The sequence below is a fragment of the Balaenoptera acutorostrata genome, chromosome 21, assembly GCF_949987535.1.
Source record: "Balaenoptera acutorostrata chromosome 21, mBalAcu1.1, whole genome shotgun sequence".
Taxonomy (NCBI): domain Eukaryota; kingdom Metazoa; phylum Chordata; class Mammalia; order Artiodactyla; family Balaenopteridae; genus Balaenoptera; species Balaenoptera acutorostrata.
This window is the reverse complement of record NC_080084.1, coordinates 32,211,610-32,355,788: the sequence shown is the minus strand read 5'-3', so window position 1 is coordinate 32,355,788 and position 144,179 is coordinate 32,211,610. Positions and strand designations below refer to the sequence as shown.

The window sequence follows — 144,179 nt, the reverse complement described above, 5'->3', positions numbered from 1 at the left end:
TGTTCTGCCTATGTTCTCTTCTAGGTGTTTTATGGTTTTAGTTCTTACATTTAGGTCTTTATAAGTCCAATAATTCTTTTATGCAGTATTGTATCAAAGTCCTTGGAAATTTTAGTAGGTCTATAAAAAGTTTTCAAGGGAAACATAATTTCTATTGCCTTAAAAATATATTTGTGGGCCTCCAAAATTATAGTTTCACTCACCTAACATCACTTAAGGTAAGAAAGTTTTGACTAATGTGGTCTTTATCGCCTATGCCACATCTATATGGAGTTTGACCTTGGTAGAAGATAAATTTAAAAGTTTGAAAAGTAGGTTTAGATTAGCTTGAGAGTTTGAAATTTGGTAGAAAAAATACTAATGAAAGGAAATTTTGTGTAGTTAAAATTTTTGTTAAGCAATTTAGAGAGAATTTTGTGCCAAATTAGAAATCTGAGATACAGGAAGATGGAGTTAATCCCCATTTAAAATAGGCCATTGTTCTGAGTGACGTTCTGCCCCTGAAGCCTCAGATAATCATCAGAGAAGCCTGGTTTTATTAGGCTACCTCCTAGCACAGGAAGTGCCTGTTTCTCTGAAGCAAGATATAAAGAGAGTAAAATACAAATTAGTAATATTTCTGGAATACTCCTAGAAGTTTATTTTCAAAGAGAAAAAGCTCAATCTAATTGACATTTTATCTCAGATGTTCCCAGGCTATGTTTATCTTGAAAAGGTCCCTAGAATCATTTCATATTAAATGTGCAAGTTCCTTCAGAGTTTTTTTAGATCAACCTGTTCATTTACTATATAAGGAAACTGGGAAATAGAGTGGTCACTTAGTAATGTGAACCAGCTTGCCTTGTAAGATTCAAATCTATTATTAAAGCCCATGATTTTGCTGTCATACAATTTGTCCCTAAATTAGGAAGAGCCATAACTCTGTGGCTAATAGTCTGCAAGGTTTGATACACTTGAACATTTGTAAACTTTCACCAAATTTGATCTAGGAACCCTACTTTATATGTAAGGATCGTCATGTGATTTATCATTCAAACCAGGGTGTTTTGAGAGGAAGAGGGAGTGCTAGATGAAGCCCACACCAAAATCACAAAGAAAATCTGGAACTGTCTCTGACTGACCAGGACATATGCTCACCCTCTATGTGTGGACTTAACGGTTCCTCTTTATTTATTTATTTATTTATTTAAACATCTTTATTGGAGTATAATTGCTTTACAATGGTGTGTTAGTTTCTGCTTTATAACAAAGTGAATCAGTTATACATATACATACGTCCCCATATCTCTTCCCTCTTGCGTCTCCCTCCCTCCCACCCTCCCTATCCCACCCCTCTAAGTGGTCACAAAGCACCAAGCTGATCTCCCTGTGCTATGCAGCTGCTTCCCACTATCTATTTTACGTTTGGTAGTGTATACATGTCCATGCCACTCTCTCACTTTGTCCCAGCTTACCCTTCCCCCTCCCCATATGCTCAAGTCCATTCTCTAGTAGGTCTGCGTCTTTATTCCCATCTTGCCCCTAGGTTCTTCATGACCTTTTTTTTTTTTTTCTTAGATTCCATATATATGTGTTAGCATATGGTATTTGTTTTTCTCTTTCTGACTTACTTCGCTCTGTATGACAGACTCTAACTCCATCCACCTCACTACAAATAACTCAATTTCGTTTCTTTTTATGGCTGAGTAATATTTCATTGTATATATGTGCCACATCTTCTTTATCCATTCATCTGTTGATGGGCACTTAGGTTGCTTCCATGTCCTGGCTATTGTAAATAGAGCTGTAATGAACATTGTGGTACATGACTCTTTTTGAATGATGGTTTTCTCAGGGTATATGCCCAGTAGTGGGATTGCTGGGTTGTATGGTAGTTCTATTTTTAGTTTTTTAAAGAACCTCCACACTGTTCTCCATAGTGGCTGTATCAATTCACATTCCCACCAACAGTGCAAGAGGGTTCCCTTTTCTCCACACCCTCTCCAGCATTTATTGTTTGTAGATTTTTTGATGATGGCCATTCTGACTGGTGTGAGATATCTCATTGTAGTTTTGACTTGCATTTCTCTAATGATTAATGATGTTGAGCATTCTTTCATGTGTTTGTTGGAAATCTGTATATCTTCTTTGGAGAAATGTCTATTTAGGTCTTCTGCCCATTTTTGGATTGGGTTGTTTGTTTTTTTGATATTGAGCTGCATGAGCTGCTTGTAAATTTTGGAGATTAATCCTTTGTCAGTTGCTTCATTTGCAAACGGTTCCTCTTAAGACAGAATCATAAATTGATGGTGTTGACAGCCAGGAACAAGGGCAAGAATACAACGAAGAGTTTTAATCCTCAAAAAGCCTTATCTTTTATTTTGTTGTAAGTAATTAAATAGTTTTGGGGCTCATGATAGAAATCAGACATTAATTGAGAAGGATTTAGGGAGGCTTATGCTAAGCATTTTGAAGACATTTCTTTCATGTCTATGTCAGGGTGAATTGCAGGCTTCATGGAATTGATGTTTTGATTATGAAGAGTATAATAAGGTAATGGGATCTGTAGCTAGTGGACAGAACTCTGTCCTTCCTGTGCTTCACCACTAAGTTTAGAAAATACTTGAACTCAACTCTACTACTACATATCAATTTATGAAGTGAACATAAAATTAATGCCGTTTTTCAAGTTTTTTTTAATGAAGATTATAATTGATGTCCAAAATCATTCTTTGAAATGTACCCACCTCTAAGGTTTTCAAGGGCATGATGGCTAATGTAGAATTTCCTGTTTCTGCAAGTCCTACATGCATTTCTATTTTTGGTCAACCATGCTTACATCTACAGAAGGAAGAGAAACTGACCTTCGACACTCCAGTTCATTTATTTGGTTACTTTGCAAAATTATGATTAAATACTTGGCCAACACTGGTACCAAGAGTCCTATAAATTTGATTTTATCCTTTGGATTTTTTTCCTTGGTTACTACAGAGAGTTTGAAAAACAATTGCTAATTGACCATCATTATTAACAAACTACTTTTAAGGATCCTCATAGATTTCAGGTTGTTTGATCCTAGAGGTCAGGGCTGCCTTTGTGCTGGTTAGATTTCGGTAGGAGGTAAGTCACAAAGCACCGTGGGTGGTCGTGGTGTTGCACACACACGTGACCACACAGGTGGTCACCTTTATTTTCTTGGTAGATAAATCACCTTTATGTCAAGGTAAGGGCCTCGCTTCTCTCCTGGAATTGACAGCCATGAGGTCTTTTGTGTTGCAAGATGGTGGGGCTCTGGAGAAGATTAGAATAGATATCCTTAGACGTTTGAGTGACTAAGTCTCTCTAGGAAAGGGGATAATTGAATGCTCTGTTCTGAGGAATGAATATGAAAATTAGCCCTTTTTCGCAATCTACGGAGGGAAGGGATAATTTTCTTTCCTGTGTCTGTGTGAGTCAGATATGTGTGTGTCTGCATCATTTCTGGCAGTTCTCGCGACAGTTGTGTGATATCATGTCAGCATAAATTATTGTAAAATCTTTTGGCCATGCATACTTTCCAAGAGCTAGTGCACGTATCTCTAGGATACAGACACCACAAGGAAGTCCAAGATACAGGAAGGCAGCTCATAGAAGTCTGTAAAGGGCACTGTGTCTGTCCCCTGTCGCTGGCCAGACGGCAGTAGTTATTTTATTTAGAAACCGTTAGACCGTAGTAGTTGCTTGCCTTTAGGGATATCACTGAATTATAATACAGAAGAATAATGTCTATAATGAGGATAAGAGTCACATTTTTATAATTTGGGCTAGTAAGGGACAGGTACTATTGCACTGAGACAGATTTCCATCCAAATTTGTAGTAAAAACAACTGGCTCTTAAATTATAAATCTTTGATTTTGAAAAAGACAGTATCCACTTAAAAAAAAAAAACTATCCCCAATCCATCGCCCCCAGAGAAATCTTATATAATTTAAATTCTGAGTATCAAAAAGTAATTTTAATACACTAGAGATCTTTCAAGTAACACTAGTGGATCCTTTGAGTAATGCAAAGATACAGTCCTTATTTACCTTAAAATTTTTATATAGTGTTTTCTGCTGTTTAAATTATTTAAAGTATAATTATATACATAGTACTTTATAAATAGAAACAATCAAGATACAGATAGGCAAAAACAAGAAAACAAATTCAATGTTAATTTCATCAGCCAGCAATAACTATGAACACATATGATGCACATTCTTACAGAATTACTGCAAATACACCCACACCCACAAACACACTGACATTTTTAAAGCGATTTCTGTGCTTAAGGGACTTTAAAGGGATTACTGCACTTAACTATTTTGGTAACCACACTTTCCCATTAATCACTACATTATCAGTGTAGAGCGTTTTTTTTTTTAATTTTTAAAAAATTGTTCTTTCTTTACACTCTAAGAAAATATATTATCTTACAACAGTTATCCGTTTATTTGTTCATAAGTGTCAGAGTGTCAGCCATATTTTTAGTCTTCATTGAACTCAGCATACTTGGATATTCTTGCTTGAAAGCAATCCACACAGGCAGAGTGGGCTTGTGGAATTATTCTTAATTAATGCACATGAGGCATGGTTAGCAGCTTAAGACCCAAATCTCACATTAAAAACTGTAGATGCAATTGTTTCTGAAGTAAGTTACTTTAGTGCAATTCTTGCTTCTCTGCTAGAAGAGGATCTTTGTTGCTAGGAACTTTCTTTCGTGTTTGGAATTGGAAGAAGAGCCATTCTTAGGAGGTGCCAGTTCGGCATCCTATCTGAGGCGTTTGTGAATTACACTCTTAGGAGCTCTGCTGGCTCCTGGTGTGGTCCCCTTCTGTTTCTGTGAAGTCACTGTGGCTTTGACAGATCTTCTTAGTTCAAAGGGGTGTCTTCACCAAGATTGTCTTTTCCTTTCGCTGTTTTTTTCTGAGGATTTTACACAACTCTTGAGTGTTATAATTACTATGTCAGCGTTATATGTTATATTTGACAAAATATTAAAAAATTATCAATAATGACACATCACAATAGGAATATACATCTCTTGCCGAACCTTGTTGTTGTCAGATTTGATGAGCCATGCATTAAAATTATAGCAATTTAAAAACATCTGTCGTAATTCATTACATTCTGATTATTTAACTGAACCAAAGGTATAAATCAAAGTTAATCATTCCAGAGACTAAGAAGATAGCTAAATAATATCTAAAATTTCATGAGAGATATCCTTTTAAAACAGTGAAAGTGACATCAAGGTTAATTAAATCCCATCTTTATTCCTATTTTCACTTAGTTTCAGCAAGTCATTCAGATTTTAGAATGTGTTCAAGTGAAGAAATGGTATTAATATTAGGAGTCAGTGACTTTTTTGGATAACTGGTATATTTTAAATAATTTACAGTTAAAAATTTCAATGGAAATCACTATGGTCAATTGTAATTTTTTTTTTTTATTTCAGATGGAACATGATAGGCATACTATATAAAATATTTATTTAAAAATGCTGGACAGTATTTAATAAAATGTTGAACAAATAGATCAAATCACATTGTAAGAAAATCTAAATGTCCAAATTCTTCTGCTAAGTTGGAACTTGTTTCTTTTTAAAAAGGATATTATTTGAAATAAATGGGACATTTATGAAAAATATCTTCCTTTTTCCCCGGCTTAGGAATTTGTTGTTGTCAAAGCTTTGTGAGGATGGGATTTGAAGTGTGCAAAACATCACATGTAATGAACTCCATAAGACATCCACATTATTGGTTCTAATGGCAGTTTATTGAAATAGATACGTTACTCAAAATCACATGTCTATATTGAGAGGACGTACAGATTAAATATGACAGAATTTCTTTCTTTCTGTAATGGATGAATTAGCAAGTAAATAGAATTGTTTCAGACCCAAGAAGACAGGTTTTATTGCATGCCATCCTCTCTCAGATATTGGAGTTTTTTCTGAACAAGTGAGGGCAAGTACAAGTCCATTTTGTTTACTGGTAGGTAGGTCAGCATAAGTGCGTGTGCCTGTGTGTGGTTAACAAGGGTAAATGCTAGACAAAATTAATATGAGGGCTCAGATAGAAATCAGCTCATTTTATTTCTTGCTGTTAAAATTAATTAATGGACTTGAGGACACGGGGTAGGGGGAAGGGTAAGCTGGGACGAAGTGAGAGAGTGGCATGGACATATATACACTACCAAATGTAAAATAGATAGCTAGTGGGAAGCAGCCGCATAGCACAGGGAGATCAGCTCGGTGCTTTGTGTCCACCTAGAGGGGTGGGATAGGGAGGGTGGGAGGGAGGGAGACGCAAGAGGGAGGGGATATGGGGATATATGTGTACGTATGGCTGATTCACTTTGTTATAAAGCAGAAACTAACACACCATTGTAAAGCAGTTATACTCCAATAAAAATGTTTTAAAAAAGTAATTAACGGATAATACTTTCATTTTCAATAGTATTTGAATAGGTGGAAAACAGAAAAAGCAAAGAACCCCAGTACATTATACACACATCTGTCCGTATCTCCTTCCTTCATTAATTAAGCCGATGCACATTTTAGTGTTCCTGATGTGTCACATACTAGACAATGCAGATACAAAAATATGCATATTATCCCTTGAACTGTATAGGCTTACAGCCTAGTAGGGAAGATGGTCAAACGTACTCGTGAAATTAACTGTAGCAGGCCAACAAGTGAATGAGCATTTACACTGGGTTAGGGAGAAGTTGGGGGAAAAGCTTTAATTGAAGGGAATCATGGTTCAGCGGACTTTAACAAGGCGTGAGGTTTTTGTCAGGTGAACAAGCTAAGTCAGTATATTCTGATCGGCAGGTATAGCATGAGCAAGAGCGTGTGGGGTGGCTGCCAGAGAAGTGTGTAAGGTCCTCGTGGTTAGAAGAGGGGATGCAGAGTAGAAATCAGTGAGGGGTTTCATTCAGTGATCTATGGCAGCTGAACCAGAAGAGGGTGGCTCACTCTCTCACATGACAGTTCAGGAGAGTCGGTTGCTGGAACTGCTGCAGAAGCAGGAACGTCGAGGTATACGACATCCACACCCGCTGGGATTTAACCCCCATGAGCCCAAGAACGCAGCTGATGGTCTTCTCTCTCTATTAGCTTTGTCTTTTCTGGAATATTTCTTGAAGATAAATTTAGCGCGCTCCAGGGAGCTAAGGCTGTTAAATATTCTGTCGTTCGATCTCATTGAGAGGAATAACCATTTGAGTGGTTTATCACGGCTTGGACCCTAGGGCCCTTACAGGGGATCATGGAGTCCATTACAGCAAAAGCTAAAAGACGAGGCTGTAGATGTCTCACTGTGTACACTTTGGGAGACGGGAGACTGAAGGATTTTTGACAGTTTGCCAATTGGGAGAATAACATGATTTGTGCCCTGGTTAATTGAACATCACACCAATTACAGTACTGAGATAATTGTCTGTGTGTGTGTAATTGTGTGTGTGTGTGTGTGTGTGTGTATTTGTGTGTGTGTGAAATTCACTTGTTGCAGACCAGTGCAATCCCCAAATGTAGAAGTAAAGGTAAGGGCTTTGGAAAAATTAGTGTTTGCCCTTTACCAGTTGCTTTGGTGTTTTTGATAGAGAAAATGACTTGGGTTTATATCATTACATAAACATTTTATTTTAGAACAGTTTTAGATTTATAGAAAAATTACATTGTACAGAGAGTTCCCATATACCCATCACCCAGTTTCCCCTATTATTAACATTTTATATTGGTTCCGATCAATGATTGGTTCCAATCAATCACTTGTTCCAATCAATGAACCAATAATGATACAGTATTATTAACTAATACCTATATTTTATTGAGATTTCCCCAGATTTTGCATAATGTTCTCCTTCTGTTCCAGGATTCCATGAAAATACCAAAGTACATATGTCCTACCCCCTTAGGCTCTTCTTGTCTGTGGCGGTTTCTCAGACTTGCTCTGCTTTTGATGACGTTACCCGTCTGAGGAGAACTGGTCAGGTATTTTGAGGAGTTCCATCAATTGAGATTTGTCTGGTGATTTTCCCATCATGTGACTGGAGTTGTGGGTATTTGGGAGGAAGATGACAGAGGTAAAGTGTCATTTTCATCTCCTTGAATCAGGGAAATGTAACGTGAACATGAATCGTCACTGTAGATGTTAACGTGAATCGTCACTGTAGATGTTGACCTTGATCACTACCCAGCGTAGTGCTTGTCTGGTTTCTCTACTGTAAGTTCCTTGTCCTCCACCAGCCTGTTCTCTCCCACGTTCTTGGAAGGAGTTACAATGCACAACCCAAATGTAAGCTCTGAGGAGCTGTGCTCCATCTTCTTAATGGCAGAGTATAATTTATATTTCAAATATATATTATTTGGAATTGCACTGCATGAGAGATTTGTCTCTTCTCCCATATTAATTAATTAGGTCATTTATTTATACCAGTGTGGACTCCCTGATGTATATTTTACACTTTGGGTTATAATCCTACTACTGTATTTTATTTATTTATTTGTTTGTTTCTCAAATCATTCCATTTTTTTTTTTTAAATTAATTTATTTAATTTATTTATTTTTGGATGCATTGGGTCTTCGTTGCTGCGCCCGGGCTTTCTCTAGTTGTGATGAGTAGGGGCTACTCTTTTTTTTTTTTTTATTTATTTTTGGCTGTGTTGGGTCTTCGGTTCGTGCGAGGGCTCTCTCCAGCTGCGGCAAGCGGGGGCCAATCTTCATCGCGGTGCGCGGGCCTCTCACCATCGCGGCCCCTCCCGCCGCGGGGCACAGGCTCCAGACGCGCAGGCTCAGCAGCCGTGGCTCACGGGCCCAGGCTCACGGGCCCAGCCGCTCTGCGGCATGTGGGATCTTCCCAGACCAGGGCTCGAACCCGTGTCCCCTGCATTAGCAGGCAGACTCTCAACCACTGCGCCACCAGGGAAGCCCCATTCCATATTTTATTGTTGGGAATTCTCACAGTTGGATCTCTTCATTGTGTACGTATGTTTAGTACTTCCTCACTTTCTGGCACTAAAAGATGCTCAAGATTCACTATGTGTATTTCCTGTACCAGTCCTAGAATCAGCCAATTTTCCAAGGAGCCCTGGTTCATTTTATTAGAGTAGGTTTTAGAAAACAAGACCTGGGCACTGCGTGTGCTCATTATTTCTGGGGTTATCATTGATTTTAGGTCCCCTCAACTTAGAAGGAAGGAAATATATGTGTGCATACTAACATATATACGTATATCTGTTTATTCATTTATCAATACTTCTGTATGTAACCATCCCTATCTATATTAAGCTAAACATGAATTCACACTGATTTCTCCCGCTCTCATACATTATCACATAGATCATTTTAACAATATTTCCTTGTTTACCTATAAACTGCCACTCTAAAAGTGAGAAACCTGACCCATTTTCCACCATCCATTTAATTGATTTAATCAGTTCCAGTATACATGTATAGCAACATGAGAATTGTTAGCTGTAACCACGTAGAACACAACTTTAGCAACTATAATATGGTGTTTATGTACAGTGCCTTTGCTTTCAGTCTTACATACTTCACTTCTTTCCAGAGTTAACATAGGTGAAAATTTTTCTCTTTCCCCTTCAGTGAAGGTGTTTCATACATGTATGGTGTCGTTAGATTCTCTTGTCAAATTCTTCATTCCTTCCTAGGATTCTCTTATTTCCTAATGATTTTAAAATTTGCATTCATTAAGATAACATTCGGTTATAAAGATATATGGCTTTTGACAACTGCATAATGTCATCTATTCACAGTGACAGGCATCATGAAGAATAATTTCACCACCCTAAATATTCCCTGTGCTTTGCCTATTCAGCCTTCCTCACCTCTGCTAATCCCATAGAAACCACTGCTGATTTTCTTTTTTTATACCTTTGCTTTTTCCAGAATGTCATATATTTGGAATCATACAGTAATGTACCCTTTTCAGATTGACTTATTTTAATTAGCAATATGATTTAAGATGTGACACATGTCATCTCATTACTTGATAGCTCATTTTTCATTACCAAGTAATATTGCATTGTGTGAATGTACAATAGTTTTGTTCCCCAACTGAAGGATAGCTTATTTCTAGGTTTTAATAATTATGAATAAAACTGCTGTAAATATCTATATGCAGGTTTTTGTGTGGACATTCATTTTCAAGTCTGTTAAGTAAATGCCTAGGAGCTTGACTGCTGGATTGAACGGTAGGGACATGTTTAGTTTTGTAAGAAACCACCAAACTGTCTTCCAAAGTGGTTGCACCATCCTGCATCCCCAGCAGCACTGAATGAGAGCTCTTGTTGCTTCACATCCTCACCATCAGGCATAATTAACTTTTCGGACTTGCAACAGGCTGATAGGTGTGTGGTTGCACGTCATTGTTACAATTTGCATTTTTTTTTTCTATTTAAGTTTAAAAATTTTTTTGCATATTTTATATACAAATACTACGTTAAATAGATGTTTTGTAAATATTTTCTTCCAGTCTATGGCTTGTCTTTTCAGAGAGCAGAAGATTTTAACTTTAATGAAGTTCAATTTATCAGTGTTTTCTTTCATGGATTGTGGTTTTGGTGTCGTGTTTAAAAAGTCATCACCAAACCCCAGGTGAGCTAGATATTCTCCTGTGTTTTCTTACAGAAGCCTTAGTTTTATGTTTTACATTTAGACCTATGATCCATTTTGAGTTAATTTGTGTGAAAGCTGTAGAACCTGTATTTTTTTTTCCTTATGGATGTCCAGTTGTTCCTGTACCACTGGTTGAAAACACTTCTCTTTTTTGATTGAATCACCTTTGCTTCTTTGTCAAAGAGAAATTAAGCCAATTGACTGTATTTCTGTGGGTTTATATATGAGTTCTCTATTTTGTTATATTGATATGCATCTATTTTTTCTCTAAGATTGGTGAAAGAGATCATGGAGAATTAGTGTCATTTTTTTTTCTTAAATGTTAGGAAGACTTCACCTGTAAAATCATATGAATATGATACATTTAGGGGGATGTTTATTAATTATTGATTAAATTTCATCATTAGATATAAGCTGTTTCAGATTATCAGTTTCTCCTTGTTTGAATTTTGGTAATTTGTACCTATCATCTGTGTTGTCAGGCATAGAGTTGTTCATAGTATTCCCTTATTTCTCTGTTATTACCCATGGGATTACTAGGGATGACCCCTTTTTCATCTCAAATATTAGTAACTTGCACCCCGTCTGCTTTTTTCTTGGTTAGCCTGACTAGAGTTATATCAATTTTATTGATCTTTTCAAAGAACCAGCTTTTTGGTTTTGTCTGTTTTTCTCTATTGTTTTCCTGTTTTCAATTTCATTGATTTCTGCTCTAATTTTTATTATTTCTTTTCTTATATTTACTTTAGGCTTATATTTCTCTCCTTTTTCTAGTTTTCCAACATGGAAGCCTAGATTTTGTATTTTAGATCTTTCTTCTTTTCTAATACGTGCATTCAGTGCTGTAAATTTCACTCTATCACTGCTCTTGCTGCATTTCACAAATTCTGGTAATTTGTTTTTTCAATTTAATTTACTTCAAAATATTCAAGTGTCTCCTGAGACTTCTTCTTTGACCCATGGGTTATTTAGAAGTGTGTTGTTTAATCTCCAAATATTTTGCATTTTCCAGCTATCTTTCTGTTGTTAATTTCTAGTCTAATTCTATTGCGATCTGAGAAAATATTTTGTATGACTTCTTTCAAAATAAATTTGTTAAGATGTGTATTATGGTGCAGAATATGGACTATATTGATGAATGGTCCAGGTAAGCGAGAAAAGCACACGTATTTTGCTGTTTGGGGGATAGTATATCTGCTAAATGTTAATTAGATCAAGTAGATTCACAGTGCTATTCTGGTCAATTATATACTTTCTGATTGTCTACCTGTTTGACCTATCAATTACTGAAAGAGGGGTGTTGAATTCTCCAACTATAGCCGTGAATCTATTTCTTCTTTTGTTTCTTTTAGTTTTGCCTCGTGTATTTTGATGCTCTGTTGTTAGATGCATACATATTTAGGATTGTTGTGTTTCCTTGAAGAACTGATCCCTTTGTCACTATTAAACGTCCCTGTCTATCTCTGATAGTTTTCCTTGTTCTGAGTTTGTTTTTGGTCTGAAGATAATATTGTTACTCCAGCTTTATTTTGATAACAGCATGGTCTTTCTTTCTTCCTTTATTTTAAATGTATCTGTACTTTTATATTCACAATAAATTTTGGGGGAAAATGTGGTTAAGTCTTGTGTTTTTATCTGCTTTGAAAACCTCTGTTAATTGGTTTATTTAGACTATTTCCATTTATTTTATTTTTTAAAGAATATTTATTTATTTATTTGGCTACACCAGGTCTTAGTTTCAGTGTGCCAACTCTTAGTTGTGGCATATGGGATCTAGTTCCCTGACCAGGGCTCAAACCCAGGCCCCCTGCATTGGGAGCGCAGAGTCTTAGCCACTGGACTACCAGGGAAGTCCCTAGACTATTTCCATTTAAAGTGATTATTGATATGGTTGGATTAATATTTACCATGTTTATAACTATTTTCTATTAATTGCATTTTTCTTTTCTCTTTGTTCTCATTTTCTGCTTCCTCTGGTTTTAATTGAGCATCTTATATGATTCTATTTCATATCCTCGTTTAGCATATCATATATACTTCTTTGTTATTTTCTTTGTGGTTGTCTTTGAGCTTGCAATATACATTTTTAAGTCACCTCAAGCCAATTTCAAATAACTGTACTGCTTTATAGGTAGTTCAGGTATCTTAGAGTATTCCTTATGGCATTGCTGTCATTCATTTCATGGATCCATCTACTATAATCAGCTAATACATTACTACAATTACTGCTTTAAATGAGCACTTATTTTTGAGCAATTGAGAATTTAAAAATATTTTATTTTACCTTTACATTCCTTCTCCAACGGTCTTCCTTCATGTAGACCTGAATCTTTTACATTTATCATTTTTCATCTCTCTGAAGAACGTTTTATAAATTTTCTCACAGGGCATGGCTGCTGATAATGAATTCTTTTATTTTTATTTGAGAAAAATCTTGATTTTTCTTTACTTTTTAATGATACTTTCACTGGATAGAATTCTAGGTTGGTATTTTTTTCAACACATGAAGCATTTCATTCCGTTCTCTTCTTGCTTGCAATATTTCTAACATAAAAATCCAACCTATTAATAAAGCCATTGAAGGCATTTTTGATTTCTATTCGTGTTTTTTATTTCAAGTGTGTCTTTTTTTCCTTATAGTTTCCATCTCTGTGCTTCTATTACCCATCCATTTTGCACGTTGTCCTTTTTATCCTTAGAGCCCTTAACCTATTAATCATTGTTACTTTAAATTCCATGTCTGATAATTTAACAAATTTGTATCATATCTAAGTATGCTTCTGATACTTGCTTTTTTCTTCAGACTGCGTTTCCTTGACTTTTATCATGCTTGGCAATTTTTCATTGAAAACTGGATATGATGTATCAAGGAGTGGGAACCGAGGTAAGCAGGCCTTTTGTGGGAGGTTTTGTGTTTACTTGAGAAGAGTCTGGCTCTGTTTCGTGTTTGCTCCGGCAGTCGGTGCCAGAGGCTTCTGTTTCCTTCTGTCGTTTTTCGGCTCCCATGTTTTCCTTTGGCTTATCTGAGATAAAGTCCTTCTCAGATAAAGTCTGTTTTGCTGCTGCTTCAGCTGGAATCTGTGCTGTTTCACTGGAGTCCTGCTGGCATGGTGGGAAGGTGTGGTGGGGGAAGGATTTTACAGCTTCATGGTTAAGTCTCAGTCTTTAGGTGGGCTTGTGTCTCTGGGCTGTGACCTTCTCAAGTGTGTCTTAGCTTCTTTCCTCTCTCAGGTGAAATAGGAAGGCTGGAGGAGGCTGAGGTGGGGGGAAAGATGCTCTTTCCTCAGGTGACATAAGTCTCTGGGAATGTCTTTACCCTGGAGAACACACCTTTGGTATAGTGCATGTTTCTCTGGGTCTGTTTCATAAGGATTACTCTTCCCCTTGCTCCGCCAGAACCAAGAGAGGCTCTTTCTTGACTCTTCAGCAAGAAAAGATGGCGGCGTCCCCAGAGGTAAAAACCACAGAAGTGTGCTGCCCCAATACTGCCACCTTCAGGAGAGTCCTAGTCTACACTCCACCTTCAGCAACTCATTGAATTTGCTGGTTAAGTGTTCCTACCAAAGTACGGCTCCAGCAGCACCTCCTCCAGGGAAGCAGATCTCAACTGCGACCCTCTGAATACCCGTCTCTCCAGGTTTCCGGGTGGTGGCTTTTCCTGCAAACGCCATCCGCTCATGAGTCCAAGAAAAGGCATTGATTCTTAGTGAGTTCAGCTTTGTCTTCTTGCAGGGATGGGAGTGACAACTTCTGAGCTCTTTAAACATCAGAGCTCAAGCTGGAAGTCATCTTTATTCTTTAAAGGAATTTCAAGAGTCTTATGTTGTGTGCCCTGATAAGAACCAGCCCTGTGGTCTAGTTACAGTCAAATAATAAATTCCTATGGAAAACTCTATTCTCTTTCTATGCTATGATTCTCTCTCTTTTCAATGCTGGGTCCTATCCAAGAAAGCAATATAATACGAGCAATGATTAAAATTATAGATGAATAAGCTTCAGAGGGCCAAGGTAGATCCACTTTATATATCTTGGGCATGTTTTCTGCATTTAGATTAGCCCCTATAGCCTGAGTCAAATATTTCAGCATTTCTTTATATTTTCTCTAGTTGTCTCAGTCATTTGTTATTTTATTCATCCCACAAAATTCGCACCTACTCTGTGTAAATATTGTCTAGGAATAAATGTGCCAGATCATATTTTCTAGATAATGCGATGAACACACTATTTAAAATTCTTACTCTTGTGGTATTTAGATTTATAAATTAATGTTTTCTTTTCAATTTAATTGTATGTTCTTTGAAGGCAATGAGCTCAGCTCTTTAAGTCTTTTGTAATGCTGTATCCCTCCTCACCCCACACCATTCTTCATTATGAAAACTGGATTAGAGCACTCCTGAAATGTCAAGAGGTCTATTTAAGGCTAAAAGCACTTGAAGATTAAACTCTTATACTTATCCGAATGGAGCTTCAGGCTTATCTGGTTAATTGAGGTATTTTCAAACCTAATAGGACAAAAGCCTATTGTACATTCTGGAAATCATGTGATGAAGGGTTTTATTGTACTATATGTAGAAGGAAGATACAATGACAACATAGAAGCATTTTATTAAATTATTTCTATAACATGAGCTTTGGAGTCAGATGAACTGGATTTTGAAATCCAGGTTAACCTCCTGTTAGCACGGTGCCTAGCAAATAATTTAAACTTTAAGTTTTGGTCTTCGCATCTGTAAAGTAGGCATACAATTATAAATCATAAAAACATTTTCATGAGGATTAAAAGACATAAAGTCTGAAAGACACTGAGCATATTGTGTAGCACATAGGAAACTTGATAAAGCATTGCTGCTTTTATTCTACTTACTTTAGTACTCCAAAGGAGTATAGGAAAGTATCATACAGACTCCATAAATGTTCTTATTCTACCCAAATATTCTTCAGAAACTTGGAGATGGTGTAAACTTTTGCTCTTTTCCCACATTTGTCATATAAGGTTAACTCCTGTTGGATTCTCTAAATCATTTGTCAGCAAAACCCTCTGAATGAAAGATGGATGTTTCATATAGGTAACATAGAGAAGAGAACACTCCAGGATAAGCAGTGAGAAAAAGGGATACTCTATAAATAGAACATTTGTGGGGAACAGGAAAGTAGAGGGGAAGTAATGGGATTCTGTGGGAACATTCAGGGAGGGGTCAGTCTTTAAAGTTCAGGCAGATCAGGAGGGTGCTTGACTTCCTAATGATCATTGCTTAATTCATTTGATTCCTTTTTCATATTTTCTAAATAAACAGTATTGAAGCATAATTCACACTGAATAAATTATACCAATTTTAAGGGTAGATTTCAATGAGTTTGCAATATTGGCACACCCATATAACCATCCCACCAAACAAGATACATAATATTGATTTACTTTAATTTGTTCTTTTTCTACATAATTATGGAGGAAACTTGGTTTGTTGATTTTAGATCTTTCTTCTTTTCCTGTAATAAGCCTTTATACCTATACATTTTCTTCTCAGCATGGCTTTCACCACATTCCATGAATTTTGAATGTGTTCTGTTTTTATTTTTATTCAGTGCAAATATTTAAAATTTTTTCTCCTGATTCCTTCTTTGATCCCTAGCCTAGTTGGAAATGTGATGTTTAAATGTCAAATATTTAGATATTTCCTAAATTTTCTACATTTTGAGTTCTAATTTGATTCCACTATAGTTATAGAACACGCTGTTTACTATATCAGTCTTAATAAGTTTAGCAAGACTTACGGGCTAGCCTATGGCTTATTACTGGAGAGTATTCCATGAACACTTAACAAGTGTTTGGACTCTGCTGGTCTTTGGTGGAGTGCTCTATAGATGTCAGTGAGATCAAATTTCATGATCTAATCTTCATCTTTCCTGATTTTGCATCTTACTGTTTTATCCATTAGTAATAGAGGAGTATAGAAATATCAAAGTATAGTTGTTGAATCAATGATTTCTTCTTTTTGATTCTGGCAGATTTTGCCTTATGTATTTTGGGGACCCATTGCTAGGATAGTATACATTGATTATTGTCATGTTTTCTAATGTATTGACCCAAGACTTTCTAACACACTAAGTCTAGTGGCTTCACAGATTTATATTACCTACTTAGTCTTTTAAGGTGTGCACATTCTAGAGGGTTCTCTCTTTAATGCATTGCCTCTGGTCCAGTAGCATCCACATCACCTGGGAGTACTATTGCCAAGTTTAACAAATAAAAAACCAGGACGCCAAGCTAAACTTGAATTTTGATACATGAAAGAAAATTGTGTATCTTTCATTGAGTACCTGAAATTCATACGTACCTGGGTTACCTGTATTTTATCTGTCAGCCCCACCTGGTAACGTTTTAGAAATGCAGAATCAAAGACTCTACCTCAAACCTGTTTAATTGGAATCTGCATTTTAATGAGAGATTTTGATAAGTTCTATGCGTATTAAAGTTCCAGAAGTGTAGGGACCTAGTTTGACATAGGGCAGGAAGTCTCAGGTGGGGTATCAGAGGGTGATATCTTAGCTATAAATTCAGAGCAGCAGTAGGAAATACACACTTGTGAAGAGAGTCTATGATCACGGGTTCTGCTCATTTCTGCAACTCCCCAATTAAACAATTTACTGGATTTCCTTAATATCATGTGTAATCAAAACATTTCCAGATTAGTTGTAGCTCTTGGCTTTAAGTGTTATAAAGCAATAAAAAGAAAATAATTCAGAAGTGTAGTCATTGGAATATTATTTTTTGCATAAAGCTTCTGTTTTAATTACATTAAAAATATTGTGCCAAAGCCATTATGGAATTTTTAAATCTCAAGGCATTTAGAAATGTATATTGGATTGTCTCCATTACCACCACCCCTCACCCTAAGCCCACATCCTTTTAGATGTTCATTTTGCTAATGATCACATTGTTTACTATAATTGCTTTTTAATAATTACTTCAGCTATTTCACCTAAATATATCTGCACTGAAAGTTTATCTGTAAATTAATTAGCCTTTATTAATTAGCCAGTACATATGTATAATAAAAATGTAATATCTATATTATATATTACATATATATATATACATATGCACATATCTCTTCTGAAATATAATTCTAAGTGTCAGAAATCAGAAACCTTCATTATTTTTTTTAAATAACAACTATAAGGAACATTACTTTTTATTTCAGAGATGTTTGTGCTTTTTTTTCCAATTTGGAAAATCCCATTATTATTTTTTCTCTCTTTTTTAATTGAAGTATAGTTAATTTACAATGTTGTGTTAGTTTCAGGTATGCAGCACAGTGGTTCAGTTCATATATATATATATATATATATATATATATATATACACAAAAATATATATATATATATATACACATATATAGGAATATATCCTTTTTTAGATTCTATTCCCTTATAGGTTATTACAAAACAGTGGGTATAGTTCCCTGTGCTATACAGTAAGTCCTTGTTGATTGTTTTATATATAGGAGTATGTATCTGTTAATTCCAAACTCCTAATTTATCCCTCCCCTGCTTCCCCTTCGGTAATCATAAGTTTGTTTCCTATGTCTGTGGGTCTATTTCTGTTTTGTAAATAAGTTCATTTGCATCTTCTTTTTCAGATTCCACATATAAGCAATATTGTCTGATATTTGTCTTTCTCTGTCTGACTCACTTCAGAATGGAACACTACTCAGCCATAAAAAAGAACAAAATAATGCCATTTGCAGCAACATAGATGGATCTAGAGATCATCACACTAAGTGAAATAAGCCAGACAGAGATTTTTGTGCTTTTACAGCCCCATAGTGATTTCTCATAGAATCTCTTGGAAGTTGAAGCTGCTGAGAGAGGGTGAATTGTGAGGGCAGCTCCCACCACTCCCGACCATTGAGACACTCGCCTGGTCACATCAACTCCCCACCCCTCTGCTTCTTCATCTTATAATGAGAATTCTATCACACTTACTTTTCGAATGCTGCTGTGTGCGTCAGATTTGAAAAGACATACAATTCAAGCAGTGCTCCCCTCAGTGTTCGGTGGTACAATGAAGATCTCTACTTAAAATATGCTGTTTGTTACTAATATTAGTCTTTACTCTCTCCATGTGGACTTTTATGAAAACTTAATTCTTCCGAGGAGGGTAATATATTATGTATTATTTAAATATTTATGTAAGGAAATTCCCTGGTGATCCAGTGGTTAGGACTCTTGTGCTCTCACTGCTGGGGCCGGGTTCCATCCCTGGTCAGGGAGCTAAGATCCCGCAAGCCATGCGGCGCAGCCAAAAAACAAACAAACAAACAAACAAAAATTAATGAGATGGTTTATTTTGTTATAAATAGTTAAGCACAGGTGTTGGTAATTATTAGCAAGGCAGCAAAAAGGGAAGCAACTTGGGTGGCAGGCCAATGGTAGCCATATGGGAAAGACAGATTTAGGGAAGATGAATAAAGCAGAGCTCAAGCTAAGCCCTGTAATTAAAGCCTTTCATCTACTCTAGGAATGCAGCTGGTGCAAAACATTCACACCTGTTCCTCACATCAAGAAAGAATGTATATGTGTCATAACTGATCCTGTCTGTATTCAAGCATTTGTTGACTCTCATTTGCTCCAGATCCATTCAAATATTTCTGAAGTTGTCTTGGAAGTTTCCATTTAGTCATCGCATAAATGGTTGAAGGACTTCTTGCCGGTCTTACTGGTTCATCTTCTTATATAATTGCAACTTTGTCCTCATCTTTACTCTGGGGAGTTTTATGATCTTGACGCTATTATGCTATGTATTTTTAGGAAGGTATCATTTGACCTGCCTTTACAGAATACCACTGGGATAACCTGACTTTAGTGGGTTTTCAGATTCTTTTCATCGTTTAAGAGTCTGGTGAACACATGAGCTCTTAGGCAACTGGTCACTACTTCTCAGGGGATACTGTTGTTTTAATTAATAGATCATATTTTAGAGCTGTTTTCAGTTTACAGAGAAATTGAACAGGAAGTACAGAGAGTTCCCTTACACGCTCCTCTTCCTCCTCACACAGTTTCTGCATATTATTAACAACTTACATGAGTGTGGTATATAACATTTGTTGCAGTTCATGAACCAATATCAATACATCATTAGTAACTAACGTCTAGAGTTTACATTAGGGCACACTCTTTTTGACATATAATCCTGCGGGTTTTGATGCATGCCTAATGTGTCACCTCTTCATTCTTATACTATTATACAGAAGAGTTTCATTGCCCTAAAATTCCCCTGTGCTCCACCTATTCAACCTTCCTTCCTCATTCTGAACCCCTGGCAACCACTGATCTTTATACTGTGTCTATAATTTTATCTTTTCCAGGATGTCATATGTTAGAATCATGCAATATGTAGCCCTTTCACATTGGTTTCTTTCACTCAGTAATACGCATGAACTTCCCCGATACCTTTTCATGGCTTGGTCACGTATGTTAGTTAGCACTGAATAATATCCCATTGTCTGGATGTACCAGTTTATCTATTCATACACCTACTGAAGGGCATCTATGATGCTTCCAAATTTTGGCATTTATGAATAAAGCTGCTGTAGATATTTGTGTGCAGGGTTTTGTGTAGACATAAGCTTTCAACTCCTTTGGGTAAATACCAAGAAGCATGATTGCTGGACTGTATGGTAAGAGTATGTTTAGTTTTGTAAGAATCTGCCAAATGGTCTTCCAAAGTGGCTTTAACATTTTGCAGGTAATGAGAATTCCTGTTACTCCACATCCTTACCAGCATTTGGTATTGTCAGTGTTCTAGATTACAGACATTCTAATAGGTAGATAGTGATAGCTCATTGTTGTTTTAGTTTGCAATTCACTAATGATACACATTGTTGGCATCTTTTCATATGCTTATTCACCATTGTATATCTTCTTTGGTGAGAGGTCTGTTCAGATATTTTGCCCATTTTTAAATTGGGCTGTTTATTATTACTTAGTTTTAAGTGTTCTTTGAATATTTTGGATAAATACATGTTTTGCTAATATTTTCTACCAGTCTGTGACTTGTCTTTTCATTCTCTTAACAAAGTATTTCACAAAGCAGAAGTTTTTAATATTACTGAAGTCCAACTTATCTTTTTTTTTTTTCTTTTATGGATTATGCTTTTGGTGTTTTATCTAAAAAGTCATCACTAAACTCAAGGTTACCTATATTTTCTTCTTTGTTTTCTTCTGGAAGTTCTATAGTAGTCTTTCATTTTACCTTTAGGTCTATAATCCATTTTGAGATGATTTTTTGTGAAAGTCGTAAGGTCTGTGTCTCAATTCATTTTTTTTTTTATGTGAATGTCTCATGGTTCAAACACTATTTGTTGAAAAGGCTATCTTTGACCATCCATTATATTATCTTTACTCCTTTGTGAAAGATCAGTTGACTATATTTATTATGTAGGTCTATTTCTGAGTTCTCTATTCTGTTCCATTGGTCTGTTTGCCTATTATTTTGCCAAATATCACACTTTCTTGATTATTGTAGTCTTATAATAAGTCTTGAAATCAGGTAGTGTCAGTCCTCTGATGTTGTTTCTCTCCTTCAAAATTGTCTTGGCTATTCTGGGTCTTTTGCCTTTCCACATGAACATTAGAGTCAATTTGTTGAATCCACAAAATGACTTGCTGGTTGAGCTGAATCTATAGATCAAGCTGACATCTTAACAATGTTGAGTCTTCCTATCCATGAACATGGAATATCTCTCCAATTTTTTTAGTTCCTTTGATTTCTTTCATCAGAATTTTATAGTTTTCCCTGTATAGATCTTGTATATATTTTGTTAGGTTTATACTTTAGTATTTCATTTTGGGTGTGGTAATGTAAATGGCATCATGTTTTTACGTCAAATTCCAACTGTTCCTTGCCTGTATATAGGAAAGGTATTGACTTTTGTACATTCACCTGGCATCCTGCAACCTTGCTATCATCACTTATTAGACCCAGGAGTTTTTGTTGTTGTTGTTGACTCTTTGGGATGCTACATAAGCAATCATGTTATCTGCATACACAGTTTTATTTTCTCCTTCCAATCTGTATAATTTGTATTTCCTTTTCCTATCAAATAAGCTAGGACCTTCAGTACTATGTTGAATGGGAATGGTAAGAGGGGTCATCCTTACCTTGTTTCTGATCTTAGTGAGAAGACATCTGATTTTTCACTATTAAGTATGATGTTAGCTGTAGGTTTTTTGTAGATGTTATTTATCAAGTTGTGGAAGTTATCGTCTATATCTAGTTTGCTGAGAGCTTTTTATACTGAATGGGTGTTGGATTTTGTCAAATGATTTTTCTGCATCTACTAGTATGATTATGTGATTTTTCATTTTCAGCCTGTCTGTGATAACACTAATTGATTTTTAAATGTTGAATCAGCCTTGCATATGTGGAATAAATCCCACTTGGTCATGATTTAAAATTCCTTTTATATTCCTTTTATTGTTGAATCCATATGCTAATATTCTGTTTAGGACTCTTTCATTTGTGTTCATTAGAGATATTGGTCTTCAGTTTTGCACTCTCGTAGTATCTTGTTCTGGTTTTGGTATAAGATTAATGCTGGCCTCATAGAATGAGTTAGGATACATTCCCTCTCTTTCGATTTTCTGAAAGTAATTGTAGAAAGTAATTGGTATACTTTCTTCTTTAAATGTTTAGGAGAATTCACCAATGAGCCTGGTGCTTTCTCCTATGGAAGGTCATTAATCATTGAGTTTGTTTCTTTAAGAGATATAGGTCTGTTCAGATGATCTATTTCTCCTTGTGTTAGTTTTGATAGATTGTTTCAAGGAATGTACTCACTTCATCTAAGTTATTCAAGCTGTGGGCATAGAGTTGTATATAATTTTTCATGTTCATGGGATCAGTAGTTAGAAATCTCTCATGTTGGGATCCTGAGTTTTTATCTTTTCAGGTCTCTGCTTTGCTCGTATTCCAGTCATCTTCAGACACCCACTTTCCCATTTTATTAGCCACATTTATATTTAGCAGCTTATTGTTCATATAGCTTCCGCTCTACTTTTCATGTTACCATTACTGTGTCTGGGTCATACGTATTGTTAATTATAATAAGGAATTATTATCAATACATAAAAAGAGTTGGTGGAGCAAAATGAATTGCTCTCTCATAAAGTTATCAAGGGAAGAGCCTGTGCATTAGCAACAGCTTGAAACATTTCCTGACCCCTTGTGGGAATTTTTTCCTTAGCTTTGTGACTTAACATCATAAAGATCTTGCATTTTGCTGTATTCCCTTGATTCTGGCACCGTACCACAAACCTTGAAACTAGTACTCAATACCAGGTACCTCCGTTATTTGGCTGGAAAGACCAAAAGAGGTAAAAGACATAGAATTAAGAAGCCACAGAAATTAATATAATTTTAACTGATTCTTTTCAGTTAGCCAGTCCTTTTCTAGCTTTTGGACATAGAAAGAAAATGAGCACACACCCCTGTCGTGCACTGACATCAGCTGACATCAGCCAGCCTGCGTCATGGGACATCCCAGTACTGCTACAACGAGGGCATAAACAATGTTCGGGCTGTAGTTTGGAGGCTCTTCATGCATGATCCCAGTGCCATGGGCTTCCTCTCCTTGAGGCTAATCTACTACTGATGCCCCTAATGTCCAAATTGCCTGAAATAGAGTCTAACACTGAGCCTTAACTTGACACTATTTACTGAGGAGACTCAGTAAATAGTTGGGAGAAAGTTAACTACATCTCTTGGGAGAAGGTTGACTACACTGGCTTCCTTCCACCCTTGAAAAGGCAGAGCTTTATTTTGACTGGAGAAGAAATATGTTTTGGATATTGGTTTGCTTTTCCTGACACGAGGTCCTCAGTCACTGAAACAATCCAAGGGCTCTCCATGTTCATCCTTCCATATGGGTCCCACATCACACGGAGTCAGACTAAGGAATTCACTTCATAGGGAAGAAGATGCTTCTGTGGACACAGCAAAACTGAATCCACCAGTCTTGTCACATACTGTGCCACCCATAGGCAGCCAGCCTGGTAAAGTGATGGAATAGTTCACAGGTGGCACATCTGAGGGTCACAGGTCAGAGATGACATCCTGCAAGGATAGGGCCTTATCCTCTGAGATGCAGAGGATACACTCTAAATTAACAACCACTGTATGGTGTTGTGTCCCTAATAGGTAAAATAACGCAGGTCTAGGAATCAATGATAAAGGTATAGGTGTGAGTCTGCTAATATTACTTCCAGTGACTCACTTAGGGTAACTGTTTTTCCTGCCCCTTCAACTTCGGGCTCTGCAGGTTCTCTTCTTCCTACAGAGAAGCAGGAGACACAGAAAGAGCCCCTGGACTTTCAGCAATTATGCTGCCCAGGCTCATTGGATCTTACATCAAGAGACCAGCAGGTAACAAGAGGAGTCACCCAGCTTCCTGGCGGGGGCAGTAGTCACTGATGGTCAGGAGGAGACAGGGATGCTTTTATAATATGTGATCATGGAGAAAAGTTTCACCTTCCTCCCTTCACATGAAGGCGGTTTATTCCAGCATCTCTTTATGCTCCTTGCTCTATTTTGAGAAGAAGTGGACAAACGCAGTAGCCATGGCCTAAGAAGAGCATGGTTACTAGGGGGCTAGAAGTCTCATGAATGAAGGTGTGGACAAAAGCATCATTTTGCTCACTTGGACCACCGTAGATAAAAGCTGAGTGTGAGGGGAGTTGGGAATGACATCAGCATGGCCTTGAGACCAACTCGAGGGGCGGGAGCTGCAGTTCATTCCACAGCTGTCCCTCTGGTATCGCAGGGCATTGGTTCCAGGACACCTTCAGATACCAAAATCCATGGATGCTCAAGTCCCTTACATAGAATGGCCTAGTACTGTCTGTGTTTGGTATCTGTGGATGCAGAATCCGTGGATACTGAGGGCCGATTGTACTAACTTCTCTCTTCTGAGCTACCCTTGGGAAGAGAGGTACCACCGAATCTTGGTGCTGCTCCCAGAGATCATAAGACCAAGTGGATATGAGTGGCTCAAGGGATGGAAGATAGCCAGCACTGTCATGCATGTCCAGAGCCCACCTTGGGAATTAAAGACATTCATTGAGCGGTAGGGAATCCTGCCAGCTGACCGTTCAGATATCAGCTCATTCTGGGAATTGCTTTCCTCTGAATTAAAGAGGGTAACATCTCCCGAGGTCACACTCCTTTCCATGGGGCATCCTGTATCCACTGACTGGTCCGTACAGGGGTACAAAGGCTTTCCCTTGTCAGCCAATATCAAGAGAGCTTTGATGGGCCACCTCAGCTTAAAAGTTCCCTGTGTCCTACCTGAGTGCTTTATGATGGTTACAGTGGTGCCCAAACTCCTCTCTACCCAGTCCTGCATTATCTTCTTTTTCCACTGGTGGAGAGCACATATTACTAAACTTCCTGAGCACTGCCAAGTCTGAATCTGCTTCCCAGGGATCCCAACCAGCAAGGATAGTCTTTTATTTATTTATTTATTTATTCATTCATTTATTTATTTATTCATTTATTTATTTATTGGATGTTTTATTTATTTTTTAAATCTTATTGGAGTATAGTTGATTTACAATGTTAATCAACATATATATACATTGTTTTCAGATTCTTTTCCATTGTAGATTATTACAAGGTATTGAATATTTTTCCCTGTGCTATACAGTAGGTCCTTGTTGGGTTATCTATTTTATATACAGTAGTGTGTATATCTTAGTCCCAAGCTCCTAATTTACCCCTCCCCCAACCCCACGTTTCCACTTTGGTAACCATAAATCTGTGATTCTGTTTTCGAAATCTGTGATTCTGTTTCTGTTTTGTAAATAAGTTCATTTATATCATTTTAAAAAAATAGATTCCACATATGAGTGATATCATATTTGTTTTTCTCTGTCTGACTTACTTCACTTAGTATGATAGTCTCTAGGTCTTTTAGAAGTTATTTCAGGAGTGACATCATCAACATGGCAGAGTAGGTAGTGCCAAGCCCCTACTCCCATAGAGAAATACTGAAAATATGGAAAGACAAGCAGAAACCCTCAGGATAAAATTTGTCAGAACTCTGGAAAACACACAAAGGTTTAGAGCAGACAAGTGAACACTGGATCGGGAAAAAGGCACCTTGAAAATGATGGGAAAACTTTGTGATGTTTTCACTTGCTCTCGCCCCATTCTCTTCCCAGGGTGACAGTTAATTCTGGAATATCAGAATTAACTAGGGAAGAGAACTAAGGGTGTGTAAATGGAGGCAAAAAAGCCAACAGAATATGGGTATTGTCGTTGACGTGTCCTCTGAGGTACCTAAATGCAGTTGAGATTCACTGAAATATATGTTTGCCCTCTTTCTACAAACAACAAGAAATGTGCTCCTAGTTGAAAATCAAACAACAGTAAACAGAAAAGTGTTGCTGAGTGACCATCCAATAATGTGTTTTTTCCCTAACTTGTGTATCACAATCTGTATGTCATTAATTATGCTTTAAAATATGATTTCTAATTGTAAAAATGTATCTCGTCACCTGGATGTACATTAGCTTATACAGTTGTGAAGCTGTTACTGATCATTCAAATCATTCTGCTTTTTCTCTGTTGTCAGTACTGTGAGGACCATCCTTATAGGTGTGTTTGTGTTCATTTCACTAATTATATGTTTAACAAATACTGATCTACTTCTTCCTTGAGATTGTTATTTTTTCCATTGTGTTTATGCTTACAAAAGGTTCATCCTGCTCGCAAGAAAAGTTACATGTTCTGTTATGTTTGTAGAAATATATAACTGTTGATCCAGAATATTAAGAATCATCACATTTATAGTACATTGATAGCCGTATAAAGAACTAATTCTTATTCAGTTTATCAAAATACTATTTATTTTATCTCAGTAAAATCTTAAATATTTCCACGTGTATAGTTTCACTATTTTTTCTTAATGTTATTATTAAGGTTTTTATATTTTTCTCTGCTACAATAAATGAGAATAGAAAAGTAGATACCAATGAAAATAAATTATCATGATTTTTTACTGGGTCATGTTAAAATATTTTATTAATTTTAAATTTTCAGTCAATTTCCTTCTGTTTACTAAGTCAATAGGTGTCATATATAAATTATGATAAATTTATCTCTTTTTAATTTTTTTCTATTTCTAACTTACTCCTTAGCTAGAAAGCTAAAACAGTATAAACCTGTATAGTGGTAATAGTCATAATTATTTAATTGTTTACTTTAATGAGAATTCCTCTTTTATTTTACATTGAATTTAGCTTCAAAAATGATAGAATTTTTCATGTTATACGAGTATATTCCTATATCTGTTATATAATATGTTTAAAAATTAGGAATAATGTCAAAAGTTGTGGAATGCCTTTACAAAATCTACGGAGGCATTTCTTTTCTTATTTAGAATGTCTTCGAGATTAATTATAATAGCATTTTCCTAATGAGAAATCATTCTAGAAATAAAGCCTGTCTGTTGGGATGAATATGAGTTTTGGAGTTAGAAACGTAAGTTCAAATTAAAATAATAGGTTAAAGTTTAATCTAAACACTTTCCTTGTTATTAGGCAATGTTTTCCAAATATTTTGGTATCATGATTTCATGTCCTACTAAAATTAGTTACTTTAATACTTCTCTCTGTCTTGGAGCAAATTATATATCATGGGGTTTTTCTGTTCATTTAAAGTGCAAAAGAAGTCTGTAAAACCACGTGGATGTGGATGAGAAGGCTTTGGAAGAAAGTTTAAAGTGGAAAGAGGAGAGGGAGGAATTCTAACATTTAATGCTTGGTGGAGGAGACTAGACCTACAGAGGGGAAAGAAATCAGTCATAAAAAAAAGGAGACATAAGTGTCCTTGGCTATCAAAATAAAGGGATGCGTGTTTCTGGGGGAATGGTCACCAGTTGCGAGTGCAGCTGAGACCTGAAATACAATAAGATCTAAGCATAGTCCAAAAATTTTTAAAGTGACCCAAGGATGTGATTATTTATTTGCAGTAATGTTCTACACAGGACTGTTCATAATAGCAAAAAAAAAAAATGGTATATTTTCAGGGGTACGGTATTGATTATGGCAGTGGTATTATCCCTTTGCTACGCTGATATTAAAATGATGTTGTAACCACATATTTAGTAATGGGAAAGGAAGTTCACACTAAAATTTTAGGTGAACAAGAGGAAATTACATAACAGGGTGTATTCAGGATTATGAAGGACTTTTATTTTTGTCAGTCTGCCTATCTGCCTGTTTTAAAGATACTACAGCGATCATGTTTAACTTATATAACAGGAAAATGCAGTGAATGTTCTCATCATGAGGAAGTGACCTGTGAGTCTAGCTGCATAGAGATCTTGGGTGAGTCTACTGACAGCTGTCCCGTGGAGTGAAGGTGCCCGCAGGTGGGTGGCAGCCAGCTCTGGAATGAAGGTAGGTGTGAAAATGAAGACAATAAGTGTGCACTGCTGTTTCGGGATTCTGCCCTTGAAAGAGAGAAAGCAGATTGAGTAGTGACCAGAGAAAGATGCAAAGTTGAGAGAGGATTTGATTGTTTAAATGGAAGTGTCTTCAGTCGTGAATCATACAATGGAAATTTCCCAGGTGAGAGACAAAGATTGAATATTCAATGAAAAGGAGTAAAGAATATAATATTATTCCTGATAAGATAAGAATAGTTAGACTCCAAAGCATGGGTGAAAAATTAGTCTTGGTGGAAGAGTTAGCTCTGCTCTTGCAATAGGAGAAGAGAGAGAAGGATACAGGAAATATATATGTATTGATAATTAGGAAGATCAAGTTGTTGTCTCTGATGGATTCCCTTCTCTCTTTTAAGAGAGAGGCAGGGGTCATCTGAGAGTGAGTGGAGATTAGGTGGCCAGAGGTGAAAGGAGAGGGGGACCATTTGGAATAGGACTTGGAAGGAAAAGGAGAGTGAGCTGACCTGAGAAATATAGTGAAATCGCATCGTCCCAGTGCTGAGGGTCCTGTGGCTGATAATGAAGAGTTTGTAATGGAAACATTCTTCCATATGGGTTCATCTTCTATGGCAGTGGTGAGCTGCTAGGATCCAGGCAGTGGGTTATCAGAAAGGGGATAATTGGGTTCAGTTGTTACCATTTAAAATATCTCCTGGGGTTGCTTTGAAAATTAAATGAGATAATGCTTACTGAATGTTTAGATCACTGCCTGACACCTCAATAGCACACGAATTAATAGTTCGAAAATGATTTTTATTCCTGAGCCAGAGTTCACTCATACACACACACACACAGATAACACACACATACACACACCTAAAATAAATATTTATGTATTAATAAAATAGGTATACTTATATGTGTGTACTTTCAGAAGTATCAATTTCAGTGATATTTCAAACTTAGCTTCTGATTATTTCTATTATATTGCTTCAAATTCCGATTTCTCTCATTATAAAAATATTTTATTTTTATTCTGTGTATTTTCATTTTACCCACCTTTTCTTAGTTTCATTTCTAGAAGTTTGTATATCATTCGTTGTTTCAAATAATTTTAATTATTCATCAATTCAAGTGATAGTTTTCTCTGGTTTTCAAATTTATGTATTTGTATTTTAATCTGGTTTTCTTCAAACATCCTGTTTTATTTCTGTTTGTTTTAACTTAAGCTCTTGTAATGAATCCTTATGAATGAGTCTTTATTTACTGATCATTTTCTTCACTGGATGTTTGAAATAATTTAAGTCTAAGAGGGTATCTCTGAGTCCTTGTTTGATATTATACCCTAAGTCTAGATACCCAGTTTTAATAAAGGTTTTTATTTATATTACTCATTTCTTAATTGACCTAGCATTCACTTATGGGAGTATTATTTTAAAAAGAGATGGGCATCTGTGTTCTGCTTGAAGCCCATCATAGTGAATGTAGACGAACACACATGAAAACAACACAGCCCACAAGACCTCACCCAAAGATAATTCCTACTGATATTTTGCGGTATGTCTTTGGGGGAACCGCATGGCTTGACAGAACCAGAAGCTAGATGACATGCAGTTGCCATGTGAGTTTAGAGTTTTATTTCAATTTTTGTAATTTTTTTGTGACTAAATAGACCTTTTAATGAAAATTGCACAACGCATATCAGGAAAACGTACACTAAATTAATGCTGTAGAAGTCTGTAATAGTTTTAACTTAGACTTTAAATCAAACATTTAGTAAAAAAAAAAAAAAATTATTCGACAATTTTTTTTTTCCACTGTGTTCCTATAGGTGGGTATTTCTACGTTCTAGTTATAAACTAAGATTTACTTAAAACCCATTCAGACTAGGTGGTTGCACTGGGTCTCCTCCTCTCTCCCTGTTCTTCAATAATTTTGTGATCAAGCAGTTTTTGTTCTCTCTTATTACCTTAATTTTGACACATGTTGAAACTTGGAATGAGAGAAAATCAATTAGTGTCAGAGAACAAGATTTCCTTTGTAATTTTTTTCAGAGTAATTGCTTTCACGGGCTGTACCTGCAAATATTGATTGCCTCTACATGTTCTGCATCAAATGTTAAACTATAATATGATTTTACAACCCCCTTTTTTATTAGCAGATTTCAGGGGTACCTTTCAACACTTTAGTTTTTCAAATTTACCGCCTATTAGAATTGCAGGCAGGGGGCCTGTGTGTTGTGAGAACTTTAATCTTTCTGTGTAGTGTTCCATTTGTGGGTGTGTTAGTGAAATGTGGGCAGTTCAAGTTGGAAAGAGAACTATTTTCCTTTTTAAAGTTTATAACCTGTTGAACAATATTGAAACAGGAGGTCAGAATATCTTCCAAAAAATATTGACTATTGTTTTTGGTATTTTTTTTACATATGTATTTTGTAGGGTAGGAAAAATAATTACCCCTCTCCCCTTCTGAGTTCTTAGCTGAGACCCCTTGTAATCAAAGATGGATGAATAAGAGGAAAACACACAGATATTTGATTAACATTTTGACCTCATATATGTATATATGGGAGATGCCCAGGGAAAATTGAATAAACTCCCTGAGGTAGCTTGGAATTCAGACTTAAATACCTTAAGAGGTATGTAGGCCTCTTAGAGGAGAGGAAATGATTTTTAGGGAAGATAAAGGGTCCTTAGAGGAACAGATGGGAGGTGTGCTAGTTTGTGACAAAGTGTGTCTGGGTGTGGTGTCCACTTCTAGTTTCCCTCCTGTGACAAGAGTCCATCTTCCCTGGTTGATGAAACTCCCAGGCAGGGGGTTTATGACAATTGGTTCCTTTTGGGGGATCTGTCTACAGGCAGATAAGGGGGTTCAGAGAAAGACGCTCCCTGCATTGCTGTTTTCCAAGTGCCAGCAGCCCCCAGTGATCAATATACACAAGCAGCCTATTCTGACGTGGTATGTCCTGAACACCCACATTCATATTTTGGGGTGACATATTCTGCCACCTTTCAATTTCTAAGTTCCGAACATGTTGAGTAGGGAATAGTGCGGAATTAATTCAACAACATTGTTTTCAATATAAAACTTAATACAAATATAATATAGTTTTCAACATAAAACTAATACAAAAACAGAGTATTTCGTGATAATAAATTTAGCTTCCTTATGGAAATAAAACCGTATGTGAAAAGGCAACACAGATTTTCTTACAAGCACTTGTAAGTATCTAATTAAAACTAATAAAAGTAAGACATTTTACAGTTACCTAATAACGAGATGTACTTAGTTCTTTCCACAATTCTGTGAAACTGAGAGTTTCACCTCCACGTGGACTAAATGACTTCTCCTTGCTACACTTACTGTTGCCTGTTTGTATTTCGGGCAAATGCATCTTACTTGGCACCCCCTGTGATGGGCGGGTGGGTGGTAGTAATGACTCTTGTAGAGCCGCCGGTCCTTTTTATAATGGAGGCCCTTTTCAACTCTACCTTGCTTAAGCTAAATTAGATATGTTAAATTCTCTAAAAAGAATACTAAGCAGTCAGACGACATTGTTGCACGTCAGAAGAATGAAATGAGCCACTTCCAATAAAAATGCTGGCCACAGCAAGCAGGTGCAGAGGTATGTGCTCGCGGGGTCAGCACCACAGAGAAGCCAAGTCCAGAATATCTTCAGAGCAGCTCAGACATACTGTGCTTGCAGAAACCAGCAGGCGAGAACAGGTTCTGCAAGAAAAAGAAAGATACTGCAACATGACACCGTCAGGTTGAAATCCAATACAACCAGGAAAGTATCACAATAATTTGGTTCATATTTTATGAGATTAGGTCATTTAGATTCCTTACATCTCGGTGAAACCTTGTAAGTATATCATCTCGAGAAAGATTTTAAAAAGTATACAGATAATGAAGTGCCTGAAACAGTCCTTATAAAACACTGTGAGAACATGGCCCTTGTCAAAGACGGGCCGCAATGAACATTTCAAAGTTACAATGAACCAGTAGTCATAGACTTCCTAATTATGAAAGGTGTATCAAAGATAACAGCATTGTGTTACTACCCAATCCAATATGATCACCCTTCGTTATATCTTCAAAGGTTCTTTTTCCAAATAAGGCCACATTCTGAAACTTCAGGTATTCACGAAATTTGGGGGAACACTTTTCAACCCATAATATAGACCTAAATATCAGACCTAAGCCTATGAAACTAGTAGAGAAAAGGAGATAGAATAAAATCTTTGTGACTCTGTAATAGACTAATGTTTCTTAGATATAAACAAAGTAATAACCAGAAAAATAAAAATTGAGAAATCAGAAGTTATCAAAATTTGACACTGTTGAGCTTTGAAACACAGTATTAGTAGAATGAAGAGGTTAGCCACAAAGAAGAAGAAAATATTAGCGGTATACATTTCTAAAATATACTTGAATCGAGCATACTCAACAATAAGAGGCAAACAGGCCAATTTTTTTAAATGGGTAAAAAGATTTGAACAAACATTTTGTAAATAAAGGTATACAGTTGGCCTACAGGTACATAAAAAGTTGTTTTGTTTCATTATCAGGAAAATGCAAGTTACAGTCACCCTATGATAATGCCACACACGCAAACTAGAATGGCTGAAAAAGCCTCAAAATGTGGAATGTTGGTGAGGATGTCGAGAAACTGGGCCTATGATTCTCTTTGGGCGAGAATGTAAAATGGCACAATCAATGACCTCAATCGGTTGATTGAGTTTCTTAAAGTTTTAAACTTTTACTACTCACGGCCCAGCCATTCCATTCCTAGATATTTAGCTAAGAGAAATTGAATCATATTTTTATAAGAAGTTGTACACACATGTTCACAGTGGCTTCATTCATAATAGTAAAAAAAAAAATGCAATAGGAAAAAACCTCAAATATGCATCACTTGGTAAGTGGATAAACAAAATGGGATATACTCCACTGGAATTCTGCTTAGCAATAAAATGAATAAATGACTGTACGATAACTTGGACAAGTGTCAAATTCACGTTGCTTAGTGAAAGGAGCTAGATCATACCTATTGTATGTTTCTGTTTTTATATGAAGTTCTAGAAAATAAAATCTACTTTATAGTGCCACAAAGCAGATCCGTGGTTACCTGTGATTGGGGTTGATAGAAGGACAGGTTATGGCATATCACTAGGAAGCTTTGGAGGGTAATGTAAAAATACTGTATCTTGATGGTGTTGGCAGTTTCACAGCTATATACTCTTTGGATTTTATACTTTAAACTGAGGCCTTTATAGTATACAATTACACCTCAGAAATATAGTTCACTAAATGAATGTTTTTATTTATGGTAGAGATGTGTGTTTCCAAATGAATAGTTTTCTTACCTTAAATTTCCTACACTTGTATTCAAAGGAAAATATTTTGGAGTAAATGAATGAGCACCACTTGGGTTGAATTTCTGCTTTTTTACTTTCTCATTTTGTATTGCTACTAAAATCAACAAGATACTTCAAATTCTAATTCTTTTTATTATAATCTTTGGAGTCATAATGGTTTAATTTCTGAATGTGTCCAGCAATAATTTCTGACCTATGTAAATGGGGTAGCTGCCTATTGAGTATGCAACAGTCAGCAAATAAGATTTTTTTTGAACTTCAAATGTTCTGCATTGCATGATCTGGGAATCTAGAATTTGTCTTGTGCATATGTGTTTTTTTTCTTTTTCTTTCTTGTATCACTTTTTCTTTCCTTTTTCTTTTTCTCCTCCTGTGTCGCTATGACTAATCTCTTTAAGAGAGTAACCTGGGTTGTAAGTGACACGATTTTAATAAATAAGACTGAAGACATGAAATGCTTATTTACTCTTTGTTTTAATCTGAAGAAGCCATAATTTTATTTCGTAGAATCTTAACCATTAGAAACTGTAAAATCAGCTGGTAGTAACCATCTATATGATTTCTGCTCATAGTGAATCTTTGAATCTCTTGTAATAAAATAGCTAGGTTGTATTTACATTTACGTTACTGCAGAGAAATTTAAGTCCTTGATTAGATGTATTTAAGGATGGGACTTTGGATCTCTTGTAACATTACAGTCTCAACGGTTTTTCTGTTTGAGGTGATGGCGTGAAAATGGGACTATGCCACCTCTAAACACCTGGGCCCTTCCATCAAGGTTAAGTGCCATCACGGTGGCCGAGCACAGGCCATGGAGTGAGGGGGTCATGGTCAGTGTGACACCTGGTTCACCACTCTTGCCCCTGGTGGTGGAGTTCTCTTTATAAAACTTTAACAATGTACAGATGAGGAAACTGAGGCCTGGTGACTTGCAAAAACCCATGAAAAGATACACTAGCGGGGCTGAGAGAAGAGTCAAAATTTCCTGACTTTCATTTCAGTGGTAGCACTTTCTTTTTTTCTTTTTTTCTTTTTTTTCTTTTTTTCTTTTGTTTAAAAAAACATACGCGATTTTACTAAAATTGAGAAACTCCACTAAGTTGTTAGCACTAGTTATAATATAGCTTTTAAAAAAATCAGCACAGCTCGTGAAAATGCTTCCCACCATTAAAATGTCTTAGAGCCATTTTCAGGGACCTTAAAGACTTCAATGTCTATAAGGCTCGTAACATGGCTTTCCTCTTGCCAGCATTTTCTAAATTTCTGCAGAAACACATTCAGGTAAGCAGATTCATTGTCTGGCTTAGTGGTAGCACTTTCTAACACACAATTGGCTTAAAAAAAAATTGTGGTAAAAAACACATTAAATTTACTATCATAACCATTTTTAAGTTTATAGGTCAGTAGTTTTAAGTACATTTATATTGTTCTTGAACTTTCTCATCTTGCAAAACTAGAAGTCTGTGCCCATTGAGAAAAACTCCCCTTTTCTCCCACCCACAGGACGCCACCATTCTACTTTCTGCTCCTATGATGTGGATTGCGTCAGGTACCTCTTCTGAGTGACCGATTCAAGCCCCAACAATTTACACAAAGGTTTCTTTTCCATCAGCCTTAACAACATCAGAGATAAATTATGCTTCTGTGTAGCCTCTATGCTCATATTCATAGGACTTTCTTAAAATGTTAATGAGTCACAATTTACAAATTTGAAGATGTCAGCCAGTGTCACAGAGAATCTAGTTTCTGGTATTTACTTCAATTTAGCACATGTTTATAACATAACTCCTGTGTGTCACAGCAGTGAATATCCCTTCTCGAAGTGGCTTGCCTTGTGATTGAGAAAATGATCATGGAAGAGCTAATGTTAGGCTCAGGGTGAGATCCTCAGATTGTGAATTACAAGGAGGAGGGAGACACCGTTTTCAAGGAGACCAGGGAAGATAACACAGAATAGGGCAACCAGCTAGATCTTGAAGTTTTCTAAATTTAGTGACAAAAGAATGTGTCACGATGTGAGCCCACTGAGTTTTGTCCTCAGCAAACCAAATGACATACATTGTGATCAATCATCCCAACCACTTTCTTACCAATAACTCCATTGAATCAAACCTGGTGGATACCGAAGACTGACTTTCGAGGTCAGAGTCTGGAAGAGGGTACGTGCTCAGAAACTCAGTGAGGAATGAATAACTCTAAACAGTGCTTCACATGTTTTTCCAGGTTCCTTTAAATGATGTTAGTGGCAAGCTTGGGTTAAAAAGCCCTCTTAGCACATTCTTTCTTGAAAAAGAAAGTCATGAAAACCAGGCACACAAAATTGGCAGTTCTGATATGGTAGTACAGGAAAAGGTATTGCATTTTATTGATATTATTGCGAAATTATTTTTTAAACTTAAAGTCATATCAACATGTACTTCAAAGCCAAATAATTTGGACTGTTTTCCACTGTAGCCTCAGTGGTGGTAGATTAAAGATGTATATTGCACAAGATGCATTCATGGGCAATTACGAGCTGAGTGACTATAAACCTCCAGACCTTTGAATAAATACGCTCCTTTATCAACTATAAAGACATTATATTTTAGACGCACTCCATGCCTTAAGATTCCTTAAGAATAAATCATCATGTGTTCCTAAGCCTTCAGAATATAATTAGCCATGTACTAGCTAAGGGGTATAAAAAGCTGAAAGTTGAAAAATCAATAAATAATGAGAGGCAGATAAGCTAGCTTTGCTGTGCAGTGAATTTGTGACTCTTCTCTGAATGGACAGAAAAGGCCCATTGCAGTTATTAGTAATTAGTTCTCTACTAATCTTCATGCTCTCAGGGTAAGTTCACCATTATCATTCAGTTCATTATCAGAGAGCTGAATGCATGTCAGAAATCAATTCTGCATTTAAAAGTGGTTGTGATTCTTATATTTTTCTATGTCGTTTGTTTCTTTTTTCTTTTAATTGTTTGTTTTGCTTTTAAGCGCTTTATCGACAGTGCACAGAACACCAGCAACACAAGGGATTTGGGGGTTTCAGGCTTTCAGATTGTTCTCCTCATCGTTTTGCCTTCAGGTTAATAGATTTTTTTTTTTGTAATTGTCATATAGAAGTTTTGGGGTCACAGCTCAAATATGAACCCTGAATATAGAGGTGGTGAGTTTGGGTGACATTATTGATCCCTTACCCTCTGTGATTCCATATGTATTCTCACAAGACAATGTATCCTTAGTTGGGTCTATAGATTAATTCCTTTTCTCTCTCATCCATGCTTTTTATCTTTTCACACTTAACAATTTGAAAATGTTTTGAGTTGGCTATCATTATATAGACATACATATTTTAAAAGGAACAAAAAATAGAGCCAGTACTAAATCATCTAGATACATTCTGTTTGCAAATCAACCATCAGTGGACACAGAAAGAAGCTGACCATTCTCGATTCAGCAGTGGGCAATCAGCAGTGGTTCTGCAGGTGAATAAGGAGACAGACCAGTATGTGACCTCGTGTCCTAGGGAGGGTTCAGGGAAGGCTGCGCCTAGCCCAGTCTTCTCCTATGCCTTTACCATGACTGATCCATCCCGAAAAATCAAGAATTTACTTAAATCACTATGATGGTGGATATTTGTGATCTTATTCTTCTATTTGCCCAGTTAATGAGAAGTTGACCATAAGTAGGTATAAGAACTAGGAAAAATACAGATGAGATGGAGGATGAAAGGGAGGAAAGTGAGACAGAAGTGAAGAAATCAGTGTCTTAATGATGACCTTTAAATTTGGTTCTGAATTCCTAGTGACCAAACAGTAAAAGGGACCAGCTCTATTACAGGGTTGGCATCCACAGAAAATTCATACTCTTAGTTCCTCAGAAGCAACGTTGCTACACCTGCCACTAGAGCCTGAAAGGTTTCTCACACAGAAACCTTTATAATGGGCCCTGAATAGTGTCTTCAAGTCCAGATGGGACAATGCTTGCCCATGTGCAAAAACTCTGTAAAGCAAGGATGTTTTTAAGGGAATCAAGCTTGTGAACTCAAATTTCATAGGTCCTTTTTGTTAAACCCGATCTGGCTGAAAAAGCACTTACAATTTAATTGAGAAGGTTTTTGTTTGTTTGTTTGTTTTTTTAATTTGAAAGCCATATGGATTCATGAAATATAAAAGCAATTTTTAGAGGAATATGATGGAGTGATCAATAAAGGCTTTAAAGCATAAAATATGGTACATTAGAATAAAACTATGTGGGATAAATGGAAGAGAACTGTAAGTTCAGTGAGGAAAGAGTAACAATCTACCAATTCTTCCTCCTAAAGAAGAGCTTAGTTCCTATTTTTAAATGGAAAATAGTGAGTTTCAAATTGCTATGGTATTTAGACTTCACTAGATAGTTAAAAAAATGTATAACATTTATTTTTAAATGTTGATATTTGCAGCATCGGAAATTATATGCTTTGTAATGATTTCAATTTATTAGACACACTTTAGATTCAAATTAAAAAGTGTGAATGGATAGATCATTTTCTAAAATTATTCTACAGGTTATAAAAGCAAAAACTTTTTGCTGGCCCTTGTTATAGAGAACACTTGTGAACTCAACTGTATCCAGTAATAAATGTCATGGCTGGTTTTGTATGAGTAGTTTTTGAAGTGTCACCCAACTCTGTGAAAATAATGTGATGTGAGAGAAAGTGTGTGTGTGTGTGTGCGTGTGTGTGTCTGTGTGTGTGTTTGTGTGTGCGTGTGTGTGTCTGTGTGCGTGTGTGTCTCTGTGTCTGTGTGAATGTGTGTGTGTTTGTGTGCATGTGTGTGTCTGTGTGCGTGTGTGTGTCTGTGCGTGTGTGTTTCTATCTCTGTGTGTGTGTGTGTCTGTGTGCGTGTGTGTGTGTGCATGTGTGTGTCTGTGTGTGCGCGTGTGTGTGTATGTGTGTGTGTGTGTGTGTGTGTGTGGTGAGGGAGAGAAAGGGTTCAGCTGACTGAGATAAGATAATGTGAGTCAAAAATAAACTCAAAATGGATTAAAGACCTAAGTGTAAGGGCAGACACTATCAAACTCTTAGAGGAAAACATAGGCAGAACACTCTATGACATACATCACAGCAAGATTCTTTTTGACCCAGCTCCCAGAGAAATGGAAATAAGAACACAAATAAACAAATGGGACCTAATGAAACTTAAAAGCTTTTGCACAGCAAAGGAAACCATAAACAAGACGAAAAGACAACCCTCAGAATGGGAGAAAATATTTGCAAATGAAGCAACTGACAAAGGATTAATCTCCAAGATTTACAAGCAGCTCATGCAGCTCAATAACAAAAAAATGAACAACCCAATCCAAAAATGGGCAGAAGATCTAAATAGACATTTCTCCAAAGAAGATATACAGATGGCCTACAGACACATGAAAGAATGCTCAACATCATTAATCATTAGAGAAATGCAAATCAAAACTACAATGAGATATATCATCTCACACCGGTCAGAATGGCCATCATCAAAAAATCTAGAAACAATAAATGCTGGAGAGGGTGTGGAGGAAAGGGAACACTCTTGCGCTGTTGGTGGGAATGTAAATTGATACAGCTACTATGGAGAACAGTATGGAGGTTCCTTAAAAAACTACAAATAGAACTACCATACGACCCAGCAATCCCACTACTGGGCATATACCCTGAGAAAACCATAGTTCAAAAAGAGTCATGTACCACAATGTTCATTGCAGCTCTATTTACAATAGCCAGGACATGGAAACAACCTAAATGTCCATCGACAGAGGAATGGATAAAGAAGATGTGGCACATGTATACAATGGAATATTACTCAGCCATAAAAAGAAATGAAATGGAGGTATTTGTAGTGAGGTGGATGGAGTTAGAGTCTGTCATACAGAGTGAAGTAAGTCAGAAAGAGAAAAACAAATACAGTATGCTAACACATATATACGGAATCTAAGGGAAAAAAAAAAAAAAAAGGCCATGAAGAACCTAGTGGCAAGACGGGAATAAAGACACAGACCTACTAGAGAATGGACTTGAGGATATGGGGAGGGGGTGGGGTGAGATGTGACAGGGTAAGAGAGTGTCATGGACATATATACACTACCAAATGTAAAATAGATAACTAGTGAGAAACAGCCACATAGCACAGGGAGATCAGCTCGGTGCTTTGTGACCACCTAGAGGGGTGGGATGGGGAGGGTGGGAGGGAGGGAGACGCAAGAGGGAAGAGAAATGGGAACATATTGTATATGTATAACTGATTCACTTTGTTATAAAGCAGAAGCTAACACACCATTGTAAGGCAATTATACTTCAATAAAGATGTTTAAAAAAAAAAAAAAAGATAATGTGAGTACAGTCTCCCCAAGGCATGTGAGGCTGAGACCTAGACTGACTGTGCAGTGACCACACTACTGGAATAGCCAGTAGCCACGTGGGGATATTTAAGTGTAAATGAACTAAGAACTGAAATTAGAAACTTAGTTCTCCTGCCACACTAGTCTAGTTCAAGGGTTCATTAACTACATGGGTTTAGTGGCTGTCCCATTGGACGGCAAAGAGAGAGAATATTTCTTCATTTCAGACAGTTGGGTGGCACTTACTTGAAAAATGGGTGGATTACATAAATACCACTTTGCTCTAAAGGACTCGACCTCAGATTTAGGCAGCAGTGTACATCTATTTTCCTCTGACAAGGGTCTATAGGGTATACTATAATAAGTGTTTTGTGTTGCACTCTTGGGGATGATTCATGAACATCCAGCTATTCTGAGCATATGGTGGGGTTGACAGACATTAAGGAGAATGCAAAAAACTGATATTTGAGCAGATTTGGGAGCTATACTTTAGCCAAAATGTTAAAATTGAGCTTTACCTTATCTTTTTTAAATGGAATATTTCTGAATATATCACTTTTTTAGAATCAGAAAAGCCAAGCATTAAACTTCATTTGTACTATATCATATTACTCACTGTTCACAAAAAACATTATACTGGCCTTTGGAAATCCTTCAAGTTCTCTCATCTAAATGTGTAATTTTTTGATTTGTGACTAGATCATTTTCCTTGATTGAGTTTTTTCTTAAGTTAAAGGTGGTATGATGTACTCCAATTTGACACAAATTTTGCTTATTTATTCTTGGGGAAATTTTTAAAATTTCCATGAGTTATTATGAAAATCAGTTATCATTTTTGAATATTTCACAATGAAGTCTCTCATTTTGAAGGGCACAAATGAATTTAGTTAATTGAATGTATTAACGGTGATTAGAATGAAAAGCTTTACGAGTAGGACAAAAGTAAATCCAAGAAGTTTTTAGATTAATAAGTAATAAGTTGGAAGAATTAGAAATATCATTTAAAATAGAACATATGGAATTAGTACAGAAAAAGTATTTGACACACTCTACAGGAAAAAAAAAATTCTGTTGACTTGTGGTGAGAGAAATATCTGGTTGCATTTATATCAAAGGTAAGATGTTGACTGAGGTTATTAAGGTCAATACTTATCTCAAGTGAAGAATAAATCTTGAGTTTTTCATTGAGTCAAAATATCAATACATGTTTGGTTACAGAAACACTAAAAATGTATCATAGTCATACTTTAGTATCTTCTGATAACAATGATTTTCAGGAAAGACTGCTATTTCTCTGACCATGGTTTTGAAAGAAATAGAATCTATCAAATATGTTGGGGCAAGGAATTTATCATGGCCAGTTTGGACGTGTCCTTCTTTGTTCTTCCTCTTTTTTCCTTTTCTTTTTATGTGTCTCCTATAAGAGATGGTGCCTTTGTCCACACCTCTGGTTTGCCCGTGTATTTTTCATCTAGAAGAAGCAACTGGTAATTTTGTAGAAGGAAGAACAGTTTCCCACAGGTGATATAACGGCCTCCAGGTGTTCCAGATGTGTGAAAGGGCCTTCAGGGAGGTGGTGTTGAGCTGTCAGTTGATTCTCGGATTTGATGCAAGTGCAGAAAAAGGTCTTACGGATTTAAAGTTGTGCAGGATATGAACCATGCCTACAACTTGCTTTTCATTCCTCAGGTGAAAACAGATGCTCTGGGCAGGTTATCATGTGCCAAAAAGGGTGTACATTGTGTGTGTGTGTGAGTGTGTGTGCATGCCTGTGTGTGCACAGGGTTGGCCCAGAATGTGGGATGGAGGGATTGCAATCTCTACCTTTGCACGTCTGTTTTCTCTGGATGGTTTGCCTGTTTCTTTGGGAGGCAGGTTTGGAGAAGCAATGCGTGGCTCAGAGGCATGGTTGTACCGTTTGCAGTCAGCCCCCCCCCCCATCCCATCCCAGTCTCACCCACAAACATGATGTACTAATGGTATTGGGGAGATGACTTTACTATCAGAGACAGTTTGGAGCAGCAAGCACACAGGAGTTTCTGGCTACTCTGCAGAGGACCAGACGTGAACCTTTGCCCGAGCCCCGCAGACTTCTGAGGTTATAAGTAATTTGAAATTTTATACTTTACCCTTCAGTCACTGCTTTATCCACTTGCTAGTAATCCCCACACTATGCGGTTTCTGGTGTCTCCTGCTCTCTGACTGGGAATTAAGGCTGTGAGCTCCGTAGACACAGTGACAAGGGGGTGATTATTGATGCAGTTGGTAGCAGCTCTTCATCATGAGATGCTTAATTGTGTTTCTCGGTCCAGTCAGCAGTGAAGTAACATTCCTCTCCTTAACAACGGGTAAATTATTCATCTTGAAGTTTCTTTTGTAAAAATGTTTTCAATAAAGAACAGTTCTATGCTTAGTGCACAGGTAGAAAAATACAAACAAACTCTTTGGCTCAAGGGGGCCCGTCAGTTTTGGAGGCCCTGCCTTTCCCGTGACAATATCTAATTGCTTCTTGGATATGCATTAATATATTTTCTTTTAAAAGGGGACCCATTGGATTTGTGGAGTGTTTACTGCTTTGTTTATGAAAAACCGCTTTCTTATGTCTGATGTGAATTTTTTGTTACCTTTTATTTAAACCCTCTGGCATGATCATCTATCAGTGTCTATCAGGGATTGTCTTGGAAGAATTGTTGGCTTACAGGGTCTGTTTTTCCTGAGTTCCTATGGTTTTTCCAGGCATTTCCCCTTTGCATCAGTGCATTGCAGCTGCCACTGTCCTTCCTTGTGGAAAAGGTCACCTTAATTACATACTGAAAAATTTTCCTAGCAGATCAGCTATCACTTAGGTGCGATACCAGAAACGACTCCTGCCTTTCTTAATATTAATTTTCCCTTCTTCCTGTCCTCACAGTTTTAGTTTGATGCCTGGATGCCCAGAATGAAGTCCACAGTTCCTAGCCTCCCTTGCAGTTACATGGTGATGTGGTGACTTACAAACAAGGGCTTATACTGTAAATACTGAAAGGACACTAAAAAATCCTCCTTGAAACACACCTGAACCACACACCTGGCTCCTTCCTCATTGTTTCTCCATTGATCAGCCTGGAATGTGTGTAGAGGGGCTGAGGCCAGGAATTCTGTTTTAACAGCTAGCAAGCAAGAAGCTCTCCTTGACTGAGAACAGGTCACAGGGATGGTAGGAGGGCTGAGCTGGGAGCTCTGGACCCTTAATGACTTGGTGCAGTTTCCACAAAATCCACAGAAGCCTATTTTTCTGTTCTATTTACATGAGCAAGCAAGAAACTGATACTATGTTCCTGCCACTTTTATGGTGGTTTTTCTCTCACATGCAGCTGATTTTTTTATTGGATAAATGAAATAATAGAAACAAGACTAGATATTATCGTGTGTAATACCACATCCAATTTTTCAAACCTCCCTGCAACATCTATGACAAGCGGTCTCCAAGCCCTGTTTGAACATCTTCTGTTATATGGACACTCCATCTCCCTGGGTCAACTAATTGGTTTGAACATCTTCCTTTAAGATAAAACAGAACTCAGGTAATCCCTCCGATACAAAGCAGATCTTTAAGAATCAAAGACAGCTGTTTTGTCAAGCTAAAAATTCAGAATAACTTGAACTCTTTCAATATCCTCTACCATTGTAGCTATGGTTTCCTAGGCATCTTACGGTTGTCAACATCCCATTTTTCAATATCTGCTGTCTACAACTGAAAACCATTTTCCAGACCAAGTCTGATGGGGGCCAAGGAGAAAGGGTATTTGCCTGTTCTCTCATTATTACAAAAATCCTCTGATTTCCTGAAGCGGGTGATCCTGACAAGAATAAATGAATGGTCATTCCCGTCTAGGTCTCCTTCTCTTGGAAACAAGTGCTCTGTGTTTGGTGCACCTGGCAGGAGAGGGGTGGAGAGTGTGCATTACAGAAGCCAGGATGTCAGTTTCCTCTCTCTGATGCTCTGTCCCCCTCTCACGCTATTACCTGTCTTTCAAGGTTAGTTTACTGATTGAGTTACCAAAAACTGTCACATTGATTTAGAGGTACATTGGATTATATTTTGATATCTGAAAGAACTTATTTTTTATGACTCACCGTTACCTTCTTTCCTAGGATGGTAGCCGACCTGGGGAAAATGCATGTGTATCAAAATGACAGTTTCCTTTGGGAGAACCCATGCTGAGTGGTCTTGCTAAATTAGTCACAGGTCATGGGCAATCATAAAGTATTAGATGTAGGTAATTGGATTAGAAGGGAGGTCATCTCCTACAACACTCATATTTGGCAGACAGAAAAATAAGGCCCAGGAGATGACGTGGTGAAAGTCACTTACTGGGTGTTGACAAAGATCCAAGTGAGAGCAAGGAAGCCCTGACCTCAAGCTCTTTCTCCTTTTCCCTAACCTCTTGGTTCATTCCACATTGACTCTCAGGGGACTTTCAGAGGGTGACATTGGGCCACCCAGTGAGTCCTGCCACCTAATCCTCAAGCCAACCTAAGTATTGTTTGTTTGTTTGTTTGTTTTTTATAAATTTATTTATTTATTTATTTATTTTTGGCTGTGTTGGGTCTTCGTTTCTGTGCGAGGGCTTTCTTCAGTTACGGCGAGCGGGGGCCACTCTTCATCGCGGTGCGCGGGCCTCTCACTGTCGCGGCCTCTCCCGTTGCGGAGCACAGGCTCCAGACGCGCAGGCTCAGTAATTGTGGCTCACAGGCCTAGTTGCTCCGCGGCATGTGGGATCCTCCCAGACCGGGGCACGAACCCGTGTCCCCTGCATTGGCAGGCGGATTCTCAACCACTGCGCCACCAGGGAAGCCCTGTTTTTTTTTTTTTAAATCTACTTTATGTTCTGAGATTGACCTTACAAATTTATTTGAAATTTAAAAAAACAGTTGCACTGAAAAAAATCCCTTGTTTAACAAAATAAAAATTCAGATGAAACCTCTTATAAAATAAGTACAAATAAATAAATAAAGTATCTATGTGTGTGGAACGCTAAAGGAAAATCTAGTTTCTCCAACCACTGAAAGTCATCAGAAGACATTTTGTGACTATTGAGAAAGGAGGAAAATACATCTGTACATCTTGTTTGACACCAAAGAGAAAGAAAGTTTGGAATTGGGCTGTTGCCTTTGAATGGACGTGGAAAGGCAGGGCAGGGCAGGTGACGTGTGACTACAGTCACGCCTGTACCCCTCTTTGGGGGTTGGAGGGGACGTTCATTGTGAGTGCCTCTCGGGGCGCAGGCAGGCAGTAGAAGCGCAGACATTCCAGCCTGTGTCCTGTCGAAATGGTCTCTTTTTCTTTCCTCCTAGATGACCCTCCTAGGAAAAAATGGGTCACAAAACTTTTAGTATGTGTTACATAAGGAGCTATGACAGCTATTGATTGTTGTTAGTTATGAGATGTCAACTGAAATTGGATCATGACATATGTTACATAAAACAAAATATTTTTTAAAAAACTCCCCAACTTATTCAAACGTGAGATATGAGAAAACCAAGCATTTCTTACTTAAAAGGTTGAAGAAACTTGAACGTTTAACCTAAGGTTTTCATACAATTCCAGCCTATAAGAGCATTTTGAGAAGCCAGGGAAAGCGTTTAGGTGGATTAGGAGGATTTTGGAGTCAGTGTTGGTGTGCTGTCTGCTTCTCCTCACCATCCCAGTAGAAAGGGATGGATAATGGATGTTCCTCCCTTAAGCCAAGTCAGATACTTAGAGCCCTTAGATGTCACCTCTGTAGGTTTATAGTCACAGGGTGCTGGGTGAATGTTTGTCTGGTTAGGTTCCCCGAGCCTGCAATGAGAAGGGGTTGCTAATCCATCAAGATTGCACACTCAGTGTTTATTTGGGTGAAGAGTGTAGAAGTATTTCAAATAGAATAAATGTGAAATCTTGTCCAAGAGGGCAGCCTTGAGATGCAGCAGAAGTGGCCACCAGATTCCTAGAGGTGGAACTATAAGTTTCCATCTATAGGAGAACATATCTGTAGCTTCAAATGAGCTACATTTCTGGTTAGGAGAATGGAGGCGGGCCCTAAAGAATTGTTGAAAACACCCCATTAGGAAAAGTCAAATGTGTACACCCACTAGCTCCAGAGAATGCATGGCTGGCTCACTACAACACCCTGCTGCGACTTCTGAGGGGCAGAGATCATAGTTATCAAGCTGGTGGGGATCGTGGAGAAGAGAAAAGATAAGCCAACTCAACTCCCAAATGACCAGCTGATGCAGCCCAGAGCTTATAAAAGAGAGAAGTTGGAAATTTGCTTTGAAGTTTTGATTACCATAGACTGGAGGTATTCATTATTTTATTATAAATTTTTAATTGTTACCACAGACTAAATGTATTTATTATTTTATTATAAACAGAGACTCTGTTTTGTCAGTGCAGGTAATCAGACAACTGTTTTGTTTAGTTTTGTTTTACCAGAAATGTTATGAGACTTACCCTAAATTTATGCAGAGACAGGGGAACTTCATGATAATGGTTCTACACTCATATATATTTACACATAAAAATATTGCCTTTAGAGGTAAACTATATTCAACCAATTCTTGAAGGCCCCTTTCAGCTTCAGATTCCTATGATTTTAATATTTTTCTTCTCTCCTCTCTTATGGATTTCAATTTTCATTTTTTTTTGTACTGTTTTTTTTTGTTGTTGTTGTTTGTTAGTTTCTGCTTTCTTCATTGAGAATTTCGAATAAGTTAGGCTGTCTTTATCACGGGGTCTGCTGTAAGAGTATATTGTGCATAATTTCACAGTGTTGAAATGTGGCACCTTTTATTAATGTACTTTTAAGTGCAACTTAAAGCTGAATTGTTATTATTTTTTTCATGAAAGTGAAGTTAGAATTTTAAAATGCACAGGATTTTCAAAGTATTATATATCATAATGGATCTTAGTAAACATAATTTAGCCCATTTTTTCTACTAATACTCATGTTTAGGAAACGCAAGTAACAACTGTGGAACTAAAAATATTATCAAGGAATCAAACAAAATAATATTTAGATAGCTACAGAATTCTGTGAAACAGCTCCTGTCTCTACGGATTCCTGTGTTTTTCAGAATGCAGGACTTTCAGTTTGAAGATGACGACAAAAACTCTGAAAATCAGGTTAGGAGATTGACAGAGTCAACCAAGTGATGGAATTATATTGCCAAAACAAACACAAGTGTTGAGATTCTAACTAACCTTTAATTTGCTCATATCCAGACTATGATTCATCTTACTTATTATTGGGAGTTTTTCCATTATTTTTTTAACCTCATAGGTATACACCAGAACCTTAGCCTTTTTGACCAAGGTAAATCAAGCATCAAACTCAGTGAAGAGAGCATTACAAAGAAAAAAACCCACTGCCCTCTAAAGCTATAAGCTTTGACCTCTGTCTGCAGCACAAAGGAAAAAAATAAAAGGCTGATTGAAAACAGTAAAACCACCTTGGCAATCGCTGTGTGTTTACCATGTTCTTTATTTCCAACACAATAAAATCTGGAGAATGATGGAAGATGGGTTCTTGCAAACCATGGAGTGAATATTGCAACTCTCCTTTAATGAGTTTCTCAGCAACTCTTATACTTTCAAACCTGCTTATATTATGATTATTTGTTTTAACTCTGAGCAAACTTGAATTCATCCATATTAGGAAGCTGAGAATGAAGCACTCTTCTTTCCATTTTTTCCAATTATTTATTTGTAGTTATATTTTCAATTTCTCTTCTGAAGTATAACATATATATATAACATATATAAAGAACATTGTATTCTCATTTTTAATATAGAGCTCAGTAAATATGTACATTTTATTCTTGTATAACCCCACCCATATTATAACAGTATAAAGGTACCTTATAACATGTAATATATAATATATAAAATATAGCTATATAACATGTAATGATACAGTATGACATTAATGGGTTTATTATTATTTTAAAATAAATGAATATTTAACATTTTTCTGTTTTTGTGAATATGTATTTGTATTTATCTTAAAATAATAGTAAACCCATTACATGTTAATGCAGAAAACATTTCTGTTATTGTGGTTAGAACAGCCATGAGATTTACCCTCTTAAGTTTTTAAGTGTACAATACCAAAAGCACAGGCAACAAAACACAAGTAAGTAGGGCTACATCAAACGCCAAAGCTTTTGCACAGCAAAGGAAGCCATCAACAGAGGGAAAAGGCAACCTACAGAATGGGAGAACATATTTTCAAACTCTATATCTGTTAATGGGTCAATATCCAAAAGTAAGGAACCTCTGTAACTCAATAGAAAAACCCAAACCCAAACCAAAAAACAACCTGATTAAAAAATGGGCAAAGGAGGGAATTCCCTGGCAGTCCAGTGGTTAGGACTCTGAGCTCTCACTGCTGAGGGCGCAGGTTTGATCCCTAGTCAGGGAACTAACATCCCACAAGCCGTTCAGTGTGGCCAAAAAGAAAGAAAAAGGGCAAAGGACTTGAATATACCTGTCTTCAAAGAAGACACACAAATGACCAACAGGTGTATGAAAACATGCTCAGCTTCTCTAATTACCAGGGAATTACAAATCAAAACCACAATGAAATATCACTTCACAGCTATTAGGAGAGCTACTTTCAAAAATAAATAAATAACAAGAGTTAATGGGGATGCAGAGAAATTGGAAGACTTGTGCACTGTTGGTAGGAGTGTAAAATGGTAAAACCACCATGGAAAACAGTATGGAGGCTCCTCAAAAAATTAAAAGTAGAACTACAAAATGATCCAGTAATACCACTTCTGGGGAATATATCCAAAATAATTGAAATCAGAATCTGTTTAATTTTTAATGCATTAAATACCAATAGGTATAATATACATAAACAAAAGATCTTTGGAAGCCTCAATTTACAAGACTGTAAAAGTTTCCCAAGACCAAACATTTGAGAGCTAGTGACCTACCCCATAGCCTAGTGATTTTACTCCTAACTATATACCTGAGAGTAATGCATCTATGTCCCCAAAACACATATATGAGAATGATGCTAGCAGGTGTTTTTTGTTTTTAAATAATAGCCTCAAACTAGAAATAACCCAAGTGTCCACTGACAGGACAATAGATAAATAAATTGTGGTATTTTTATAAATGAAACACTGTAAATCAATAAAAAAGAACTGCTTTGTGAAAGACATCGATAGATATCATGGAAAATACTTTGAACAAGAGGATCAAGACTGACAGCAAATGAATACTGATGGATTCCATTCATAGGAAGTCTGAGAACAGACAAAGATAATCAGTGGTGATGCAGATCAAAACTGCCCTCGACTCAGCAACAAGGAAGGGGGTATGCATTGGACGGACACGGGAGAAATCTCTGGAAGGGAGACTTTGCCATCGCTACCACTGAAAGATTGTTTAGCATGTCTTGCCAAATAGTATCCAACATCCTTCAATGGAAGAGACAACAAAGGTCAGGAGGTAACAATGAATGTATGAAATATACAAGGATACCAATGAACAGAGATATTAATAGAAGAGCACAAGGAATTGAGGACTCACAGGCGCCATTACTAAATCATATTTGAAGAGATGACATGGTTTGAGGCTGAAGAACCATTGCTTCTGAAGAGACATGCTATGTTTTCATGTTTTCACACTGTACATACAGTTTTCCTTGACAGGACAGTCTTTTCTACTGAACTGGCAAATTCTTTCTGTCCTGTGTGGACTCAGGAGGTAAGAAGCACTCTTGAAACTTGTTGAAGTTCACATCAAGTTGCTGTACTTTATTGACCCTTGGTTGTCTCCTCTGCTAGACTCTAAACCCTTGTGTGGAGGGACCACATTTAGTGACCATTATATCCCACTGCCTAGCCCCACCTAACATAGAGTAGGCACTAACATGCTAGATTTTCTTTATTAATTAATTAAACTCATTGATCAGCCAATTACACATTTATTAATTCATCAAAATGTATAATGGATTAAATTCATTAAATATTTAAATGTACGAATAATGATGCTTATGAAATAAGAACAGATGAGGAGTACAGGAGGTCGGAAGAAAGCTAAGACCTGGAGGAGAAGGGGCAGTGAACCCTCCCTGGAGGATCACTGCCCCAAACTACAGCAGAAGGTGACCTGATGGCAAGGGATTGCCCCCCTCTGTGCTGGGACACGCTGGCCACTGGACCCAGGTGTCCCAGGTGTGCCCTCCCCAGTGGGGGCAGGGACAGTCACCTCCATGCACCTCATCAGGATGCTCCGTGGGCATCCACCCCTCCTCTCCAGCTCCCACGCGCTGCCAGGTCCCAGCATGGGCTGGAGGAGGGTGGCAGAGGTAGTTGTTCAGAGAGGAGACGGAGGTGGGGAGGGGGTCAGATGTCAGAGGGCTGGGGAACAGGCAGCTGAGAACTTGTCCAGGAAAGGGAGAGGAGTTGTGGCAGGAGGTGAGATCTCTTGGGAACTGAGACTCCAAGCCCCCAGTGCACGCTCCATTGTCCCATCAGATTTCCCTTACAAAACACAAGCGCAAAGGTAAAAATATCCAGACTTTTAGGACTTTGGGCACCATAGAGCATTAAACTCTAAGTGCAGGGTCCTTTAAGCATGGGACCCTCTAGATTGCTCTGGTTGCACCCCACAAAGTGGGTCCTGGGTCTGGGTTTGGTAGGACTTCTGATGGGACTGGTGGTAGTAGGTCCTCAAAGATCATTCACCCAGCTCCACGTGTTTAAGAACTTTGTGTGGATTGGCTATGAACAATCCTACACATGCGGAGACTGCTGTGAGAGGCGTCCCATACTGTGCTTGAAACAGCAGAGTCTGATAGAAAGTGAGGCACCAAGACTTGATCTTGACCTAAAGGGCAAAGCAGAACAACACCAAGATGGTAACGTCTTCCTGCTTCTCCTGGGATCTCCTGCACCCTGGGCTTCTCTTAGGATCTGAGGGATGATGAAAAGACCCAAATGATGACTAAGATTGAACTTCCCAGCTCTCCTGAAAAATTAGAGCTTAAGACAGAGAAAAGTGAGTTAGAAAAATAGAGAAATGAGGCATTTTTGAAGGTGAGTGTTGTCAAGCAAATTCATCCCAGTTACCACTGTGAGTCGGCCGGCCTCTAGCGTTTGCAAACTCCCAAAGTCAAGAGTTCCTAGGGCTCCATTTCCAGATTTTTGTCTGTCCTCAGACACTGCTGGTAAAGTACACCAGAAGATCAATATATAATCTAGTTACGTATATTTTTAAAATTTCCTCTGGCCCCAGCCAGATGGGGACACACCCAAATCCATATATGAATTTGGGGGAGGATGGATATTATTACAATAGCAATAAAGGAGTCTGCAGAGATAAATGAATATCTGTAGTATTAACTGCTTTATGTGTTCTTTTTTAATTTAATTTTTCTTAAACAAGGAAAGGACAAAAAAAAAAATCTATACCCCATTAAATTACCCAGTAAAAGTAAAGTTTAACACAGTTAAAATACAAGTTGATGAAATTATCAATGATGTCATTTACATGTAGAACTTCAATCTTCATAATGATTTATCTTTATGACTCAGGTATTTCCATATACTTTAGCAATTTGGATACTTAAGTTTTACAATATAATTCTACCAGGATAAAAACACATGCCAGGTTTTTGAAAGTTTTAAAGTGCAAATTTTCTCTTACCTTAAATTTTTTTACCTTAAATTTTATAATATATCATTATATGCATGAAAATAAATAAGTAGATAAAATACAAAGACTATTTCAGAAATAGGTGGAAGGGTTTATGTTTCTGAGATAAATTTGCTGTCTATTGCTCTTTAAAATGAGCTTCTGTGAGTTCCCCCAAATCCTGATTTTCTTCAACACCTCCCTGTCTTTCCCTAGTGTCCACCCACCCCGGCTTCCACACTGTTCTTTGTTAGGGCTTTTCAACTAATCACACAACAGATCTGAATTTGTCCACTTTTCTGTTGTTTCCTCCTCCTCCTCTCTCTCCTTAGGATACCGTTTTCTCATGTTTTTGGATGGTGGACAAAGGAGATATTGATTTGTTCTGCCATTAATCTTCCCTGTCTATTCACAGATTTGATGTGAACTATAAAGAGATAAAGGGATTACTTCCTGGAATATGTGGCAAGATCCAGTGAAGTTCTCCAGGGAAGTAAAAGGCAGATAAGGAAAGTAGATGCAGGTGAATTAATAAAATAATGGAATATGTGCTGTGTGTGTGTTTGTCCAGCTAAGCCGTCCCTGTCGCTTTTGCAAACTTGAGTCAGGTTAAGTCTTTTTTCTATAAGACTAAACTAGTCCATACATCCAGTGGGTGAAATAAATCATCAGTTAAAATTCGTATACATTCCCAATTCTCCTCTCTCTCTCTCTCTCTCTCTCTCTCTCTCTCTCTCTCTCTCTCTCACACACACACACACACACAGACGCACACACACACACACTTTGTGAGCAAAGGTAGCCAACACTTCCCCATACAATCACATGGCGATATCAGATTTTGCTTTTTTTGTTGTTACTCATTTTTTTCTTAACCTTCAAACCCTGTGCATGTGATACGTGAGTATCTTGTTTGACTAGCACTGTCAGGAACTGAGGAGGTCCATCTAAGTGTATTTTCTGGATAACTGACAGTTGCCCTTTATAAGGAAGTTTATCTTACGTCACCTATTGTGGACAGACCCTTGCTGATGTCATTGCGCACTGCATTTCACCCTACTAACGCGTACGCACAATGCCTCCTTTTCTCTGCATCCGTGATACCTAAGCCCGTCATTAGTGTTCTGAGCACCATGTGCTGGCCTCTTCAGCAGCTATTAACATGTCTGGGATGATTTGCTTCTCCATTGCATGAGTCCAGAATAGCGGATTTTTAAAAACATCTTTGTGTTTTTACACAATTTGGTTCCTATGCTGTCATACCTCATCTCGTATTGCTCTCTGCGGTCTTTGCCTTGTATAGACCCCATGTTCCAAAATTCTAACTTGCTTCATCCAGTCTTCTGCAGGCTCGGAAACAAAAGGACCCGGATGTTTGAAATTCCATTAAAATAGATTCTGAAATTACCTCAAAAATAATGCAGGACACAGTATGGACTTCAGTATGAGACTATTTTAATCCTTAAGTTCGTTGTTGAGATACTCTTTTTATATTTTTACCATCTTCTTGGTAAAGGGCCCAGAACGTCATACCATGAATCAATAGCACAGTTTGTGCTTCGACAGGTCAGTGTATTTTTAAGGGTCTATTTTCTCCTTGCTAAGATGAATAGATTTGATGGAATTGTCCCCCAAATTCCTGAAATATGTGGGAAGTCTATAACTGGAGGTGAGAGGTGCCTCTGCATATGAATATGAGTTTGAAGACGATTTTAGGAAATACCATAATGAAAAGTTAAATGTGAAGTTAAAAATGAATTAATAAAGACCTAAAAGTATGAGAATAAGAACACTATTTATGGAGCAGTATATTATATGAATATCTTATCTCTATTATAAATATACTGAATCACATTAATTGCTTTCAGAATAAATATGATCCTCCCAGAAGAATACGTAAAATTATGTAATTTATTGTGTTTTCAGCAAATATATATATTTTATATGTACATAGCTTTCTTTATATATAAATTATATATATATAAGTAATTTTATTTAATTTGAAAAGTTGTGTCACATACATTAGCTAAGTGTTGGCTAGTATGTCTCAGAGATTTTTCTAGAGTATTTCAACTGGGGCATTTAAGATATTTTAACCCATGTGGTATATGTAAGAAACTATGGATTTCTTTGTTGAGACGGTTTCTGTTGTTAGCAAGTTTGTTTGTTTTGGTCAATGTCACAAATCAAAGACAGTTCAGGTCATCTGTTAATGACAGTTAATCAAAATATGTATATTAACCAATTCACTTTATTTATGATGGTAGAAGTCTAGCTGCACCCTTAGTGATAATGTTTCTGTAATCATAAACTTAAGGTACCTATATATAGGGAAGACATTCCATGAGTTTAATTGATGGTGGGAATGCTTTTAAGGATTTTATTTTCCAAAATGTGAGGGACTGTTTTTTCAAAAACTAGTATTGTTATGCCATTTCCACTGAAACAAAAAATCTGAAAACTTTCAGTGACGTTGGTCATCCGCTCTGACCCAATTTACAAAAGAATGTGACTCAAAAAAAGCACTGAGAAAAGGCAAGTGAAATAACTGGCACTTGGTTCTTGCATCAGTGTTGTTGCAGCTAAATGACTACTGCATCAGGACCAGGAGAAGCATATTAAAATGTATAGATTTTCCGCTTAGTAGATTCCTGCAAGAGCTGCCTCATAGCTGGCACCAATTGACAATGACCCAAGAAGATATAAACAAGAAAGCCACAGAGCCAAAATTATATTTTCCAACTGACTTGTATTGCTCTCTCTCTGCTGTAATTTTTGCTTGAACTTGACAGCTAATCATTGGTAAGCATATGCTGCTGATGAGTCTTGATCTTGCAGCATTGAAGCTTAGAGCCAAATTGACAGTGATTGCATTTTAAGTATCTGTCAGCTCAAGAATTTACAAATACCCAAATGTTTTTTGCAGAGATATTGACCATAGGAAACCAAAGTGCTCTGAAGTATAACTGCTTTCATGAACTCAGATTTACTGAATACCTATTGTGGGGTCAGAGTCCAAAGTTTGCCCAGTGCGATGAAAATAATGCAGGTAAAAAATGGGGAGATTCCACCCTATTGCCTGTCATATAGTAGTTGAAATAAAGCATAAGTACAACTATAATGCAAAACATAATGGGATGAGTATAAGACTTTTGAAAACAGAGTGCTAAAGTGATTTGGATGAGGGAGTGATCTGTTCCAGCTGAAAATAACCAGAAATGATTTATTAATGAGGTGGCATCTGAACTGGGTATTGAAACTTCTCATTTGTGTGTTGACTGCAGATAAAATTAAGAGAATGATATTAGTAAAAGCATATATGGGGATGGGAGAGTATAAAAACATTGACCAAAGTTAATTCAGGATGAAGTGCAACCAAACAAAGGACAGAAATGCTGATATAGTTGAAAATTGTGTTGGGTTAGATTGAGAGATTTGAAAGTTATTATAAAGAGTATGTGTATTTTTAAATAGGGAGACAACCTGAATAGAAGAAAGATATGTAGATAGATATAGAGAGACAGTTATCTGAGGATTATTTTATTTCATATTTGTTTCAACCATTCACATTGATACTATTATTATACCCATTGTCTGGATGAAGTATTTGAGGCCCAAGGAAGATAAGGAACCTGACAAGGGCACCCAGCCAATAACTGGCCTAGCAGTATTCAAATATATTTGTTTTGACCCAGAGTCTGGGCCCTGTACCAATGATGGAATTCTGCGTCCTGGAAGGTAATAGTATAAGATTAATCATACAGCAGTGATAAGCTTAGTTGCATCCATAAGTTCCAGTGGGAACTTAAAGTTCTGATTCAACCATCGATCCAAACGAGACATTTCCTCTTGCTTATTATAGCTCATGATTTTTTTAAATTAAATTTTAATTTTTGAGCATTTTAGATTTCTATAATTGTAGAGATACTACGGAGAGGTCACGTGTACTCCACTGTGCTGTAAGGTCAAAATTAATATTATGTGCTGCCTTGACGTTCGAAGCCAGAGGGCCTTGAATGGCCTCACTACAAATTTCCCTGCTCACTCTATTTCTGAAAATAAAGTCCCCTAGCCAAACAATCTTCCTCATTAAATGAACCACATGCATGCAGTTCCTGCTTACCTCTGAGTAGTGGGTTTTAGTTCCCTGCTGGCCGTGGAATTACTGAAACAAGATGATGAAACCTTCCTGTGGGAGCCGGGGATGGGACGGGGGGTGGTGAACCTCATCCTCTTGATACTACAAAGCCTGCTTCTTACAGCTCCTGGTTGTGCCCTGTGTCCTGGATACAACCCACGTGGTGTGTGGTGTGTGTTGTCCTACTATTAATGTCTTACATTAGGTGGCATATTTGTCACAACTCCTGAACCGATACTGATACATTTGTAAAAGTTAAAATTCATACTATATTCAAAATTCCTTAGCTTTTACCTAATGCCCTTTTCCTGTTGCAGGATATCACATTATGTTTAGCCATCACGTGTCCTTAGGTTCCTCTTGGCTGTGACAATTTCTCAGGCTCTCCTTGTTTTTGATGACCTTGACAGTTTTGAGGACAGCTGGTCAGGTGTTGTGTAGAATGACTCTGTTGAGATTTCTCTGTTTTTCTCATAGTTATACAGGGATTATGGGTTTGTGGGAGGAAGACTACAGAGATAAAATGCCGTTTCCTCACGTCATATCAAGGATACCTACTACCCACATGACTTATCCCTGTTGGTGCAAACTCGATCACCTGGGTGAGGTGTGTTTGTCAGGTATCTCCACTGTAAATGACTCTCCCCGCTTTTCATCCTGTGCTCTTTAGAAGGAAGTCAGTATGCACAGCCCACACTTAAAGAGTGGAGAGTTACACTCTATCCTCTTGAAGGCAGAGTACCTACATAAACTTTTTGAAATTCTTCTACCAAGGAGAATTGTCCACTCTCCCCATATACTTATTTTTTCAGTCATTTATGGAGTCACAGGTATTGGTTTTATAGGTTGGATACAATCCAATTTTATTTTGTTGCCCAGATTGTTCCAGCTTTGGCCGTTGGGAGCTCTTTGACTGGGAGTTGGCTCCTGTTTTGACATACCTGGATCACCGTGCATGTGTGTTTGTATGGATGTGTTTTGCAGCACTTGTATTAGTTCCTGGTATCACAAGATGTTCTGGGCTTGTCTTGTATATTTTCTACCTCAGTCCTACAGTAACCCCTTTCTCCAAGGAGCCTTGGCTCCTTCTTAGAGAATGGCATTAATTCTGAGATCTGGTTGCTAAGTATGCTCACTGGAAATGGGCAGCCTCACTGTTCCTAAGTATGCTCAGCCGATAGAGCAAGGAAATATATGTGTGTGCATAAGCCACGTATAGACACATATCTATAGGTATTTCTATATGTAAACACGGGTGTATGTAATAGGGTAAAAGTGAGTACCTGTTTAATTATTCAGTTCCTATATACTGTATGGTAGTATCAGAACTGTACTCTATTGGACATGACTTTATTAACTGGAGTACAGTGATTTTCCACAATTCATTTTGCCGTTAGTCTTACAAACTTTACTCATTTCCAAGGTAACTTAGGTCAGCATCTTTTTCCCCACCTCTTTCAGTTAGATTATTTCATACCTTTGTAATCCAGTTAAATTGTTTCATCACGTTTTGCATTCTATCCGGTATTCCTGTGAAGGGTGTTTTGAAATGTGTAAATGCATGAAAAATCTCCATCTCATTTTTGCAACTCTAGGACTCGGATTTTTCTTATTTTAATTGAAGACATCTCTTTGTTGTTTAAAACTATTGGAGTTATTTATGTTATCTGGTGTTGCACAAACTATGTCTGTTCATCTAATATATGCTGACTCATCGCATATTCTTTGTAAACAGCTATTCTGTATTCCCAACTCTTCTCCAGGGAAGAGAAACAGATCTAATTTAGCCACTGCTCCTGCTGTAATGCAATTCCCAATTTTATGTTGGAATTGTCTCCCTTTCTGTAAATGGTATTCATTACATGCCTCAAATCCAGCAAGGTGTTAACACACCCCATCTTTCCAATGTCCCTGGTTTGTCAAGACCTTCTCTTGATATGAAACCAGTTAGATTTCCATTGTTTTCTGTTGCAGGTGTTACCATTTTTGCATGAGGTTTTTCCAGGTTTGGTCCCAGGTTCCTCTACTCATTATATTTTCAAGTTGTATAATCCCTCATGATCATCTTCACATGTAAAGTAGTTTATTATATATAAAAATACCTAATATGGTATTTGCAAGTACTTCTAATTACCTTCCCCTTCCACTTACCCGTAATATTTGAAATGCCAGGTTGAGATTCTTTAGACTTGTATGAGTGGAGAACAGATAGAATACTTTGAGCAGAATGTGTGCAGTTGCGAGAGGGACCTGATGTGTGTTATGCAAGATGAATGAATTCCTTTGTTCAAAAAATATTTATGGAGCACACACAAAGTGCCAGACACTGTGACAAGCACCAAAGCTACAGGAGTTAGTATAACAGGCAAAACTTCCCTTCTCTTATAAAGCTTAAATTCTAACGCAGAGATATGGCAGGTATACAGACAAGAAAAATATGCCTAGTAGGAATAAATTTTATTAAGAATACTAAGCAGCATGAACAGAGATTGATGGAAATGGGCACTTACCCAATAGAGGATGGCCACATATAGGCTCTGACAAGCTCATTTTTAAGCAAGGACTGAAACAAAATGCGTGCAGATATAAGAAGAGAGAACATTTCAGTTTAAGGAAACACCAAGTACAAAGCTTCTTAGACAAATCAGACTGAGTACAAATCAGATTGAGAAATAGCTTAAAGGCTAATGTGGCCCATAAGCCACATGGAACCCACACAGGAACCTGTCTCAGGTTCTTACTCCCCTCTCTTTCTCTCTCCTTTTCAAATGATCTTATAGGTAGGGTAAGCACATAATTTAAAGACCCTGATAATACAGTTTTGAAAAATGAAAGAGCACTAGTAATAATTATACTAGATACAAAGCATAAATGCTATATATGATCTATTAAACTATATATGATCATGCTATATATGATCTATTAAACTTAGGATAAATAAGCAAGACCTGATTTATGTTTTCTCAGAAGTAGGGAAGAAATAATCTCCCAATTTGTAAAGCAGGCAACGAGGTAAAGAATTGTACCTTCTTCTCTTAATACATGAATGAAAAGGAAGAGATACCAAACCATTTTGTTCCTATCGAAATAAGCAACGTGTTCATTTTCCACCATGCACATGTTAGAACCACTTTAGACCAAGATTTAACTGGATTACTAAAGGAGAAACCACAGAAAAATCCGTAATTTTTAAAATATTTGGATGATTGACTGTAGCATTTTAAGAAATAATGAAATAAGATGCAGGGTTCATGGGGTAGGTGGCAGTAAGTATGGCTTTCAACTTAGGATGTCATCTAAGTGGAGGTAACAGTTGACAGTGTTGGATGGGATATTGGGAGAGTAGGTAAAACTGGATCAAGATTGACATTGTTGGTTGAAGCCAGAGCAGTGAGTGCACTAATGTATGGAGAAGATATAGATGGGGGAGAAACACAAAGGGATATTGAGCAGTGTTCATGGCGATGTTCATATTCACAGTATGAAAGAAGGAAGAAGAGTGAACAAACATAAACAAAGAGAGTATAGTCAGAAAGGTGGGGTGTGGACCAGGATAGCACTGCATCACAGAAGTCAAGTCTTGAGCGTTCCTGCAGTGTTCCCCTGTTCTACCCTTGGTATCTCCATATCCTCAAATGTGACACCAGGAAGTATGAAGATTGCAAAGTAGAGACATCTGGTTGACCCATAAGTAGAGGAGGCAATGTGGAAAAATCAGAATGAGGTGAATCCAAATAAGACTGAGACTTTCATATTAGATAATGGAAAAAGAGCACTGCACGTTGAGAGCTGGCTCCTTTTCTTGCTAAAAATATGAATTGGTAAAAAATAATTTTAATTTTTTTCATCTATAAACTGGAAATAGTAATCCTTGCACAAATTGCCTTATGGGACTGCTAAATCACTTGAAATATTAAAGAGAAAGTGCTTTATGACGAAAACTCTGTAATGTGGCATAGAAATATGCTTCTGAGGTATAAAAAAAGAGGCAAATGCTGCTCTCAGCTCCCTTAGTTTTAGAAGTCATAGATTTGTGTGATGAAATCTTTTATAGGTAAAACCAAAAAAAAAAAAAAGAGAGAGGAAGAAAGAGAGAGGACAAAGAATGTGTAGTATAGCGAGATTATGAGGTTCTGCCTCTTCTTTTGTTAGGGATTTTAGACAAGTAACTGAAACTGTCTGTGACTCAGTTACCCCATCTGTGAAATGGTCATCATATCCCCCAACACTTATGGAATGGGAAGAAGATACATATACACAGCCTAAAACATAGTGGGGATTCAGGTTCATAGCTGTTAAGATGATTATTTTTATGTGGTTTGTGATGAGAAGGTGTGAAGGGAGTCTGTTTGGGGCTATTGAGAAGGAAAAAGCAAAGGAATCTTTTGATTTCCTTAGGGCTATTCTAATCCAGTCCACCAGAGTAAAAACAGAAGAGACACTTCTACCAGAAAGTTTTGAGAGAGTTTCTCTACTGCTAAAGTGTGTTCAGCAAAATTGAAGAGGAGTATCTCCAAAAATTATGTGAAATGTTGAGGACAAAATATTCTTTTTCTGAGCTTTCCCCTTTGAATTGTAGGACACAGGAGCAAAATGGCATGGAGTCTCCTTTGGATCTGCAGACTGTGGGAAGGGACAATGCCATGTCACTGGCCCCTTGTTAGGTGTTCTTTCCAGACTGAGCAAGGCACCCGAGAAGAAGTAATTTGTAAATTGAAATAAAACAGAAAACCTTGTGATCTTCACACCTAAATTTTACACTTAGGCTCCTAATCAGGCTGCTTTCAGGGCTATATTGCTTTCAAATGAGACCATAGGCAAGTCACTTCTCTGGTCTCTATATCTTTAATTAAAGCAAGAAAATGAGAAGACTAACCATGTCCCCAAGAGAGGTAGTTCTGGTAGGAAATTAATTTAAAAAATACCACGATTTTTGCTGACAGCTCTCAAATCAGCTACATTCAGTATATAACCAACCTTTCATTAACCGTTTGAAAAACGGGCTGCTAACCAATACTGTAGGAATGGAAGAGGCTATTTGTTACACATGGCAAATGGAAATTTCCCTTAAAATAGCTTTAATTTCCTTTAAAATAGGGTTCTTGAAAAAGATGAGAATTTGAATGACCAGAAAATACCATGAGAGGATTAGTACATACAGGAACTTTTCAGATAATCTCCTGTGTCTGTGGAAAGCGTGAAGTTAAAGGGCACAGAGAGGAAAGAAAATATTTTGGTAAAGCAGTACACTTGATCTCAAACCCTTAAGAACACCATTTAAAGCAGCAGTGTGTGTGTGTGTGTGTGTGTGTGTGTGTGTAAACCTGTCTGTGTGTGTAGATGTGTTCAAAGGCACTACAGCTGTCACAGTGTCCAAGTGCAGTGGAACAAGTAGTTTGCAGTTAGGGAGGAAAAATAATAACCCCTCTACCCTTCTGAGTTCTTGGCTGGGACTCCCTTTATAAAAGATATATTAACAGGAGAAAAGTAAACAGAAGTTTAATAACATGTACACCTCCTGTATATGCGGTAAATACCCAGAAAAGCTGAGCAACTCCCTGAGATGGCCCAAGCCACCACCTTGAATACTATCGTCAGCTAAAGACAAAAGAAAGAAAAGTATAGGAATGGCAGGCCAGTTACGGGAGATGACCAGGAAAATCACAGTAAACCAGAGTCGGGTTTGCTATGCAGATTTAAATCCCTGCCTTTGCCAAGGGCCAGATCCTCTTGTGAGTTACCCATCCTTCTCTTCCTGGGACAGGGAGGGAAGCACATTTTCAAGTGGAGATTCCCTTTAAAAATTACATTTATAAATGTCAGTGTCCCTTTCAAAAGGGTAACTTCCAGTCTGCTTTCAGAGCTTCTCCTGGATCTGCAGTTTCTTAAAATATCAATTCAAAAAAATCCTTATGCCAAAGAGGCGTATTTTGGAGTGGTGTCCTCTGCTAGCCCTCATTACTAAGAATGAGTGACTACTGGCAAATAAACTTCCTGGAGCTCAATTTTACAACCTATTTAATGGATATACTATATGCCCTACATGGAGCTCAGAGGGTTTCTAGGAGGAGTAAATGTAATAATGGATGTACATTTTTGAGAAAACTTCAGGACGTTTCTAATTACAAGTGACTGCCTGTTTAAGAATCAAAGATCAGCTTATCTGGATTTTAAACTAAGAGAAATAATTGTTGCTTAATTATTACAAAAGAAGGAAGGAAGGAAAAAGGAAGCAAGGAAGGAAGGGATGGGGTTCAGGACACGTTACCCCCAAAATGACACCTTGGCACCTTGAATGTCTTAAACTAAGAGTTTGAGAAAATGGCAGAAGCCGTATGGTCACTATGACCGCTGCCCCCCAGAATAGGTCATAGATCTTTCCTGTGAAAGATGCCCTCCCTGTACCAGAAGTAGAGAAGACAGTCTTATCACCAGAGACAGAGAATTCAGGGTGGAGTAATCTGTACAGACAAACCGTATCTTCCCAGTTCCTCCCCAACCATTGATTGCTCCAGCCCAAAACTCTGTGTCTTGTCAATCCTTCACAGATTTAAGTTTCCTCATCTAAAATGTAGAAAAGCTTCCAACTCTGGTCACCTAGGTCTTTATTCTCTTGTGAAGGCTCCCAGGTACACATAAAATTTAATAAAATCTGAATGCTTTTCTCCTGTTGATCTGTCTTTGTCAGTTTAATTTTCAGACCCAGACAGGGACCCTAAAAGCATTGAAAAAAATGTTTTCCTCCCCTACAGGAGGACAGAATAAATGAAGGGAGGGAGGAAAAAAAGAAAAAAAAGAAGAGAGAGAGAAAAATGGAGGGAGGGAGGGAATGAGGGAGAGAAGGAACAAGAAAAAGAGAAAACAAGCAATGACTTGTGATCCAAATGTTATCCAGGAAGTTTAGTGGATTAGTTAGTTTATGTTGTTGAATTTGGCCTGCGAGGCAGGGTGGTGGAAGGAGGGGGACAGAATAATGCGCTTCTTCCACACCTTCGATTGCCCTGCGGAGACATGCATGTGATGACCCTGCGATGTGACACAAAACCAGAGGCCAGTGTGCTTCTCTTGCATTACTGCCCTTCCAGGTCTGCTGTCTCTGATAAAAAATGGGACACAAATCCTGGGAGTGGCAAAGCGGAAGAGAGAGGAATCAGGACAGAATTACTGTGGGTGCTGGAAGGTGGCTTTCTCGGAACAGATGTGGGGTGAGCTCAGGGAGAAATGCATCAAAGCTCCCGTGTTTAATATCCACGTGTGCACACACTGCACGTGCATGTGTGTCAGCATCACAGAGGCCATCGGCACACGTGCTATAAGGAGGAGGAATGCACAAGGAAGTCTCACCCACCCTCAATCTTGTTTTTATTTTTTCTTAATTTTTATTTTATATTGGAGTATAGCTGATGTACAACGTTGTGTTCGTTTCAGGGGTACGGCAGAGTGATTCAGTTATACATATACATATATCTATTGTTTTTCAGATTCTTTTCCCATTTAGGTTATTACAGAATATTGAGTAGAGTTCCCTGTGCTTTACTGTAGGTCCTTGGGGTTTATCTATTTTATGTATAGTAGTGTGTATAGGTTAAGGGTGCCAATTTCATTTCTTTTACATATGTATATAGAGACCAATATATTTCATCTCAAATATATCCTGTGCCATTTGCCGCTGATCAGCACATGTTATGCTCTGATTTTAGCTACAGGACATTCATTCTCTTACCTCCTGCCCATCCTGGTGTTGTTTGTTGCTTGGGTGTGGTGCTGGGGCCCTGGGCTAGAGCTGGGATCTGTGGACCTCTTCTGTGAGAAATCGCTGTGTGAATCTGGGCAAGTGGCTTTCCTCTTAGGCAAACCAGGGGGAACGAGTTACTGCCTGCCCACCTCGCAGAGGTCCTTGGAGGCTAAGGTAAATCATAGTGGCATTAAAGCTTTAAGAGCCATAAAGCTCTGTACAACTTAGAATGTTTTATAAGCCACCCTTATAGACAGTATTTCAATCTTGGATGGCTACAGTTCTCTGTTTTTTTCTGTCTACTGCCAGAGGTAAAATTAAATAAGTACTAAACAGACCCTGAATTCCTCTCTTCTGATGGCTAATAGGAAGAGTTTCCTACTCCTTTTCCTTGTATTAGATGAATTTATTCTACTCTTGATAATAATTTGTTTTTAACTTTTTAAAAGTGAAAGTCTCTTATCTTCCCATTTGAGGAACTTGTGACCTCCTGAATAGTAGCAAAAGGTCATTCTCACCCCTGGAATAAATTAACCTTGTGATCTTAGGTCATCCCATTTTCTGGCTTTGGTTTCTTTAGAATTAAAATTAAGGTGTACGAATAAATAATCTCTAATGTCATTCCAGCTCTAAAATTATATGATGCTGGTAGTTATAACAAATGTTTTACTTTGCCAGAATAGATTACTAACTACTACTTCAAAAAAACTGGAGCCATTTTAAATTTGAGATTTTAGAAATTCTTGGTTTAAGAGTTATTTTTTAAAAAATAACAGGGAAAAAGAATTCTGCCATCAACTTTTTCTGAATGTTCTGTCTTTTATCCCTTTTTGTTTTTATACTTCTGGATGTAGAACTAGTGTAAATTATAAGTAGAACAAATAGTGTCAAAGTTGAAGTATTGCTAGAATTTGTATGTAAAATCAGATGGCACTCCACATTTGTTACTTTAAGAAAGAGTTCAAGACCCCTACTGGCTTGTTACTATGAATGAGTGGCTGTGATTGGTGTCCTGTGACTTTTATGTTTCTGCCAGGGGCTAGATTACCTTGGCAAACCTCACAAGACACTGTTCTTAGTTTATACCTTCACCTTCTTTGCAAGGTTTTTTTCCTAAGATGTCCCAGTGAAATAGGTCAGCCTTGCTATTCCCAATCCATGGAAAAATGTAATGCCCCTGTGACACATTTCTCCTGCGGTTCAGACTTGAAATGGAAATCAGAACCAAAAAATAGAATGGAAAATGACTGATCTTGAGGCAGGAGATAGATGGGCCCCCAGGGCAAACAGGTTGAGTTTGTTTCCTATGGACCGATTCTCCAAGACAAGAATAATAGGACAATTGAGACAGGAGGCTGGGCCCTGCCCAGATAGAAGGTAAGAGACCACATATTCCTCATTCTTGAAGTCAGGACACCTCCCCGACTACACATGTGCAGAAAAGCTCCTTGGAGGTCAAAAGGGGAGTGATGCTAAGTGATGCCAACTAATGCTCACTACCCATAGGCCTCTTCAGTAGAATCCATCTTGGCTAAGAGATGCGCGTGCACACATGGGAAAATCCTGAAATGCACCAAATATAGACTCTGAAGCAGGGAAATCAAAATGATTGGCCAGAGGAAACCCGGAGGAAATACCCCATAAAAGTGATTCAAACTGCCACGAGGGCGTGACTCTCTCTCTGAGAGTCTATCCACACGTACTGTACTTCTTTTTTCTCCTAATAAATACTTTACTTGTTTCACTACTTTCTGTCTTTGTGGGAATTCGCTTTCTGCAAAGCCGCAGGGCCGGGACCTTGTCAGTGATCACGGGTCTAGTGGCTGGGATTCGGTGCTCTCACCGCCGCGACCCGACCTCAATCACTGGCCGAAAACTGAGACCCTGCTTCAAGTCACAGCAGGCAGAGGCCACCGGAGATCAATCTGAGTCCAAACCGGGAGCCACAAACACCTGAGAGGACAAGTAGTGCGACCCAGGCCTCGGACAGTTACAAAGCTAGCTTAACTTTCATGTCACAGCCAAGTGCTATCAGGAGAAACAAAGGGTTATAAAGAATATCATTGCAACAGGTTTTTAGAAATGTTTTCTCTTAAATCCACTTTGTTTTCTAAAAATTACTTGCATTTGATGAAGAAAAGTAAATTCTTTCTGTATATAAAGTATTTAATAAACAAGGTCATGAATAATAATATTTATTATTATTATTTTGCTAAATCTGTATCTACATAGTCTTTTACTACATTCTATTAGGAAAACAGTAAGCCTGCATTATGAGTACATTTTTTAAAAATGAGACCAAGTTTTTAGATATCTATAATCTTTTTTTTAAAGCAACAACAAAACGTATTCACCTGTGTTACTGAGTTTTCATGTTATTTGGCAAACGAGATGATTTAGATGTTGGCTAACACTCCATCCTCTTTAAATTTCTCTCATTCGGCCTATTTGGCATATGATACTTGTGGTAAATATGCCATAAACGAGGCCATGAAAGGATAAGGGTATTTGATTTGTCAGTAATTCCTATTTCAGCAGATTTTCAAAGGAATTACAGATGTGAAGGAGCCTCTGAGTGAAATTAGGCCTAAAATATATTTGCTGCTTTCAGAGGAAGAAAGGGAAAAAGGAAAAGGAAAGAGAAACTTAGATGATTTTATAATCGATATTTTCATGTGTATAACGTATGTTGACTTATAGTTTACATGCATATGTGATAAATGTCTAGCTTTTTTTTTTAAGTTTTTTTTAATTTTAATTATTAGCACCTTTTAATTATTATTTATTTATTTTTTCTTTTGGGCTGTGTTGGGTCTTCGTTTCTGTGTGAGGGCTTCCTCTAGTTGCGGCGAGCGGGGGCCACCCTTCATTGCGGTGCGCGGGCCTCTCACTATCGCGGCCTCTCTTGTTGCTGAGCACAGGCTCCAGACGCGCAGGCTCAGTAGTTGTGGCTCACGGGCCCAGTTGCTCCGCGGCATGTGGGATCTTCCCAGACCAGGGCTCGAACCCGTGTCCCTTGCATTAGCAGGCAGATTCTCAACCACTGCGCCACCAGGGAAGCCCCTAGCTTATTTTTTGTAAAATAAAATGAGTTTAATTTGATAGAAAGAGAGAAGTTGATTTCATTTATAAGAACTTACCCAGTGCACAGAGATCGCAAAGTAATAGCAGAGAAAGTTAAAGATGGGTTAGAATTGATGAAGGAAATGTAGCATCTCCCTGGGGTTACTACTCTGGTTTACCGAAGAGAGAATATTCCAACACCCTTCAGAAAACAGAAAACAAGGACCCAACTGATCCATCACCTCCTTTGTGACAAACTGTCTCTAATGCAGTGACCTCATAGGATGTTTTAATGCATGGGCGATGTCTTGAGGAAAAAAGGAAGTGTTTAGAAAATGGTTGATTTGATATGAGGTGTTACAGCTGCCTTAGACACCTAACTTTGTTGGGTGTAATATAACCTCTGAGTGCAAGGCCATCTAAGTATTGGAAGAACCTACTACCTCTTTATACCATTCCTATCATTGCCAGTGGTTCTGAGTTGAAAGAAAAAAAAAATTGGAAAGTTTTAAACAGCTGAAAAAGTGCTGAGAAATAGTGAATGTTTAAAAACATTATGAAAGTGGTACATCCAGACAATGGAATATTATTCAGTGCTAAGAACAAATGAGCTATCAAGTCATGAAAAGAAATGGACCAATCTTAAATGCATACTGCTAAGTGAAAAACAACAATCTGAAAAGGCTCATACTATACGATTCTAACCATATGACATTCTGGAAAAGGCAAAACTATGGAGACAGTAAAAAGATTGGTGTATGCCAGGGGTTATAGGTGGTACAGTCGTGGGTGGATGAATAGGCAGAGCACAGGGAATTTTTAGGACAGTGAAAATGCTCTGTACGATACTATAACGGTAGATACATGTCATTATACATTTGTCCAAACCCATAGAATGTACAGCACCAAGACTGAACCCTAATGTCACCTGTGGACTTTGGTTGATAATGATGTGTCAATGTAGATTCATCAGTTGTAAGAAAAATGTACCACTTTAGTGTGGGATGTTTGTACTGGAAGAAGCCATGCCTGTATGGGGGGGCAGAGAATATATGGGAACTCTCTGTACTTCCCACTCAACTTTGCTATGAGCCTAAAACTACTCTAATATATATATACATATATACACACATATGTAATATATAAATAGATGTATATGTATTTTATATGTATATAATATATATATGATAAGAGGAAAATTCTAAAATGGAGCCATCCAGGTTTATTGCTATTTAAATTATTTTATTTAAAGTGTTGGTCATGCTGCAGTTTAGCCCATCTTCGAAGTAAAAGTTGGCAAGCCTTCAATTAGAATGTTTAGTAGCCTTAATAAGAAAATTATTAGGAAGTTTCTGCTAGAATACAGTATATCCTGTGTGCTTAATGTTTGAAAAAAAAAAGCACCTACTATTGTAAAAGCCTGCCTTAATGGTTCAGGATCCATTTATTCATCATATTGATTAAAAACTTATAATGTGTCCAGCACTGCTCCATACAAATGATCCTGAAATGACCTAAATAAAAACTCTTGCTTTCCTGGACTTTTCATTCAGGATGGAGTGATTCAGGTTAGACAAGATACAAAATAGTAAAATATATACTAACCTAGATTGTAATAAATGCTCTGGGGGAATATTAAAAAAAAAGTCAAGAGGACAGAAAGTGCAATGGAAAGTAGGTGTAATTTTAAGGAATGGAAGGTAGGTGTAATTTTAACGTGGAAGGCTTCACTAGGGAAATTATACATAAGTGAACACATGAAGAAGGATAGGGAGGATGTGGATATGGATGTGGGTGGAGACCATTCTAGGCAGTGTCCACAGCTGATGTGAAATCCCTAAGGGAAGAGTTTGTGGAACAGCAAGGAAGCCAATGTAGCTGATCAGACTGAGCAAGTCAGCTGTTAGTAGGACATGAGATCAGAAGGGTAACATGGGAGCTTTACAGATGTAACCCTGTGGATAGCCCACACTGTGGTAAGCATTTTATCTTTTACATGGGGTGAGATAGGAAGTCATCGGCAAGTTTCGAGCAGGACTGAGTGATATGATTTGACTAATAATTTAAAAAACATATTTCTGAGGAATATCTTCTTTTGGAATGACAGAGTAACTTGTGACGGCAACACTACAGAAAACAACTCAAGAAGCTGGGTAAATTCAAGTAAAACAAGCAAAAACAAACAAGGAGAGAAATAATCCCCATGTTTACAGTTTGTGAAGCATTTTTTTTCTATTACTTCATTTTCAGCCTATTTGTGTCTTTGAATGTAAATGTTGTCTCTTGTAGGCAGCGTGTTGTAAGTCTTGATTTTTTATCCAGTCCCACAGCCTCTGCATTTTGATTGGAATATTTAGCTCATTCACACTTAATGTAGCTATTGATCTCAATGGAATTATACCTGCAATTTTGCTATTATGCTATATGTCTTTATGTCGTTTTGGTTCTTCTGTTTCTCCATATATGTTATATAGATGCTTCATGGCTTACCACTTTATCTCCTTCATATATCCAGAATACATTGTTAAAATTACTGCTTTAAATAATCATAGGCTTTTAAAGATATTAATAGAAAAAAGAGAAAAAAATATTTTTATGCACATGTTTAGTATTTCTGGTGTTCTTTCTTCCTTCCTGTGGAATTGATTTATCATTTACTTTCATTTCCTTTCAGTACGAAGAATTTACCTTAGTAATTTTTTTAGGCAAGATATTCTTATTTGTTTACTTGGGAAATTTTTGTTTCTTCATCATTTTTGAAGAATAATTTCACTGGATATAGAATTCTTGATTTTTAAATTTCTTTCAGAACCTCAAGTAAGTCATTACCAGGACTTCCAGTGTTTTTTTTGTCTCTGATGAAGAGTCTGCTGTTTATTTTATTATTGTTCCATCTTAGTTCATAATCATTTTTCTCTTTCCACTTTCAATATTTTCCCTTTGTCTTTGTCCTTCTGGAGTTTGACTGTGATGTGTCTAAATGTGATTTCTTTCTGCTAATCTTACTTTGGGTTCATTGATCTTCTTGATCTATTGATTGTTTTTTAATCAAATTATTGAGGTTTTCAGTCTTTATTTCTTCAAATATGTTTCTGCCCCATTTTATGTCTACTCTTCTTCTAGGAGTCCCATTATCCAAGTCTCTGAGGTTCCTTTTTCTGAAATCATTTTACTCTCAGTTCCTCTGATTGTCTATTCTCTATTTATCTGTAATCAAATTTACTGATCTGTTCTGTCAACTCCAGTGTGCTTTGAACCCATGTCATGATTTTTTTCACGTCAATTATTTTTTCTCAATTCTAGGTTTCCACTTAGTTCTTTTGAATAGTTTGTATTTCTGTATTCAGAATCCATATTTACTGTGTCATTGTGATATCTTTGTTTAGTTATTTTAATATGATACTATTAATTCTTTTAACATATTTATAATGCTAGCTTTGAATAGCTTTTCTCCTAAGTTCAATATCTAGACCCACACAGAATCAAATTCTATTGACTGATTTTTTTCTTGTAATACCACACTTTTTTGGTTTTTTTGCATGCTTCAGAATTTTTGTTAAAACTGTGCATTTTAAGGTAATATACAATAGTACCTCTGGATTCTACTTTATTGTTTGAGGGCTTTGTTTGTTTCCTTTTTTTAACCTATCTGGACTTAAATTCTGGATTTTCCTCTGTATATGTGTAGCCACTATCATTTTTGTTCACCCTTATATTCTTAAATTTATTTTTAAATACCCACAAGGATTATCCAAGTGTCTGCAGAACTCAGCCAAATATTTGGGCAGAGATTGAGTTAAACACTTCTCATCTGTGAGTCTTGTTCCAATCAGTCTGTTTCTTGGATGGGGACACATTCAAGGCCTCCATCTCCCCTGGCTTCACCTGTTCTGGGCTCTATCAAGTCTCCCCAGGACATGCATACAACTGCCCAGTGAGTGAGCAATGTTTGGAGAGCCTATCTCTGCCCTCCTACTCTTCTCTTATGTCAAGAATCTTCTCTTTAATTTCTGGCTGGACTTGTACTAACTCCAACATGGAGACCACAACCTCCTGAAGGTTTACCTGTTTATTCCTGCCTGAGTCCACAAATTTTAGCTTGGAAGGCTGTGGGGTTTTATTCTGAACCCAAATATAGTTTATTACATAAAGCAACAAATCTTAGGATTGGCAGGTTTATTTATGTTTGTCCTTGTCAGAACTAGACATGGGAGAGAAGTTATCTCTAACTTCCCCCGTTCTTACCCCAAGACCTTGCTTAGTGTTTCAAAAATAAGTGTCACTTGATTTGGGTCTTCTTTTAGTTGATTTCCAGAGTCATGGGAATTGTTTTGATTTGTTTTCCCCTGCTTTAGTGTTTTATGACAACCATACCATAAAAGGTGGTAGAGACATAGGTTAGATTACAGTGTCCGTGTTGGAGGATGAAATAGAAATGCTGATTTGTGTTCAACTTTACAAATCAAAGATGTGTATGTAATGTCTACATGTGATACAACTAAAAATCATAAAATAAGTTGTAGCTGAAAGTTAATTGTAACATATAAAAATGCTTGATTAGTAAGAAAGAAGAGAAAAAATAGTTGAAGTTGAAAATAAATGTTAAAATAGTATATAAACCCTAATATACCAGTGATGAAAATGGAACATTTAGTTGATTTAAAGGACAAATATTGTCTAAATGCAATTAGACATTGTCTAATGTCTAAATGCTATTTACAAGAGATACACCTTAAGATACTGAGAATAAATTCTGGAAAATGAAAGGATATAAAATAAAATCAAATGCCAACAATGATTTAAATAAATATTCTCACCATTCCCTTATCAGACAAAGTTCACTATAAAAAGAAGAATTATTTGAAAAAATAGGGTGACATTTCATAATGATTAAGGTGCTAATTCTCCTGGAAGATATAAGAAAACTAAATCATTATGAACATAATAATATAACTCCAAAATGTTTAAAAATAATTTTACAGGAAAAGAAGAACCAAATGAGTATTATAAAGATTTTAAAAGAATATTAACAAAGATATAATTATAAAACCTTTGCAGAGAAACCAAGAACTATTGTCAAAGGAAATTTAAGCCTCTAAAAGCAAATACCACAACATAAGAAAGGCTACTACTTATCTAAGTATTTATCTAAGTACTCATTTCAAGAATTTTCAAAAAGAACAGCAAATTGAACCCAAGGAAAGTAGAAGGAAGGAAATAATCAAGCAAAGAGCAGACTAAAATCAGAAAATAATGTTCAATATTAAAATCAGTGAGGTAAGAATTAACTGTTTGATAACCTTAATAAAAATTGATAAACTCTAGCAAGACTGATAAAGAGATAAAGCAGAAATTAATATGCACAATTAAGAGTGAATTATAAAACTTGGACCATAATTTTTGCAGACATTGAAAAATCATGCGAAGATATTATGCCACATAACTTAAAACTTTAAGGTAAAGTAGACAGGTTCATAGAAAAAGCATAAAATACAATTACTGACTCAAGAACAAATAGAAAAATCTAAATAATTTTATATCAGAAACCAGATGATTTCACCAATGAGTTTTTCCAAACATTTACAAAAGAAATAACAGTAGTCTTTCTCATGCTCTTTTATAGAAACTAAAGAAAAACAGGGCTATTTCCACACCTATTATGAAACAAAACAACTCCAAACGCCACAATATGATAAGGACATGACAAGAAAGGAAAACTGGAAAATTACAAGCCCATTGCTCACATGAAAATAGATTCTAAAAAAACCTAGCAAATTGAACTTAGGAAGGTATAAAGAGGAAATCAAACCAAAATCATGTGAGTTTATTTCTGGAAGCATTTCTTTTAGTTTCTTTTAAACACTTGATAGTCAATTGTGATTTTTCTTATTATGTAAATAAAAAAGCAAAATCATAAGGTCATTTCAGTGCATGCAGAAAAGGCATACAGTGAAGTTCAAAGCTAGCAATTATAAAACGTTAACAAACTATGAGGAAAAGAGCACTGCCTCAGTCTTGTAAGGATTCTTGAACAACACAAGAAAAAATATATTATACATCATACTTAATGGTAAATTACTGGAAATGTTTCCTCTATCATACAGAACGAAACAAGGATGCCTCCTCTCACCACTTCTATTCAGAATTGCAGAGGAGGTCACGGAGAGAGAAATAAAGTATGGAATGGAGTGAAAGGCATGCGGATTTGAAAGTAAGTAATAAAATGTGATATTTAGAAAATCTGAAAGAATGTGAATCTATAGGAATTGAATGCATAACTTTAGCACAAATGCCAATATAAAGTCAGCATGAAATTTTATTTCTTTATACTAACAGCAAACAAATAGAAAATGGAATGTTAAAATGACACTACTTATAAGATATTATAAAGCATCGAATAACCATGCATACATCTAACAAAGATGTGGACTCCTATAAACAGAAAACTATAAAACGCAGTTGAGATGAATTAAAGCAAACCTAAATAAATGGAGGGAGACAGCAGTTCTTGGATTGGAACACTTCATATGTAAAGACAGTTCTCCACATGTTGGTCTAAACATCTGATGCAATTCCAGTGTAAATCCTAGAAGTGAGTTTGTTTGTTCGTATGTTCCTATTTCTTTATTTATGTATTTGTCGACATTGGCATACTCATCCTAAAATTCTTACTGGAATTCAAGGGTCAAGAGTAACCAAGATAACCTTGAACAAGGCGAACCAAGTTGAAAGATTTATGACTTATTATATAGATAGAATTATTAAGACCATGTAGTATTGGCACAGGGGTAAATAAATGGATGGAACAGAATAGAAAGCCCCCAAATATTCTGTCATTTGATTGATGACAATCACGCCTCTGCAGTGTAGCACAGACAAGCTATTGGATATAAATGATATCAATTTGATATTCATTTTAAAGAATTTTGACAAGTGAAATTATAGATAAAAATCTCTTCCAGATACTTCAATAAGTATTTCTTAAATAGGATTTAAAAAAAAGATTAGCATAAAGGAAAATACCAATAAATTATACTAAACTGATGCTTTTTATCATTCAAAAGTGATGCTTTTTATCACTCCATTGAGTGAGTGTGAAGGATGTGATATTAATAATACTCATATCTGACAAAAGACACAGAAACAGAATACATAAAGAACTCCTTCCTACAAATGCCTGTAAACAACAGATCACCTCATACCAGTATAGGCAAAAGAAGATTTCCATATGGCCAATAAATGCTTTAAAATGCTGACTTCTTTAATTGCTGGAGTAAGGCAAATTAAACCCCACCAAAGTAGCTTAAATTTAAATACCGAAAATACCAACTGTTCATGAGGATGAGAAGCAGCCGCTGGTGAGAGATCAGTTATCACAACCACTTTGGAAAAGTTTCATAGTTTCTACTAAATCTGAAATCGTTCCCACTTTCTGGGCCAGGTTTCCACTTCTCGAAAGTACCACAAAGAGAACCATATATTGTCAGGCAGAAGATATTCATACATGTGCCCATGACAAAATAATTCAGAGTAGCCCCAAACTGGAAATAAATCAAAGGTTCAAGTAAGCACTGGGGTATCCATACAATGGAATATATTCATTAATGAGAAAGCATTAGTGCCTGTTACAATAGAACTGCATGGATAGATCTCAGGAACAATTTTGCTCTGAGGAAGCCACATACCAGAGTGGACATTTATGATTCCCTTTATATAGAATTTAAACCTGAAAAACCTTACCAGTCGAGGCAAGTTAGCTTACCATTACTTACGTGGAAGTGGTGCTGGATCCCACGTTTCATGGCTTCATCTGGGTTACGGTAAGTCGAGGGTGTTCACTTTGCAAAATCCATTGAGTCACAAGATGTGATATTCAATATAAAGTTTACTTTAGAAAAATTTACCTGGCTCCTGAGTTGGCCTGGGGAGGATAAAAATCCAGGATGGGATTTATTCCAGTAAGCAGGTGAGTGAAGACAGTTTGGATTAGGGTTTTTGTGATGGTAGAGATGAGAATTCTTTAGATCCTACACCATTACTGATGGGCTGAGACACCCAGAGGAATCAAGAATAGCTTCGTGCTCCTTGGCATCAGCATGTTGGAGGATGGAGCTGCCTTGTGTTTAGAGGGTGAAGGCTGCAGGAGGACCATGTTTTGAGGGGAAGGGCAGACAGTTGCCTTTAAAATTTATAAAAATATTGAATCACTATGATGTATACCTGAAACCAATATTTAAATCAACAGTACTTCAATATAAACATATTAATTTTTTTTAAAAAAAAAGTCTGTTTGGGATACCTATATTAAATATTCAAGTACAGATGTTGAAAACACGGTTGTTTATAGACCCTTGGAATTCTGGAGATGGTCAAATGATGTTGATGAGTCAAAGTGTGGATGGGAGACTGACCATGAAATTCAGAACACAGCTGTTAATGATAACCCAGACAAGAGCTTTTTTTCCCCCTGTTTCAAGTGCTCAAGGATGAAAGCCAGAATGGGAGGCTTTAATAGAGGACAGGAAGAGAGAAATTGAACATGGGCAAGTACAGACAGCTCTGCCAAGGAGCTTTACTACAAAAGGGGGCAGGCAAACTTAGAGATGTTAGGTCGGGACATAACTTTTTATTTACTTTTTAAGATCAGAGAGATCACGGTATGTCATTGCTTTTAGGCTGCCTCAGCAGACAATTACGGCATACATGTGTATGTTCTAACCCTTTCATATACACACGTCTGTGTTTCTGTATCATCTGTCTGTGATATGCGTGTGTTTGTGTACATATGCACTTCCGAAGAGGACATAGTCACTAAAGATTCCAGTTCAAGATCACAAGGTTCCTTCTGGCAGCCCATCCTTTTCTTATTTGTAAATTCATCCTCCAACAATAACAAACCCAGTTCTTATTTTCTTTTTTAATAGCTCTTTTTTGGAGTAGAATTGCTTCACAATACTGTGTTAGTTTCTGTTGCACAACAAAGCTAATCAGCCATATGCATACACATGTCCCCGTATCCCCTCCCTCTTGAGCCTCCCTCCCATCCTCCCTATCCCACCCCTCTAGGTCATTGCAAAGCACGGAGCCGATTTCCCTGTGCTATGCTGCTGCTTCCCACCACCAACTATTTTACATTCGGTAGTGTGTATATGTCGATGCTACTCTCACTTCGCCCCAGCTTTGCCCTCCCACCCCATATCATCAAGTCCATTCTCTATGTCTACCTCTTTATTCCTGCCCTGCAACTAGGTTCATCAGTACCATTTTTTTTTTTTTTTTTAGATTTCGTATATATGTGTTAGCATACAGTATTTGTTTTTCTGACTTACTTCACTCTGTATGACAGACTCTAGGTCCATCCACCTCACTACAAATAACTCAATTTCTTTTCTTTTTATGGCTGAGTAATATTCCATTGTATATATGTGCCACATCTTCTTTATCCATTCATCTGTCGATGGACATTTAGGTTGCTTCCAAGTCCTGGCTATTATATATACTGCTGCAATGAACATTGTGGTGCATGTGTCTTTTTGAATTATGGTTTTCTCAGGGTATATGCCCAGTAGTGAGATTGCTGGGTCATATGGTAGTTCTACTTTTATATTTTAAGGAACCTCTGTACTGTTTTCCATAGTGCTTGTATCAATTTACATTCCCACCAACAGTGTAGGAGAAACCCAGTTCTTATTATCTACATGTGCTTACTGATTCGTTGAATTTCAGCATACACGTAAAGTTTCAGAACTGTTGATCCAGATCCCTGTGAGAAACACATTATTAATTGCACAACATCATCCGTGTGTAGCTGTTTTTATCTTTAGCTCTACAGCTGAAGATACTGTGTCCAGCCAAGATACTGTTTTCTACTCTCATCCATCCACCTTCCGCTTCCGTGTAGTAATGTTATTTATTTGTGCGAGAGTTAGGCTCATTTGTTAACGTTTATGTTTCATTTTTGGTTCACCTCACGTGCTGGTTGTTTTTAATTCCTCATTTAAGTACGTGAAAGATACTTGGAACGTTCCTATGGTCGCAAGCTATCCAAAAGTGTACACTCAGAGAAGTATTTCTGCTTTCTACCTGTTTCCCACCTGCTTCCTATAGCTTACCAATTGCTATACTTTCTGGTTTATCCTTCCTACGTTTCTTTCAGGTACATGAGCAGATACATGTGTATTTACTGTATCTACTGTTTTGGCAGGATTGTATGCTTTAAATGCTTTTTTGCGCTTTGTTTCATTGAACAGTTTGCCCTGATCAAATCACTTCGTATTAGTTTATGAAGATCTTTTCTTTTTTAAACTTCTGAATAGTGTTCCATTATTTAAATGCACTGTAGTTTATCAGTTATTCAAACCCCTTCCCATACATGGGAATTCAGGTTTTTTCCAATATTTTTCAATTACAAACAATGCTGCCATGAATAGCCTTGTGCATTTGTATTTTTGTCTTATTGATGGTGTGTCTTCAGGGTAGATTCCTAGAAGTAGGATTGCTGGGTCAAAAGTTAAGTGCATATGTTGACTTTTTGTTTGGTTGGTGAGTTTCTGTAGTTATTGAGATGAGCTGAAACAATCAGCGTTCTCATCAGTGGTGTGTGGGAGAGCTGTTTTCTCACAGCCTCCGGGGCAGAATGTGTTGTCATATAATTTTTAAAGATTTGTATCAGTCTGATAGGTGAGAAATGCTATCTCAGTGTTATTTTAATTTCTTTAAAAATGAGTGAGTTTGTTCATATATTTGAAGGCCATTATTATCTGTTTTTGTGAACTGTCTGCCCATTACATTTTTACATTTTCTATTGGGTTTTGGTCCTTTGTCCACAATGTTTAAGAGTTCTTTGTAATATATTAGGGGTCTTAGCCCTTTGCCCGCAGTATATGTTGAGAATATTTCTTCCCAGAATGTAACTTATCTTTTGATTTTGCTTATGGTGTTTTTGTCATGCATTTTTAAATGCATTTTTTTGGTGTGTAGCTAAGCTTATCCATTTTTTCTTTTGTTGGCTGTAGATTTTCATTTATTGTTAGAAAGCAACTTCCTATACCAGTGTTAAAGAGGAATTTATTCTTGTTATTTCCTAGTGCTTGTATGGTTTCAGTTTTTACATGTAGATCCCCAATCCACTTAGAACTTATTCTTATGGATAATTTGACATAAGGACCTAATTTTATATTTTTACAAATGACTATCCATTTGTCCCAACACCGTGAATAAAAGAGTCCATATTTACCCCTGTGATTTGAGATACCACTTTGGTTATAATCTACACTTCTATACATATTTGGGTCTGATTCTGGACTTTCTCTTCTCCACTTGTCTCTGTCTATTCATGCGCCAGCACCATAATGTTTTAGAAATGGAAACTTTATAATATATTTGACTGTTTGGCAGGGTTAATTCTCCCCCAGAGTTTTTCTTCTTCAGTGTTTATCTGGCTATTCTTTCATGTTTATTATTCCTTATGAACTTTATATCCATTGATCTAACTCCATAAAATAGCTTGTAGATATTTTTATTGGGATTGCATTGAAGTTAATTTAGAGAGAACCAGCAGCTTTATAATGTTGAATTGTCCTCTCCTAAAACAGGAAATATCTTTCCATTTGTTCAGATCTTATTCTTATCAGGAATTCTTTTAGGTTTTCACTATATCGATTTTGTACAATTCTTGTTATGTTTTCTAAGTTTTTGTCTTCTTTGTTGCTACTTTAAATGTACTTTTCTCTACCATCAAGTTTTAAAACTCTTTCTATAAAGGCTGTGAATTTTTGTCTTTATTGTCTGCTACTTCACTGAATTATTTTAATGTTGAGTAAGTTTTGTCATGGACACTCTGGGATTTCATAGGTACACTCATGTCATCTGCAGTTGAGAGAGCATCACTGTTTCATTACATATTCTTATGTCTCTAATTAACTTCTTTTGTCCAATGGTACCAGCTAATACCCTACAAGGTTAAATCCTAGTGGCGATAGTGGGCATCTTATCTTATTCCTAATATCACTTGTAATACCCAGCAGTTTTTTTCTCCAAAATATCAAATAAGACACTAGCTTTAGGATTAAGATATAAAAATATATACACACACGTATATGTATATACATCTATCTATATACACACATATGTAATAATATATATTATAATGTTAAAAAAGTATCCCAGAATTCCTATTTTCATAGTGTTTTTATCATAAAGAAGTGTTGAGTTTTGGCAAAGGTTCTCTCCATATCTATGGAGATGATCATATATTTTTTCCTTAGTTTTGCTAATATTTTATATCATATTACTGGATTTCTAATATTGAACTAAACTTTAATCCTGGAATGCAAGTTGGTCATGGAACATTATTTTTTCAGTCATAAAGGATTTGCTAGGATTTTGCTTAGAATTTTTATATTGACATTCATGAAGGATATTGGTCTGTAGCTTTATTTCTCTGTACTGTCTTTATTTGGGTTAGGTCATATTTGCCTTGTAAAAAGAACTGCAAAAATTTTCTTCCTCTTTAATGTTCTAAAATAATTTATAGGGTACTGGGAATAAATTTGTTTTAAGTTTTGATAGAAGTCCTCTGATAAACTCTCTAAGCCTAGTGTTTATTGTAGAGGAGTTCCTTCATAATTTTCTCTATTTCTTCTGTGGAAACTGGTCTGTTTAACCTCCCAAACAGTGTAATTTCTTAGGAAACTCTCCATTTCCTCTAGAACACATCCAATTAATCTCCATAGAAATCATCAAAATAGTCTCATGACTTTTTAAAATGTCTTCATTTTCAATAGTTATTTTCACCTTGTCATTTCTTATTTTGTGCATTTGTGCTTTCTACTTTTTTCCCTTGATTAAGTTAAGTAGTGGTTTGTCTATTTTGCTGTTTTAAAAAATTAATTTATTAATAAAATCTACTCTTTTATATTATTTTCCTCATTAATTTGTGTTTATTTTTATTATCATTCTTTATGCTCTCTTTGGTCTAATTTGTCATTTTTTTTAATATCATGTTGAGTTGGGAATTTAATTCTGCTTTTAGCCTTTCATTTTTATTGACAAAGTACTTAGGCAGTATGTTTTCCTCTGATTATTTTTTTAAATGTGTCTTGTAGATTCTGATAAATAGTATATCCTGGACAAAATATTTTTAATTCTCTAAATTTAGCTGTTATTCCTCCTTTGTCCAGATGGTATTTAATAATTTTTTAGTAAAAAAGATTATTTACTAAAAAATAAATAAAGCAGCTTTCCATTATTTTTGTTAGTACATCTCAACTTACTGCATTTGTGATCAGAGAGGGCTGTTTGTAATATTTCTAATTAATGAAAATTACTTACATTTTCTTTGTGTTATAGCATCAAATTTTATAATGTGTTTGCTCTACTATATGAATGTAGAATTCAGTGTATGTTTATAAGACCCACCCTAGTGATAATGTTGTTTAAATCTTTTATCTCCTTACTTATTTCTGTCCAGTTGATGTCTTAAACTGAAAATAGTATGTTCAAGTCTCCTGTTAGTGTGTTTCTAAGTTTCCTTACATTGCCTGTAGTTTTTACTTCCGAAGGATCATTGTTGAGGTACTTAGTGCATCAGTATTCACAGGCGTTCTGTCTTCATTGTGGATTTCGGCATTTAACGTTAAACAGTATCACTTCCGCTTACTTTTAGTTCCTTTGACCTTAAATACTACTGTGATATCAGGACTTTGGAATCCTTTTTTTTTTTTTCCGGTTTGTGATCTGATCTGCTTATAAATATAGGCAGATAATATACATGTATATGCATATTATAGATACAATATATGTATAGATTGTGTATATATTAGTATTTTCAAATTTGGGGTGAATTTAATCGTCCTGGTGATTCCTCCAACTCCCCCGAGGCCCCTTCACTCGTGTTCCCGCTCCTCTTCCTCGTGCTTGTGGAGTCCTGGCTATCTCTGCTCCGCATCGTGTTCAGTGGTGGGAGGGTTTGGACGTGGGCATGTGGGAGGGAGGCGCTGGTATTTATTGTCATTTTTTCTTCTTTTTCATCACAGTCGTCTTTTAGTTTCCTTATTCTCTTTTTTCAAGTACTGTTAAAGATGTGTGTGTGCGTTTTGGTCCCCATGTCACCTTCGGTTTGGTGATTTGTGAAAAGCTCTCTCAGAGCTCCCCGTGGAGTTACACTTACAGGTAGATGCTATTCCAGCCAAAGGCTACAAGGCAGAGGTAGCACAGGGAAAAGGCACATGTGGCACAGCCCACAGGACGCAGACTAGCTTATTCCTCCAGCAGTGCGTTCCGACAACACATGCAGGTGTGTCTGCCGGAGAAACTCACGGTTTCTGCGGGGTACAGAGCCCATAGGCATCTTCGCCAGGCAGGTACCAAAACTCCAGACTCCAGGAAGGAAAGCGGGCACTTGGTGTAAACCATTTGTTTGTACAAAGAATTAAGTCACAGTGAGCCATATTTATCATTTAGGTAAAGTTCCACATCCGTGTAAGGAATTCGAATTCCTAGTCGAACGCCCATATGCCAGGCTAGGAAAGCGGGCCTTTCTAAGGATGGGAGTCTCAGGCCCGTACCTGTGGTTTTGCATCAAATGTTCACATATGTGAAATTATTTCACATTGTCATACAGGAGTTTGGAGAGATTGTTTACAAATGCCCAATATTGTCTGTGTCATTCCAAATCTTACCAACTAGAAGTAATCACTCTACGGTAGTAAAATTTTAAATATTTTTGTCAGCAGAAGGTGCAGCCCCGGGATGGGCCGCGAGGTGGCGCCGCGGCACAGGCCGCTCGGCGATGGGGCTGCGCAGGCCCAGTCGGGCGCCTGCGGCGTCAGTGGTCCCCGGGGTCTCCAGGAGCGGCCCTCCGCTGGGCCGCTGGGCCCGGGAGGCCCCTTCCTCGGGCCTCAGAGTGCTTTCGCTCCATCCGTCGAGGGGCAGCGCGGCCTCCACAGGCCGGGGACTGGTGCAGCGCAGCCAGCCGGGCCCAAGGCCGGCCCAGTCGGCCCAGGTCAGCGCCCAGCTCCTGCCGCGCTGTGGGCCCCCGGCCGCCCCCGGAGGAGGACACGGCGGGGACGCATCCGCGGAGCCGGCCCGGCTCTCCAGGTAGGCCCTTCGCCGTCCCCCGGCCGCGGGCGTGGGTCGCGCGCGGCTCCAGCCAGGTCCCCGCAGCCTCTGCCTCGGCACCCGTCCTTGCGCAGGTCGCCCGGCAGGCCTCGAGGACGAGGGGACCCGCTGCGGCGGCCACTCACCTGTGGGGTCCCGGGTTAAAGTGTCCTCTGCGCCGGGCGGGCTGGGGACGCGGAAGCAGAAGCCAGGGTGGGCGTCAGGTAGACGGGCCTGGGGTCCGCATCCGGGCCTGCGGCGTCCCGGGTGTGCAGGTGCGCAGGTGCGCCCTGCACGTGCGGGTGAGCGGTGCGCCGCCCGGCACTGGCTGTGCAGCTCTCGGGAAGGAACCCACGCATGGGACGGTCTCTGTGCTCAGTTTCCCCGGATGTGGAGCTAATTATAGTGTCCTCAGGGGAACATATCCCTGAAGTGTCCCCGCTGCCCAGGGTAGCACTCAGCATAGTGAGTGGTTTGTCACTGGGACCGTCACCACTGCCTCTGTCACCATGGTGGGTGTCCTGGACTGTTTCTCACACAGCCCCACATCCAGCCCGCTCTATTATCCCTCCCCAATTTGGGGGAGGAGACCTCAATTCTGAAGCAATTTCCCTGATCCCATTCCATCCATTTTGTGTCTCTTTGGTCTTTCTAAAACACAAATTGGACCATGTCCCTCCCTTGCTAAAATCTCTCAGAGAGTCCTCCCAGACTTTAGAAGGACCCCTTATTAGGAACATAGGACCTTCCATGACCAGACCTCAATACTCACCTTTTCTGTCCAGATCTCAACAGTCCCTTCTCATCTCTTACCATCCAGTCATACTGTCCAGACCAGAGGTGTTAGACATGAACTTGGACCTGCCTACAAGCTGTTCATCAATTCCTCATCTTCCTAATTGCCTTTGTCCTTTGGCATCCATTCTAGAACTCTTTCTCTGTGCAGTAACATTTCCACAGAACCCTCAGAATCCTGTACTTATTTCAACCTTGTTGTGCCACCTGGTTCCTTCTCTGTAACCATCTTCTCCATTGCAAGTGTAATCTACGTTCTTCCAGGGCCCGCACGAATTGTCTTGTATGCATACTATGTTTGTCGTGCATATGCCTTGTTTACTGGCAGAATCACCAGTGCAAAGCTAAGCCACTACAAATCAGTGTCAAATAAAGATTATACAAAGATATTCCAGTATGGAAGATAAATAATGAAGTTGTTAGATGGATAAAGAAGCAACAAAGCAATATTTGATGAAATTTGTACCTTTTCTTCATTCTCTTAAGGATCGCCAAAGCAGGATCCGGTTCACACACACACAGGTACACAGATGCATGTCAGGTGCCCCTACATTTCTTTGTTCCTTCCCTGTAAATTCTCCCAGACTACTTCACATTTACCTTTTCTAACTCTGTCCCGGTTCTGTGCCCTTTCAGAGGTCCAGCCAGCCAGCCGATCTAAGATTATGTGAGCTCCTCCTGGGCATGGGACGACTCCCCATTTCAAGGGCCCAGAATTGAGCCATATCACATTCACTTTTTGTTGTTGTTGTTAACATCTATATTAGAGTATAATTGCTTTACAATGTTGTGTTATTTTCTGCTATATAACAAAGTGAATCAGCTATACGTATACATACATCCCCATATCCCCTTCCTCTTGTGTCTCCCTCCCACCCTCCCTATCCCACCCCTCTAGGTGGACACAAAGCACTGAGCTGATCTCCCTGTGCTATGTGGCTGCTTCCCACTGTTCTACATTTGGTAGTGTATATATGTCCATGCCACTCTCTCACTTCGTCCCAGCTTACCCTTCCCCCTCCCTGTGTCCTCAAGTCCGTTCTCTCCGTCTGCGTCTTTATTCCTGTCCTGCCCCTAAATCACAGCAAGATTCTTTTTGACCCACCTCCTAGAGAAACGGAAATAAAAACAGGCTCACTTTTGCAGGTGATAAGGCTAAAAGCTGTGAATACTCACAGGTTTTTGTGTTCTTGTCAAAAATAATGGAAAAAGCATACATTGTTAATCCTCATTCATCGTTAATTCTATGGTTCATTTTTCTGGCAACTCATGTTACAGTAATTAACAAGGAGGCCATCAGACTGGGGTTGCTCTGATGCTTGGGCCGGCTTGAAGCCGGGGCGCTTCAATGGAGAACGTGAAACTTAAGAACAAATGATCACAGATGGCCAGCTGTGCTTCCCAAATATAGCTTAAGGTCCATCCCATCAAATGATTGCTCTGCTTTGCTTTGCTCCTGTGTCTTCTCTATAAAAACCTTACCCCTAGCTTGACCCTGGAGCACTCCTAACTACACGTGTTTTGATGCTGCCTGATTTAAATGGATGTTTGCTGAGATGAACTCTTGTAAATTCTAATGTGCCTCACTTTACCTTGTAACGCCAGCTTGCTTGTGGCATAGTAGTTTTTAGTTAATGAGTAACTGAAATTACCGTTTAAGTACCATGAATATTGAGAGCATTCTAACAAAGTTACATAGATTTGATGAAACTTAGTAGTACATATTAAATTTGGTGAATAATTCTTCCTTGATGATTTGAAGGCATGCAAAATCTGATTTATCTGAGTAATTTTAGGTCAGTTTTATTGAGGTAAAATCTGAATTCAGTAACATTTTCCATTTTTAGGTGCATAGTTCTCTGAATTTTGACCCATGTTGACAGTCCTGTAACCATGATGATGATTAAGATTTAGAATGTTTCAGTCACACCAAAAACGATTCTTCTGCTCCTTTGAAATAAATCACCTCCTGCCACCAGCACCTGGCAACCATTGATCTGAGTTCTGTCCCTGTGAGTTGGCAGAGTTCAGAATGTCATATAATTGAATTTATATAGTACGTGTCCTCATGAATCTGGCTTCTTTCACATAGTTTAAAGCTTTGGGGATTCGTACACGTTTTACATGTTAGTTATTGATTCCTTATTATCCCTGCACTGTCGAAAGCACCCTAGCTGTTTAACCACTCACCGCAGGATGGCCATTAGGTACTATCCAGTCTTTGGCAATTACAGATAAAGCTGCTGTAGCCACTCATAGGTTTTTCCTGTACATGTTTATTCATGTCTCTTAGGTGATACCTAAGAGTAGGGTTGCTGGGTCGTATGGTAAATATATTTTTAACTTTATAAGAAACTACCAAATTATTTTTCTATTTTGTAAATATTTATACTCCCACCAATAGTGTCTGAGAGTTCTCGTTGCTCCATGTCTTTCCAGCGCACCATGTTTTTAGGATTTCCCCATTTTAATCGGTGTGTGACAGTTGGTCATCTTGCTTTTGAGTTGCATTTCCCTGCTGGGTTGAGGACCTTTCCATGTGCTCATTTTCCTATGCGTATCTCTCCTTCAATGAAGCGTCTATGTAAATGTTTTGCCAGTTTTTAAATGGAATGCTTGCTTTCTCACTCTGAGTTGTGGAAGAGCTATATATAATCATCGTAATGTCCTTTATCACCTATGTGTTTACCAGTATTTCATCCCTGTGTGTTGCTTGCCTTTTCATTTTCTTAATAGTATCTGTTGAAAAGCTAAAGGTTTTACTTTTGATAGTTATACTAATTTGTCTTATGTTATTCATGCATATTCTGTCCTACATAAGAAAAGTTTGCCAAACTCAAGGTCACACAGTCATTCTCCTATGATTTCTACTAGACGTTTTATAGATTTATATTTAGATCTATGATGTATTTCAAGTTAATGCATGTGATTTGAGTTATGCACCAAAGTTTCTTTCTTTCTTTCTTTCTTTTTTTTTTTTATGGGGCTGTCCATTTGTTTCACTACCATTTGTTTTAAAGACTATCCTTTCTCCATTGAATGTCTTAGCACCTTTATCAAACCATTTGACGATATATTTGTGGGTCTATTTCTGTGTAGATTCTGTGTGTTCCATTGATTGATACATATATCATGTGGCCAGTATCACATTGTGTCGATTATTGTAGTGTTGTAGCAACCGAACATTAGATTGTGTAAATCCTCCAACTTGTTTATTCTTGTTCAAAATTATCTTGGCTAATCTAGGTCCTTGTATTTTTCAGTGTGTATTTTAGTATCAGCTTACTGACATCTGAAAAATTACAGGGATTTTGATCAGTATTGCATTGAATCTATTTAAGTTTTCTGATTCCTAAATTTGGTGTGTTTTTTTTTTTTTAATACTTAGGGTTTTTTATTTACCTCATTAAGATTACATAATTTTCAGCATGTGAATCTTGCACATATTTTGTTAAATTTATCCCTAAATATTTGATGCAAATTATAACAGTACTCTCTTGTTTAAATTTCAGTTTCCAATTATCTATTACTGTTATCAAGAAATACAATTGAATTTGTATATATTGACCTTGAATCCTGTGCCCTTTCTTAGCTCACATCTTAGCTATAGTTCTGTTTTGCAGGCTTTTTAAAAATTTTCTACATAGGCAGTCATGTCAGCTACAAATATATATTTTTTTCCTTTCCAGTCTCTATGTCTTTTATCTATTTTCTTGCCTTATTTTTCCTGTTTACTGGTTAGGGCCATGTCATTTCCTGATCCTAGGACACATGCATTCAGTCTTCTCTTCATCAGTTATAGTATCATACCATTATTTGATAATTTATCTGTAGATGCTCTTTTTCAGGGTGAAGAAGTTTTGAGTTTGGTGAGAGTTTTTAATCAAGAATGGGCATTGAATTTTGTCAAAAGCTTTTTCTGAATCGATTAAGATGATCAGATGGGTTTTGTTTTCTTTTGTTTTCAGTTTGCTGGTGTGGAGAGTTACATTGTCTACTGTTAACATTTTCAGCACCTCGCTTGCAATGGGATTTTTCTTATTACATTGAAGGGGCTAGATTTGTTGCCCCTCCCCCAGAATCTTAAATATTTTGATCCTGGGAAAGAAGGGTCCAGATTAAGTTCACATTTCATCCCTGTTCTCCCACGTTCACAGCTGCCAGTTGCCTCCTGACCCCTCTGTTACACTGCAGGCTTTCACCCGTCCTCAGATCTGACCCCCCGTCTTTCTTGTACGTACCCAGTGGAGACCATGGGAAAAAGGCTTGCAGGTGATTTAATAGATAATTGCTCTTTTCCCCTCTGGTACCGTGGGTGTCATGTAGCGTAGCATTTCTAAGGAAAGGAACTCTGTGTCTGAGAATTTGAACTGATAAATTTTAGAATTATGTTTTAATTGATTTTCTTTTTAGCAAAAATGCTTTAAGATATATAGTATTTTTACAATAACTTTCATCATATATATTATCTCTAATGTCCTTTTACTAGTTTACTTAAAGCTTCTTATGATTATTAAACTTCTGAATTTTTAACAGTTTTTTGTATATTTGCCTTGTTCACTGTTCAACACTTTTTCCTTTGTAAACCTTCTCTTCATTATGATTATTGAATAGTTCTAAAAGTTTAGTTCTGTACAATATATATTTTTATGACTGCCTATCTTTATTTTTTTCTGTTTTGTTCAGATATACTTGACATGTAACACTGTAAATTTAAGGTACACAATGTGATGATTTTATATCTGTGTATATTGTGAAATATTTACTGCAGTAAAGTTAGTTAACACATTTACTACCTCTCACCGTTACCTTTTTTATGGTGAGAACATTTAAGGTCTGTTCCCTTAGCAACTTTCCAGTATACAATAAAGTATTATTAACTATAGTCACCATGCTATGCATTAGATCCCTCAAACTTATTCATCTTATAAATGAAATTTTGTAAGCCTTGATTACCATCAACCATTTCCCCCATCCTTCGGGCCCTGGCAATCACCAATCTGCTCTCTGTTTCTATGAGTTTGTTTTTGGAGATCCCACATATAAGTGAGATGCTACTGTATTTGTCTTTCTTTCCCTGATTTAGTTCACTGAGCATAATGCTTTCAGGGTTCATCCATGTTGTCACAGATGGCAGGATTGCCTTCCTTCTTTTTTATGGCTGAATAATATTCTGTTTTATAATATAAACCATATATGTAACATATATGTATAATTATTGGATATGACAATTTACATTCCCACCAACAGTGCACAAAGGTTCCCTTTTCTCCACATTCTCACCAGCACTTGTTATGTCTTGTCTTTTTGATAATAGCCATCCTAACAGATGTGAAGTGATAGCTTGTGTTTTTTGTTTGTTTGTTTAATATTTATTCATTTATATATTTATTTTGGCTGTGCCGGGTCTTAGTTGTAGCATGTTTAGTTGCAGCATGTAGGATCTTTAGTTGCGGCATGCAGACTTCTTAGTTGCAGCATGCATGTGGGATCTAGTTCCCCGACCAGGGATCGAACCCAGGTCCCCTGCATTGGGAGTGCAGAGTCTAACCTGCTGGGCCACCCGGGAAGTCCCCAGATAGCTTGTGGTTTTGATTCACATTTCCTTGATGATTAGTGATGTTAAGTGCCTTTCATGTGCCTGTTGGCCATTTGTATATTTTCTTTGGAAAAATGTCTATTCAGGTCATTTGCCCATTTTTTAATAGGATGTTTTTTTGCTATTAAGTTGTATGAGTTCCTTGTGTATTTTGAATATTAACACCTTGTCAGATATATGGTTGGCAAAGATTATTTTTCCATCCTATAGGTTGCTTTTTCATTTTGTTGATGTTTATTCCGTTACAAAAGCTTTTTAGTTTGATGTTGTCCCACTTGTTTATTTTTGCTTTAGTTGCTGTGCTTTTGATGTCATATCCAAAAAATCATTGCCAAGGCCAATGTCAAGGAGCTTTTTCCTATGTTTTCTTACAGGAGTTTTAAGGTTTCAGGTCTTACATTTAAGTCTTTAATCCATTTTGAGTTAGTTTTTGTGAGTGGTGTAAGATAGGGGTCCAGTTTCATTCTTTTGCATATGAATATCCAGTTTGACCAACACCATTTATTCAAGAGACTGTCCTTTCCCCATTGAGTACTTTTGGCTCCCTTGTCAAATATTAGATGACCATAGATGCGTGAGTTTAGTTCTGGGCTCTTAATTCTGTTCCATTGGTCTGTGTTTCTGTTTCTATGCTAGTATCGTACTGTTTTGATTACTATAGCTTTGTATTTTGAAAATAGGAGGTGTGATGACTCCAGATTTGTTCTTTTTCACAGTTGCTTTGGCTATTTGTGGTCCTGTATGAATTTTAGGATTGATTTTTCTATTTTTGTGAGAAATTCCTTTGGAATTTTTATAGGGATTGCATTGAATTTGAAGATTGCTTTGGATAGCATGGACATTTTAACAATATTAAATCTGATCCATGAAAACAGGATATCTTTCCATTTATTTGTAACTTCTTCAGTTTCTTTCATCATTGTCTTATAATTTTCAGTGTATATACTTTTACCTTGGTTAAATTTATCCTTAAATATTTTATTGTTTTTGATGCTATTGTAAATGGGATTGTTTTCTTTATCTCTCTTGCAGATAATTTGTTATTAGTGAGTAAAAATGCAGCTAATTTTTTATGTTGATTTTGTATACTGAAACTTAGCTGAATTGGTTTACTAGTTCTAAGAGTTTTTGGTGTAATCTTTAGTACAGGTTTATATTATTTTAGAGACAGACATCTAAGTGAGAATTGCAAAAATGTAATACATACAAAAAGAAAATATTTATTAAAGGTGATAATTTAATAAAAGAGACATGGAAATACTTGAAAAAGAAAGCAATTTGATAAATACTGAGAGTACAGATTATTCCAGTGAGCAAAGAAAACTAAAAAATTGAATAATCAAAAGTTTTCACAAAATGCTATCAGAATACACACATACACACACACACAAGGTCTTTCAGTTTGGGCTCTTACTGTACTGAAAGACTATTTATCCCGTGGTTTTGTGCTTAAATATGCTGATTGGGAAAGAGGAATTGGAGCAATAAAAATTTCCCCTAACTACAAGCTTTTTCTTAGTGTCATTTTCTTTTCTTTTACATTAAACTGCAAGTTTTATACTGAAAAACTCTCACTGTGTGTTTAATCATTTAATTCTCTATTGGATATCACACATGGATGAACAACTTCAAATAACGGTTCAATAATAAAAAGTCAATGCTAAAACAATACTAATCAGTATTGTTCTCTTAATAATTCAAGAATCATTTTGGAACTTAAACGATAAAGTCATAATCATTTGTTATCAATGCAATAGATACGTGTTAGTTCAAGTTAATGGCAAATAACATTTAGAGAAATGTCAGTGTGTGAATACTATTTAATATAAAACTTAAATGTATATTTGTTTAAAGTGGAATATTTTTATTACCAACTTGTTATTCAGCTTTTCATTTAATCTAAAACTGTATCTGAAACCTGTAATTGTATCCTAATGTATCATCTCAATTCTTGAATCTTCTAGGTCTTTTTTTCATCACTCAACTTTTTCTTTTATGGCAGACAGATTGCACAGTGACCCCCAGTGTTCCTTATTTCCTTGCGTTTATGCTTTGTCTAATCCCCTGTCCTTGAATAGGGACTGGATCTGTATTGTTTGTAACCAGTAGAATATATCAAAGGTGCTGGGTTCTCTGATTGCATTACATAGTCTGTAACTTCCATTTGCTAGCTGACCCTCGCCCTTCTTGGCTTTGATAAAGCAAGTAGCTCCGTGGGGGGAGAGAGAGGCATGAACCACATGGCAATGAATTCAGGTGACCTCCAGCCAACACCCCGCTAGAAGCTGAGGCCTTCAGTCCAATACCCCAGAAGGAAATGAATCCCTCTAACAACCATGAAGTGAGCAGATCTTTTCCTGCATGAGCCCTCAGATAAGACCCCAGCCCTGGCTGACACTGTATTTGCAGTCTCATGAGACCCTGGAGCCCATGTGTGTGGGTGTATGTACTTAACCTGCAGGAGATAAGATGGTGGTATTTTATGTATAAGTGGAATTTTGCTATTGCTTACAGATACTGTCAATAAAGACACCATTGGGAAGTTACCCTGGAGAGTGATGTGAGCTGAAAACATTTAAAGCTAAATTTCCAAGTGTGAAGTTCTGACCCAAGTCAGTCAGATTAAGAGAAATTGTAAAGGTTGATTCTCATTCTGGGCATTAAATAAGAATGAATAATGTATAGTATTCTTACAGCTCAGAGCAGTAAGATTCAAGTTGGCTCTTTTAGTGAACACGGCAAAACTGAAATATCATTTCTTTCAAACTCTTTATGCTCATTTAAAAAATGGGTATGTGTCTAGTATGCTACTTCTGTAACCTTTGGAAATGTGTAACTCTAAGAACTCTAATTTGTAGTTATTATGGAGTAGTGTGACAGAGAAAACATTTACCACAGTCAGAGTCTACATAGCCAGGACCAACCATGCAAGTCAGCCCTGACAAATGAACAGAGTTGGCTGTCGCAGACATTGAGACAGATTTGTGAGACACCCAGGTCACATTACAGTCCAGTCAGGGAAGCTACGAGTTGAAATTTGTTGTCCAAGATAATAGAGTCTTACACTTACTGCTGGTGTGTCACCTTTTTCTTCACAGCCAGCAGATTCTCATTCTGTGATGCTTTTTCTTTGTCTTGTCTAATCCAAACCTAGTTATCTGAACAGAGACCTAGAAACAACTCAGTTGTCAACTAATAGATGTTAATCTCTTACTGATTAGTTCTGTGAATTTACTTAAACCATTTAATGAATGCCAATTTCTGGACTACCACATTGAGAATCAGGTTAATTAATCTAACTTATGAAAGCTGTAATACTAAATGTTGAGCTATTAGAAATATTTGCACAAGTGACTGTTTGCACTAGACTAATGTATAGGACTATTTGAAAATCTGTATGTGGAAAACTGATATCGGTATTGGTCTCTTGGTCCCTTAGAAATTAATAAACTCAACCATCATTCATCTTTATTAAGAATGTCTTAAGTATGTATTTTTCAGATCAGTTATTCACTTGACCCTCATAATCTTTCTAAAAATCAGTCCAAGAACTGAGAGATAAATTATTTTTTTCAAATAAATTCTCTATAATGATTTTACTTTTATTAGCAGGGAGCTTTAAAATTTGTTTATTTGTTTATGTTTTCAAAATTGGATCCTCAGTGATATGTTTTTTTTCCACACTGTGAGCACAAAACTAAAACTACAGGTTGACTAACTGAATGAAGTTAAAAAATAACAGTTAAAACTGTTGATCAAAGACTGGCCATTCTAAGAATTTGACTATGCCTTTTGTATATCTTGAAGACTTCTTAATTCTTGTAAAGTGGGGAAGAAATTAATTGGGTTTCTGTAATCAAATCAGCTGGTAGGATTCCTTTTTTTGTTGTTGTCTTTTTATGGCTGAGTAGTTTTTCAAAAAATTTATTTATTTATTTATTTATGGCTGTGTTGGGTCTCCGTTTCTGTGCGAGGGCTTTCTCTAGTTGTGGCAAGCGGGGGCCACTCTTCATTGCGGTGCACGGGCCTCTCACTATTGCGGCCTCTCTTGTTGCGGAGCACAGGCTCCAGACACGCAGGCTCAGTAATTGTGGCTCACGGGCCCAGTTGCTCTGCGGCATATGGGATCTTCCCAGACCAGGGCTCGAACCCGTGTCCCCTGCATTGGCAGGCAGACTCTCAACCACCGCGCCACCAGGGAAGCCCATATGGCTGAGTAGTTTTGAGTAAATGTTTGAGAAAGGATAAAGCAGTAAGTGTGGTCACTGGGAGGAGAAAAATGGAGCAGCACCATGGGCAGAGCCCCCTTAGAGATAGGGGTCCCTACACCTATAAGACAAGTTGCTGAAACATGGCTATCAGAAACACATTACACACTTGCTGAGTAGTAACAAAAAGCAGGCTTGGCAGGCAAGTAAGGATTCTCAATGAAAAGGTGAACAGACCTTTGCTAATCATCCAAAATATGCAGAAATCCAAGACAATGAAGGAAATGGTAAAAAAGTAACAAATAGTAGGTATGATGTATGTATTTTTGTGCATTCAAAACACTGTTCTGAGAAAGAGAGGGAGGGAGGGAGGGAAGGAAGGAAGGAAGGGAGTCAAAAAGTGGAGTGTGAAAGAAGAAGATATATCATACTAATAAAGCTTAGTAAACAAATCTAAGTAAGTTTTAAATGGTAAATAAGGACCAATAATAACAATAACTATAAATTATTTAAATTTGTCTGATAACAAATAATCAGTTTGGATTTTTTGTGTGTGATTCAGTTTTTGTATAGATACACACACACACACACACACATATTTATATTTTTTGGATTATTTCCCATTATAAGTTATTACAAAATACTGAATATAGTTCCCTGTGCTACGCAGTAAATCCTTGTTGCTCTCAGCTTGGATTTTAAGTCTAGCTGTGTTTTGTTTAGATATGACATAATTGACTATAATATAGAAAGATTGGGAAAAAAGGAAAATTCAATCCAGAGGCTTGCAAATAAGAGCAAGCTTTAAAATCAACCAAAGGGTATCCCAAGGTGAACATAATTCATATAGATTAATCCAAAACACCAAGATCATATAGATTTGAAACCATCTGCCATACATATTGTAGAGGGCAGTCTGACCCAATTTAATCAAATCAAGTATGTGCATGTTCTGTGACATACAGATTCCACTCTTGAGTGTAGAGCTCAGCAAATAATTTCAAATGCATTCAGAAGGCAAGGTTTACAAGGATATTTACCAACATGTTGTTCATGTAGTGGGGAGTTCATCATTTTATCTATTACTGAGGGAGTGGATACATTGAAAGTGGTGGATGGAAGTATAAGATACTAGGCGGTCCTTAGAAAATACAGATTATGTGTGCACACTGCAGTATAATTAGATGCTAAAAACATAAAGCTGAATTTTAAAAATACAATGAAAGCTATAATATAATGCTATTTACATGAATTTACAATGCATAAATTCTAAACCATAATGCATGCTTCACAAGATCATGTATTTCATTTACATCACATACATGTGTAACACATTATACTGTTTGCCTGTGGGGAAAGATAGGAGTGAGGAATGGCAATAGAGAAGGGGTGTTAATTAACCCATTCACTCTACGGAGAAAGCGTTCGCAGACCGATGATAATAGTGTATGTGAAAATGTATAAATTCTAAACCATACATGTCTTGAGGTGTAGGTGTCTCAGCCCCTACACCTCAAGACAGAAGGAAGGTGCAATTAAATGGTAGCCTGAGTTCCACTTGTGGCGTGGAGCAGCAGGCTCCCAGCAAAGGAGCTCATCTTCTGTAAAATCTATGAGTAACAATGAGAACAACCAAACAAAGGAACTGTTCAAAGAAGAACAGGTGCTTTTTTTCTTTTTTCTTTTTGGTGGGTCGAGGGGAGGGCTAGTCCAAACTTGGAGCAATCATCCTACCGGGGATGAGTTTTCCATTCTTTGTGGCTTTTTCTCTGAGGGTACCCACAGTCGTAGCTTGACCTGGGAAGTGAAAAGTCAACCTTCTGGAGGAACCAGAAGGACTCAGGACAAACGTAGATGCAACAAATAGCTCACAAAAAGAGACACATCCATCATGGTTAAATGCGTATAAGGTGCTCACCATCGTAAATCATCAGAGAGTATTGAAAATTCAGTAAAATGCTACTGCACACTTAATGGGGTGACTACTGTTAAAAAACCAGTGTGTGCCGGAATATTTGTAATACCTTCATTCACAATAGCCAAAAACTGGAAAAAGCCAGAAGGTCTATCAAAAGGTGAATTAATCAACAGAATGTGGCATATCCATATAATAAAAAGGAGCTACTAATATGTGCAAAAGTATGGATGAATCTCAGAATCATTGTGCTGTGAAATAAAATTCATATTTTGTGGCAAGACAAGAAAAATTTAAACATAAAAAATTTTCTCTGCCCTCTGGCCTCTCCTCTCCCCCCACTGTGCTTTGGGTATCTGCATTAGGCATGGACCAAAACTCCTCCATAGGAAGAAATACCTGCTCAACCATAAAGAGCAACATTCTCTTAGCATCAGTAAGACAAGTCCCTAAAGATAACGTTCCTTCTTGATAAGGGGTGACATGGTGCTTAGATCTGGATTGTGTAAACTGTTATTTAATGAACATCCCTCTGTCTCAAAAAAAATTATATAATTGTGCTTTGACTTTAAAATGTGTGGAACAGTTCTCAGAGCTTTTGAGATGCTCTTCCTGAGTTATAATCCTCAAATTTGGCTCGAATAAAATTTTCCGTTTCTTACTTAGCTCAACTGATTAAGATTTCATTGACAGTGCTAAATTAAAGAAATGCAACAAACAGTCTGTACTAGATGATTCCATTCATATAAAATTCTAGAAAATGAGAGCTGATCTATAGCGACAGCAAGCAAATCTACTGTGGCTGGAAGTACAGAAGACGGGATAAACTTCAGTGTGGAAGGAACACTTTCTGGGCGCTAGTAGAAGTGCTCTCACTTCTTATCGTAGTGGTGGTTTCATGGCTATATTTATCTGCCAAAGCTCATTGACTTATGCACTCAAATAGATGTAGTGGGTGGGCCAAAAGGTTCATTCCTTTTTTTCCATACAATGGCTCTAATAGCACTTAGTTGTCTTTAACTTCATTCAAAGCAATGTTGTTAGATTGTATGTGACAGCTGTCACATCAGCGTGCATTTAAAAAAAGACTTATGAAAATGGGTGAATTTTTGCGTAACCACTTTAATATTGAAGATGGAAGAAAAAAAGCAACATTTTCAGCATATTATGCTTTATTATTTCAAGAAAGGTAAAAATGCAACTGAAACGCAAAAAAAGATTTATGCAGTATATATGGAGAAGGTGCTATGATTGATTGAACATGTCAGAAGTGGTTTGCGAAGTTTCGTGCTGGAGATTTCTCACTGGATGATGCTCCACAGTTGGGTAGACCAGTTGAAGTTGAAAGCGATCAAATCGAGACATTAATTGAGAATAAGCAACATTATACCACGTGAGAGATAGATGACATACTTAAAATATTCAAATCAAGCGCTGAAAATCATTTGCACCAGCTTGGTTATGCTCATCGCTTTAAAGTTTGGGTTCCACATAAGTTAAGCGAGAAAACCTTCTTGACCGTGTTTCCACATGAGATTCTCTACCTGAACATAATGAAAACGTTCCATTTTTAAAACAAATTGTAACGGGCAATGAAAAGTGGATACTCTACAATAATGTGGAACGGACGAGATCGTGGGGCAAGTGAAATGAACCACCACCAACCACACCAAAAGCTGGTCTTCATCCAAAGAAGGTGATGTTGTGTATATGGTGGGATTGGAAAGGAGTTATCTATTATGAGCTCTTTCCAGAAAACCAAAGGATTAATTCCAACAGGTACTGCTCCCAATTAGATCAACTGAAAGCAGCACTCAATGAAAAGCATCCAAAATTAGTCAACAGAAAACGCATCATCTTCCATCAGGATAATGCAAGACCGCATGTTTCTTGGATGACCAGGGAAAAACTGTTACAGCTTGGCTGGGAAGTTCTGATTCATCTGCTGTATTCACCAGACATTGCGCTTTTGGATTTCCATTTATTTCAGTCTTCACAAAATTCTCTAATGGAAAAAATGTCAATTCCCTGGAAGACTGTAAAAGGCACCTGGAACAGTTCTTTGCTCAAAAAGATAAAAGGTTTTGGGAAGACAGAATTATGAAGCTGCCTGAAAAATGGCAGAAGGTAATGGAACACAAGGGTGAATACGTTTGTTAAATAAAGTTCTTGGTGGAAATGAAAAATGTGTCTTTTATTTTTACTTAAAAACCAAAGGCACTCTTTGGTCAACCCAGTACTAGATTGTATCTCAGTAAATATGACTTTAGAAAGTAATCTGAAAATGTGTAAGACAGATTTGGCAGTCATACAAGATTACAGAGAAATTCATATGAAACTTCTCTCAGAAATGAATGATATATATAAAAAGTAATGTGTATAGAAACTTGAATTATAAATTTAAATATATATTATTTATATTTGTGTGTACAATATACTGCATCACAAAGCAAGTCTCATTAAATTTGAAAGATAAAACTAATTTGTTTTCTGTCATAAGGCAGTGTAATTAGAAATAAATGATTTAAAAATAGAACAAAATCCATGTCTTGAAACTTGAGTAGTTACTTCTAATTAAATTATGTATTAAGAAAGAAACATTAATGAAAATAGCACTTTTATGGAATTAAATGATAATGAAGAGTCTATGTATCAAACCAAGTAGGTTTCAGTTAAAGTACTGTATAAAAGGATTTATTAAAAATTTGAAATCAAGAAGGAGAACAAAAGAATGAATGTTAATAACCAAAGATTTAAGAAATTAGAAAAACAACACTTGATGGAAGACAAGTTGAAGGACGGAAATAATAAACAATTAAGATAAATTGATTAGAAAGGAAACAAATAACAGCAAAGACCAATAATACCACAAGTTCATTTGTTCAAAAAATAATAAGGTAGGTAAACGTAAATATTTAGGAAAACTGAAGAAGAAAAGAGAGAAAAAAATATATGAATGGAAGGGTGACACATGAGCTAAAAGAGTAGAGATATAAAAAAATGTATATATAAAATTTGATTTCAACAACTTATTCAGTATAATTTTTAGTAGAAGTAGATAATTTTGTATAAAGTCATAATAGACTCAAATAGAATTTGATTTAATTAATATCTAATAAAATATAAAACGGTATAAAATTAACTTCTTTACTCCTCCACGCTCAGATATAACAAAAGTCATCAGGTTCAGATGGTTATATATAAACATTTCACTAAAACCTCAAAAAAATAACCTTTATGTATTACAGATAGCTGATTCCCAAAGTAGTATGCTTTATAGAAATAGTGTATAATAATGTATCATGAAATAAAGTACCGTGAAAGTATGTTTTTTAAAATAATTTAAAATTAAAAAGTAAATCCCAAAGTTAACATTTTGAAGGTAAAAAATTACTCTCTTATTTTTTCCAGTAGATGTAGAAAATGTATTTGGTAAAATTTATCAGGAATTTATATGTATATAGATAAAAATGGCTCCTTTAATTTATCCATCAAAAAAATACAGAAAACAATAGTGAATTTTAAAAAATATTTCCATTAAAGACAAAAATAAGACAAGGATGCTTGATATCACTGTGCCCACTCAACGTTGTATGAGAGAGCCTAGCCAAAGCAATAAGACATATAAACACACACACACACACACACGTCTGTATGAAGTTTGGAATGATGGATTAAAAAAAATCTTTTTATTCTTAATTGGATTTTCTGTATTTTAAATTTTAAAATTTAAAAATAAAGCTTATAAATTTATTTGGCATGGTACTTAGATAAAAATCAAGAAAGAGAAATTTGGTAACTTTTCTATAAACCATAAATGACCAAATTTGTTTAAAAAAATGAAATCAACACTTCCAACTTAAAGTACTGATAAAAATTATAGCAGTCATAACATTAATTCTAAGAAAATTATGTAAGTCCTTATGGAGAAATACTGACGTAAGATGATGATCTGATACTTGCATGATATACCACAGACTTTACCATAAAGAACCTTATCCCACCGAATATTTAACTTCAGTGCAGTTTCAAGAAAAAGAGTTACAAGAACTCTTTTGGAAAAATATTGGAAAAACTCCTTCTAATGTTCATATAAAACAATCACGACCAAAAAAAAAAAAAGAAAAATCACGACCGAAAGAAGCCAAGACAGATATAAAGAAGTCAAGAAGGGGAATTTGCTTAAAACATCAAAGCATGAATACATGAATCTACTGAAATCAGAGTACAGTAATAGTCAAATAATTCAGTGGAGCAAAATCAAGGTTCCAGAAACACACTCAACCTTGTACTTGTCATCTGTATATAGTGAAAGTACCACTTCGATTCAGTAGAAGAAGAAGGTGTTAAATGAGACAGAATATCAGTAGATTCTGTATGAAGCAGCTCTCTCAGACCTCTTATCAGGGCACTGATCCCATCCATGAGGGCTCTGTCTTCATGTTCCATCACCTCCCAAAGGCCCCACCTCTAGAAACCACCCCCACCCCCACCTTGGGGGTTAGGGTTTCAACCCATGGATCTTGGCAGGACACAAACATTTAGACCATAGCAAACACGTGTCACCTGCCCACTCTTACAGTTTATGAACCTCCTCGATGATATTTCTGCTAGAATGAAGCGTTTCTACACCATGGCTTTGCCCCTCTCTTCTAATTGTTGCTTCTGTCGGGTGCCGCCATGTCCTCCATATAACTCTCTATTAAATAGACATAGTTGTGGAGTGTTGAGTGCTTTTGTTTTCAAGGATCACCTTTCTGGATGGACTAAGCTCGTGCTCCTTCCCACTATAGAACTGTGGGTATTTAATTGGTGAAGTTTCTTCCGTGCAGAAGTGACCCTTAACATCCCAAGGAAAGACTGTAAGGATTCTGCTCAAATCTCTGTCCTACCTGAGCCTCTGTCTCCTTGGTGGTATGAGAACAAAAATATTTTTCTGCCTAAACCTCCAGGTGACTGTGAGAGTCTGATTAAGTAACACGGGTAACAGTGCTTTGAAATCCACAAGTTAGGTACAAATGTAGTGTATTATTATGCTCCAATGTATGTTTTTACACTCAGAATGTATCACCTATTTATAAGCTGTAATCCGATGGCCAGTTCTAGTTTTCTGCTTAAAAACTAGCGGATTAGGCCTTACCAAAGTTATAATAATTACATTCACACATGAAAATACTTTTCCCTAATACTCAATTTCTCCTACTGGGCCCATTTACCCATCACTCACACAAAAACTCTTTTGGCTTTTAGAATCATTTTTAAAAGCCATAAAAGCTGTCATACAAATCATGCAAAACTGTTGTTCTGACAACATAAATGTCCCGTGCATCAAAAACACATCAAAATGATCCCAGCGGCTGTGAAAATGCATCCAGCAGAGGAGGCTTCGTTTTTGGATAAGGATCCCACAGCAGTGAAGAGCATGGTGCCCCGACCCTCCAAGGTGGCCACGTCCAGGCACAGCAGGGCCAAAGCTGTTGGAAGGTTTGCATCATGACAGGAAGCAGGAAGGCCAGGGTCCAGGCCATGTGTAGGGACAGAAGGCGTGAATATGGTGATCGTAGATGATCGAACTGCTTCCGTACCATGGCGTGAAGATTTCAAGTTTAAGAAAATAATCGCCTTTTCAATTATACTCTTTTTAAATTTTCAGATAATTCTCTATATTCTTTGGATTTTCAAACCAAAGCACTTTAACATTGGCTCAATGTAATTTTTTGCAGGTCTTTTTTTCTTCTGTCCCCAAAGGAAAGCTGTCAAGGCAGAAGTAGTCATCCTATAAACCTCTTGATTTGTTGTGCAGATCTAACTGTACCCACACTTGGCTTTATCACATATATATGTGATATTTATCCATATATAAGTCCATATATCCATATATAAGCGAGCAGGTCATTGTGTTTCACCACAAAACCCAGATCAAGAAAAATGTGGCCTCAATACCACTCACTGTTGTCCTTATTTTACAGCTTGGTTTTGTAAAAAATTGTACCAGTTGAAAGTTAGATACACAGTAAATTAAAATTTGAAGAAAAATAAGATAGCGTACTTCGTTCTTAAGGAATTCAAGGAATATTAAACACTTTGATGGTGCAACATATTTGCATTGGTCAGCAATACGTGCAAACGAATTAACAGTAGAAAATATTAGAAATATTTCTTTGCAAACATAATATCAATTTACTGTTCAAATTCTATTTGCTCCCATTGAACCCTATACATCCCCTAGCTTCATATATTCTGCACTATATTCAGTTTGTCTTCTATAGCACCTAATATGGAGTATAAGGGGGGGAAATGATTAATACGTGAAGACCCTAAAGGATTAGATATAAATGAAATTAAAAACTCAATATTTTATTAAACTTACTAACAAGCCACACCTAGTGTGTATCTTCTGTCAGTTTGCAAGTTTCTAGTCTATTGATTGTTACTAGAAAGCATTTGCTAGTGTGTCTTTAAACTTCTGTCACATAAAAGGGTGCAGCTGATATGGCCATTGTCATGTGATAATTGAATTGTATACAACACGTTTCAAGAATGAAACATGACGAATACACGTGTTTGGTCTTGACTTCCTCTTCTCGAAGCTGACTGAAGTATCTCTAATATGTTACACCAAAACATCCTTTCTAATACCCTGGCATTGACTTTGGGAAAGAGCTTGAGTGTCCATGTTTGGGAAAACCACTGGGAAGGTGCAGAAGGAGAAGGATGCTTTCAAGTCTCAAGAGCTTCAAGGGGCAGCTGTGCTATTTTGAGATGATGCTGTATGTGTGGGAGAATTTTGAAACTGTTCTGCAATTTCAATTTGGAGGAGCACCTCCACCTCCTGCAATCTATCAGAATTTAGTCCCAGCCCACGATGATTTCAAGGATACACAAGTAGCCCCTTCTCTTTTCAAGGGCAAGAAAAAAAAGGATATTCCAATTTGACTGTGTCACATGGAAGAAAATAGGACAGGCGCACCCTGGGAATAAATCAGCAGCTCATCAGAACAGCTGATGGTCCGTGTCTGAACTCATGTGTACGGTCAATACACAGTGACAAAGAATGCAGCCGGCAGCCTCTTGCTGTGTGAGTGCCTGCTCCATCAATGGCAGGGATGAGGTGGGTGTGCTTTTCCAGGAAGAATAAGGGAAAGGAGGGTAGGTTCAATCTACTCATGTGATTGAGAAACTAAGAAACTCTTGTTGAAGACATGTTTTGCAAAACACTGTAACCTGTTTCCAATTAAGGTTCTATATTTCTTTTCCTTGGGTGTCAGCTCTGGACCTGCACATTTCAGGAGATAGATTGAAAGCATGTCATACCAAGACATTCTGACTTCTGTGTTACTGCCATTGTGGGAGGCCGACCTTACCTTCCTGGTTTTTCCAGAGCTGTCATAGTTCTGGCACTAAAAATCCCATGTCTTGGCAATTTCCCTCCTGGGATGTCAAAAGTCCCAGTTTGGGGTGATGAGTACAGAAGTTTGGGAAAAAGTGCAAAACCCCTAAGGTGGCCCTTAAAATAGTGTTACGGAAAGCAACAATGTTTTAGTGTCAGATTGATGGGCACAGCTTCTCCTCTGATGGTCTTCCATGGTGACAGTTGGTGTTTGCCTGTAGCCACTGATATTGACAACCACAACTGCTATTTCCCATAACAAAGCATCCACAGTTGCATCACTTCAAGTGAAGATTAAGTGCACTGTAATCATGAGTGTTAACAATCCACCTTTGATTTATCTGTAGTTTAGCTGCCATGCTTTGCATGGAGCTAATGCTAGTTTACTTTCAGCATTGTAAGTATGGTGACCACGTTTTGTGAGAGTTCAGATAATGAAAATTAGAATGGTTACAGTACCAATATCTTCATGACCCAGACATCACTGAAAACGACGGTCAAACCACTGTTATTTTAATGGTAGATGGAAGGTCACAGGTACCTGATTAGGGAGGAAAATAACCCAAACAGAGCACAGGAGGCAGGGAAGAATTGGGGTTTGGGTGTGGTGGTGGAGAACAGATGTAAAACACATATGGAGACTGTCACATGCGCAGGAGAGACAGCAAATACATTTAAATCAATTGAGGTTTTCATCTCCCCAGAAGGCACCACTGCTCATTTGGAAGTAGTGACCTCTGAATTAGCTTGGGCACTCCTCACTAGCAGATACTCACCATTGTATTCCCTTGCTTGATCTATGAAACTGAGTAAAGTTGCATTTCTTGGTTAAGAGGTTGCAACTAAATGTCCTGTGGGTGAACCATTTTGATAACAGATATGTTGGATTCATACAGTGAAGAATAGATTCTGTTGACTCTTAACTACAATCATGCTTTCTGCCGTGTATCAAGTAATGAGCCCAATGACAGCAATAACAAGTTTTCCCTAGGTGCTTTGATTTGAAAACTGTACTTTCAACGTGTTGTCTTGATTTCTGTGACGATTTGATGAAACTGCAGATTGTTGATATCTTGTCCTCATGCAAGCTAGACTTTGCTCCTCTGTGGGCATCTTCAGCAGACAGTACAATGGTAAAAATCTGTCCGATTCCATCAAGTCTGTAAAGTTCTCACCTTGAAAATGAAACGGTGTTACCCGCAAAATATCCTGCACACATTTTGCACAGTGTGGCTGAAAGGTGTGTTCTTTATTTACCTGTGATAATTGAGTCTTTTGTAATAAAAGATTTTGGTCACTTTTCAGTTTTCTCAAAATGTGCAGAAGCACTTAATGAGATTTTTGACTTTAATGAGATGGAAGACAGTAACCTTATACTAGATGGTTAGCAGTGTTACTGACTGTAGAAAAGATGTTGACAAACTGACCTGCCGTAAAATCATGTCTTCAAAGTGTGTGGAAAAACTATCCTTCTTCAATTCAACAAGACATTGAGGATGATAAAGGAGGAAGGAATTATAGGAAATCAGAAATGTGTGTGCTGTTTCTCTAAAAATGTTAAATGGTCTCAGAAAGACCTTAAGTTATCTAGAAAAGGATAAACTGACTACACATGAGATGTTTAATTCGTTGTTATGTATCGGTTCCAACAAAAACTCATTGAGTTAAAAAAAAAACAAACCTCATTTTTGGGGAAAATAGCATTCCTTCAGAACTCAAAAAAATTCACAAGGAAAGGGCAGCCACATTAGAAGAACATTCTAAATTTTTTCATTAAAGCTGTTAAATATTTGGAAACCACTTCAGTTTCATAAATTCAGATTGTATCTGCTTTAAAACCATTTTCCCTGAGAAAGAGGGGGTTTAACTTTTGATGGCATCCAGTGTGCTTCAGAGTGTTTACAAATGATTGACATTTTAGATGTGGGTGGTCTATATGATGAATTTATAGATGCCAAAGTCCTGATGGACAAATAGCTGTTTGGCCAAAACAAGCCTGTAGATACAAAGTGGATGGATATTTCTGGAGAACTGGAGACCAACTCCTACAAGTAAAAAATATGGTGCTGTTAGTAAGCAAATTCCTAAGTATCCCCTGCTTAAATGCTTTTATGAGAGGAATTTAGCTTGATGTCATCCCATTGGACTGACACCGGGAATCAGTGTAATGTGGCCTGGATTAGAGCAGAACTCAAGCTGATGGACTATTCGGTTTACCACCATGGAAAAGAGAAGATGCCAGATTACTGCAAAAGGAAATAGAAGGAGTAAACTTTCACCTGTATCATGGGACATAAAGAAATGTCATGATTACTTTGTAATTAAATGCATAAATATCCTATTGTATTTACAGTCTCCTTTTCCAAAGACATACATTTTTGTGTGTTAAGAATATACAGTAATGGAGCTTACAGATTTTAAATATCCAATGAGGAGTTTAAAGAGTTAAAACAAATTTTTGCATCAGAGGACAGAAAGAAATATTATAAAATATTGCTATACTTTTTCACATATTATTAAATTAGTCCTCCCATTAATTATTGCTGATTGCCACCATCCAACTACCGTACTTTTCCTAATTAAAAAAAAAACCTCTCTAAAGCTTAGTTATTCTATATTGTTTTTAAAAATCTGGGCTAGAAATAAGCTAAATCACATTTTTCATTTGTTTTGTTGAGTTTTTTGTTTTTTTTTTTTAATATTGGATTCAGACAATTGAAATGTGTTTTCTTTATCTGGGTTCCTGATGGTACTAAGCACTTACTTTGGTAGAACACTCATCAGTTTGCAAAGTACTTTATTCCAGTGGTTGCATCTTATCCTCCAATCAGCTACTTCTCCTAAACACAGCAGAGCAAACATGTAATATTCTAATTGTGCAGGAAACTAAGGCTCAGTGCAGTACAGTGACACGGGTAACACAGTTTGTTGTTACAATTCAAATGTACAAAAAGTCAAGGTGACTCTTTTCTCCGTGTAAAACTGGCATTATCTTAATATATTTTTGTGTTGTTTAAAATGCTCCTCTTCGTGTTAACTCAGTTTCTTTTGATGAATGCTCACCCTTCAGCATCCTCCACCTTTCATGATCCTCCTGAAGTCGATGTCTGAGGGCAGGTGAGGGTTAGACAGGACAGAGGTAAACTCACGAGCTCCCGGGAGTGGTGAGGGCCGGGCTGCTGGGTCCTAACCGGCTCCTCTCACATCCCGGCTTGGGCGTGCTGGAGTAGTTTAATCTGGGTCTCCATGTTCCTGGATTCTCCCTCAAGTCCCCTGCATTCGGTTGGTGGTTGGCATTCCCACTGGCTTCCCTTCCCTTCTCCGCCTCTGCCTCCCTAACCGGGAGGGCTGTGGATCTCCGTCTCTGCCCATGGACCGGTCACCTTCCCTTTGTCCTCCTGTGCTCCTGTTTATTTAAAAATTACTCTCAGGGATTCCCTGGTGGCGCAGTGGTTGAGAGTCTGCCTGCCAATGCAGGGAACACGGGTTCGGGCCCTGGTCTGGGAGGATCCCACATGCCGCGGAGCAGCTGGACCCGTGAGCCACAATTACTGAGCCTGCGCGTCTGGAGCCTGTGCTCCGCAACAAGAGAGGCCGCGATAGTGGGAGGCCCGCGCACCGCGATGAGGAGTGGCCCCCACTTGCCACAACTGGAGAAAGCCCTCACACAGAAACGAAGACCCCACACAGCCAAAAATAAATAAATAAATAAAAATAAATGTACTAAAAATTACTCTCAGACGTCTGAAATTTTCACATGATACATAAATAAGGAAAAACATTTGGAACCCAGAAAATAATTTGCCCTCTTAATAAACACTCTGGCTTCATATTTCTCTTCAGGGTGATGGAAAGCTAAGCTTAGGAATTTTTCTGTAATGTACATCTGAGTCAGTGTGTGGTATTGACTCACTTGGTGGGAAGCCGTAGTGTTCCTGATTTTAAATGAAATCTAAGAAAAATTAGCTTAATAACTTCAAACTATCATAACATGTTAGCTTGTCAGAGGGCAGTTACAACTAGTGAATGGCAAAGCCACAAAAATATTCCCCTCACATCCATAACTTCTGATGTTTGCTCTTGCATCACACATTTTGTTTCCTTTTATACATTACGTGCTTTATGAAAAGCATAGTAGATGGTCACACATTCTTTCTAAAGCATGTTCACACACACACGGTAACAATGGGAGTGGAGTATTTAAACGTGTATCTCTCAAAATGGTTAAATTTTTTTAATACTTTTTTTTAACAGTGGTAGCTAAATATAAATTTTAATCACTACATGTTAGGTCCATCTGATATAGATAAGAACTCTATTTTTTATAATCTGTCTTTAAATATTCCCAAAGTATATCTACAATTAATTGTTAACACCTGTAGAATCCATCTGGCTTCTGCATGCAGATAACCCTGGATTATGGGATGGAGGGAGCTTTTCCAAGTCACCTGATTCTGATGCAGAATCATGAGCTGATTGTTTCCAGTGAATATGCAGTATCATGAATGTCTCTCCATTAACATCAAATGCCAGGTGTTTCTCTGATATACAATTTTTTTTTAGTGGCCAGTTTAGCCATCATCTGAATTGACTCCAGGGGAAGCAAAATGCTCTTCTGGATCATAGTGTTTTCAATGAGTAATTCTTGGAGAATATTCCATTTCTTTACATGAACTGCCCTCGTTCTTTTCTATAAGCGCCTAAAATCTCTTGGTATGATTGTCTTCTATTGATAAACATTTTGGTTTCTAGTTTTCTGTTGTTGCAAATAATGCTGTAGTGAATAACTATATATACGCATACATGTATACACATACATAATATGTGTGTGAGTATATAAATGTATGCACACATACACACAAAATACGTGTGTGTGTATATATCTTTTCTGCACACATTTGTAATGATAGTTGTGCAAGTGGGCAGTGTTTACACACATTGTGTTTTTCTCTTTGCTCAGTTGTAAAATCAGGGTAATAGTACCTGCTTTGCATGTTGATTGTGAAGCTGAAACAGCTTGACCTATTTATAAAAGTTCATAACTAGAAAGTACTTAAATAGTATTAGTCATCATAATTAATATGCATTATGGAGAATGATTTAACTAATATGTTTACTTTTCTTGACAGTAGAACAAACCTAGAAATTTGTTAGAAAAATTAAAGCAGAATTTGAGAGTTTTTTAGAGCTTGAGTTTATTCTGATCCCTCATGTGTATCGAGTTCTGCATTTCCAGGTTACTGTTTAGTTTGTGATCTTTGGCATTAGAGAGACCACCTTACTTATATTTTTATGTGGTGGCATTCACTCTCAAGGAATTTAGATCTGGACTATTTTTTCCTGTTCTTGAGTGAATTAAGGATTTATCTACTTCACATTTGATGCTAAATATTTAGATAAGTAGCGTTTCTAAATTTGGCCCTTGTTTTTCTGAGATGTACAGGTAGCTAAAATGAGAAATACTAACTAGAATTTTTAAAATGAGAAATGTATTAGAGAAATTGTTTTTGATCCTTCACAGGACCATAGACTTTAAACAATCTATTAGATCACCGATTTCTGATAATGTGCAGGGAAAAATTAATTTGGAAAGATTACTAATAAGAACCTGTATTTTTCAGGCCCTCCTTAATATCATCTGAGAGAAAAAATATATCCCAGAACATACTGATAACCAGCTAGTATAAAAGTAAATACAAGTCAAGAAAGAAAAAAAATTCTTTAATGCAAAGAGAAAGAGGCAGCTCCCCTCTTTTTTTCTTAAAGAGTTTTCTTTGAAAATTTGTAACTGTTGATTCTTTCTCTGCCCCTTTGAGATGTAAATCTCAAACCCACGTACCAGTTTTACTGTCCAAGGCTGTCTTTCTTAAGAAAATAGGTACTGTCCCTTTGAAATGTTTCCCTCATTTCCCAGTCTCTGTCTGGGGGAGGAGCAGAGCTTCTGTGGGCACCTGGCTCCAAGCTATAAAACTACCCTTCTTCATAAAGATAGGAAATGTTTATTTTTCCTAAAACCAATTAGCTAACACAGATGGTCATTCTAATTACGAAGAGAATTAGGATGAGCTATGTGTGACAAATGATGCTATTGAGTCCTTATACTTGAAAACTAGTTATTGTTTATCTTGAGTACATGCTTGGCTATGTAAGAAGGTGAGATTTCTTTGCTTCTGCATCTCTTAGTAAATAATCTGTGATGCACATAACATTCTGGTTAAATGCTTATTCAATAATGCATTTGTTGTCTTTCTCTTCTACCTTTGTGGAAAGTATTTATGGGGTGGAAGGAAATTTTGTTTTTAATTATATTTCCTCCTCATTAGTCAGACTTATTAAGATTGTTAGGATTTTTCAGTAAACATCACGTTTGAAAGATACACACACACACACACACACACATACACATATCCTGAAATTTTTTAAGTTCATAGCTTTCTTTTTTGGTTAGTGCAGGGAAACCAACTTAATCCTAAAAATCAATGGAAGATGAAATGTAATCATTTATTTTATTATCATTTAAAATTAAAGTCTTTAAAATGTTTTCAAAGCATTTGATATTCCATTGACATTCAGTAAACAAAGGCAGTTTAAGAAGTTCTATTTTATTTGTAAAAATTATATAGTTTTCCTCTTGATAAATTATAGGTACTGGACATGTCAGGTTAATATACACATTTTAAAGTTGTTTTTGGCTAAATATTCCCCAATCACGCTCCAAAAAACTTGCATCAATTAAAAGCCCAATACTTGCATATGAAGGTTTCTATTTTCCTACACTTTCACCAAAGTTATGTATTATTTTTAAAATATCTCATTATTAGTGATATATATACAATTTTTGTGAATTCTGGCATCAAGTTTATGCTATTCTCAGATAATCAGTCCACTTTTAGTATTTCTGGAAGCATGGTCATAAAATCGGAATAATTTCTTCCTTAAATGCTTGGAAGAATCCACCTTCCAGTTAGCTCTTACCAGTAATAGTTTACTGTACTCATTTTATGATGTGTCTATCTATATAGCTATCTACCCTTCTAGTTACCCATCAGTCATCAGGTGTTCAAAAATTTCTAAGTTAATTACAAGTTATCAGTCGAGTCTGGTCTAAATTTTTCAGCATGCACGTCTCTAAAGTTTCATCTTTTTAATGCAAAATATGTATACAAACAAATGCACATATGTAAGTGTACTTTGCCTGCGTATTAACAAACACGTAACACATATAATCTAAACCTCTATCAAGATATAGACCACCACCACTTCAGAGAGGTTCCACGAGGCTCCTCCAGGTTAAACACCATCCTCACTCTCCAAAGGCAATTACTTTTCTGATTAATTTTTCTGCCACAGGTTAGTTTTACCTTTTTAGAAATGCATGTAAATGCAGTGATACAGTAAGCTGTCTTTTGTGTGAAACTCCTTTCACTCAGCCTAATGTTTTTGAAATTCATTCATGGTGTTACGTGTATTCGTAGTTCATGCCAATTTCGTAGTTGTTGTTTTGAATAGTTTTTATCATATGAATAACCGGTGCTTTTATGCATTCTTGTATTGGGGAAAATCTGGGTTGCTTCCAGGTTTTTTTCTATTATGAATAAAGTTACCATGGATATTGTGTAAGTCTCTTTTTTTAAAAAAATTAATTAATTAATTAATTTACTTTTGGCTGTGTTGGGTCTTCGTTTCTGTGCGAGGGCTTTCTCTAGTTGCGGCAAGCGGGGGCCACTCTTCATCGCGGTGCGCGGGCCTCTCACTATCGCGGCCTGTCTTGTTGCGGAGCACAGGCTCCAGACGCGCAGGCTCAGTAGTTGTGGCTCACGGGCTTAGTCGCTCCGCGGCATGTGGGATCTTCCCGGACCAGGGCTCGAACCCGTGTCCCCTGCATTGGCAGGCAGACTCTCAACCACTGCGCCCCCAGGGAAGCCCTGTGTAAGTCTTTTTGTGAACATGTGTTTTCATTTCCTTTAGGTGAGTCCCTAGGATTTGAATCGCTGGGTACAGGGTGCATCTGTGTTAATAAGAAACTGCCTGATCTGTTCCCAGCGTGTTTGTCCCATTTTGCATGCCTGCTAGTAACATATGAGTTCCACTTGTTGAAATCCTCAACAACATTTGGTGTTAGGTAGTGATAGTTCACAGTGGTTTCCATTTCCACTTTTATAATGAATGGTAATATAATGTGAGCTTTCTCGGGTGTTTATTGCTCATTTGAATAACTCCTTTCCCATTTTTAATTGGGTTGTCTCTTTTGAATGTTATGCTTTAAGGGTTCTTTGTATATCCTAGATACCTGTCTTTTGTCAGATATGTGACCTGTGAATGTTTTCAAGTCTGAGGCTTGCATAATCTTTTTTTATGGTGAATTAATGAGAAAACTTCTTAATTTTGTATAAGTCAGATTAATTTTTCTTTTTTCTGTTGATTTTCATGACCCCTCTAAGAAGCTTTGCTCATCCTCCAGTCATAAAGATATTCCTCTAAGTTTTCTTCCGATTCCTTGGTAGGTTTCGTTTTTATACGGAGGTCTATGATCTATCACTTGAATTTTTGTGTACAGAGAAAAAAATGGTAAAAGTTCATTTTTTAATGGAGATGAAATTCACATAACAGAAAAGTACATTCATAATGTTTTACAACCACCAACTCTATTTAGTTTCAAAACGTTTTTGTCACCCCCAAAGGAAACTCCTGTCCGTAAGTAGTTGCTCCCTGTTCTTACTACCCGCCAGCTCCTGGCAACCATCAGTCTGCATTCTGTCTCTATGAATTTACCTATTCTGGACATTTCATATAAATGGAATCATATAATCTGTGACCTTTTGTGCCCTACTTCTTTCACATAGCATAAAGTTCTTGAGGTTCATTCTAGTTGTAACATGTGTCGGTACTTCATTCTTTTTCATGGCTGTGTAATATTCTACTGTATGGGTGGACCACAATTTGTTTATCCATTCATCTCTTGATGGACTCTTGGGCTGTTTCCATCCATCGTTTAGTTCTTGTGAATAGCACCAGTGTGAACATTCTTGTATTTATTTGAACATCCATTTTCAGTTCTCTTGGGTGTATATACCTAGGAATAGAATTGGTGGATCAGATGGTAATTTTAGGTTTAACTTTTCGAAAAGCCACCAAACTCTTTTGCGCAATGGCTGAGCCATTTTACGTTCCTGCAAGCAACGTCCAGGTTTCCAGTTTCTCCACATCCTCACTCAGCACTTCCTTCCTTCCTCCCTCCCTCCCTCCCTCCCTCCCTCCCTTCCTTCCTTCCATCCATTTCACTGGGCATAGAGTGGCCCCTTATTTTGGTAAGATTCATTTTTTTCCATTAATATTTGCAGTTTATCTGTCACTGTTTGTTGAAAAGACTTTGTTTATATTTGATCTGTTGATCACTTTCTGTTACTGATTGCTAGATTGACTGCACGGTGGCCAGGAAACATTTGCAGTATGATTTCAAATATGTACAATTTAATGAGGATAGTAATATGTAACTACATACACCCAGTAGGTATTTTCAATCTAAATATTTACAGCTTTGGGAAATGTTTTCTTGTGTGTTGAGTCCCCCCAAGTATTCTATGATTTTGCATGGTTTTGAATGCTTGCTCTGTTTGCTGTGGTTTAACTCTGGTAATTAGTTGGGGAGGGAGGGACTGCTCTTCTGCTTTCTACGTGTTCGAGATGAGCTACCTTCTGACAGTTAGTTGCTAACTGGAGCACTTCCCTACCTCTCAATACTCCGTGGATGCCCACACTTTAAAATTAGTATAAATGATGGGCTTCCCTGGTGGCGCAGTGGTTGAGAATCTGCCTGCCAATGCAGGGGACACGGGTTCGAGCCCTGGTCTGGGAAGATCCCACATGCCGCGGAGCAACTGGGCCCATGAGCCACAATTACTGATCCTGCGCGTCTGGAGCCTGTGCTCCGCAACAAGAGAGGCCGTGACAGTGAGAGGCCCGCGCACTGCGATGAAGAGTGGCCCCCGCTCGCCGCAACTAGAGAAAGCCCTCGCACAGAAATGAAGACCCAACACAGCCATAAATAAATAAATTAATTTAAAAAAAAAAGAAAAGAGCCTCTTATTAAAAAAAAAAAATAGTATAAATGACCCTGACACCTGCTGAAGATGCTCTCTGGAGCCTCTTTTATAAGGGCATTAATTCCATTCATTAGAGGTCCGCCCTCATGACCTAAGCAACTCCCAGAAGCCTCACCTGATAATACCATCAACTTTGGGATTTAGGGCTTCAACGTGTGAATTTTAGGGAAGACAGATATTCAGACCATAGCAAGTAGGCTGACGCTGCTACAGTTAATGAGATCTCATTCACCCAGTCCTACTTACCAATGGAAGAGTGTCCCTCGAGGTCTGCATATTGAGGTTTCAGTAGCACAGCAAAAGGTATACACCTTGTCTTGTGCACCTAGGTTCTCCTGTTTTGTTCCCCGTGACTTTATTTCATCCTTTATTCTCTCTGATGTATCTTCAACCTTTTACTCTTTACTGGCTCCATTTCTCAACCTAGACTAACAGTCATGTTTTGCCCATGATCAAAGAGTAACAGCTCCCTTCACCCTGTAACCACCAGCTTGGTTCTCCACTTTCATTTTATTCAAAGTATTTCTAAGAGTAACCAATACTAAACAGAGCCAACCCATCACCATGTATTCTCTCCCTAACCCACTGTTTGTTTTCCTAATGAAATGGTTTTCCTTAAGATTAAAAAATCTTTAATAGCTAAATTTATGGTAATATTTTCCATGTTTATCTTTTTGATTTACCTGCTGCATGTAAAGCTATTTTTTGTTTCTTTCCTCATGACCTCTCTACTGTCTACTCATTCTTCCTTTTAAAATTTCTATCAGAAAATATTTAAAGTAACTCAGTTTACTCAAGAAGTAGAAAAATTATTTAACTCAAGAAGTAGAAACCTTAACAAACCAGGAATTATAGTAGGAATTGGAGAGGTATTCAAGTAGCTGCCCCTCAAATGGCATCAAGTCCAGACAGTTTTATAGGTGAATTTCCCCAAACCTACATAGAAGAGAAGATCCCTGTAATCTTTAACTCTTCCAGATAATATAAAAATTTCTAACTTGTTTTTACAAAGCTAGCGTAACCCTGTTAAAAACACAAAACAAGACAAAACAAACAAACAGGAAAACAGATAAAGTCCCTCCAAGATATCTATGGGCCATTTCTATTTTCTAAGTTAGATGCAAAATTCTAAACAAAATGTGAACAAATCAACCTAGAGTTATATTGAAAGAGTAGTGCATGATGACCCAGTAAAATTAATCCCAGGCATTCAAAGATACAAAATTAGAAAATGGATTAACATAATTCAGGTCATTGATGTTTGAAGAAAGTAAAACATAGGATCATTTCAGCAGATGCCAAAGCATATGAATCTCTTTTCTATGTTTGGAAAATCCTTCAACTTAGGAATCTCTGGAGAAGCAGAACCTGCCTCCTATTACAGAAACTGACAATTCCATGTATTGCTTTTCCAGACTCTCTTGTAGCTGGGTAGCAAGCACATGACCCATGTGACTCAACCCAGACTTTGTGTCAAGAGCTAGTATCACAAAGGACTAGGGGTGGTGTAAGAGTCTCTCTCTGTAGCAAGGAGGTTGTGGTTTTACTCAAATTTTTTTATACCTTAACCTATCCTTTAAATATTTGTACTCCAAGGATTTGGGCTTCTGCATTTCAATTTTATACTTTTTTCTGTATCATCTCATTCTCATGCTAATATTTCTTAAAGATTTGTCTTCTTGTCAGAGCTCTCTTTAGATATTTACATTCTATTGCCCATTTTTATATCCACTTAAGATTCACAGTCCCAACCTCTGTTGCTTTTGAAGTTTATTTATAAATATTAATATATCACTAGTAGGAAATACATACCTATAATCTATCATTACTTTATTCTGGTTTCCCTAAATGAATAGTTTAGGGAACTATGAATAGTTTATATGAGGATATGATCCCAGGGAACAGAAGTGAGAACAAGAGGATGGAAGATGGGTTCGGTGGTAGCTGTGTGCTGTTTCCTCAGTGACTGCCCATGGCTACTGGCTGCTTGACCATAAAGAGCTTCTAAGGAATGTCATGAAGTACGTCTCTTGTGTCTCCTCTGAGGCAAGAAAGTGGGGAGTATTTATCTTCAGCTCCCATGCTTCTTCATTAATCCAGGGTAACCTACTGGGTGTAACTCCCTTGTATTTCTAGGCTGAACATGCATGAGTACAGATCTGTTCCTGTGGGTTCCCTAGTGAGAGAAAGTGAGAGGCTTAATGCACAGGGCCAAGGCCAGCCTCTGTCAGGTTCCACCTTTGCAGAGCTGAGGGAAGCCATTAAACAAGTTGGTAATTCCATGAATAGGGTGACAGCAATGAAACAAAATAAATCCTAACATAGAGAAATAGACTCAAATAAATACAATATTTCTATTGTATTTTTATCTTAAATGTAATATTATTTATTAATTTTACAAAATTTTAATCCTTTTATTTATAAAATAAATAATAATGAGTTCCTATTTTCCCACTATGAGATTAATAGAAATCCGAAGTTTGACTGTTTCGTTACTGTTAGCCAGGAATGGGGAAGTGAGTGCTCTCGTACATCTTTGGCAGAGTGAAAAATTGTGTATCCCATATGCAGAGAAATTCCTCAATACTAATGAAAATAAAGAATGCATTTACCCTTTGGCACCATGGTCTTTCTTGTAGGTATTTATTCTACAGATACACCTTTACAAATACAGAAGTGACAAATGAACAAGTTTAGTTCTTGCAGCATTTCTGTTATCCAAAAATAAAGGATTGAAAACAATCAAGTTATGATATATTTATAATTCATACAAAGAAATATAATTTATACAGTGTAGGTGTAAAGCAGATTTTTATATTAGGCTTGTTAATATTTCATTTCAGTTTTTATAATTTCACTGATTTTATGTCAGCCTTATCTATTGAGAACTGAGAGAGGTGGGTTTAAATCTCTTGCTAAACTAATGGTTTGCATGTCTTGGGGATAGAAATACAATTGATTTTTTAAATAATTAATGGACCTTGCTCAATCATCTTATTAGTTTAATCACTTGTGGAATATTTTGGAGTTTCTATGTAGTAATATGTAAAGGCTGTATTCTTTCTTCTGTGATGATTAAATTTGTATGTCAACTTAGCCAGGCTAAGGTACCCAGTTGTTTGATCAAACACTAGTTCAGATGTTGCTGTGAAGATTTTTTTGATGCGATTGACATTTGCCATCAGTTGACTTTCAAGTAAAGGAGATTACCCTCAATAATGCAGATGGGCCTTCAGATGAAGGCCTTATGAACAAAGACTGAGGTTTCCTGAAAGAATTCTACCTCCAAACTGCAGTGTAGGAACCCTGCCTGAGTTTTCAGCCTTAGACTCAAGACTGTAACATTAACTCTTCCCTGAATGTTCAGCCTGCCAGTTGCCCTACAGATTTCAGGCTCTCCAGCCCCTCTTTCTGTGTGTGTGTGTGTTTGTGTGTGTGTGTGTATAGGCACATACACATATTTATATGCATATATATGTGTGTGTGTTTATATATATATATATAAATGTATACATAGAAATGAAAGAAATATTAACAAGTCTGATGTAACATCTGCATTGTATTATATGAATTGTATTTCTTTGTATGAATTATAAATATATCATCCTTTATATACTCTCTATAGAAAGTAGAGATTAATACAGCTTTCTTGACTTTTTCTTGGTTTTAAAAGAAATGCTTGAAACCTTTTATCATTAAGAATTAATTTGAGGTCATATTCTTAAGTTATTTTAGGTTCTGGAGCTCTCACGTATTCCCTTCCTAAGTTGTATTTTGTTTCAGTATCACCTTTGGAAGAATAAATACATGGGTTTTAAAACGTTTGGAAAAAGCACCAGTGTTCTTGGTGGTGTAACTTTCTATGTAGGATGCAACATGATATGGTAAACATCAAGATGGTATAATTTGTACTTTTTTTTTCCTTTGGTCATTGGCATTATTTTTCATATAAACTTGCATAAAGTTAAGGCGGTTTGCCTAGAATAAAACAAAGTGATTTCTAGCCAACACTGAACGTAGTGGCATTCAGCGGGGTGAAGGAGAAATAGCCGTATCTTCACTTCAAGCTAAGTACACAATAAAAATAAAAATCACTTCATAGTATATATTTCCTGATTATTGATATTGCTGTAATTATCACTGGTATAAAATGAATTATACTTCATTCTGGCCTTTCTTTTAAAAAATGTGAGAACATTATAGAAATATTTAATGGCTTATTATTTATGATGTCTAACAGAATATAAACTTAAATGGTGTTTGTTGCATATAGTAACTCCCTTGAAATAGAGACCTGTTTATATATTTAAAATATTTAATTTTATTTATAAATTTTAATAAGTATAATTTTTAGTCCCTCATAATGCTGAAGGTGACATGCAGTAAAGTCTATAAAAATATTGTTTAAACCTTGGAATTTCCCAATTATAATGCAGTTGACTTATTCTTTAATTATTCTTATTCTAAATAGTTTGACCTATGTTATCTTCTGTACTTTGTATTCTACTGAAATCACCTGAAATGTCTAGTTAGTTATTTTAAAGGGAATGTCTTAAGAACAATTTTTTTAAAGTAATTAGTGAAGAAATTCTTCTTCAAGTAGAAGTGACGTTTGCAAATATGTTTGTAATTCAGATGTATATAAAATAACTTTTCAATGATACAATTTTAATTTGATAGTATAATCGTTATTTTCATTGTAATCATCATATCATCATCATACCTCATCTTTAATCGGTATTTACATCCTAAGGGCAATGTCCAGTCCTTTATTGCGTGATCACTTTTAATTTTCAAAAATGAGTCTATAAATTAGACACTGCTATTATTCAGATTCTCAGAAGAAGAAACGGAGGCCCAGAGAATAATTTGTTCAACATCAGAGAGTTGGTAAGTGCTAAGAGAGATCTGACCCAGAATTGTCTGATTCCATAAAGCAAACTCTTGGCCACTGCATTATTTTGCCCCATCACATCCTCATTAAAAACATTTTCTTGGCCAAACAAATTCTAGAAGCACCAGCTTTGTTTGTTTGCTTATTTTGCTATAAACCACCTTCATCTGAGTGGTATGAACCTTAACCTTATCTTTTCCACAAACTAGAAATTGGTTATCTGAAGAACTGTCAGTGATACGTTGTTTAAAAAGAAGGGCTGTGTAAACTAAAACAGTGTATAAGCTGAAATTGTGAGGATGAAGCCATGACTATCAAAGAAGTTTAGTCAAGAAGAACCAAGACTGCAAGAGACATTGAGAGTGGCTGGGAAGGGAGACCGGGCAGCCCATAAGTGATGGAGGCATTTCCTGCAAGTCAGTAGTTACCTATGTCTGTAAACAGGTACCCAGGATACACTTGCTCCTCGTTCTGAATGCCCATGACATTCCCTCATAGCCTTAGAAACACAGTTAGTTTAGAAGTCTTACTGTGTTCTATGACTGGCATATATATTTCGTCTCTATGAATTTCAATATTTCATGATTAAAAATTCATAGTAATGTTTCCTTGTTGAGTTCCAAAAGCAAAGAATGAGGGGAGGGAAATGACCACATATTTTACAAACTTGTTTATAAAATATTTGTAGCAGAGCTGGATGGAGGGTTTAAGGCAGATTCTTGTGAAGTTGTATAATGTGTAAGTACAAGGGTGTAATGAGATTTATCCCAGCATCGTGTCCTATTCTGTTTATCAATACCTTGTATCCATAACTAGCCCTATTTTATATTTTTAAGTTTTCATTTCCTGACTCATTTATACCAGCATCTAAATAATGTCAAGTCTGTTCATCCTAAAATCAACAACAGGTACCAGAATTTTTAACCTTACAATTACCCCTGACTTCTACCCTAGCTTTCTAAACCCATTCATGGCAAAACTTTTGAAAATGTTATTTACACTCATTTCGTAATTATTTCTGTAACTCTTCATTATTATATTTCTTATGGTGATCTGTGATCACTGATCTTTGATGGTACTATTGTGAAAAGATAACTCACTGAAGGCTCAGTTGATGATTAGCATTTTTAGCAATGAAGTATTTTTAATTAAGGCATGTACATTGTTTTTTTAGACAGAATGCTATTGCACATTTAATAGACTGCAGTGTAGACTAAACATAACTTTTATATGCACTGAGAAACCAAAACATTTCTGTGATTCTTTTTATTGTGATATTTGCTTGATTATACTGTCTGTAAGTGAACCTGCAGTGTCTCTGAGGTATGCGTGTAATCTAGAGATGCTTTAAGGTATACAGGAGGATGTGCTTAGGTTATATGCAAATACTGTGTCATTTTATATAAGGGACTTGAGCATCCTCAAATTTTGGTATCTGTGGGGAGTCCTGGAACCAATCCAACATGGATACTGAGGGACAACTATACTGATTTTTGCCACCATCCACAGTGATACCAAGTGTTCTCAGAAATATTTCAGCAGTCATATTTCTTGACCTCTCTCCTGTGTATGTCCTTGTTCACTACTCTTTTCTTATTAAATCTCCTCTGCCTTGCTTATTATATCACACTCTCCTGGTTGTCATTCATTCTCTTTTTCTGCTCCTTACACTAATTTATGTTTTTCTCATGTAGATTATTGCAGCTCTCTCTAGGCTTCATGACACAGTAATAATCCCCTTTAATAGACTGTCTTAAGTATGGCAAGAACATCCATTCTAAATGTAAATATGAGTATGTATTTATTTTATATAAAACACTTCATTGAAAAAGTCTGAATCAAATAATATTAGGAGTACTTCTTTCTTGCATAATTACATTGATTATATAAGTTTAGTTAATTAATTTTTAAATAGCTCTAAGAGCCCAGGAAATTCTTTTAATTTCCTTGAGATTCAGTTCTCTTGCTTTTAAAGTAGGGAATTTAGTGGATTTGAAGTCTGGGTTCTCAAATTAAATGAATTCAGAAAAATAATTTAAGTCTTTCAAAAAGCCAAGCTGGTATTGCATGTCCATTCCCAAATAATTGGTTCACAGTGTAGTAAATATTGAGATTTTGATTTCTCTTTATATCATGTCAAACATAACCATGTAACATGTTAAACATGTTACATATGTTAAACAGAATATCTGTAGGTATCTGATGAAAATACGTTTCAAAACCTTAAATTTTATTGTTATTTTTTTATGCTATTTTGATAGACATATTATTTTAAAAGCAAAGAGCCAGTGGAAAAACATTAAAAAACTTAAGTGATAGAGAAAAGTTAAAAATAAAATAAAATTAGATCATTTCTGTGGACCTTTCTAGATATAAATACTATAATGCCATCAGTTCCCAGATGAATTAACATCACAGTACAGAATCACAATTCAAGAAATTAATGGAAAGTTTCCATGCCTCTCAAATTAAACCAAGGATGATCCCCAGTTTTTCTTTTTTTAAATTTTATGTATTTTTGGCTTCACTGGGTCTTTGTTGCTGCGCAGGAGCTTTCTCTAGTTGCTGTGAATGGGGGCTACTCTTTAGTTGCAGTGCGTGGGCTTCTCATTGCGGTGGCTTCTCTTGTTGCGGAGCATGGGCTCTAGGCATGTGGGCTTCAGTAGTTGCAGCACATGGGCTCAGTAGTTGTGGCTTGCGGGCTCTAGAGCACAGGCTCACTAGTTGTGGCGCACGGGCTTAGTTGCTCTGTGGCATGTGGGACCTTCCCGGACCAGAGATTGAACCCATGTCCCCTGCATTGGCAGGTGGATTCTTAACCACTGCGCCACCAGGGAAGTCCCCCCAGTTTTTCTTTATGTTCTTTAAGAGGCATTTCTTTGCTAACCAGAAATAACATTTTGACAGAACTAGATATTTAGGAGAAAATATAAAAACTAAAGTAATTATTTATTTTAGTAATATTTTGAAAGTCTGATAAAAATGAGAAAATTATTGATAGGCTCTGCATAACAAAGAATATAGCTCTTAACAAGGTCCTAGAGGAGTCCTGTCCACCAAGGGACCAGGTGATCCATGTCTTCTTGAGCCCCTGGCTCAAATGCAGCATGACTGCAATTCCAAATGTAATCTCATCAGATGGGAAGGTCCTTACCTGCCATAACCAGTCTATAAAGACTGGAAGCGGTCTTTACATCTTCAAATGCACAGATAGCAACACAAGTACCTGGATGATGGAATTAAGGTAAACATGACATCATCAAGGGAAACTAATAAAGCTCTAGTAACTGACCTTAAAGAAATGGAGATCTATAATTTGCCTGACAAAGAATTCAAAATAATCATCTTAAAGAAACTTGATGAAAGGCAGAACACAGGTAGACAACTAAACAAAATCAGAAAAACAATGCATGAACAAAATAAGAACTTTAATGAAGAAGTAGAAACCATAAAAAAGAACCATGCAGAAATACTGCAGCTGAAGAATACAATGACAGAACTAAAAAATTCAATAGAGAATTTCAACAAAAAAAGCCTGATCATGCAGAAGGAAGAATGAGTGTACTCAGAGACAGATCATTTGAAATTAACCAGTGAGAAGAACAAAAAGAAAAAATGGAGAAAGCCTCCATGACATGTTGGACCCCATCTAGCAAATGAATGTATGCATAATGGGAGTCCCAGAATAAGAAGAGGGACAGAAAGGGGCAGAAAGCTCATTAAAAGAAATAATTGCTGAAAACTTTCCAAGTCTTAGGGGAGACATGGACATCCAGTTACAGGAAGCTCAAAGGACCCCAAATAAGGTCAACCCAAAGGAGACTACCCTGAAACACATTATAATCAAAATGTTAAAAGTCAAAGACAAAGAGAGAATTTTGAAAGCATGAAGAGAAAAACAACTCATCACATACAAGGAAATACCTATGAGGCAAATAGCAGATTTCTTTGCAGAAAACTTGAGGACCAGGAGGCAGTGGGATGATGTATTCAAAATACTAAAAGAAAAAAACCCCCTATAACCAGGGATACTAGACCTGGCAAAACTGTCCTTCACAAATGAAGAAGAGATAAAGACATTCACAGACCCCCAAAAAAAGGGCTAACAGATTTCATCATTGCTAGACCTGCTTTACAGGAAATGCTAAAGGGAGTTCTTCAAGTCAAAATGAAAGGACACTAAGTAAAACATGAAAATATATAAGAGTATAAAATTCAATGGTAAGTTAAATACATTGTGAAATTCAGAATACCTGAATACTGTAATGGTGGTGTGTAAATCACTTTTATATCTAGTATAAATGTTATAAAACAATAATTTTTTTGTTTTTTTTTTTACTTTTCAATGAAACAATTTTTAATAAGAACAAATACGTGGCATTAAGGTTCAGAACCTAATATAGGCCTGACAATCAAGTCCTCGGTTTCTGGAAGAAAGGCCTCAAGTCCATTCAATTTTCAGTAACAATGATAAAACAATAATATTATAAAAATAACTATACTAGAATAATTTTTTAATGAATACACATTTTTAAAAGATGTAAAGACATCAATAGCATAAAATGTAAGTGGAGGAGAAAAGTGTCAAGTTTTTGTATGTGAGTGAAGGCTAGTTGTTATCAGCTTAAAATAGACTTTTATATCTGTAAGATGCTTAATGTAAGCCTCATGGGAACCACAAGGAAAAAACCTATACTAGATACACTAGAAGTAAAGAGAAAGGAATTAAAGAATACTCCTACAAAAAATAAATTATAAAGGAATGCAGCAAGAGAGGAAGAAAGAAAGAAAAGAACAACAACAACAAAGACACTCAGAAACAACAAAATGGCAATAGTAAATCTTTACATATCAATAATTATTTTAATCATCAATGGACTGCTATCCCCAATCAAAAGACACAGAGTAGCTGAATGGATTAAAAACAACAAAAACAACAACAAAATAGGGTCCAATATATGCTTCACACAAGAGCCTCACTTTAGCTTTAAGGACACACATAGGCTGAAAGTGCAGAGATGGAAAAAGATATTGCTTTCATGTAGTCAAAATAGAGCAGGAGGGGCTACACTTACAACAGATGAAATAAACTTTTAGTCAAAATCAGTCACCAGAGATGATGAAGGTCACTATATAGTGATAAAGTGGTCAATTCACCAAGGTAATGTAACAATTGTAAATATATATATACCCAACATTGGACCGTTTTAATGTTTAAAGCAAATATTAATAGAACTGAAGGGAGAAATAGCAATACAATAGTAGGGGACTTCAGTAGCCCACTCTCAACACCAGATAGATTATCCAGACATAAAATTAATAAGGACATGGGGAGGGGGAAGGGCAAGCTGGGACGAAGTGAGAGAGTGGCATGGACATATATACACTACCAAATGTAAAATAGATAGCTACTGGGAAGCAGCCGCATAGCACAGGGAGATCAGCTCGGTGCTTTGTGAACACCTAGCGGGGTGGGATAGGGAGGTGGGAGGGAGACGCAAGAGGGAGGGGATATGGGGATATATGTATATGTGTAGCTGATTCACTTTGTTATACAGCAGAAACTAACACACCATTGTAAAGCAATTATGCTCCAGTAAAGATGTTAAAAAAACAAAATAAGGAAACAGCAGACCTGAATAACTCTATAGAGCAAATTGACATAAAAGACATATACAGATATTCCACCCAATAGTGCCAGCATATACATTCTTCTTAAGTGCATGTGGAACATTCTGCAGAACAGATCATATGTTGGGCCACAAAGCAAGACTTAACACATATAAGAAGACTGAAATCATATCACGTGGCTTTTCTGACCACATGGTATGAAACTAGAAATCAGTAACAGGAGGAAAATGGAAAAATTCACTAATATGTTTCATGAAGGGAGTTCAATTATGGATAAAATTAATCTGTATTGATAGAAATCAGATAGTGTTGCTTCCTGATGGGTGGTATTGACTGTAAAGAGAGACTGGAGCACACTTTGGAGTGACAGCAGTGTCCTGTGGCTTGTTTTGTATTAGGGTCACATGGGTGAATATGTATGTTGTTAAAAGATAAGCTGAGGCATATTATAAATTTTAAGAGTTTATTTGAGCAAAAATCAATTCGAAGTGGGCAGCATGCAATCTATAAGATAGAAAGGAGCTCTGAGGAACTGTGCAAAATGAAAGACTTTTACAGGCAGAGGGGAGTAAGAACGAGAAATTTATACCAGCGGTTTGTTATTGCAAAGTTCCTTTCCTTTAGCGGATGACAAGGGTCTATCAGGCAGATAACCTAACAAGATGATTCCTGATTGACTAGTTTAAGATTCCATTTCCGGGAGAGCCGAAACTGTAATTAGGTCTCAGTTTAGTGATATGGGACTTAGCATAAGTGACTCCATTTTGAACTGTTGTCTTATTTTTCACAGTGTCAAAACTCATAACCTTTTTATTGACTGTAAAATGCATCACAGTGAAATGTTTTAAAAATAGGAATTTCAAAACTATATCCATAAGTTATTTTTGTATCCTAATTACCATCTTAAGTTTATAAAATATAGTACTTATCTAATTTTATAAAAACGAGGTCTCATTTTCGTTTTCAATTTAGATCCTGTATTTCCTTTTTCAGCTTAGTGCTTTCAGTCTGAATTGTTTCAAGCTGTTTTATCAGTCAGTATGTCATGTCATGTATTCATGTGTAAATGTACACAGTGAAAAGATGGAAACATAACAAAACTCTCTCCATTATTAAAAACTGCAACACACAGCTACATTTCAGTTCTTAACTACAAAGATTGTACTTTGCCATCTTCCTTTCCCCTGCAAACCAAGCAGCCACTAATGTATTGAACTAAGTGCATTGCCTAATAAATGTTAACTCTTGTTCCCACTGACAAAAAGTAATCTTTACAGCTGTAAATGGTAGCCAATAACGATAGCTAGCCAATTACTGCTATTGCTTGCAGAGGCAGTAGTTAGCAACCCTGCCTGCTTGGAATACACACTGGTGCCTCCTCATTAAGCCTCTGAAGTCACACATCAACCCACACATATCTTCCTTTTTTGACAAAAAAACAGAGCAAGTTAAGTTGTTCTATACAGGACTCTCTATACCAGATCTAGGTGAAAGAGACCAGTCTGGCGAAGAATAGGCTAGTTATGAGGCAGAAAAAAAAGTGTGCTCAGCCTAGTTTCAAATCCCCTCTCAAATCGCCCCAAGGAGCCTTTCAGTTCACTTCAGCAAACGTATATTCAGCCCCTGCTGACTACAGAGTGCATTTGGAGCTCAGTGAGGTGAGAGACACATAAGGAAGCCCTAAATATTGAACTAAATACAATACACATGTTGGAATAGCACAGAGAGCAAGATCATTACATCTGGGGGAGTCTGTGAAAGCTTCCCAAGAGAAGCAGCGTTGACCTGGAGAGACGTTTGTTCCTAATGTCCCTGGGTAGGAACGCCCTGGCCCCCACCTTTGTGTTACTAACAATCTCACAGAAGCTTGAAAATGTATGTTTGGAAATGTCAGTTTGTCCAAGTGGCCATGGCATGCAGCAGAGTGTGCTTGAGGGTTATCGTAGAAGATGAGGATTGAGAGGCAGTTGTGACCTTGAATAGATCCTGAAAGATTAACAGTTTTTAAAGTTTCCTCTGGTTCCATGATTATCATCTGAGAGCTGATCACATTACCCCACATTAAAAATAGATCTCATATGTAGCAATAGCACTGCTGTTGTGGTTTTCTCTTAGGTTGACCTTTTTCAAAACAGTAAAAGATCATCTTAAGTCCTTTCTTAAGAGACTACTCCCCTCCCCCTCAACATAGCCCAACCTGGACCCCCTCATCCTCACTCTAGATGTCAACACACCATATCCAGCCCGTTTTGTGAGATCTACTGTATTCCAAAATTTTTGTGTGTTTTTTTTTTTATCCTCAGAATTTACCAATCTTACGTCTTACCCTAATAAGACTGTGTTCTGAAAACTAATCTTAAAATGAACTTAACTATCTGACATGAAAATCTTCAATAGCATAATTTGTACTGTCCTAATATTGGTGTCTTTGTTTTCCCCTGGGATCCTAGAGCACCTCTAGTAACCACAGTTCCCATTAGTCAATGGTCGACATTGTAGTCGTCCCTGGGTGGATGATAAAGAATCTATTTTGCATCTCACCTCACATTATCATTCAACCCTCATCACTCAAACAGCTGCTCTTCTGTACATAGACTGTTGCCCCAGCTAGTGACTAAGGAAGGTCACTGGCAATCCCGTTATAATTCAGAATTATTTTTAGATGGCCCGTCTATTTTTGGTCTACTGGTAGATTTCAATAAAATCAATCTTCTCTTTGAAACTTGGAATGTGTTATATGCCATTTATTATTACAGTCAGGCACCCCAGACAGGGTAAATATGTTGATTAACGACTCTGGTGGAACCCATGTCCTGGGCTCTGCTACTTCACGTAGCAGAGACCCATCATTCATCAGCAGTGACCACATGGCCTGCCATATTTTATTTCCTAATAACGTTTCAGCTTTTTCAAGCTTAGATTGCAAGTCAAGAGAAATTCGAAATTAGAAACTTTCAGAGCATATAAAAACCACTTTGATTTGTACACAGAATCCATCTGGCCATCTTCTGAAGTAATAAAACACACTTTACAACTCAAGAGACCAAAGTATCTATCTCTTGATTTTTCCGTTCCCTTAAAATATTAGTATTCACAATGTGAAATGTTTTCACTTACAATTAAGTCACTAATTTTTCTATGCTTGGGTACTAGAGTCAATTAATTTGAATAATAAGCTTAACAAAAAAGCAGTATTAAACTCGAGCCATTGTATTGTAAGTCACTATTATTAACCTCTAAACTAATTTTCCTTGCAAAACTATTGAGTATGTGCATCACTTCAAATGTTAATTTAGGTTAACTAAGCAAGTACTGCCTTTGGGGCTCCATCTAAACTTGGATAGATATAGTTCAGTTACTTTAATTAAAAATATTCAATTAACTCAAACCCAGTTGGCTGTGAGTCCAGACAACATTAAACTTCTGATTAATAATTACTAAGTAAATAAATATTAAATGAAGAATGATTGATTTTTTCCCCTTGAAACCTGAAGTCAATACAGTTCCTCTACATTTTTTCAGGTAATTAATTAGTAAAGAAAATACCAAATTTATTAAGAGACTCATTTTAGAATTAAAAGACAATCTTGGAAATGTCAGGAGAGGAAAATTTGAAAAATTTGTGTTCAAATTTTGTTAAATGAGAATGAAATATTTTCTTAAAATATATTTGTATTCTATTTCTAAAATATTCAAACCTGAGCAATTTGTATGCATATCAAAGAAATAATTGCTAAAGAAGATAAAGACTATTAATTGATAAGTCTATTTTATATGCATTTTCGTTATATAATCAAATTATATGATCATAGAAAAAAAAGTCAGTGGTCCTGAATAGAAAATATGAAGAAGGTCATGGTTAAGGTGAAGTCATATAGGAATAAGAGTACTTTTGAGAACTTTCAGGCACTACAGAATTTTGCAACATTTGTGCCTCTTTGTATTCATTTTCCACTTCTGAATTATAGAACATTTTCTCATGACTAAGGAATTTATAAACCCCATGAGCTTCTCTTGAATCTGTTTTGGTTGGGAAAATTTTCATACTGTTGAGATCTGAGATCACCTAACACCCATAATCAGTATGTTTTATAATTGATCCATGACTTTCTCCAACTTGGAAACATTATTAAGTATTTGGAAAGTATGTTCTTTACCTTTAAACTAAGTTTAAATTAAAATAAATGTACTTGTATATATATATTTTTATAGGTAATAAGTTCTGTTATAAACAGTTGTGATATTTTAAGAAGATAGGAATTGTGAGGCTTGAGGAAGCTATCATTATTTAACTTTTTTATTGAATGAGTTGTAATGACAAAGGCACCTCTGATGCATGAAAAAGAGCATAGAACAGTGGTTTAATTCGCATCCTTTATTCCTTCATTCACGCGTTTATTTGACAGGAGATGTACAGCAGTACCTCCCCCATTTGTGACAACTGAAAATACCTCCCGACATTGGACATTTTCAGATGTCTTCTGGCATGTGCGCACGAGTGTGCGTGTGCGTGTGTGTGTGTGTGTGTGTGTGTGTGTGTGTGAGAGAGAGAGAGAGAGAGAGAGAGAGAGAGAGAGAGAGAAAGCCCCCACCATCCTGACAAACATTCTCTCGTTGACCAAACACTGCTCAGGCTCTTTTGAGCTCTTTTTCAGCTAGGCCTGATTTCTGATTTCTGTGTTCACTTGTGTACTGACCGTTTTTACCAAGGATCCTGCTAGGTCAGTTTAGCTGTCTTCCATTCTGCTCAGCCTTGAATTCTGACGGATTCCTCACCCCACCCCACCCCCCCAGGTGATGTGTGATCACCCTGGCCTGCCTTCCCTAGGAATCCTGGTAGGGCGGTTTAGCGGGACTCTCTCCCTTGCTCTTGATATTCCTGTTAGTAATTTTACATCTACTGAACATCACCCTTCTCCTGGGCTACAAATCCCCACTTGTCTATGTGTATTCATAGTGGAGGCCAGTCTCTCTCCCCCACTGCAGAATTCCATCACAGTGGTCTCTGTACCTATCAAGGTAGTCCCTCCTTGAAAAAAGTCTTTCTTACCATGCTTTAGCTAGTGTCACTCAATAATCTTTTCTTTAGAATGCTGCTTCCTGGTTGAGAAACACAGCTCTTCGTGACTGTACATGTCAGCACAGCAGATTGGGTTTTCTATATTTGTGCATTGTTGTACATAACATTTCAATTTGTTTCAACATATATCCTTGTTGAACATTTATTAATCTACCAGTACTTTATTATTCTTAAATCTTTAGGTCTCTAAAAGTGAAGACATTTATTTTAAACTAAAAGGGTATTAAATGTAAGAAGTAAAATTTTAGGTGCTTTGATCTAATGGGAAGAACAGTAGTGGAGGCATTTTTTTCTGTGCTTCTTTTATTCCAGATGTAATGTATCCTTTAAAATATAATTATATTTTTCCTGTTCTTTTAGGTAGACTGTAGATCTTCAAAACATGAAAAGCTTATACAGAATGATTTGTCTTTACAGTGACTTTGAAATTTCTCTCTTAAAAGGTCCTCTTATTATTTCTAACTACTTTTGCTAGATCACATTAAGCAGGGCTTGTATAACAACTTTTGAATACAGTAATTTAACTGTAACTCATCAATTGATATTAGAATCTTAGAATTTTTAAAGTCGTTATATTTTAATCTTGTAGACCATCAGATATAATGCTTAGGAGGATTTTTATTTAACTTTAAAACTATATTACAAAGCCTCTGCTTTGTGCACATGGGAGATATAGGCCAGGAATTAATCTCTCACCATAAACAACTAGAAAAGTGCAGGGAACACTATTTCAGATATTGGATGACAGTCAAACAAGGCTCTGGGAGAAAGGAAGTAAACAAGGTGTGTGTGTCCTTCATTTACACTTTCTGCCTGTAGACAAGTGCTACGGTGTCCTGCAGGGAACAGGAATCCAAGTAGACAACAGAAGTTTCACTCACCTTCAGGAAAGCAGATCAGACTTTAGGAAGTCAGCAGTGAGTTAATTTGAAGCCTGGAGTACCTAAGAAAAGGAAGCCATTCAGGAAAAGTTGGGTCGAGAAATCTTTATAGGTGACACCACTGAGTTTTTGGCTAACTTAGAATCTTAGACTGAAATCCAAAGTGGGTAGGCAAAATAATTTGGGGGAAAGAAAAATTACAAAGGAGCTGTGAGACAAAATATTCTCCAAGCTCACATGGGGTCAGGGCTTATTCAGATTCTAATAAGCCTGAGGAGAGAGACCTTTTTGATACCAGAGACATTCATTAGAGCCCCAGTAGGGAGACACCATAAAAGTAGGGTCAAAAATGCAACAAAACTCAACTTTCAAAAAGAAAAAATGTCCAGCATCTAATAAAAATTAATGAAAAGGGAAGAAAATGAGATATATAACCTGGGGAAATATTAGTCATTAAAAATAAAACCAGAGGGCTTCCCTGGTGGCGCAGTGGTTGAGAATCTGCCTGCTAATGCAGGGGACACGGGTTCGAGCCCTGGTCTGGGAAGATCCCACATGCCACGGAGCAGCTGGGCCCGTGAGCCACAATTGCTGAGCCTGCGCGTCTGGAGCCTGTGCCCCGCAACGGGAGGGGCCGTGATAGAGAAAGGCCCGCGCACCGCGATGAAGAGCGGTCCCCGCACCGCGATGAAGAGTGGCCCCCGCTTGCCGCAACTGGAGAAAGCCCTCGCACGAACCGAAGACCCAACACAGCCAAAAATAAATAAATAAATAAATAAATAAATAAGAAAATCCTTTAAAAAAAAAATAAAATAAAATAAAATAAAACCAGAAAAAAAAGAGAAGATGGGCCTAGTAGAAAAAGAATGGAAAAAAAGAACATATAATTATGTTCTATATATGTTCAAGGATGTACAAGAAAATATGAACATAAAAAGGACTTAAATAGATATAAAAAAGAAACAAATGAAATTTTAAGAGTTGAAAACTACAATATATGAAATGAAGATATCAGTGGATGATATTAACAGCAGATCTGATACCATAGGATTAATAAAAATCTGTGATCTTGAAGACATTAAAATAGAAATTCCTTAAAATGAAGCACATCAAGAAAAGAGATCAGAAAGAAAGAAAAAGAAAAAAGACAAAATTTCAGGGAACCATGGGAAATATCAAGCACTGTAACATGTGTAAGTGGAGTCACAGAGTGGGGAAGCAGGAAAAGAAGGGAGGAAATAATTGCCAAATTTTTCAAACTTGGTTGAAACAAGCCCACAGATCCAAGACTCTCAATGAAACCCAAGTAGGGGAAAGACACACACACACACACACACACACACACACACACACAGTCATTCTTGAATTCTGTGCATAGATAAAATATCCTTCAAATAATTAGGTGAAATAAACACATTTCAGACATATAAAACTTTGGATAATTTGTCAAGAGTGAACTTGCACTACAAGAAACATTTAAAAAGTTCTTCAGGCAAAATAAAAATTATGCCTTGTGGAAACTTGAATCTAAACCAAAGAATGAAAAGTTCTGGGTATAGTTAAATAGTGATATTTATCAAATTTGAAATTTTTCTTTAAAAATAGCTTACTATTTACAGTAATAATAATAATAGTTACTGTATGGTTTCTAACATACATAGAGGCAAAATCATGCCAACTGTTGACACAAAAGCTGAGGATGGAAAATGTGTTTATACTGTGTGTATACTGTTGTGAGCATCTTAATGCTGTACATAAAGAAGTATCATTTTAAAGGTGGGCTGTGATAGGTTAATGATAGATACTATAAATCCTAGATATCTTATAGTTTTGCAGTCTATTCCATAATGATACAGCTGGCAATTCATCAGGAAGGCATAACACCTATAAACAAATACCCCAAAGGAAGGAAAATAATAATTCTGAGTGAAAGAAGCTAGGCGAAAGAAATGTACATACTGTATGATTCCATTGATATAAAAGTCCAGAAAATGCAAACTAACTAGTGACAGTAATAGAACTATGGTTTCCTGCGGATGGGCACAAAAGTGTAGATGGATTGATTACAAGGGGTACAATGAAATTTGGGAGATGATGGAAATGTTATTCTAATTGTGGTGATGGTTTCTCAAGTATATACATGAGTCAAAACTCATAATATTGTGCATTTTAAGTATATATAGTTTATTTAATGTTAATTGCAACTCCAATGAAATACCATTGCATACCCACTAAAATGGCCACAGATTTAAAATACTGACAAAACCAAGTATTGTGAAGATGTGAGCAACTAGAATAGATTGCTGGTGAATATCTACAGTGGTGTGAGCCCTTTGTTCAGAAGTTTCTTATAAAAAGAAACATAGTCTTACCCTATGATTCAGCAGTTAACTTCTAGGGATTGTGGTGGTCATGAAAATCGCTTCTCAGACCTCCTGCAGTGAAGAATGTGATTGACCCACGGCCCCAGCTACTGTGCTCAGAAATCCACCTCCAGGTTTGTGTGGGCACCATGTTGTCATGAGTTGTTCTTTGCCAGTGCGTGAGTGTGATGGAGATGTTAAGGCAGGCTAATTCCTAGGGCTTTGGGGACTCTCAGGAGAGAGAGACAATCTCTCATGGGTGATTTGGCTCAAAGATTTTCTGACAGCTTTGTCAAAATGATCTTAGAGCTGCATGACAGACAAGACCTTCTTTCAGTCCTTTTCTCTTTCTTGCTCAGATATGCGACCTGCCTCATGCATGGGCTGATGGCTTTCTACATCCTCCCGGTGCCCTCTGTGTTTTCCTTCACGTGTGTTTCCCCCATTTAGTCGTGTGTATGTCTTGCATCTCCTCTTGGTGTTTGCCTCTCAGTGGACCTGGGTTATCACAGGTAATTTCTCAAGACATGTTTATCAGTGTTTACAGCAGCTTTATTTAAAATGCCAAACTGGAAACAACCCAAGTGTCCATCAGCAGGTGAATGGATAAACGATTTGTGCCAGATTGACACCATGGAATACTCTTCAGCAATGGCTGTGAATAGGAATTAATTACGGGTATATGCAGTGTAATGAATGGATATCAAAAATGATATTCAAGTGAAAGAAGCCAAACATGAAAAAGTACATAATGTATGATTTCATTTGTATGAAGCTCTACCCAAGACAAATATTGTCTATGTTGACTGAATGGAGATTGGGGCTCTTACCTGGGACAGAATATTTAGGCTTACAGACTATATCTTGATTGTGACAGAGGTTACTGGTCAGTATAAATTTGTCAAATTCATTGAAATGTATCCAAATTATACCCAAAATTGATTTAAAACATCTGCACAACAAACAATGTAGATTCTAAATCAAATTTAGGTAAAATATTGACAATGATTTTCTTAAAATAATATCATTATCCCTATCCTAATATCTAATACTTAGTAAATCAGCATATATATGCAATTAATACATCTAATTCCACTCTTTCTACTATTTCTGCTAATAGATAAACTATTGTTTTATTTGCCTGGCATCCTTTTCCTTCTTGAAAAAATGATTCTCTCAAATACAACTCAATGCTTCCTGTTGCATCTCTCAGTTAAAGTACCTCATCTTCTTTACTTTAAGCTGAATCAGTCTGTTCTTGGGATTTAGAAAATGAGAGTCTAATGTGAAAAGGGTTCTTTATCTCTGATGGAGAATCTGGGACTCTGTGATGTTGCATCCATGGATCAAGTTTTAAGGTTAAATCTGCTCTAAAAGGGATAAACCTGGCCTTAGAGGATAACGTCAAAACGTAGAGAAACAGGAGATGATTGCGTAAAATCTAGAGTTCTGAGGAATGCACTAATTGTCAGTGTTGCTAACTCTGGGTCAAGTCTTACGCTAAGTGCATAGTTCACCTTTAAAACAGGTTTGCGGAGATTAATGATCTCTGTCTCCTAAAAGAGGATGAAAATGCAGTTTAGAAGGGTCAAGCGTCTCGCCCATGGCTACAGCCTTACGGAGGGCAGAAGTCTGTGTGTTTATTCACCACAAGCTGATGCCTGCCAAACCAGTTTCAGAGAAGAATAGGTTAATGAAGAACAGTGTGAGTATGCCTGGAGAAAAGAGCAAAGAGCAGGTGTGGCTAATCCTAGCAGGCATCTTAAAAATGGGCTGACGTGTCTCTCTTCTTCCCATTCACATTTTTCCTAAAAATGGTATCAGTCTTGGATAACTTATTTTACTTTGTCAATACCTGAAATGTAAAATGTTGTTGAGGAAAATGTATTTTCCAAATTAATATAGTGAATATCTATGTTTATAAACATTTTGGACATTGCTTTCCTTGCGTTATCCAAAACTCTTCTAATTATTAATCCTCCCTAAATAGGAATTTCTATAGATAGATAAAGTTGAAGATTAATGTTTACAATAATAAGACCAGAATTCATTGTGACATTATTTCTACATCATCGAGAAAAACAATATTGTTAATAATCAGTATTGCATCTTATACTAAACTTTGACTACCACCTGGAGTGAATTCCATTTTGAATTTCTAAAATTCATATTCTCACTTGACCAGTGGTAGTGCTTCACAAGTTTCTGTTGCTTGTTGCTCATCTTTTTGGTAGAATCTCATTTTTTTGGTGGCTTTTACCTCTACACACCTAAATGTTTCTCTCCTGTCTAGAATTCTCTCATAAATTCCAGATGCCCGGGGCTAATAGCCTCCTGTCATAAGATGGCTTCTGCAAATTTACAATTACATGTATCATAGTCTTCTATGATCCTTACTTCATTCACAGCACCATTATCTGTCTAGGGTCTCGAGTTGGAAGCTCAGAAGTAACCCTAGTATCTGCAACTATTTCTTATTAGATACACACAATGTTAATCTCATTCAATCCTTTCTTTTTCCTAAATATTCTCATAAATCCATTTCACCTTTATTTTCATTTCCATCATTTTAATTCAGGTCTTTATCATCTTCAAATATATCGTGCCATTCAATCCAAACTCCCCTAGTCAGAATCTTTTATTATCTCTCTCTAACCTCTCCAGAGTTTTATTTTGGCAAATCAGGTGCTTTGAGATCTTGGCCCCAATTTTTCCAGCCTAATTTGGCATCTGTGAGCTTCTCTGTGGCAGAGACTTGATCTCATTCATCTCTGTCACCCCAGCACCTAGGATAGTATGTGATAAATAACACCTATTAGGGAAGAGTATAATGAATGAATAATATATAAAGAAATGAATGGATTTTAATAACATAGTTCAAACATATCTGATTCTTTCTTGGCAGTCTTTATTGACACCTGTTTGGGGGAGAATCAACAAGCCATCAAGCAAACAAATAATAAACCTTACCTCCTAATCCATGTTTAGTAAGAATTTACTGTAAAACTAGATTATCATAGATAATTCTGTAACAGTCTATAAATTTTAATGTCACATAGTATTGGATAAAATTAGTACATTTACTATAATAGCAAAATATATCTAAGTATCTTCTGGTTGTGGATTTAGGAAGGTGTATGACTTTATAACTAATGTCTTTGCTCCTTTATAAATCTGTCCATTGACATGTAACCATGGACTAAACACTTCTGAAATCCAGCTTCTTATTTAATTCATGGTCTCTGTGTCCCCCTAAAAATCATGAAAGTGGATGTTAATTTTTTTTTTAGAAGAAAAGCATTACGTGCTCAAATTGATGGTCTTCCTTGCCATTAGGTACCTGAAGTCCTTAATACAGAGAATCAAAGTATGAAACGTGTGACTATCCTACTTTATGGGCCCATATAGACACACAGTACATTCACTTATTCATCAAAATTTAGTAGGTGCTTACTAGATATTAAGGACTTGGACTATGAGGGCTAAGAGGTGGATAAGAAACAGATGCTTTATTAAACACTTACACTTAAAGCACAAAGAGAGTCTTGCTAAATCCTACTGGCAAAAAGGTGACTGTAGTCATGGGTGTTATGGGAACATGAATACAACAGGCTTCTTTTAGAAACTCCTGGTTCTTGACGTGTTAAAGTTCTGAGACCTGTTTAGCTTAGGTAACAAACTTCTTTTTTATTTATTTGATATAAGTTTTTTTGCCATTTAAAAGTTTACTTTATTTTTGCAACTTTTTATGTCCCATAGAGTTTACACTGTATAATAGCCACTGGAAAACACTGTATTAATAACATGGGTGATAAACTTTAAGCTTCTCTATCAAAATAACAAAACTCTTATCAACTTGTTGGCGAGTAAGAACAATTGTGCAGTTGTTAAAAATAATTTCTTTAATCTCTGAATAAACCAGAGTATCTGATCTAATTTAATCCATAAAACTATAAGAATATAAGATCCATGTAAGCACTATATATTGTAGGAGAAATGCAGAATTTTCTCGCCTTATTTCTTATGAATGAAGTTTTTATTAGCATTAATGAATTAGATTTATTTCAAGATTCTAATGGATTTGATACTAGGTTAGTAGAAAAGTATCAGTGAGAGACGTGGATGTGGAGGATGGGTGCCTTTAGTTCTGAAGCTAGAGCCATGATCTACAAGCCATGTTCTGAATATTATTAGAAAGTAAAATCCTAGTTTTACTTTTTATGTTCTAACTTTATGCCTTTTATAGCTAGTATCATTTTTTCCCTGTTCACTTGAGAAAGGAACAGTTGTTATAAATATAAATATACATTTCCAGATGCATGATGTTTATGAGATATGTAGGTTACACTAGCATATGTAATATTGAATATTGATTTCCATTATACCACTTTCATTGTATTTGCTTAAAACTTTCTGAAATATTACTCATTTAAAAGCAAGGAAATCTGTCTTTGACATCAATATATTTTTCTTTAAAAGCAATTTAAGATGCTTATGACTTGCATAATTCAAAGCCAGTGGAAAGTTTCAATTTTCAAATCCTAGGAAGATATCATCCACATTTAATTATGTATTACAGAAATTATATTTCACTCAGAGCTACACTCAGCCATGTATACAATCTTTTTTTTTTTTTTAAATGGCACAACTTTTTTTTTTAACTTTGGGTTTATTTATTTATTTATTTATGGCTGCGTTGGGTCTTCGTTTCTGTGTGCGAGGGCTTTCTCTAGTTGCGGCGAGCGGGGGCCACTCTTCATCGCGGTGCGCGGGCCTCTCACTACCGCGGCCTCTCTTGTTGCGGAGCACAGGCTCCAGACGCGCAGGCTCAGTAGTTGTGGCTCACGGGCCTAGTTGCTCCGCGGCATGTGGGATCTTCCCGGACCAGGGCTCGAACCCGTGTCCCCTGCATTGGCAGGCAGATTCTCAACCACTGCGCCACCAGGGAAGCACCCATGTATACAATCTTAAAAAGAGATATGATATTCCACAGAATGATGTAGTTTAGGCATATCCATTTTTGTGTACTGTGTATTATCCTTAGAAATTACTTTGAAACCCTTTTATTTCAACATCAGTTGATGAACTTTGAACTACATACAGTTCAGGGTGCCTAAGTAGGAGCATTTTCTTTTAAAAAAAATATTGGTAAAAATACTTTATTTCACATATTACAATTTTTTTTACATGAAAAGTCATTAGAAAAGATTATTATTTGGTTATGATTATTGAAGTGCCTGGCTTTTCATATATTGCTAATAAGTTTTCTCCATCTTGTATTAAATGAAAAAAAGGAATAGAATAAATAAAGTAAAATTTAGGAAATAGAGACAGAAACAAAAACAATCCTGTGTGATTCCCCTGTGTAGACACACTGCCATTTTGCACATGTTAGTCATTTTGCTGTTTGGAAATAAATCTGTTTAACCATATATTTATCCATGTGTGTATTGCTCCGAGTAATTTTAAAAAGGGTCAGTATTGTTCACTATATTTTTTCTTACTGTACCATGTGGAGCTTTCTATGTAAGATGGTGTGAGACCCTTAGAAGGTTGGGGGTGGGCATGCTGCGAGTGTTTTGTTTCTTCCTTATCTTCGCTTTCCTTTCCTCTTCCTCATCCGCTTCTGTCCTTCTCCCTCCCAGTCTTAGTCATTTCACTGACAAACAGAAGAGGCTCAGTTGCAAAAAGTAATTAGAAATTTTCAAGTTAATTCCATGGTTCTTTTTGTAAGCTTTGGTTAACACATGATGGAGGAGTAGGACAATTACATAGGCTGACCATTTTTTTTTTCTTTTAAGATGGATCTATATTATTTGTTCAAAGTATTCATCTCTTCAATTAGCTCAGCAAAGTATACTAGCCGTTTAATACAGTATTCAACAAGGAAAAAAAATAAGACTTTAACACCTGTGAAGATGGAAGCAAGAAGGGTTTAAGAGTAAAGATACTGTAGCTGATTCTGTGCCTGAGCAGTGTCCCCTTGCTTTCTCACTGTTCAAAATAAAAAATGAATATTAAGTCAAACAGAAGTTTCCCTAATAAACCATACTGCTTTTAAATCAGGGGAGTACTTTACTTCAACCATCAGAAGCTGAAAGAAGATACCCTGGAATCTGCAGGGGGCATTTGGCGAGTTCTTGATTTGCCTGAATTTATATGAAAACATATTTTGTTTAATTTAGTGGTAGTATAGTTTCTGGGTTGGGATTTTACACCTTCTTCAGATTCTCCAGCAGTTCCAGGGCAGAAGAGGGTTAGACACCAGAGCCATGAATGCGATCCCTGTCTGGCTGCTTGAGCCAATCTCTTGATGTCCTTTTTGATGGAAACATAGGCTAGAAGTTGACATCGATAAAACAGAAATAAGAAGTTGAAGGCTGATTTTTAAGGTAATTCTCTGTTTCCACATGTGAATTGGGTTTGTTTGCAATAATGCTTTATAACAAATACCTTTTCACAAAGCTAACTGCATCTTTTTTTCCATGGATCTGCTCTTTTGGATCATGTTACTTCCCAGGCTTGGCCTGCTTTGTAATACTTTAAGAATGTTCAAAGATTCGTGTTTCCTACTTTTACAAGGTCTTTCTAAATGTTCTACTTCATGCCTTGGATTTTATGCACATGCACTGTATTTTTCAATTGGCACTTTCTTTTCTAAGACTCCTGCTAGTTACAGAGACATTTTGTTTTTCTGACATTCTTGGAAAAACTACCTTGAAGTTTTACCTTGGGAATATCAACTTAAAAATGTCGATCCTTCATTTTAAACATGGTTACACAGTTTTCTATCTCCCCTGAGCGTGTGGAACTACATTCATTTTATCACTGGTGATTCTGTTATCATTGGACATCAAATAACTTTTGGCAGGAACTCAGTTCCTACTGTGGCGCTTAGGGCTGTTTGCCTGTGCACTAAATGATTCCAGACAACAGATTTCTCATGCCTTTGTTGGGTAATTTATCAGTCTTATTTCTTACAGTTGGTTTGTTATTTCTTGCTGTTATCACAGCCCTCCTAGGTGCTAATCTGTTCTTGAGCTCAGGAATGAAGTCAGCAAGATATTTCCATTGCATAAAATAAGAATTAGTAAGTATAAAGTGAGAGATCATGGCTCTCACTATAAATAAAATGCGTGGAATTATTATATAGTATAATATCATGAAATCATAGTTGAAATTTGGTGCTAAATGTTTGAAATAGGCTTTCAAAATCCATAACTCAATCTGTTAGTTCCTTGAGAAAACCTTTGATTCGCTGTTGTAACTGTTTAACATTCACACAAAAATTTAAAAATTATATGGCAATCTATAGTTTATATATTGATAGATCATATATTAAAATACAAAACTATGGCTAGGAAGGGCACACATTATCCTCCTGATAATAGCCATCTCTAAGGTGAGAGAAGAGGTGGAGCCTCGGATTTATCTGTTAAGATTTTACTTCTTAAAAGCAAAACAAGAAAATAAACTAAAAAGTATCCAAACAAAAATGTAAAAACTGTCCAGTTCTGAGGGAGAGTACATATTTCTTTGTGAATTCCTACAACTTCATTTTTTGATTTTGTAAATGTTTACTTTTATCAAACATATAAATATACTTAGATGTAAGAGGCAAATACTTTAAATAATCATATAATGAAAAAAACCTATTTCTCCTACTCCTCCTCACCCCCAATTTCAGAGTCTTTCCTTTCGGCTATGATAGCTGATACACACCCACATACATATCACCATATCCACATATCCACACACACACATCCATCCATATACCTAGAACAGGATTATATTGAGATTTACTGATTTTTCAGTTAAATACATTATCATTTGACTTCCTACAGTGGGAGGTATGGATTTAGCTCTCTTTTACCTTTCCCCCGTCACACATACCAGTAAAAATAGCCGCATGCATTTTCTTTAATCCCATCCTTTTAATATTTTACATTAATTTTTGCTGACAATAATACAATATTTTTACTATTATGACTATGTAAATATTATTCACGGGTGAGTTATGTAATGTACTACAATTCATTTAATTTTAAAAATTTTGTGTAGTATAGAATTCTCTCATTTTGTGTGTGTGTGTGTGTGTGTGTGTGTGCAATCATGTATGTATTTTCTATGTAGCTATCAATAATTTATCCTTCCTAACAAATCTATTTGAAAAATAACCCTCCTTGATTTGTTTCAAATTTTGGGTTTTCTCTCAGTTTGAATTTCATGGAGAAACCAGGTTTCTGGAATCAATGGAATCAATTCCATTTCAGTCTCAATTTGGACCAGCTGTTCTCCAAGTCTGCTGAATTTTTGCCATCCTTATATTTCCTTTCACTCACTTCCTGTAATTCCTTCTGTTGCTGACCTGCCAGGGATCTCTTAGGGCCTAGATCCTATAACTTACTCTTCCCTGGCTTTCTAATACATTTTGGAGAGGTACCGCTGCCAATAATTTCCCCAAAGGGGATATATAAGTGTGAATGTTGCAGAACTGAATATGTCTTTATTCTGTCTTATATTTGATTGATAATTTTTCCTGACATAAAACTCTGGATTGCAATTCATTTTTTCTCAGATTTTGAAATGTTTCTCCATTTTGTTTGTTTTTTATTCACTTGTTTTTATATTGATGTCTTTTAAAATATCATATTTTGTTTTGAAAACCTGTGTCATTTTATTGACATATGCAGCTGTGTCAATAATAGATATTTATCTAAAATGACTTCCATAAAGCCAGTGTATCCAGATAATATGTAAATTCTGGCAAATATAGACTTACTTACCTATGGCTTAATATACCATGGATGTCAAATACTTGGTAATGTTGAAAAAACTCAATGAAACTTAACTTCTGAATAGAAAGAAATGCAAAAAAGTCAAATTGTATCTTTTTTAATAATCTCAAGACTCCACCAGCTGAAATATGTGTTTCTTAAGCTCTCTGTGCATTAGTAGGCTCATGTTTGAAATGGAGTATCATGTAATTGTTCAGATTAAACTAGTTATTATGTTCATAATTTCTAGGATAGTGACTGCCACCTAAGAGCTCAAAGGTGTTAGTTATTATTGTTACTTTCATTAGATTGATCAAGTGAAATAATTTTAATAAACTTAACAAAATTATCTATTAAAATGTATTAGTGAGAGCTCCACTTTACATTATTGTATATATTGAAATTTGATACTGGACATTTAAAACTTGCTGAATTGAGTTTTTTTAAACAGCTTTATTGAGATAGACGTGTAGATAGGAGTGGAATTGCTGGGTCATACGGTGACTCAATGTTTAACCACCTGAGGAACTTCCAGATTTTATTGCCAATTGACAGCACCATATTACATTCCCATGAGCAGTGCATGAGAGCTCTAATGTCTTTATGTCTTTGGCGATACTTTCATTACCAGACTTTTTGATTCTAGCCATGCTAGTGCATGTTTCTTGGCAATTTGCCTATCTTTTGGAGAAATGTCTTTCGAATCCTTTGCCTGTTTTTAAATTGGGTTGTCTTTTTATTACTGAGTTGTGAGTGTCCTTTATATATTCCAGATACAGTTCCCTTTTAGATATATGTCATGAATTAAAAATATTTTCTTTCATTCTGCACATTGTCTTTGCTTTCTTAACAAGTCCTTTGAAGCATTAAAGATTTTTTAAAAATTTTGATGAAATCCAATTTATTTAATTTTTCTTTTGTGCTTGAGCTATTGGTGTCATGTGTAATAATCTGTGGATTTTAATTTCTAGACATGAAGTCACTTAAGTTATTTAATACATATTAATTTAAAAAGTCAATTTACTATTGGATATAGAATATCTCAGTAGGCTTCACTTTTCTCTGTGAACGAATAATAATAGGATCTATCAGTGTTCACATGAAGAAATCCTTTTCCTCAGTATTGATTTTGAAAAATTGCTCAAATCGGCAAGGACGTTTTTATACAGCATAATTTTATGTATAGCATATTTTGTATGGCAATCTCATATTTGCACATGTGCTATTTAGGCAGTACTACTCAGCATATAATAATAGTGAATTATTTCTTATTTTGTTTTCCATATGCAACAAGAGTTCTTTGAACTTGTATTTTCCCACTTTAAAAAATTCATCTTCTTCTTATGCTTAATAAATAGTAAAATACATAAAAATCTTATACTTCATATTCAGTTTTAAGAGTATTTCCTCCTAATTTCATTTTCAAAGAGTATATACATGATCACCTGTGTTTGCTTATTATCTATCAAATGATCTTGAGCTTGATTACCTATGTTATCATTACTGGATTTTTCCTGAAAAATACTATTCAGTCACATTGCAATAAATAATGAGTGTGTGCTGTTTAGAGACATGACAAGGTGTGAAATGAACAGCAGAAAAACAAAAGTTGGTAAGAATCAGTGATGTAGAAAGATACAGAAAATATGCAGGTGAAAACCATGGCTTTGGTGGCTTTAAAAGGAAAGACAAGATAAGCTGAAAGATGTTAGAGAGCCTGGCCTCAGATTTAGGGAGATCATGGAAGCAATAATGCCAGAGGAAAAGGAAGATGCTGATAAAAGACAGTCCAGACAAGAGAATAACAAAACGCATGCAGGGAAAAGGAAGAGGGAGGAGAGGAATACTGGTGTGATTTTTCAGGTCATCAGTGGGGGGGGGGGAAAAAAAGAATTGTGCAAAAAATGAGACATCTATGCTAATTGCATTGTTTTTTCAGTGTTATGTACAACTCTTTCCTACATACAGTTGGGAAACAGACCTAAGAAGAGATCCTGGTGAAAAATGCAATTTATAATTTCAAGAAAGGACAGTAGTGACCTGGAAAATTGATATGTGCCTTGTAATAGTGTTACAAGATCAGACAGATTCTGTGATGCAGTTAAATGAGGATTGGATTTGCCAACATTCAGTATTGGGTCTGTTTATCACATGCCAACGACATGGACATGGCATGGGTAACTACATTGCTCTCTGAGACTCAATCAGCTGTAAAAGCATGAAGAAAATACCTTTATCACAAGATTCTTTAGAGATTGAACAAGATGATAATACTCCAGTCACCAGCCTTGTAGGCAAGGGCTTAATAAACATCTGTTTAATTACAAACAAATAATTAGTGAATTACAAACCCAGTGTCCAAGGGTGTCAGTCACACAGTCAATAATGTTTCAGTAAAAACCTTAGAGGTTTCCAGCATTATAGTTGGATATGGCTGCAATTACTCTAAGATGGTAACCCTAAAACTAGGACAAAATATTGAAATTAAGGAAAATGTTCCTTGGGCATTTAAGTACCATTCTTTACAGGAAAGATAATTTAGAAACCAGACTGCATCAATACTTGATATAGACTCTGAATCTTCATTGATACTCTTTGTTTGTCTGCATATACATTAGTAGACTGACTAAAGGTCTATAGAAGCTAGAATTATTGACATACCGTAGCTACACGTTAAATTATTCTCCTGTATATCCAAATTACACTTAAGGCTGCTAGTCTCTGATCTAACTAAATACTATATTGCCTTCTATTTCTGTATGAAAACCTGGGTTTCGCTCTTCCAATCAGGTATAACGTCTGCTGTGAATGGGAGAGTCAGAAATCATAATCATGGATGTCAGATGAGTAAAGTCTGTAGTTGTGTGTGGTTTATGAGTGCTAATTCCTTAGTACGGATAACTGCACTGTGGCTATGTGAGATGTTGGTATTAGGAGAGGCTGAGTAAAGGTTGTTGAAAAATAACATGTTTGTTGAATTAATAGCTTGTCTATCAGATTTAAATATACTGTTGCATAATACTTAGGATAGAGGATCACTTGATATAATCTGATTGTTTTAAAGAAAAAAAGGCAATTCAGAAATATTACTCTACGGTGTGGGTATTTGTTTTCCACATTAGTCATCTGCATTGATTTCTTTAGCATTCTTTTCACTTGTTGAAATTCAGAATCTTAGAGATTCTTATACATGTAGTTTAAGAAATGTTCTCACATACACTATTAGGCATTATCTTCTTATTTAATACTTATTATATTGAATGCTAGTTTCAAAAATATTGTTATTGACGTAAAAAAAGGTGTTCTCAGATCTCTTTTAGACATTTCTAGATTGCAGAAGAGTTCGTTATTGATAAATAAACCATGTTAATACAAATCGAAGTTTGTATTTTTCAGCCCTCAAAAATTGTTTGAACATATTTAGGAAAAGATCGTATTTTGATGAAAAAAAAAAAAACCTACCCAAACAAACAAAATCCCTACAGTAGTTTTTGTAACCAGTCATAGAAATACTGCCATTTTGAATGAGTTTTTTAACTTTTTAAAAAACATTATCGAAGTATAATTTACATACCATAAAATTTACCCATTTTATGTATACCATTCAGTGATTTTTTTACGTTTACTGAGTTGTGCAACTGTGACCATAATCCAGTTTTCAAATGTTTTTATCACCCCAGTAAGCTCCTCATGCCCACTTGGAGTTCCCACCCTTAGTCTCAGATAATGACAAACCTATTTTTTGTCTCAGTGGGTTGGCACTTTCAGGGCATTTCATATATATCTGTCACATACTATGTGGTCTTTTGTGTCTGGCTTCTTTTACGGTTCCTCCACATTGTTTCAGGGATCAGTGTTTTGTTCCGTTTCATTTCTGAATAATATTCCGTTGTATGAATGTACCCCAATTTCTTTATCCATTCACCAGTTGATGGACATTTGGGTTCCTTTCACTTTCGGGCTATTTTGAATACTGCTGCCATGAACGTTTGCATGCAAGTCTTTATGTGGATATGAATATTTTCTTGAACAGTATCTAGTGCCTAGTTTTTCTTACTTTAATGAATACCGTAAAGTGGATTACATGATTTTTGTAGTTCTTTGCCTATTTATTATGTTTCAATGCTTAGCTTCCTTTTCCCATTAAAAAAACATGACCATCAACTTCAAAACAGTAAACTGTCAGTGCAAGTCCAGTGTTAAAATGAAATTATTCCCATGAATTCAAATTATATTAGTATTTGAAAATATTACATTTGCCACTAAAATGAGAAGATGTTCTATTCGTAAACCTAACATTTAAGGAGAAACAAGGCACATTATCAGAAAGAAGACAGTAAATAATATCAGGTTTAAAGTTTCTAAATAGTTTAATTATCTGAATATAGCAACAAATGTACATATATTTTAAATGACATAGGTACTCTAGGGTAATCGTGTCTGCTTTAGGTTCTAAGATATGGAAGGAAAGCTGCCATTTTTTATTTACAAATAATGGCAAATTTATATTAATTTTTAAAAAATAATCAGAGGTAGAATACATATTTATCTACAAAGTTGTGGAATTGCAAATGGAAAATTTCATGTAACTATTTCCCTGTATTTTTTGTAAAGTAAATACCATATTTTCATGTATGTTTCCTCTATTTGCAAAGTAGTAGTAATTTGTAAAACCTCGATCATGTAATCGGATTTGGCTTCAGAAGTCATGTGTGCCACGCCCTTATGCTAGTGCTGATAATTGCCCCCCAAAAATGGTTCAAATGTATCACAACGACAAAACGGTTGATTTTCCAGTAAGTATTTAGCAAATAACAACATTATTATTATTATTATTTTCGTTATTTTCTTATTAGTTGAGCATCTCCATATTTTCAAGGTGGAGGTTCCTCTGGCTGGTTTAAGAATTAAATTGACATGAGACAGATTAACAGGAGAAAATAAGAAGTTTAATCCCATGTGTACATGGGAGAGACCCAGGGAAACCGGGTAGCTCATTGGAATGTCTGGAG

The 144,179-nt window shown here is 36.7% G+C and overlaps 1 non-coding gene across 1 annotated transcript; it reads right to left on the bottom strand.

The window, feature by feature from the left end:
* Positions 1–34,650: 34,650 nt before the first annotated feature.
* On the bottom strand, positions 34,651–34,780 carry LOC114238707 (small nucleolar RNA SNORA33). Its single transcript, XR_003624007.1, has one exon. It is a non-coding gene; the product is annotated as a small nucleolar RNA SNORA33 (small nucleolar RNA).
* Between the last annotated feature and the right edge of the window lie 109,399 nt (positions 34,781–144,179).